Below are 133,670 nucleotides of genomic sequence, written 5' to 3' on the forward strand. Positions count from 1 at the left end.
TTGTCTTGGCCTCAAGTCGCTGTCTTGTACAAGAGTTCCTTTTCTTCTTCTTCTTCTTCCGTACAACAACCTCTGCCTCAGCCTTCGAAACTTCTCTCAGTCCTATCAAACCAGACTCGTTGTGGTAAGAGTAATGAACGGTAACAAGAGTATCGGCCTAACAAATACCCGTCTCTGATAAAACAGGGATCGAGCTCAAGGAGGAGTAGAGAGTGTCGACTAATACCAACACTATCCTACTGCGGGCCGTTGCGAGGGAGGGAGAGAGCGGATCAACGAACCTACTTGTACTTTTTCTTACTAGTTTCCTTCGCCTCTTCGGTCTTTCGGCTAGAGTTGGGCCTGGTCTGGGGGTGGTGGTGGTGGGTGAGTGGGTATTAGGGGTTCGCGCTCCTTCGTTGAGTTTGTCGTTGGGTTAGGTGATTTGATGCAATTATCCAGTCATTTCCTTGCCAATCATACACCCCAGGTTCACACACGCGGCTCCTCGCTTCAAAAGGACCATGGAAGTCTTTTAGGACGAGGCTAAAAAAAAAAAGGGGGTATAAGTCATGCAGTCATGTATGCAAAGGGCGAACAGAGAGACAAGAGGAAAGAAGAAGAAAAAAACTTTTTCCTTTACCCCAGGTTTGCCCCCCCCCCCCCCCCAGGGGTCCTCGAACGACGGGGAATGGACAACCTAACCGACAGCCGTTTCGTTGTGTGAATAAGGTAGGTTCCCGGCTTCTTCTTACTAGGCCGGGACAGGGCTGGTTAACGTGGACCTAACTAGGTAGCTATTGCGGTTTCGTATGTAAGATGTTACTGTATAGCATACTACATGGGAGAAGGATACGCGGACTCGCGTTTATCTTGATGGCATTTGTTTGATGTGGGTAATTCAACCGAACCAAACCCCGGCCTTATTTTCCTCGTGTTTTTCTTCACCATTCGTCTTCTCAGATCGACATATGCCTTTCGGGCATCCCTCATGCCATGCACCGCTCTCCTTCTTTTTTCTTCACACGGTTAGGCTATTAGCATAATATTGGTGGGAATAAAGAGAACAACCCCCGAAGAAATTGGTCATGTTGCCTGTTGACATGTGGCCCTTCTCTGACAAGTTCATGTTAGTCAAGGGCGTCGTTCGGGGATGGCTCAAGACGAAGTCGCGAGCCAAAAACTGACCAATAGCGTATTTCAATTAGTCGATGAAAATCAAACTTCAAGAGCCTGGACTTTTGGTTGCCGAGAATCGGCGTCTCCCCAAGAAAAAAGCGAGAAACCCCACCAACGAAACCAAACAATAGTAAGAATTATGACCCTTTGGCCCAGCAGACCAGACCCGACGCATGACACTTGTCCAACACCGAACTTGTCTTGAGTTTCTGAGACACGTAGATCCGTAGACGCATACTCGGAGCACTCTCTCCTAGTCTGTAGAGCCGCATAATGCAAGAATGCCTTACAAGACAACCACCTTTTCCAATGGGGAAACTTACCTCATACAGCGTATACGGTTTACGGCACTATCGCGATTTCTCTTAGCATCTGTCTCCAAGACGTTCCCCCGCTAAAGTTGCCTGCCTAGCCCCCCGCCCTGGGCTCCCGCTTCTCCACACGAAAAAACGCTGCCATTGAACCACGGATTATCGAACAACGCAATCATGACATTATATCCAAGACGCCATCCCAATGATATTCCTCTCTAAAATGCCTTTGTCTGATCGAGATCTGGGAGACAAGAAAAATGACAGGGTTGCTAATCTTTACTCGAATCAGATAGCATATGACACCTTCAACTATTGTCCATAAGCGAACAAAGTGGTGATTTCACTATTGACTTGTATCCATGACCCGCTCACTAGAAGCGAGATCATGCCCTCGACGAGATGCACATATGAGAAACGGAGGAAGAGTCATCAACGGCATCCGGCCGGTAGCGGGAAAAAAAAGTCTGTTCGCCCGCCGGCTCAAAACCCCCCTTCGCTCGCCTATGCTATTCCTGCGTACCTTGGGAGGCAAGGTATGCCCTCTCCGGTTCCCGCCAGCCGCCGACGCTTCACGTTGACCCTCGCGTCCTTGCCATGCCCGCCCACCCACGCCGGCTCCGGCCGCTTCATAACCTCGGAAACAACCTCCCCTTCCCATCCGTCGCTCCAAGTACCTTTCCTATGGTTTTCCGTCGAACTTTTCCTACAATCTCCAGCCATAGCTCAAGCCTCAAAGCCTCCAAGCCTCACTCGCTTACCTTATACTGGGCACATCCGCCTTACTGCGTATACATCCGCTCAAGTCGACCTGAATCCGTGCACCACCTTAGGTAGCTAATAAGTGTTACCTGACTATGATCCGCTTGCGGCTCACTCGAAAATGTTGAGGTACCTCGCCCGCCCGCTCTCCCACATGCGACCAGGTCATCCAAGGTACCTAGTATCTCCCACGTGCTCTGGCCTTGGAACTGCCCTTGGCACGTGCCAGCCAGCCTCATCCATGATCCAACTCACAGAGTCACACCGAAAATTAATCTTACGCCTGGCCTTGGAAGGAACTCAGCACTCGGCCACGGAGAATCCCGCGTCAAACAACAAAGCCCGCCGCGCCGCCGCATGTTCAGTCCCTCCCTCCCTCTCTCTTTCTCTTCCCAACTTACCTAAGCCATCCCCCCCCCCCCCAAAGCCCCTCTTACTCCCCTTTTAGTATTAGATCCCACCTGTCACCGAGCCGGCCCCAGTCCTCTTTCGAGACGGAAAGGATTGGGAAAAGAGTGGGGTATCACAACGTATTGTCCAACCCCAGTTCCGTCCTCCAAAAATCCTCTAAAGAGCTGCGTCCATAGAGGTACGGAGTAGGTAGAGAGAGAGAGAGCACCGGAATAAGCGCCGTGTTCTGCAAAAAAAAAAAAAAAAAAAAAAAAAACCTCAGAAATCGCATCGCACATACAACGCGCACGGAAGAACACCCGATCATCATTCGACCCAGAAAATGCAGGAAGAGCGAACAGGTAATTACCCATCACGACGGAGCGAGCGCCGCCCAAGACAGTAACCAAACAATCTGGCAAAAGTCATGAGATGACTGATTCGGTTCAGGGTTGGGTGCCGTCAGCCAGTGTTTGGGGTGCCATCGCAGAACCCGTCTACCAATATTTCAGCGCTTTTTCCCGGTCCTCATGGGTAGGTAAAGGTATTATGATAGCAGCAAACCCCCCCCCCCCCTCGCACCAGGCTCCAAATTCCTGCACCATCCCAAAAGTTTCAAGGAACATGGAACTTGAGGTCCTTGAACGAAAAAAAAAAAAAGGTCACTCTTCGGAACCGCGAGTCGGAACCGATGAACCACATCGGCCGAAGCCCTTCCCCAACCGCTCTCGTGACCATCACTGGCACCGCCGCTACCTTACTGGCAGCCGCAAACCATGAATGGATTAAAAGTGCCATCGTGATCCCCCCCGCTCCTAGCCTGAGCCTCAAGGCCTCAACGCGGCGCGCCGCCTGAAGAGGGTGAGGGGGAATAATAAGCTCAGATGGGAAAGGCTACCCGCTATCTGTACGTCAGAGCCTTCCATTTTTTTTTTTTGTTCCCCTCCTCCCCCTTCTGGGCCTTCTCCCAATGGAGCCAGCCTCCAAACAACCCTCATCGACGATCGAGATCATACTGGTATTGTCTCTTGATCTTGATCCTCGAGGTCCATCGCTCTTGTTTTCCTCTGCCGTATTGTTTGTCTCTCTTTTTTATCCCCTTCCTCAGCCACCATTCTCTTACCGCCCTTTATTGTTGTTTTTTTCTTCCCCCGCCTGCAGCTGGTTTAGTTGCCTGCCGCCGGTCCCAAGCTTTGTATTGGTACCCGTATTCAAAAGTACTATCCGTACGGATACGCCCGCCTTCATGGAATCATTCTTCCTCTTTCCGAACAAGCTACCACGTGCCACGCACGTACTTTCAGCTCTCCAAAATCTTGACGGTGCATCAGTAAATTATACGCTTGCTTGAATGCTACTCGATTTCTCCTGTCTTTTCTGTCCAATATCTTCTTCCCCTGTCGGCCAAACCGTGATTCACATCTGATCATCAAAAACACAGAGGCAAGGGCACATAATAAATGCAACACTCGGCCCGAGGCGTCGTACGTCTGCACGCCCGGTAAGACCAGAAAGGCTGGGAACATGAGATATCGTCCGTCCCCCTTGAGGCGACCGTTGGAAAAGGGAAAAACAAGTGCACCGCAAACCGGGGGGATAGAGCAAAATAGAAAAAAAATTAGCCCAAAAAGAGGTCCCCGTAGTCTGGTACGGATACCCAATTCTTCACTAGGTACCAGCGTATACCACAGTAAGGGACAAACCACCCCTGGACTACCTTAGTGCTTCGGCATGGACCACACCCTCCCATCAGTGCGCATCATGACGTTCTGATCAAGACATTCTTATTTGACGTACAGCCGGAAGGGGCTCAAGTGAGAGCCAGCCCATCTCACCCCCAGTAGACCCTTTTTTGTGGGTTGACACTGCCGGAGGGCTCTACTTGAAAGCTTAAGCTCGACTTCTTGATGTGTTTGATCAGAGGACGGGTCACGTGCTTGGGCCCATAGGTGTGTTTGCTCCAAGACACCGAATAATGCCGTTCTGTATTCCAGATGTAGGCTCACTGTTCCTCTCGTGTGATTGAAGAGACTCGGCATGTGCCGTATCATTCGAGTTCGTTGAAATATCACGATACCTCGCCATCATGTCTGAATCTTTTGCCTCAACTTGGATCCGTCATAAGACTTGTCTTGTTGACTTTTTCTCTTTTCGCGCGCCGCCCCTTTTCCCGGGCATAGTGAATTCCGAAAGGCACAAATGGTGTCCTCAGATGCAACTTCGTGCTCCCTTTCTGCCCGTGCAACCGCTGAATACGAACTCGGGCATTCGGTGTTTCCCGTGCCAACATTTCCAACCTCATGCCGTCCCGTTCCTTGTTCCGCTACGGAACCTTAAACGAGCCATGATGTGTCAAAGTCGATGTCGCGAATTCGTACAGCCCTGCTACCCCCAAAGGCCCGTGGTCTCCCGATATCAGGCAAAATACTGTCGTTGGAAGATCTCTTGTTGTATGGGCAGAACGTCGACCCATTGTGCCGCCGAGGGAATTGCGGCTATTCTGTAGATATTGCCGTCTCAAGCGTCGCTCATCAGTCTGAAAACGCCTTCCTTGTGCGAGCCCAACTGCATCGCCCAGTCATAAGCTTCGACCACCGTACGTCTCATGCAAAGACGTGCCGGCCTTCCAAAAACATGCATCTTGCATCATCTCGGTTTTGTCGTATCATCGTTTAGTAGTCGCTTGAGAGGAACCCCTGACTCATGGTGGTGTACGCCATCCACGCCATCCTGCACTTCTCCATTCACGGCACGGTCCATCTCCCCGTCGACCAGCCCCTCCATCTTGACCGACTCAACGGGGCCAGATTGACTACGCTCGGCAGTGATAAAGGCTTCGATCTGAAGTCTTATCGTATCAAGAAAGGCTAAGCGAGCCGTTGCGTCGAGTTTAGAAACAGCCGAATTTCTGATATCTTGGGGTCAGCTAGTGCCACGGAGAATGAAGAAGCCATGAGGCCGAGTGTGATATACAATAGCTCGAGTAGGGAGGATATATCCTCGGCGGGAGGGTCTTGGAGGTTCGTGGGTGTCCCCGATGCAGGGGGTTCGGCTTGTGCAGAAGCCAGCTGGATGAGCAGATCTGCGTTTTTGATAAACTTGACCAGGTCGTCCAGATCGGTTTCTATATTCAGAGTCCGCATCCGCCTGATAATTTCGACTGATTCCGGCTCGGAGCGCATAGATAGAAGGCGGAAAAGCTCTTCAAAGAGAGAAAGGCGGCGTTGAAGCTCCTCGTGCTTTGTTTTCAGGGCAGCGAAGCGTGTGACGTCGGGGCCGGCATCGTACTCGCAGCGGGTGCGACCCATGCCCGCGCACAAGGAACACACGGGACGTTGGCCATCGCATTTTGATTTCCTGCGACGACATGAGGTGCAGGCGATTTTGGTCTGCGGACGTCGTCTTGGTGCAGAAGACGTGGTACCAGTGGCAGATTGCGGGGTTGTCTCCCGTTCCGACGAAGCGCTGCTGGCTGCTGTTGGGCCCGCAGGTAAAAGCTCGCGCTGTGGTTTCATCGTGAGCGTTGCCACAGGACCATGGGCAGGCCTGGTGGACAACCGAGATGGCCACAAACAGTGGAAAAGGAGGCGTAAATATTATGGGCGTAGGCGTGTAGCTGGTACGGCGAGGTCTGCGTATTCGTCGTAGTAATTGAAATGGCGCGGGTGGACGAATTGAGAGAGGGTACAGCCAGAGCCAGAGCCAGAGCGGGCCTCAACCGCCAGACCAGATCCGCCCTCCGCGTCGCTTGGTAAGTCTCAGTCGTTTTGACGGTGCGTGTCATACTGCCGACCCGCTGGCCATGTTGGTCGTGATTAAATCGTTCTCGTTATCGTCGTGATGTTATTTTGCTGTTGCAGGTGTTTGGAAGTGCTGACAAGGCCCGTCCCGATGAGTAGTTTCTCAATTTCTTGGGAGCTCGTGAGGTAGACAGGTATGACGAAATGGATGGACAAGACTAAAGCCAAATCCCCGTGCCCGTTGCTGGCTGGGCCACTTGGATTGTTCCGGTGCCGGGAAAGCTGCCGCGATTCCCCCTAGGTAAATAAGAAAACCGAAAAGGGAAGAAATGAAAAAAATAATATTAATAAACGGAAACCACATAAAAGAGGTTAAGTTTGGCTCACAAAGCTCCCCAAAGCCATGGAATCGTCTGGCCATGGCCAGGCCAGCCCATTAGCAAGGTAGAGGCTGCTGCTGCGCGATCCATCCATCCACAGAAGGGACAGAAATGCAAGGATGTCGTAGGTGCCAGTGGCCGCTGCGGCTATCGAGAGTTTGCTGGCGCATCGGACCCCAGCTCAGCTGTCGGTTCGTGTCAGCAGCCCAGCCAGGAATTAGGATTAGACACTCCCGACAATCTGCAGACTCTGCCTATGGCTGCTGAAACCCCAAGCCTTGCGCACCCGCGAGACGACGGATAATGAACCAGTCACTTACGACTGCCTTCGATGGAACTCCGCCAAAGGGAATAAGGCGGGGGAGACCACGAAAAGGCCTGAAGAAAGAAGAAAAGAAACCAGTTGAGTGCAGGAGATCATTTGGTTGCACAAAGACCTTGGTTGCGCCAGTTGTAATGCAACCCGCCAACAAGTCGAGGTACATGCGGCACTGCTAATCAGGTCGTTTTTAGCGTCTGGAGCAGGCTCAGTCGACCGTTGATTGGCGGGGGTGGTTCCAAGATGTTCAGCCAAACCGGGGCGTCTTTTGTGGTGGGGGGTTTTGTACCCCTCAGAGCGCTTCTCCAAATTGTCGTTGTGGTTGGCTGACTGCATCGCAACATTGCAGCAGAGATTTGTGGAGAGAGCACGGCACAAACCCGTCGTGGTCAGTGCAATATGCCTACAGCAGTGATTAGCTTGTGCCTAGACAGAGGAGGGAGAGTGACTATTAGCATCGTGATGATAGCCGTGTCTCAGGAGGTGGGAATTCAGGAAGGATGCAAGGTAGACCAATACACTCTTACCAAAGTCTCGACAATAGAGCTCATTTCTTGGCTTCTCGAGCGAGAAGTTGAGAACAAGGAATTCTCAGAGGAAAGAATGAAGGAAAGCTTACCTCCTTGCTTATGTTGCATCTTGTGCTGCATGCCGGTCATCATTGTATCAGCTCGCCATCTTTCAGATGTGAGGCTAGTATCAAGAGTCCTTCGCTATACTTGAGGCTCGATACTGTATCTTGTTCGACCTTCTTTCGTTTCGTCCATCCAGCATCGAAATGGCGGCTGTGTATGTGATGTTATGACCTCTCCCTAAACCAGCTGGCGTTCTCCATGAAGCCCGATGCTGACATTGTTGGCTGTTCTTGCAATATATCCTCGTATCATCTCGCAGTCGCAGTCCCCGTGTTCGAGAATCTGGCTTCTCAGAACCAGAACCTCGTTTTTGAGCGCAGATACACAGGCATCGAGATACATTCGCTCCTGTGTGACTCGCTGCTCTTGAGCGGCGAGATCTAGCTCATGCTGTTTTGTCTTCTCGCGGCATCGCTTTGCGGCGGCTCGGTTCTTGACGCGATACGTCTTTTTCCCTTCCGGTCTTGGTGAAGAGCAAGTGTCATGGTCACTTTCCTTGTGCTCGTTGGCGGCCTCGGTGCCATTCGTGTTTGCGTCGAAAGAAGCCATATACATCGGTGAGACGTGCTCTCTCGCTACAAGACGTGTCTTCTTCATGGGTGGTTGACTCATCGATTCCGGCTGTCGACTTTTAGACACCCTCGGCGTATGGCATGTTGCCGTTGTTCCTGGGGCCGGGCTAGCCTGGAGTTGAAAATCGGGTGTGTACTGCCAAATTTGGCCTGGGATAGGAGGACTGTCAACGGGATTTGGCCATAGATGGTGTGAACTGTATGTCATGGTTTCAGGTGGCTGGAAGTCTGACTGCTGGTACGTAGGCCACGATTCGCGTTGGGTTGCCCAAGTGGCCGTCGAGAAGTCTGACGTAGTCCCTGCTGTTGAGTCGAACAACCGATAGGCTTGAATCTCGACTTCCTGGTGCACGGAGGCCATGGAAAACTCAGTCGTGTGGCAATCGCATCCAGACCACCGCTGGCACAGATGAGGCTCGTTGATAGGCGTTTGGGGCGGTTGTTGTGGTAACGTATACATTGGCACCAACTCAGGGTAGGCAGACTGAGCCATCATGTTGCCTCCCACATAGACAACAGAGTGTTCTTCTTCTTCTTCGGTTGAAAATCTGTAGCTTCGGTTTCTTACAAGAATCTTGGTGGACTCTGAAGAGGGTACGTTGTCGTGAGCCTTGACGGCGGTGCTAGCGGGATCCAGAGGAAAAACTCAGAACTCAGCTGGAAAGCAACTAGTATCTGGGTTAGGGGACATATGAGTATCTTGGCCGCAAGAAGATGCTGACAGAAGATGATCGAGTAAAAAAATAAAAAATGATTAGTTTTTGGAAACCAGGGGTGGAGGAATAGGAGGAGAAGGGGGAGGAAGAGGAACTCCTACCTACTTACTGGCTTGGGGTTGGGCGTATGGTGCAAAGTCTATGGCAGGATACGGGCAATACAGTGACTGGGGTTGTAGTGCCATGCCGATGAATGGGGGCGCGACAGGATATTTGAGCGGGCCCCCAATGAAGGAGGTGGGAGAAGGGCTCCGGCTGGGGATATGCGTGTCGGGGGTTTCTACTAGGGCTGGGACTGACAGGGGATAAAGTGAGAGAATAATAGACTTACAGCCGTTCCACCCAATGCGTGTCTTTTCAGGCCAGGCGACCTGAGTTGCCAGATGTCTTAAACAACAACAGACAGAACCGACAGACGGCGGATTACACCTACACGGGGTGGTGTACACGAAGCGAAGGTGTGCTGCTTGCTTGGAGAGATGAACCCTTTCCTCGCATGATTGTCATAATTGGCATCTTGTATATCGAAGCAGCAAAGACGAAGGGGAGGGTGGATAAGCATGAGGGCGGCAGCTGAGGGGCTGTCCACTGCAGCGGAACTCAAGGGGCCAATGCAAGGTTTTGATGGTAAGAAGACGGCAGAGTCGGAATGTGTTGGTAGTGGCCAGCAGGATGGTAAGGTAGAGTAAGACAGCCGGGAAAGAGGTCGCATTGTGAAGCTGAGACTGCAGACCAAAGTGCAGACTGAAATGAGGTTGAGATCGAAGCCGAATTTGGAGTTTTCCTGGGAGTCAAGTTGGGGAGTATCCGTGGACTGTAGGGAAATGCCAGCAATTGCAAGTGGCAGGGCTGTATGAAGTGTAGGTTTGGTACACATTGTACAATGATCAGGGGATTTTGAGGCAGGTAAGAAGGAGGAGTAGTAGCAGGACGAGGAGACCCTGGTGTTGAGTGGATGAGTGGTGGTGGTGGTGGAGGATGAGAAGGAGGAGGAAGAGGTGAGGGTGGCAAAATTGAACAGCCAGTGACTCGGACCGTGGTTGCGTACGGGCCTTGGTGCGTAGACGGCAGCAATAACGGCGCCGGCGACAGGGAGGGCGATGAATGGGATCTACAGATACTGGATGTTTAAGGTAATATTTCGTATGATCGGTATGAGAGGGCCGAAATGAAGGCAGGAAGGTAAGTGGTTTTTTCTGTTTCCTGATAGGTTGGGCAGGCGGGTTTTAGAAGAGTACGGCGAGTCGGCCAGTGATGGATGCCCAACGTGGCGGAATTCAATCCGGTGAGACCAATGTTGCTGATTGGCCGCCGGATCAAACTCCGGCATTGGAAAGGCGCTGCTGGGTGGCAAATCTTCCTTCCATTAAATTAGGTAGGTCCTAGGCGGCCTGGGCCCTCCTGCCCCAAGAAAACAAATCGGTCGTATTCCAATCAGTACCTAGGCAGGCACGCACGGCAGGTAGCTCCTCCCATATCCCTTTCCAGGTTGGCTTCCTTCGCTTCCCGGTCCCGTCCTCTCATGGTGCCTTCCATCCCAACTGCCCGGCGCTCCCCCCCCCCCCCCCCCCCCCCTCCCCACCACTCCCCCCCCCCCCCTCCGCGAGTATACCCCCCCCCCCCACCCCCTTTCTCGGGTGTCTCCCTTCCTCTCCCGGCCCCCCCCCCCCCGGGGCCCCTCCCCCCCCCCTCCCCGCGGCCCCCCCCCCCCCCCCCTCTTTTCTTATGTAGTTATGCCCCAGTTTCCACCTGATCTTCACTCTTTCAACTTGCTGTAAGGTACTACGTATAGCACTTGATGCCACCGATAAGTTGTAGACCGCACCGGCGCTTTATAATCCTGGAACGCTAAGGCATGTCATGCTTTGACTTCAGTTACCTTGCCATTTCTGGGAAGACAGTCTGGGCTCTGCTTCCCCACAGTCACAGCATGTGTCAAGCCTCACAGTCGCATATTTGCCACACTTCCTCCCACCCAACCTCAAAGTCATCATGGCGGGTCTTTCCCTCCCCATAACCAGATCTAGGCACGTAAGATGGCCTGAGCCGAGATCTACTAACCCTTGATAGTGCAAAGAACCTGGACACGACTTGCGTCGCCATCCCAAAGATGCCTTACCTTGATTGACCAAGTTCCATTGTCCTTTTTCTTCCATTGGCCGCACCTGCTAATTACCTATGGGCGGTGGATACTTGTAGAAGGATCATCTTGTTCTACCTATTCTTGGCTGCTAATGGAAGGCGTGTGAAGGTCCAGTTCGCTCCAATAGGTACCAGACCGGGAGGTGCATAACATTCGGCTCCAACGTGCGTCTGTCAGTAACGTACGTCTGCGCCTGCGTGGACCGCTTATCACGGTGTGCTCAGCGTGGCTTCTCACTTGCATTTACCCCAAGGTAGGCAGGCAGGTAGGATCCTCGAGGCGCCGTAATGAGATGCAGCCCTCACCTCACCGACGTATCCGTTCCTACCCCTCCCCTTCCATTCAGCTTTCCGTCGCACTCTACCTCACCTTGCCTTGCCTTACCGTAACGTACCTAGGCAGCCAAGGAGAAGAAAAGTCCACGGCCAATCGGTTCCAACTCCGTCCAATCAATTCTCCATCTTCATCACATGTAATCATGCCACAGTGCCTTTGCGGTTTCTGGTAATGCCCATCCATCATCGCCATCTCCATCTCTTTCCCCAGACCCCATCCCATCGCCATCGCCATCGCGGCTTGCAGTCTCCCAAGACACGCACACTTTTGCTCCCAGGAGAACCTGTCGCCAGCCACCCCTCCATGCCAACCACTTGCCCATCTTCTCTCGCTTACCTACCAGAAACGATCCTCCCCCTCTATCGGCCATTGACGCTCAGCCAATCAACGCCAATGCGACGCGCAGGCATCGAGACGTGGTGCGGCTTGCCTTGGACACTACTCGACGACCCTGGACCAAGATTCCGTCTTGATAACCCTTGTCCACAAAACACCCGGACCAGATGTTCTGTCAACTAATCCAGTAGCTAGGCCAAAATGTTACCATAGCCTCCATCTCATCCTCCATCTCCACATCTCGGCCGGCCCCTTTCCGTTTTGCCTCAAGAACCAACCCACGATGCCTCGCAGACATCCTCGTCCTCTTCATTGATGACCCTTGGCAGTCATCAGTGTTTGATCCAACTACGCCAAGATCCTATGGTCAGATAACTAATCATGTCTTGTAGGCATCTGAGACTACGAATGAACCGACCCTACGGCACCGAACAATTCAGCGCTGCACCAGACAGCCCAAACTGGAAATCATCCCCGCTATCGAAACAACGATCCAACTACAAGCCACGACGATCTCGATGCCACTTCTCCTACCCTAGGTCCCTTGCCTGCTACCCTACCCAGCATCGAAGCGCCTCACGCTTGGTTTCCATGGATAATCCCCCACCTTACACCATCGCCATCGACCTGATTGACACCAACCTCCATGCACCGCTTCCCGGGTACCACAACAATCCTTACCTGATGTGCTTTAATATGGGAGATTCGTTTTCTGGAATTGGCTCATTGCGTGCTACATCCTACACATTAGCATCTTTCCAAAGAAAATCAATAACAGCTACATTATACTCCGCATCGAGGATAAGGAGCACAATTGTTCTCTACGGCCCAAAATTTTCCTCACTTTTCATAATACCTTCAAAGCACTATGATATCTCCGAAGCAAATGCGATCCTACTCCCCGGGCTCATGCTAAAGGTCAGAGTTATGGGCATCCGACATGGTCCTAAATCTGTCATCCCCACCATGGGTTAGGTGGAGTGGCTCATGTCTAGAAAGTAACCATCGGAGTAATGCATTGTCGCGAAGACACCACTGTCACTCCACCAATCTGTATCAGGTCATCTTCTCAACGAACACATGCAAAGGCATACCATCATTTGACACTTAGCACACACCCGACTTCCGAAGCTCCACTGGCTGCAGCATCAGCCCTGGTGCTGGACGTCACACATGAGGATCATGCAACAGAGACTCGGAAATATACGCGTATACCAGAATCTTCCCATCTCACATTCTTATTGACCCCCGCTTGGCATGGTTTATCGGAGTTTCTAACGATTGAAGCAATCGGGCCCGGATAGCAAAAGGAAAAAGCAAGTCCGCAAGGCAAATTGACAACACCCCCTTTACCGTTTACGCGCCGTCATGCAGCTTTCGAGCTGAGCGAGCATTTAACAACTGCCGAAGACGAAAGCTAAACGCCACGGATGACAAAAGGCAGCATCGGTGAATTATCGACTTGTTTTAGGTCGCAAATCGCTGGATCCCAAGATGGCAGCTATGTCTCACCGTTCTGTTCCACTCGCTTCAGCACTCTGCCTCGAATTATACCTTAGCGACTGTTGGAAAAGTTTTCTAGCTCTTCAACTGCGAACTGCAACACCTACAAGCATTCTAAATACCAAGCCAGAGAGGCTCTGCTGGAAGTTACAGATAACGTCGGTTGTCGAGGGCGACACGGCCAAGTTCACGATGAATGGCACTAGAAGTACCAAGGGAACCACCTCCGCCTCTCCGCGGCCGATCAAATTGGAATGTCTACTTCTCAAGGCGACTACAGATGCCCATTGAATGTATCTACCAGGGCCTTGATATGCTACTGCATGGATGAACTGACTTCTGCTCACTTGCCGCGCGCAGAGTCGCATGCATATACAGGAAAGGACATGGCTCGAGATTCAGGAGACTCTTCGAATCCTACTTGCCACGGCGGAAGCTCCGCTCCGAGGCCAGCCGCTCACATGTATCTGCCCAGGGGTCTCTTCAGATGCAATCCCGCAGGCGCTTCTTAGCCTGCTGATTCCTTCGTACGACTGCAGTTGTTGGGGCTTCCCGGGATACCGACTTGGCCTCCCGACCGAAAGCTGATCGATTGATATTCAATGGACTTCTTTTGACCCTTGACTGCACGGAGCCTCTACGGCTACATCCGCGGTGATGTTGGTGTGGAAGAAGTGTTGGACAGCTTATGCCGAGAACCAACTAAAGTATGACGGAACATAAAATGGCAAGAACCGCAACCAATCAGCTTTGGGAAATCGATACAGGGGGGTGTATACCCCATGGGAGAAGCGATAATTGGGCGATGAAGGTCTCGAGATGTTATTCCTGCTTTACACGTGGCAGAGCATGTGGATGCCGTCTCTGAACCATGTGCGTTGTTGGCTATTGGACTCAAGGAGCTGTGATCTATTTCCACATCTCAAAGATACCGTTTGGTTGATGGCGGGGCAAAGCTACCTGCTTTCCAGCCTTGGTAGTTAGCTCTGTTGACTACACTAGGCATACCAGATCGTGTTTGGAAAGCTTTCAGGTTTTGGCTTCATGTCTCAAACCTTGAGATATGTCCAGTTTTTCACAGACGGACCGACGGACCTATGACCCGGGCTGCTGCCCACCGCTTCTGTGTGGTTTGTGGTCTGAATAGCATCAGTTGCAGACGTAACATCCCGGTTACACAAACAGAATAACTTGCGAATGCGCTGTACTGTTACATGCTGACTGGTTTCAAGTACACGGGCATCAGTTGGTTGCAGGAAAGGGGCAACAGGCAGGCTTCGCCCGATAGCGATGGATAGAGCCCCAACGTTTCTAGGTCGTTTTCGCCATGTCGAAGTCCGACGCCCGTAGTCCCTGCAAAGACTTGAGATTTTAAGCTTTTTTCTCGGATCCGCGGCAAATTTGAGTCTTTTTCTTTTTCTTGCTGCGGCTGAGTGGACGGTTGGAAGCCCTTGTCTCTTCGTATAGGGATAGCCTAGGTCGGCAGTTGTTTTTGCGCTTCCTTTCTTTTTGTGATATTTGGTCAAGGTAACGATGCTTGGTGGAAATAATGCGATGTAACGGAATTTTCAGCAACGCAAGGCCAGACGGGAACGAGATACGACGGTCTTTCACGAGATGGGGACTTTTTGGTGGGAGGGTATACGTTTTCCTGTGAGAAAGCACACCTCTCCTTCGCTTTTCCCGAGTTGGAGGAAGGTAGTGGATTTTATTGCTGTTCTTTGGCTAGACAGATTTTGATAACCCCTTTTTTGGTAAGGTAGGCAGGCTGCCCTATCTCTCTAACTTGCTCCCCTCTCGTCCTCACCTTCCAGGAGCCAGAGCCTAGAGGCCATTGTTCAGATGTTTGACCCTTTCCTTCAACGACCACTCAGAGGAATGTTCATAAGAGGCTTTCACAAAGACAGAAAAGATTTTGGTGAAGCGCTTCATTTTGTCTCTCCAGGGAGACTTTTCTTCTTAGGTTACCCCCCCCCCCCCCCGAAAGTCTTGGAGAGGGTAGAAGTTCACGCACCGATTGTTCCTCTGCTCTGGGGCTTATTGTTCTTTCGCCGAATACCCACGACGCTGATTTAGAGCCTGCAACTAGTGTATCATCTGAAGAACAGTAGAGTCAGGGAGCGGTGACCGGCCGAGTTGGAAATTGCGAAATGGGGCATAGGAGATGGAGGGACGAACTTCTACTCTGGGGAGTTGGGAGATTACAAGAAACGGCATTTGCTTATGGGAGGAGTGAAGAGATTGTCAACTTTAAGGGGGGGGGGGAGGGGGTTTATATACCCCCGCTATGGACTGCTCGTCAGGGGGAAGGGGGGGAGGGGTTTGCATGTCCATGGGCGAAAAAGGCTCTTTTAATACCATCAGTGGGGAAGTCAGAGGTTCAGGTCGTGCTTGTCCGGGCATACTCTTTTCTCCTTTGAGAAGATAGCTATGGTGCCCATGGAGTCGTGAGACACTTCGGCGACCATGTTGAATGACGGGCCAAAGGAGTGGGGAGGGGTTTCTAGTATGTCGATAACTAGTGGTGTCGGTGACTAGCGATGCTGACAATAGGGATGTCGTCTTCCAAAAGGAAACAGGCCTGGGCTGCGAATCTGTAATGTCACAAAAGCAGGGTACATCTGTTTGATTCCTGTTGGACACTGGAGATGGCGGAGAACATTTTGTTTTACATAGATACTGCTGCTGCTCGCTAAGAAGACACAAACAGTGGCCTCGGATAGAGGCAATTATAGCCAGTTGACAGTCTGCCCTATTGCTTCGGTAGAATTATGTATCCCAGCAGACTCAGTCCGACGTCATCGCAGAGATGCTACTCTGGTTCACCGGCTGCAGAGTCCGGTTGCGCGGTAACAAGTGTCTGTTGTACTTTGCCATCAGAGCCACAGCGGAACAGTTTGGTGCTGTGGAAGTGGGTGACGCTTCCACTACCCATCGCCAATCCGGGAAACGTGTAGCCTGGCGACTTCCAGGTACGCGATATCCTCGCCGTCCGCCCTGCAACTGTACACCCTTGGGGCTGAGTGCGTTCGGCTAGACAGCTGGCGCGCAATTGTACTTGATGCTTTGTGTACCGTATAGCAGCTGAGAGCAACAATTCCTGACTTGTCGGATCCGTGGCCTTTATCAAAGCTTGGTTGTCGTTGACTCTTTGAACCATACGGCCCCACTCAGACGTCTTCATCCTCTACCTCCTCCACCATAACCTGGTGGGGTATCGTTTTCTCTGAATCCCCCAGTGACGCGGTTGTCTGCAGGTAGCCCTCCTGCTCCAGTCGATCCGCCTCTTCAGGTTCCATCAGACCACCTTGGCCTTTGCCCTTGTCCAGCTTCATCTTGACGTGTGTCGGCACAAAAGCGGTGACGGCTTCCTTTGTCAAATTCCGAACCATCGGCTTCGCCTCGTATACAGTCTTCGGCTCCGGCGCGGGGGCCTTGGCCTCCTTCTCCTTCTTCTTCTCCCTCTCTTCTGGCGGTTCCCTCTCCGCCTGCTCTGCCTGCCTTCTGGCACGTCTCTTTGCGTACCACTTATCCATCAGTTCTTTCGGAATCGGTGGCGGTGTGTCGCGGGGCATGGGGATCCGCTTCACGTCGTCGGGGACATCCTCGTCGCTCGTCAACTCGTCGTTGTCACGTCTCCGCTTTCCGAGGACTCCGCCGGAAGAATCGCCATCGCGGTTGTATCCTCCTCCTCCGCGGCTAAAGGTGGGTGCTTTGTCGCCGAGCGCTTCGCGCGCCTTGTTTACTGCTCGTAGCTCCTTCTCGAGGCCTTCGAGGACCTGTTCTTCGTGGCGCGATAGCTTGCCTCCGTTTGTTGTGATTCCCTTGAGGTCGTCTATCTGTTTCTGGAGTCTTTCGGGGTTGCGGCGTGCGAGCTTCTCATTGCGACGGCCTTGTACCTCCGCCTTGCCTGGAAGAGGAGCTTGGTTAGTGACGACTTTACTGGCTCATGTGTCGCTGTTTGGGGATATTACCCTTCTTGATTGCTTTCGCCTTGTCAGATTTACGCTGAGCGTTGACTGGGTTATAATTCTTTTCTTTTGGCATTTTGGGTGTGAGTATGGACGTGATGGGGTTGATTGAAGAAGTCTAAATGGCGATGTCACAAGAAGCTTCTAAGCCGACCTTGGAAGATCGATTAGTCTGATAGCGATAAGACGATATGTCACTATCGATAGTGCTTATCGCATCACGTGCAGCTTTCAGCTGGACAGGGGTATGATTGTTGCCCCTGCAACATTGTTGACTTGGTGCCCCGCAGCACCCAATAACACTGTCGCTTTGTTCCCTTGTTCCCCCTAATACGCAAGTGCCCACCAGCGATCGACTGTGCAGTGGTCAGCCTCCGTAGGTCGGGTAGATCTTGGGCAGTCTGTCTCCATCCATCGCCCTGGCACGCCTGGATTCCTACCCAAGTCAACCCCACGGCGGAGAAGATAACAACATAATAACCCGCGTTGGTTACGCTTTATCTCGAGCACGCAACTCTATTCGTACCTTGCAGTGCTTTTCGATCCTCCTCCCCCAAACATCTTTCTCGATTACCCCTCCAAGCACATTGGTTGATACCTTTGGTCGCTAAGTTTCGCCCCCCGCTCGCATCCTCTCTCAATCCACCTCCCGAATCTGTTTGCTTCACAACATCATCAACAATGTCGGGCTTCATGGCCAATTTGTTTCCTGGAGGAACCAGGGACAACAATGCAGCATCGCGACCCGAGACGCCTACGAGAAATAGCTTCATCAACCCAGCCAGCACACCCCAAGGCAGCCCCAGCAAGAGAACGAACCCCCCTGGCGCCCACGAATTGCCCGAGTCCTTCGACAATGCGCTCAAGTTGAGCACACCTGTTCTGGAAAGACCCAGACTCGATCGCCCGCTGAGTGTGATCACCACCCCGCAGTCTTCGGGAAGAGGCAACGAATACAGTCCCAATGTCGAGGACAGCGTCTTGCACAAGGGAGCGACTTCAGCAGGCAGCCCCTTGAAGAAGTCCCATGGACAGGAGAACACTCCCCCCGTCTCGCGCTTGGGAGGCAACGACTCTCCCTACCAACAGAGCCATGCTGCCATCTCCCGTCACGAGCTATACCAGCCCAAGGAGAAGGCTGTGACTCCTAGGAACAAGTTCAACACCCAGAGAGCACTCACGCCCGAAGAGCTGGAGATCCTGCAGCGCCCCAACGTGCGAAGACTCGTCAACGTGACACAGCTCTGTATGTTGATTGAACTCTGTTAGACACGGCGTAAGCAAGACTGACTGAAAGCAGACTTTCTCGATTATTACTTCGACCTTCTTACGTATGTCGGCTCCAGACAGAACCGCCTGAACAACTTCCAATCGGAGATCCCGCCTCCCCCAGAGACCGATGAGGCGACGTACAATCAGATGTGGTCAAAGTACAAGGGACGAGAGCGTGCAAACCTCAGAAAGAGACGAGTGAGACTTCGCCAGGGTGACTTCCAGATCCTCACCCAGGTCGGACAAGGAGGCTACGGTCAGGTCTTCCTGGCGCAGAAGAAGGATACTCGGGAAGTCTGCGCGCTGAAGGTCATGAGCAAGAAGCTGCTGTTCAAGCTTGACGAAGTTCGCCACGTGCTGACAGAGCGTGACATCCTGACCACTGCCAAGAGTGAATGGCTTGTCCGACTTCTTTACTCATTCCAGGATGACAAGAGTATCTATCTTGCCATGGAGTATGTGCCGGGAGGAGATTTCCGCACGCTGCTCAACAACACGGGCGTTCTGAGCAACCGTCATGCTCGTTTCTACATCGCCGAGATGTTCTGCTCCGTGGATGCTCTTCACCAGCTTGGTTACATCCATCGAGACTTGAAGCCGGAGAACTTCTTGGTCGATTCTACCGGACACGTCAAGCTCACGGACTTTGGACTAGCTGCTGGTATGCTTGCGCCGGCCAAGATCGAATCTATGAGAGTCCGTCTCGAAAAGGCATCCGAGACTTCAGTACCTTTCGGAAAGCCCATGGATAAGCGAACAGTAGCTGAGCGAAGGGAGGGGTACCAGACAATGCGCGCAAAGGATATGAACTACGCCAAGTCCATCGTTGGCTCACCCGACTACATGGCGCCTGAAGTTCTTCGAGGAGACGAGTATGACTACACGGTGGATTACTGGAGTTTGGGCTGCATGCTGTTCGAGGCTCTGACCGGATTCCCTCCCTTTGCGGGCTCCACGCCCGACGAGACTTGGAGGAACTTGAAGCACTGGCGCGAGGTGCTCAAGCGACCCGTTTGGGAGGATCCTAACTACTTCCTCAGCAACCGCACTTGGAATTTCATTACGACGTAAGTGGGCCCTGTCACGGTTGACATGCTTTGTGACATCATCTGACACCACGCTTTAGCTGCATCAACTCTCGGTCTAAGCGCTTTTCCAACTTCAAGGAGATTAACTCTCACCACTACTTTGCCGAGGTTGACTGGGACACCCTACGAACCACCAAGGCTCCATTCGTGCCTGAGCTCGATTCAGAGACGGACGCCGGTTACTTCGATGACTTTAGTAATGAGGCGGACATGGCCAAGTACAAGGAGGTGCATGACAAGCAGCAGGCCCTCGAGACTATGGCGGACCGTGATGACGAGATGGGCAAGAGCCTCTTCGTCGGCTTCACATTCCGACACCGGAAGACTACCGACGACGCAAGTCCGCGCAAACCTATCCCCTTCAAGGAGGAGGAGGACACCTTTGGCACGATGCTGTAGCGCAGACCTGTGTGGAATTGGACGCAGTTGAGTCGGACAACATTTCGGAGAGGCTTCCTCTGAATCTGGAGTCCAAATATTCGATTTACGATGATGATGAGACGGACGTCATTGAGCCAATAAGGCGGTGTTCGAGAAAGGCGAGGGACTACTTGTATGAGTTTGGGACTGGACTGCCCTGCAGCAATGGCATGTTTGAGATGAGATTTCGGGCATTTCTTTTTGCGTTGGAGTTTGCAGATGGACAGGTTCAGGTGGACAGGCCTGCTAACACAGCATTAAGCAAGCAGGGTCTTCTTTTTTCGGGTTGGGATTAATTCTAGGGGATGAGACGGCGTTGCAGACGGCCGAACATCCGACACACACGTGGGACTGGAGATGAATAGACACGCACAGAAACAATTGATACTTTTCTTCCTCTCACTTCCGGTCAGCTTCCCCAGCTTACTCACCGACAGTGGGTGCCAACCTGTCCGCGTCATCTTTTGAGGCTTGCGCGAAGCCCCGTGAGAGTACCTGCCTTAGTTGAAGCAGATATGACCAGCCTCGCCTCTCGGCACGACGGCAGCTAAGCCAACGATCGGGGCTGCCAAAGCCTGACGGCGGGCGGTCTGTTTTTAGTGGTGGTGATGGTTGTGTCTATCAGCCGGCACCGAGCGAGCAGGATAAGCACATACTCTGAAACAAATGCGATGAACGCGCTTCGGCCTAGTTCTCGGTGGTCACGTTCCCTTTCCGGCGCAAAGACGGTCATCATCCATTCCTTTTTTCGCTGACGCCGTTTTCTGTTTCGTTTCTTCTCTCGTCCTCGTCCCGACTTGAAGGTGCAGTGCAGTGCAATGCGCTGTTCCCGACGAGCTGGATCCGTTGGCAGCAGGAAGCAGGAAGGCAACCCATTCGGACGAAAAGAATAAAAGCCCTAGGGGCATACGTCAGCCCTTTTTCTGTTTTGATGTTTCTGCCAAAACCCCGAATGGGGTGGGAAACGTGGGCTGACGCTTCCTCGCAGGAAAGTACATACGCTTCAGAGAAACCAAGCATAGAGACGGATTTCCCTTCTCCATCGTTTTGGTGTTTCCTCACCTCACCCAGTACTAAAAAAGTACCTTATTCCCCAGGTATGATGGAGTTACCCGGGGGACCGAGAGCGCAATGCGGTTGAAACGGAGGTTGGTGTTGATTGGCTTGGACTTACATGACGGATCGCCGAACCGAACACTAGCGGTGGTGGACCGGTGTTCCCCAAACCCCATCCCGGATGAGCATTCTTTTTTCCATGTTGTGTCACATCACACATTCGCCCTCTCAGCGACGCGCGAGAGACCCCCCGTTGGAGCTAATAGCTAAGCATACTTGCCGACGAGCCACTAGCGTTTTGTCCGACTGCAGCAGCTAAAGTCTGACTTTTTGTGGGTGAGAGGCTCTGTGTGTCCGTGAGGGCAAACATCCACACATTCGCGACGCTCTTGTTCCTTCTTTTTCATGGTGACACCGTCCGGGGGGGATCCTGCCATGCAGGGCCGCGCGGTTGGGGGCTTTGATCAAGGGTCGGACAGGGCGAGAAGATGTGCGCGCGAGCTGAGGCTGTTGGGATGTGAGGTAAGGTAAGCAGACCAGAGTTGTGGGATGGAGGGGGATACACGGCTCTGGGGGAGGAGGTGTGATGCGCGTGAGAGGAACCAGTAGTGTAGCCTGGGCATCCGGTAGGATCTGCGGAGGTTCAAAGAGCTAGAGTCACAAACCGCGGTGTCCGTGGGACCAAGGCGGCTCCTCCTCGCCTCCGCTGCCCCAGTAGAGGAGAGAGGAAACGAAGATGCACGCCAAGACCCTGTCGTTGCTTTTCGTTTTTTTGCCATGCGGCCATGCGCCTGCTCGGGACCGAAGCTGTCTGTTCCTCTCCATGTCCCTCCTGCCGTGTTCAGCAACAGTACTTCGTACGGCATTTGAGCGAGACTAGCGGAGTAAGGCAACGGTAGTCGAAGGGGGTGTGTAAGGGCGTGCGCGGAAAGCGATGCAGAGAGAGAAGAGGCGGTCATGTCGTTTTCCACGGAATATAAAGACAAGTCGTTGGAGCTTCAGTTCGTCCATTGTTTGAAAGTTGTTTTGAACCATCACATCGGAATTGCATCTCATCTTCCTTCTTCCGTCGCAACATAAAAACATCAGCCAAACTCATTTACACGCATTTACATCCATCTGCAGGCGCAGGGAATTTTCTCTCATCGAACTTTTCACAACAACAAGAAAACACATATCAAATCAACCAAAATGAAGGCTGCTTTCGTTGCTGCTGCTTTGGCTCAGGGCGCCGCCGCTGTCGCCAACCCCATTGGACCCGGAAACGGTGGCTTTGGACCCGGTAACGGCGCCGGCTGGGGTGGATTCGCCTACGGTGGTGGATTCGGCGGATTCGGCCCCGGCGGATTCGGTAACGGTGTTGCATCATGCGCTGTAAGTCTAAGCTTTTTCACGCTTTCCTCCCGTTCATCCCAGCCCTTCGGTCCCAACTTCTCCCTCAAACCTACCGTCTCAATTCTCTTGAACTCTATATACCCCGAATACGTTCTGCTAACACACTTTTACTAGAGCTCCTGCTTCTCATCCCACTTCGCCACGGCAACCCCCACCCCGGCCGCCTTCTGCACCGACGCCCCGCAGCTCAACGACTGCGTAAAGTCCGCCTGCACCTCGGACGCCGCCGCCCTCTCCACCTACACCTCCGTCTCCTCCTCCGTCTGCAACGCCTTCACCTCGTGCGCCAGCACCAGCACCTTCACCTACAGCGGCGGCTGGTGGGGCTCCAAGACGGGCGACGCCGCCGCCGTCACCATCACCGGCTGCCCCGTCGACGGCTGGTGGGGTCCCGGCGGCGCCTGGGGCGGCATGGGCCCCGGCTGGGCCTACAAGACCGACACCGTCACCCTCACCCGCACCGTCAACGGCGTCGCCACCACCGGCCCCGCCACCGTCGCCCAGGCCGTGTCTGGCAGCAGCACGCTGCTCACGACTTTCACTGGCGCGTTCGCCGCCCAGGCGACGAGCGGTTCCGGGTCTGGGTCGACTAATGCTGCTGCTCCTGCTGATGCCAACCGCGGCGTCTTGGCTGCTGGCGCTGCCTTGGGCGCCTTCGTTGCTGCTGTCGGTTTGATGTAAAGGAATTTTGCATCGAGTCTTGTCACGGACAACGATTCCCTTGTACCTTGTATACCATATCCCCCTTCCCTTTTGTTGTGTTTTTACAACCGGGATCTGCAAAAAGATGAATCGGAGAAAATAAGGGGCATAGGGCAAGGTTTTCATTCTTACTTCATTCCTTAATGACCAGGAGTTAATTTTGGGGGAGAATTGTTAATAAGGCTGGACACCTTTTGTAACGTATTTGACGATGGCATGTCTCTTGATGATGGGAGATGATTACAGTCCTTACTTAGTACGCAGTATAGTCACGGCCGGGTACGGTGATGCGAATTACATTGTTCACTACATCCCTCTATCTCCCCATTACTCGCTCTTCACTTGCAAATAAAAATTGAGACTAGGATTCGGAGCAGGAACCTCATCGAGGTATGTAGGTGTTCAATTTTCATTTGCGCTTTACCGAAGGCTTAAACTCAATGAAATTTAGAAAATCAAATCATGTGTTCTCACTGCTAGCTCTCTAGACATCAAGTCTCATCTGATGAATCCTCCCTATACCCGGGCAACCTAGCGAAGGTGACGCCAACCCCAAGTTTCGGGGATAAATAACGGTGTCGCATCGAAAATGGACGCAGAGATCCCCGCCAGCGTCTTGTCACTACGTTGGGCTCGCTGACTTGTGTGGGCGGCAACCTTCCCCTATAATAGTGAACAGCATGTATCGGCTGCCGATTCTGAGTTGACAGCGAAACCATACCGTCGGGGTTACTTTTGTCTCCCTGTGATCCAGAAAATGTGTTCTCCGCCGCCCCAGATTTCAATGCGCGAACGTTCTCTGTAGACTTGAAATGCTCGTCCAATTTGGCGCATATAAAACCGCCATGGACAACGGGCATGTACTGCTTGCTGCAAGCCGAGCTAGATGTGGATGCGTCAGGATCAGCTGCTTCAAGCCTCGTACGTTTTTTTGTGGTATTCTTTCCGCCAAGGTGTGCAGTCGAGAATAAACAGGGCCCCCGAGAATGAAACGAATCATGCTTACCAAACATCATGACTTTTCGCATACTCCGAAGAAATAGTGCCGCCACACTCCGTGCAATTCTTCGTGGGAATGAACATTTGAATTGTCGCGCCATCTTTAGCAAATCCAGGCCAAGACTGTTCGGTGAGAAATTTTGACGGGTGTTTTGCGTCGGCAACATAGTACATCCCCTTCCGGACAAGGTCCTCTCCCGGGCAGCCCTGGAACCACACTTGGATGGTCTTCTCAACGATCTAATTTAAGTACACTCAGTAAACTCTCCGGAGCTATTCGTATCATGTAAGAGCGACTTGATATTTGGATCATTACTTACTGTCCAGGACCTCCCGCAGTCGTACGGCAGAGTCGCCCTTCTTCCTAGGGCATCAATGAGTTTGATCCCGCCCGTGGAAGGTTGAAGAAGAATGAGATTCAGTCCTTTGAAAAGTGGGAGCACAGTCTCCTGATAGCCTGTCATGATAGCCAAGGAAACTAGGCATCTGGTACTCGTCAGTTTCCAGGAAGACCAGGGGGTTTCGAAATCTTTGTAGGAGAAGGCTCCTTACACCACGGCTCTCAAAATGCTTATCAGTCCAACCGCGACTTGCTGGCCGCCCTGTAGGATTGACGACAAAGAATCCATATCAAGGCAATCCTCGGCTATGGTATTTCGGGTAATTGGCGGTGCCAATGGCCGGGATTCCGGTCGGTCTGAAGGTACTTGCCCCTGCTGCCGGTCTCGTGTCTGAATCTCGGTGCGTAAAACTTCGAGATTGCACAGAATCTCGAAAGTTCGTTCAAGGCAGCCATCTAGCTTCATTCCTTGGGATTCGAAAGTCTGTAGAATGGTTCTGATTTCTGGGTTACGGCTGTACGATTCCAATGCCGCTCTCGTGGTATGTTCCATCTGACGCTGAATATCAGATGGTAATTTGGAAAAAACAAGCCTAAGGTTTCTATTAATTCAATGGCATTGGTATAAAGAGGTTTAATGATCTATACTAACAACATTTGGTTCATTAATTTAATCTGTAGCGTTGATAACTCGGGGCCAATCTTTGCGCGTAGACTTTGGACCCTCTTCGAGGTTGACATTCCGTACTGGATTTTGCGTTGTAATCTTGTGGGTTTGCTGGATGTAGAGAAAGGTCCAAGGGAACCCCCATAGTCATTCTGTATGGTCTTCAGAAACAGATCAATCTCTTTTCGCAGACGTTCAACGTGGTCGCTGATATCTTGCAGAAGCTCTGGGTGTGAAGAGGTAATCTGGATGCTGTCGAGGGTGCGGAGTGTAGTCGACAACTCATCAAGGAATGATGTAGCATCCTGATAGTCGGTCTTGGAGCCTCCAGAGTCTTTCAAAGCGATGCGGACTTTGTTAAGCAGTTGGAGAGCTGCGACAATGTCTCCGGCAGACCAGCCGAAAGACATTTCGGCGGCGAGCTCTGAACACGGTCCAGACACTCAACAACACTGATTTTCTCGGCCAAAAAGACAGGTATTTTGAAAGCAAAGTAAATGTAGATGAGATGACGAGAAGAAAAATGCAATGCAAGAAATGGGCGGCGGTTATAAAAGGGCCATTGCAGTGGCAAATCACGAGTAGCCGGCCACCCTCCAAGATTACCTCTCGTCGAATGGGAGCGCGCGTCAGGCTTTCTTGAAGGCTTTTTCACAAGTCGTTTTGGTCGTTTTGGGGCGCCTGCGCAGGTACTCGTTGGCAGATAGCGAAACCTGAAAGAGTGCCTTAAAGATGTCGAATCACAGTTACAGACCCTGCGCCACTCATCAACCGCTGAAACCAGGCTGCATCCCCCCTTGCCCAGAGTCGCATCGTTGATATGACTGGTTCATTCTCTCGATTTTGGAGAGTAACCCCTAAAGCCTCGAACGCTAAGTTTCTTCTTCATCCTAAAGAGTGCCCTTGAGAGAGTTTGCTTGTGGAACGTAGCTTTGAGCAGAGGAGCAATGAACTCGCCCAGCTCTCTAGGTCCTAGGAGACGATTTGAGGCCACCGCCATGAGAGATAGTACTTGTACCAGTCAGGTCGCTCTGCTACAAGGCAATAACGTTCCATCATTTTTCATAGTAGGGCAAGGAATTTTACGGTTGGAGAGCTCGCCGCAAGAAAGACCATCCAGAATTGAGTGTAAAGAGTGGTCCATCACCATCATTTGTTCAAACAACTACTTCTACAAGAAAACATCATTGGCCTTCTGGAACCAGGTGTCTCGATCTTTTTGATGTACAGCCCCCCAAATCTCTATCAATACACCACCCAAGCACCCCAATCATGAGGATCACCACTTCCTGCCATCTCACTTCCGGTTCGTACCAGAAACAAGCAACACAACACTCCCCAACTGCCTCCTCAAATCCTCCTTCTCAACATCATGCGTATCCTCCACCTCGCCCCACGCCCCAGTCTGCCACGTAACCTCCAAACTCAACGCCGTAGCAGCCTCCTCGACACCGAACTTTCCGCCCTTCCCGCTCTTATCGCGATACTCCCCAACAGGACCCTCACTCCACTCCACGACCAACCTCGCCGCCCCCAAAAGACTCTTCCCCGCCAACACGGCCCTCTCCAACCCCGTCAGCTCCCACGCGTCAAGCCCCATAACCCACCCCTGCACAACCTCCCTCACCCCCTCCGCCTGCCTCTGCGGCACGATACTATGCCCGTCCAGCACCGGCGTGATCTCGATCCCGGGCCACACCCGCCCCGTCAAGGCGCCGACCACGGCGTCCGCCGTCCTCTTCTGCACATCGCGCAGCGACTCTCCGGCGTCGTTGCGCGTGTCCGTCGCGCCCGCGGGTGGCGCCCAGCAGAGCATCGCGTCCGTGTCGAGGTACCGCATCAGCGTGTTGGCCACGTGCTCCCGGATCGCGCCGTCGTTGGCGGCGTCGTCGGCGGCGATGTCGATGGCGCGGCAGATGAGCGAGGTCAGGGGGATCAGGTGCTGCTTCGTCGCCTGCTCGGCCGAGGTGATGAGGTCCCATTCGATGGCGAGGGCCGAGGCGAGGTGCTGCTTCGAGGGCGGGAGGCGGATGATTTCCTTGGTGTTGGGGTGGCGGAGGGGACGGGAGTCGAGGTGGACTTGGAGGGCACCTGTGTCGAACGCCAACGTTAGCCAATCTCTCCAAGGCGGTCCATCGTGACACGAGCTGTTGATCATGGGATAGAAAAAGAAGACATACCATCTACCTCCTGCACACTGACATCATTCCAAAACCTCCTCTTCAAAGCCCCCGGCGCACTCGACTTGGCCTCGGCCGACGTCCGGATCCGCTTGGCGTGCTTGAGCATCTCGGCCTGCTTCTTCCTCCTCTCGACACGGATCCGCGCCGCCGCTGCCCGGTCCTCGGCGGCGATGTCAGCAATGGGCGGTTCCGGCGGCGGTCCCGTGCCGACCACGGGCGCGACCTCGGCGGGCTTGAGGGGCGTCGTCGAGATGGCGCGCGCATTGAAGGCAGCAGCGGCGCAGGTCGACCGTCTGGCTGACGAAGCCAATGGCGACGACGTCGCCGTAAAAAGACGCAGCGGGATGCGTGTTGACGGCTTCATTGTGATGGTACGCCCTTTCGTGGTTGTAGATATGGATTGGAGCTATGGGAGCTGCAGCTACAAAATGCAAGTTGGTCGTTGAATTAGTTTTTGGAAGCTTCGCGGCTAGCCCCGGTCGGGAATACAGGGGTATGATTGGCTTATGTCTTAGCGTGACATCAGAATGCGGGACGGTCTCGGGAGGTGAGCTCGGTGAAGCCTCGGTGTACGAGGTTAAAATTTCAGGGTCCTTTCGAATGCTTTGGAAATTGACGAATTGTTAGATCTTTCAATAATTGTTGTTTTAACTGTCAGAACTCGGCTACGCGCCTCGCTATACTTCTACGCCAAGGTGTACCAATACAAATTTTTTGAATCCATCGCCCAATTCCATTAGTAAGGTGGCTTCGTGACGTTCCCTAAGCTGAGCTCTCCAGCTCTGCTGTCAATCCCATTAAGAAGGTCGTGTAGATCCATCCCTCCTCCCGACACCGTTGACATGTTTCCATCCCCTCTCGCGGAACCCTGGTATAGACTGTCACCACCGCGGCTGCTAAGTACTCGTTTCGCCGGCTTTACTGCGTAATCCTGAATAGAAACCGAGGACGTCAGCCCACCAATGTGACCGGGCAATGGCGGCACCGGTGGAACGTCCTCGTCTTCGTTATGCTCGTACAAAGGGTTAGAGTTGAGCGGCCCACCCTTGCGTGATGCCGATGAAGACCTCTGCCGTCCAAGAGAGGCTCCATCGCCGTTTTCTGGCTGAGATGTCGCCGGGTTGAAGCTGAGCTCTGACGGGGTAAAGTCGTAGCTGACCATGCTGTCGCTGTCACTGTCATGGCGCACGCCTGCTGACGTGCCAATGGGCGTCGCCGGCACCTGGCCCGTCAAGACCATCTTGAGTTGATCAATGGATGTAACTACACCTCGGCTCGAATCCGACGGTGAGGGCGAAACGCCACTTCGCACACTGGATTTTCGCAGCTTGCTCATGGGAGACAAGCCCCCGGCAACCTGGGATGAGTTTGGACGAAGGTTTCGCTGGCTGCCAAGCGGTGAAGACTCTCCCGTTTGTCCATGCCCATTAGCGCCATTAACAGTCAGGTGGTGTCGGTTGGTTCCCATAGTGCCGCTTTTCGAACCAGCTAGCGACTCTGACTTGCTTCCCGCCTGCAAGGCTAGCATAGCCGCATCTCTTGACCAGTCTGTCAGCATGTGCTCGCGGAAAGCTGTGGGTAGTTCCGAACCGGGCGTCGCGGGCGTTGTTGAAATCGAGGTGCTAAGGATGGGATGCGAAAAGTTCCGACCAGGAGATTGAGGAGGACTACTCGGCGGTGAGATGCTTGTGTCCGCATAGCTCACAGCGATGCTCTCTACAAATGATGCGCGGTCATCGAATGGCAGCAACGCTTCACTCTCGACTTCTGTGGCAGGCAGCTTGGTCTGCAACTTAGGGACTCCAGGCGTTCCGAGGAGCTCCAGGGCTGGCGGAGGGATAGCCACACCCTCAGTCCAGAAATGCTTGCTGCGTCTTCGAATGACCTCATTGGTGATGGCACGTCCCACGGCAGAGTTCTCAATGTCGAACTTCTCGGTCACTGCCCAGAAATATCCGTGGCAAAGACTGCCCAGGCGAACCTTTTGAACTGGCAGCTCTGCGTCTGGAATGTCCTCCTGGAGACGGAATACCATTGGCAATCCGTACTGGACTGCGTTGACACCCAACTGGGACACAAGCTTCGTAAGCAGCACGTGAAGAAGAACAATATCCGGGTCATAGTCGACATATTGCAACGCGTTGTCGTAGATTGCAATATGGAGAAGTTGGAGAAAGTGTGAGCGGTGCCTCGATGGTTTCTCGCGGTTAGATGCGTTCGATGCGGCTCGTTGAGCAACATTGGCGGGTTGGAGCTCGCGACTGTTCTTCAGAGAAGACCGGTGGTGTTGAGAGCTTTCGTCCCGCGCCTTCCAATCCGCCGCTGTCGTCTCGCGGTCTAGCCAGGTCAGAAGCGCATCGGCGTAGGCTTTTCTGACCTCGCCATCTGGATCCCGCAGAAGCCAATGCGTGTTCTCCCAAACTTGAAGAGGAACCTTGTTTCTCGACAAGTTCAAGTTGCCGGACATCTGTGCACGCGGGTTTGCAATGAGGAGTATGTTCTTGATGGCCTTCAAGGCAGCGGTCTTGCCAACGTTACGGGAAAGGTACGTTTCCAGCTGAGGTTGGCTGGCAGTCATGTCATCGGAGGGGGGCTGCTCAGAGGCTTCGGCTTGGGGCGACGAGCTGGTACTTGAGGATTTGGACGGCTTAAGTCGGAGAAGGATCGTCGAAATCATGTCCGAAATCTGGTCTGCGTAGTAGACATGTGTCGCCAGGTCTCCAATGCAAAGTTGAATTCGCTCGAGGAGTTCTCTTCGCTGAGCGAATACGTCACCGGATCCTTGAAGGGTAGAGACTACTTCTTCGGGCTCTCCTTCAGTTCTCCCAAAGCCTCCTGGCAGCTGAATGAGTTTCTTCATGTGCTGGACGAGACCGAGCAAGACGTCCATGGCGCTCAGCCCAATCAGGTTGACGTCGGAACGCAGCAGAGACCCAATCATGGCCGTCAACGATAGATGAAGCTTAAGGTTGTCGTCCTTGACAGGTGCTTTCGACAGATGATCCATGGCCGTCACCAGAATGACATAGCGGTCCTGTACAGGCGCCCATCTCGCGATTGCGCTGTACATGCTTATTGCCCACCCGTGATCCTGGCCCAGCTTCTCGTCCGGCTTGACGACTGTGTTACCATTTGCGACGCGATCCTCGATGAATTGAATAAGAGCACCAGTCGCGGAATGAATCTGTGGTCGGTTTGGCGTCACAAATATCTGCTTCAGGCACTGCATGGCGAGCACACCAACGTCCTCTTCTGCCAGCCTGTCTACATCGTGAGCAGTGCCTGTGAGAGCAATGGGGTTTGCGTCGCCGGTATCGTTGGTTTCCACAGTCGCGACGCTCGTCCTACGGCGAAGCTTCTCTGCCTGCACTTTTTCTTCCATCTGTATGCGCGACAGCAGCGTGTCGAGCAGCTCGTCGTCATCCCACCATAGGTTGTCCAAAATAACGGGAACGATAACGTCGAACTGGCGACCAGTGACAGTCGATAGAGCTTCCGAAGAGGAAACGCTCCTAATTGCTTCGAGGCCAGCGCTCCTCCATCGCATCAGTACAGGCTTGCTAGAAGCTCCTTTCCCAGGGTTTTCGCGGGTCGAGGCAAGCGAAGCGTAGGTGCGAACGATCGATTCGTACTGGGCGAGATAAGCTTGGTCTGCAAAGGAGGACGAGGCATCGTGATTTTCGCAAAACGCCTCAAAGGTAGGTATGGAGGATTCGACCATGGTGATGTCCTTGGATCCAAGGATGAGGTCGAGGATTTTGAGTACATTCGGAGCTACGAGCGGCAGGTCCTTGGGGGCCTTTTCGATCAGTGCCGTGAGGATTCGAAGGGTGACTTGCACATTTCTAGAAAAGGGCCCAGTAAGTAAGGCGATCTCTCAATACCTAGGGAGGTTCACAAACCCGATGCGCTGCCGCCAGACATCGCTTGCTGTCTTCTTCTCCAAGAAGGCGCCAATCTTCTGAATCTTGGAACGGCGGGAGGTAGCATAAAATAGCAGGTAGCTCAGTTCGCTAGAGTTCGGCTTGACATCAACTGCGCCCTTGTTGGTCCTTGGGTAACACTTGAGGACCAGCACTTGGTGCTTCGGTCGACATTTTTGCTGGATCGCGTTCATGGCGCCGGGGTTATCGGGGCCCGATGAGCGAGGAGAGTCGGAGGACTACCTGTTGGTCGGTAGTAGACGATGGCAACGAAATAGCATCGAGGTTGGAGAGAGGAAATGAAAGGCGTCGCGTCAAGTTTGGAAAATTAGTCGCCGTCTTCGTCGGTTTGGATCGCAAAAAGCAAGGAAAGAGTGAGGCATTGGACAAAGTCAAAAAAAGAAAGGGAGCAGGCGTAACGTAGAAGCCAGCGAGCAATAATTTGGGTGTGGCAGACAAGAGACCCGACAGAAACAGATTCCAGTCAAGGCCCGGCCAGGCCAAGCCAGCACGGGGGGGCTTGACGGGGGGGTAAGCGTGGACGTGCTCCGTCAAGTACCTTTACGGCGAGTGCCAGTGGAGATGGGTACCTTACCATGTGTGTACCATACCTTCAACCATGCAAATGGAGAAAGCTGGCCTGTGAGTATCTTGTACATTGCCAGGCTCGGTCACTGTGTACGTAGTAAGTTTGCCAGCCTCCCAGCTATCACTCTCAAGTTGGGCTGGCTCGAGAAGTGGTGCAACTGCAATGGGACTTATTCGTTGTGAAATGGGCCGAAATTGCTGTCTGCACCGCACCACCTTCTCACTTTATTGCCAACCTGCTGCGGACTGCATCGTCGTCATCATTTTCTACCCGACTATCCATCCGGCCCGCGCCATGTGGCCTCACCCATCCTAAGAACGATGGGTAACACTACTCGATGCCAAATCAGTTTCAGTATTCGAATAAGCCTCTGGATGAGAGGTTGTAGTCGAAAAATATTGTTCAGTAAAGTGGTTTTTGCGATAGCACAAGTCGAGATAACATCAAAATGAGCAATCTGCTGGGATAGGCAGACACACGTGGGAGAGGAAAATGCGATGGAAGATGAGATTACGAACCAAAGAGGGACAAGTTCCTGTGTAAATGGGGAGATGGCAATCTCGGGGAACCACCCCAGGTCCGACAGACTGGCTCTCAGCGGGATACGCGTTTGCTGTTTGCTTGCTGCGATTCGCAAGCGCAAGGTGGTTGGGATTCTCACCTACCCGTACGTACTCCGTACCCGTGGATGGAAGGTATTGGTACGTATGCGCCGCCTGGTCTGAGCTCTCGAGTCCCCTACAGCCCTGTGGTGAAGGAGGGGCAAAAGGGGTTTGCATCGATTTCGCACAACACCATTTACATTTAGAGTGAGGTTTGTACAGGGCAAAAGCTCAATGGCACCCAATACATGTGATACTATTAAGCCTCTACTGAGGAATGGTCGATTGTTGCCGCGTTAGTCTACCCAGGTATGAGAGCTGGCTTCTCATCAAATTTAATGACACGAGAAAAATCTAGCATCCATCAAAGACACAACAAATGCCGTTCGGCAGTGACACAAGCATTCAAGCTTTATTTACCTTATCGCAATGCGCCAACATAACCTACCTCAGACACGGGAGGTCTTTGTCTTATGAATGCAAAGCCCTGCATTTGAATAGACAATAAGGTAAAGTTGCCTTCAAGCGAGAACTTCGCAGGTGAAAGAAGCCAGCGTGGTACCTTGATTGTTTCTTCAACTTCATGCGTACACGCACTTGTCATTGGATGCATGTTTCACAGACCATCCATCCCCCAAGTCCCTCAATGCCCTACCTATCCTTACCCTGGTATATACTGAGACCTGCGGCGGGCGGGCGAACCTCACGATGTAGCAGCTCCCAGACACTGACTGGGCCAAAACAAAACAACGACCTCCCCCGTCTATTTTGGTCTGTCTTTCTGCGTCGTTTTGGAAGACGGGAATGCGGTCCCACCCAGGGTGTCTTGCGGTGTTTGGGACGGACAGGTGCCTGGGATGATCCCGCCCCCTTGGAGAGTTCCTACAAGGTGCTCGGACACTTGCACACAGGCCGCCAATCATGCCCGCTTATCTGCACCTTTGGGAAACCTGGTCTAGCTAACTTCAGGCAAGGCGAAAATCGACAGCAGTGCTACGGGATACCCAGCTTTCGTGAGTCGGGGAATCAAGTGTCGAAACCCGCGAAGAAATGGAATCTTCATGTGCTCGATCGTCGCGGCACGAGGGAGAATTAATTCATTCAGGTACCTTGAATGGGCAACAGACACGGAAAGGCACGTGGAGGAAGGTCACTTCCAAGTTTGCGTCACTTTCCTTCTGAGGGCCTTACATAACAAATACGTACCCATCTTCTTCTCCTTCTTCGTTCCTTCCAACTTGCATCTGCACCTGCACCTACGGGGTATGTACACCTGCACCCCTCCTGCCTCGCCTTACTTTTTCGACCCATCCAGCTCCCGTCGGTCGTCACCACCGCCGTTCCATCCGTCTGATGTCGTCAGCACCCGACTGCACCCCTTCTAATAGCTTCCATTTCTCGCACGCTCACGTCCACTACCTTACGATTCAATCTGGCAATGGAACATCTTGATTCCGATTCCATCGTCACGTCCAACCTCACAATTGAAACCTGCTCTAGGAGCGTGCCTTGCCAGTAGTCGCCTCACAGTCTCACGTCAACTATCGCTCCTCAGTCGAAATGCATGCTCTCGCTTCTACAATTCCAACAAGTCTCTCTCCACAGGATGTCTCTGCATCTGCCAGCTCAGCAAAATGCCTCCACCTTGGTTCCAGAATCACAAACAGCCCCGGAATGGCCTCCTCCAACCCATGCCTCAGAGAGTGGCAATAGTCCCCTCATATTCAGTTTGACCGTGGACAGCCCGCCGCCTACGCTACTTTAGGCTGTCACTCGCATGTAGGTGGGTGCCCTATTAGGACGAGCTGTCAAGCAGAATGACGGATTCTTCAAGGTGACCTGCCAAGGCACCTCACGAAAGGTGTGCACCCTCTACCCGCAACCAATCACGATACGGCCCGTCCCCATTGCGTGCCGCTGCTCCGCATCCCCCGTGATGCCCGGAGTCTTTCGAGTCCGAGAATTCCGAAGCGGCCCATCCTATGACCGGCATCACCTGCAGTATGGCATGGGACCCTCCCGGGCCTCTGTGAATCTCTCATTCGGAGTGTTGAACCTACCTAGTATAGACCCAGATGGATTTCCACTGGTGCCTGGAGTCCTGCCGCAGCCTCACACACCATGCTCGCATAAGCGACAAGACTATTCGCAAGCACTCGTACAAACATTATGTTCCAGGATCTATCGGGAGGGAGACAGTAAACCATGGGATAAGTTTCCAGTCTTTCTCGGTGCTCCTGGTGTCGTAGGGCGTAAGAGTCGCAGTTCGTAAGTCTTCATCTCTTTCAGTATCCATAGTGAGGGTCCTCTGCCGGATACGTCAAACAAGCGTTTGGATACGACGTCACACCTGTCAAGAGAGAGGTGGTTGGGTTGTCAATCCATGATTGGCCCTAAAGCAAGTGTAACGCACCCCGGACAACTCAACATTGCTGGTGGAGCTCTTTCGACGATCACAGATCTGAAGATGGAAGGAAAGCTCACCGATCTACACCGACCATATCATTAGAACGTGATGGAAAAGGGAACCCGAGCCAATCTTATATCTGAACATATGGTTTCTTGCAGTCGTCTTGGCTTCTTTTACGATGACGTAGCTGAACGGTGTTTACCGCGCGAGACGAGGTGGCTTTCCGAACCCGTCGCTGTCATCCAAGTCCGGGAGGCTCAAATAGCCACATGGCGGCCCCATCTTGAGCTGAGGGAACCGACCTGGCGGTAGATACCGCTGTACTACTCTGTTGAGGATAAGTCTGCCTATCCCATCATCTCAACAGATGCTAGTAACACAATTCCATGGCTGCAAGAGGCGACAAACGAACAAGTTGAAAACGAGATACCATGCCTATGCCAGCCAGGCAAGACTACTGAGGTCTTGACGTTGAGATATTTGTCTGGAGCAAAGTTGCTAAGATATCTGTCCACCTTAGTGACCCATTGAGCTATGGAATGGCCAGCAAAGCGGGAGCCACGCGCCGGCCGGGCCGTTAGTCGCCGGCTTCGGGGCAGTGTCTCACATTCTATAGAGCGCACTCTCCGTGCCTTTGACCGAATTCCTGCAACTAAGGGTAGGATTGACGATCATTTCTCCAAGCATAACTTCAACTACCGCAATACCATCATGGCTCCAATATCGATTCCAGTTCAACGAGTAGTCTCGCGAGTCGACGGCCAGAACCTCACGTGGAAGTCCACATGGGAAGAGAACCTGGGCCCAAGTAGAGAGGTCGGATGCAGCAAGCAAGCAAGCTGGCCCATTGCCCGTTTTCTTTGTGCAACTTGAGCCAGCTGGAGTAAGCCAGGGTGGGGATTGAAGAACATCTAGACACTTGGCCACGCGTGCTGAGGTACCGGCCAGGAATCTAGCCAAGGAACCGGAAGTCGGGATGGAGTTGTTGGTGTTGAAGGTGCCGCAAGCAGAGGCTGTAGTAGGGGACGGCAGATGGAGGAGAGACATGTCCCTCTTTATGATGTGGTCTTCTTTGAGCCCCAACTAACGCCAACGCCAGCTAGCGCGTGTGCATGCATCGAGACTCAAGACACTCAAGACTCTCTCTGTCGGAGCCTTTTCCCTCTCTTGCGCTCCTTCCTCGAATGGCTCGCTCTGCTACGGATACCTCAGGTTAGCGCTCAAAAGTCGATGCTACCAACTCATCCCCAGAAGCGATCGCGACGACCTGGGCCGGGGCCGGGACCCACCTAGGCCGAGCTGAGCTGTACTGCCTTACACCATCGACCTAGAAGCTGAAGATTCTGTGTGGCGTTTTTTCCACACCTTACCTTCCTTACCTTACACTCACTTCCTTCCTTCTTTTTTATCCGCTGGATATCCCCGATTCACGGAGCCTCATCTCTTTTTCCCCTTCTTCAAGGTTCTCTTCAGCTTCAACAATCCTTTTCTTCCGGGACCTTCCCACCTTTACCTTCTTTACCCTTTCTTCTTCGGTATCTTATCTCTGGGTTTATTGTATCTCATTCAAGCCAAACAATACCACAACGAGAGTATCGAAAGCTGCCCGAGATGAAGTCTGGAATCTTCATCGCCTTCACCGCCGCTGGCGCGGCTGTGAGCTCCGTCACGGCCTTGTCCTTCCCTCGCACCACTGCGGGCCAGGGATTTATCGCCATGCCGGTCAGACAGGTCAGACCTGACTACAGTGACCTTGACAAGAGAGCGGCCATCGAGGTTACTCTCAAGAATCAACAGTTCTACTACTCGACTGATAGTGAGCATTTCCCTGCTACCTCTCAATCCTTTGAGCAGACTGACACAATAAAAAAATAGTCTCGATCGGCACTCCTGCCCAGCAGGTCACTGTCCTACTCGATACCGGCTCCTCTGAGCTCTGGGTCAACCCGGACTGTGCCACCGCTCCTTCTGCCTCCCAGGCCAAGCAGTGTCTTGCCGCTGGCCAGTACAACCCGGCCAAGAGTCGCACCCCGGCCGTTGGCCCCATTGGAGCTCGAAGACTCAACTACGGAGATGCTTCGGACGCCAGCACTCAGACCAGCGCCGAGATCGCTTACTACGTTGACACCATCACTATGGGCGCTGGTGCCATCGTCAACCAGACCTTTGGCCTCGTCACCAAGAGCGATGGCATCGCCACCGGCATCATGGGCCTGGCTCCTGACCTCAAGGCTGGATTCGAGAAGGGCAAGCCCTACAGCCTGATTCTCAATACCTTGGCTGATCAGGACGTCATCGGCAGCCGTGCCTTTTCGCTGGATCTCCGCCACTCTTCCTCCGACTCTGGCGCGCTCATCTACGGCGGTCTCGACAAGGGGAAGTTCATTGGAGAGCTTCTAAAGGTTCCCATGATCGCTGGCATCAGAGGCGAGCCTCGGTAAGTCAAGGCCTCTCTCACTCCAGCCTGATCAAGTGAAGATGCCACCGTATTTTTCATACTAACTCACAATTCCAGTCTCGCAGCCACCCTTTCCGCCGTTGGCATGTCTCTTCCTAACCAGCCCGTCAAGTCTTACGACCTCGGTGCAGCTGACACGAACGTTATGCTCGATTCGGGTACTACCCTGACGCGCCTCCATCCTGCCCTCGCGCGCCCCATCCTCGCGGACCTCAAGGCAGTGAGCGATGACAGCGGATACTGGACCGCCGACTGCTCCCTCCGCACCCCGACCCTCGCCAACGGCGGCAGCGACTCCTACATGACCTTCACCTTTGGCAAAAAGACCATCCGCGTGCCCCTCAGCGACTTCATCCTCGACATGGGCCCCAAGGACGGCCAGTGCTACGTCGGTCTCGTCATCACCACCGACCAGCAGATCCTCGGCGACAGCATGATGCAGGCCGGCTACTTCGTCTTCGATTGGGATAACCAGGCGATTCACATGGCACAGGCCGCCGACTGCGGCAAGGAGGACATCATCGCCATCACCAACGGCGAGAAGGCCGTCCCCAGCGGCCTCGTCGGACTCTGCAACGGACCCACCACCCCGGACGGCAGCGTCGCGCCCGCGCCTGGTGCAGTGAGTTCCTCTTCGGCTCCTCTTTCTCCTGCTACTACTGCTACTACCACTTCCCCGTGGCTCTTCCCCGACGCCCCGACTGGCACCACCTACACAAACCCCCCCATTCCGAGTCCGAAGTTCGTGACTCCCTCTGATTTCGTCTTTATAACAACTTATCCTCAGTCATCCTCCTCCGCGACCGGTAACGCCTCGCCCGCTTCCTCCGCTGCTATTACCCCCACTGCGGCCACCCGCGGCAGCGGTGGCAGTGGCTCCTCGACGAACACGGGCACGACGACTGCCGCCCCGACTTCGACCGATCCTTCCTCGTCGAGCTCCTCCGATTCTCACAATGCCGCCTCATCCCTCTTGGGCAGCGACCAGGTCTTCATGGGCTTGTTCATGAGCGTCTTGGCTATCTTGGTCACCGCGACTACATTCTAAGTCTGGCTTTGGAGATGATTTTGTGAACACAACAGGAAAAAAAGGCTAAGGATACGATACCCCTTCTTTGTTCAGGTTTCGGGAGGCATTGCATTCTTTGGGGAGTTTTCATTATCAACTTTGCATTCACGGGATGGCGTGGACATTTTGGGGGAGGGGAGGAATTAATGGAAACCCTCTTTCTCTTCTGGTCTTATCTGTCACGGACGAGACATACAGAGATTGAGAGAGGGGCATGAGTTTTATTCCCTGGCTAGCTGGCCATGAGCTTTTGAAGAATGGTTCTTCACAAAGCTGGGGGTTTGGGCTGGATGTCTAGCTAGGACGGACGTTTACTGATGACCCGTTACGATACCAATGACGAAAACTCGAGGCCTGCTTTTTTTCTCTACCAAAGAAAAAAGACTGGGGGCCTGACTTTTCCAATTCAAAAAAGTTTCAGAACCATACTTCCTGCTCGTTCCCCTCACCGTCCCGCTCCTAATCATTTCGTGCTTTGCTATTCATCCTGTGACTGTGTGACTGTGACTGCGACTCGAGAACGGTAACACAAAAACGTACATATTTCATCACACCGGCCCTCGATTTGTCTGTGTTCAGTCAACTTGTGACGAGCCCTTTCCTCAAAAAATCATCAAACGAGACCAGAATCCGGGCCTTGGCGGAGAAATCATCCAAACAGACTGCGTCGGGACTAACTCCGGGAAACGCCGTTGACCTTAGCATGATCCCCATCCTGCACATCTCCTCTGACGTAGTTTGTCTCTAATGTTTCCTCTGTCTCAGGGTACCTATGCGCTCACTTACTTTACTTACCCAAAATGAGCAACACCGGTTCTAGACCACCCCCTGCGAGGGATCCAGGTCCTCCCAGACCACATCCGGCCCTTCCTCGTTACTTCATGCCGCCGTTCCGGGACCCGAAGGTGCGGCACAAGGTACCTAGCCAGCACTTCGAATTGAGATGGCCACAATTTTGGGGGGGGACCCCGGAAGCAGGATACACCGTCCGTGAAATGTCTCACTCCCTGAATGAGGTAGTACTAATGATGAATGCTGTAGAGCCCCTCTCCGCCCTTACCCTTCTTCCCTGCCTTACCTAAATGTTCCTTCTTCCCTCTTCCAACAAACGAACTCCTTCCACAAGCAATTGCAGAAAAAGGCGTTTCTGCATATGTCCAAAAGTAGTTCAACCCCGACGCCTCCAAAATTCCCGAGATGCTGGGACGGTGGAAGGCCATCTCATTCGTCGATCCCCGAGTCGAGACACGTGTCTCAATTCTGGGGCACAGTGAGAGAGCGTGAACCACCTCGTCAGCCTCGCACGCAGCTTGAAGCCAAGATCTCCACATCGAGATCTGTTACGGAGTGCGCACTTGCTTTCGACGAGGACGCCGCGAATTTCGCATACGGCCTTCAAGATAATGTCACATCAGAATGCTGGACAGGATGTGACTGTAAACTGGGGAAATTCTCCACTATGAACTAAGTAACTGAGCTATGTGCAAACGCTGGATGCCAAATGATTAAGACTGCCGAAACAGCAAAATTGTTCCCAAGTCTTCCTTGGATAAAAAGCAAAAGTCTCTCTCCGACTTCCACCCAGCCTCGCTGATGCTGGAAGCCTCAAAGTTTCTCCCCGAAAGTGGGAAAACCACGAGACAAGATTGAAATGAGAAAAAGCAAAAACGATCAAATCTCCTGTCTCCATTCTCCCAAACAAACTCTCAGAAATCAGAAAATCCCGCAAAATCACCGTGAATCGAGCATTGAATGCTTCAGTATCATCATCTTGGATGATAGAAAAGCGTAAAGTTGAAGAAGAAAGCTGGCCTGTCCGGGCGATTTGCAACGAATGACTAGGCTCTGGTTCTGCGCTTCTTGGTAGTGCGAGTGAGAGAGGACTCGCTCTCGCTGTAGGTCTCGTCGCTGTCGGTGCCATCACGCTTTCTAGTACGCGAGCGTGTGATACGACGATTGGGAGCATCCGATATTCCAGTATTGTCCTTGGCTCCAGTCGAGGTGGTGGTGGGAGCAGCTGCAGTCACAGCTCTGCCACCTGTGACGGTCTTGGCCTTGGTCTCGAGCAAGGTAGGCTGAACAGCGACCGATTTGTTGAGATCCGTAGTCAAGCAGGTACTGCAAGACTTCATCTCGATCTCATTGCTGTCACCAGGCTTTGGGTAGTCCCAAATCTTTGATACCGACGGGACGGTGCTCTTCATGAGAGCATCATCACGACCTTGAGGGGTGAAACTCGGGTGCGTGAGGTCGATGTTTCTACAAGTCAGAGCGAAACGGCGCTTTCCCTTCGGATCAACCCTGTGCTATAGTAATGTCAGTACCTGTGCTCCCAATCATCTCAGAGGCGCTTACCAGATACTCCTCATGAATGCGGGAGCCATGCATAACCACGATGTCACCGTGGTACAGGGGGAACTTGAGAACCACCTTCCGGTACTCCTCATCCTCCTTCGTCTTCTTTCCTCTCTTTGCATTTTTCACACTCTTTGTCTTCTTGGCAAAGAACATGATTGCCGGGCTTCCTAAAGAAAGTGTCGCTACTGTAGGGCCCAAGGTATCTTCACCATCATCGTGAAACTATAAAAGTCAGCTTCGAGTTCATAAAGGAATTATAAGGTTACTAACGCCGATCTTGTCTTTCTCCATGTAGCCGATGGATAACAGCTCGTTGAAGTTGGTGAACTCAGGAGTGATAGACGGATCCCGAGTAAGTCCAGTATGTTGAGCGTGGCGGTCAGCAACTCCCAAGACTTCGTTCGTCATCTCGATCGATACTTCACCAGCCCACTCCATTCTCTTGAGGGCTCCAATGAAAGCCTCGGGGGCCGCTGAGAATGGCTTGGAGTCCACTGCGACGACGAACTTGTAGGGAGCGCCCCAGTTTTGGAGGAAGTTTCTCGTCAGCTTCTCTGTGGGTACTGCAACATGTTAGTGACGGGTTCTGTGGAACAGCTTTGGGTGAAGACTTACATCCGGGATGAACCACCGAATTTCTAGACAGGTCGAAGGTGTCGACCGACTCGTTAGAGATCTTCCACATCTCATCAGGACCGCCAGCTTGTCCATTCGCAGTCTGGTTCGTGCGGATGATACTGACTGAGCCAATGATTCTGCTGGCGTCGTTGAGATCCGGAAGAAGATATTGTTCAATGAAAAGACCATTGATCTGGGCGTGGTGCTGCAGAATTCCTGTATCGTAGAGTCTAGACCCATGCGTTCTCTTGACGTGAGTCTCCTCTTGGAGGACATCCTGCAGAGGGAATGCAGCCGGCTTAGCCATCAAGACGAAATTGCACACTGGGTTCTCATAAGCCCAGTGAGTCCAGTCAATTCGTCTCGAGCAGCCGTGGCACTGAGGACAGACAATACCCTGACGCATTGTATTCTCGGTGCCGAGATGGCCTTTCATGGATGGAAGGTTCGGTTGAAGAGGCTGCTTGGGGATTTGAAACGCTGTTCTCTCTTGAAGAAAGCTCTCCGAGTATTCCAGGCGAGCAACATCGACACCAGCTGGGAACATGAAGAAATTCTTGCACTTGCGGTTGAGACAGGTCCATCCGGCAGAGAAGACCGTCTTGCAGTGCTGGTGGCAGTCGATGCACCAAGCAAGGGTTGCAGAGCAGTGGGAAGCAGCTACAAGCCCCATGATTTCGGTCTCAGAGGAGAAGATGAATGACTCTTCGCAGTGAGCATTCAGGCAGGTCCAGCCCTGAATGAAGTACTGCTTGGACATCTTCAAGCACTTGCTACAGCTTTGGCGAACGTCACTGAACTCCTGAGGGTTGACAGTGTGTTGAACTTCAGCCTTTGCCTGCCACCAAGATGGTGTAGAACGGTCGATCTTCTCAAGTCGAATCTTGTGGCAGAACTGTCCATTGGCTTCTTTCTCGGACCAGATGTCCGTGATGGTGAAGAACGCCATGACGCTGTACTTGTGCTCCGTGGCGATGGACAAGCCGGGGTAGTTCTTATCTACTTGAAAATGAGTATGACGTTCAAGCATGGTATTGCTTCGAAGGATTGACTTACCTAAGATGACGCCAACGGGCATGGCTTTCATCATGGAAGCCTGGGCAGAGGACAAGTTTCTCTCAAAGCTCTCTTTGACTCGGATCATATTGCCATCAACATCGCGCTCTCTGCCGCCACCGCTGCCACAGATCAAAACTGTTAGCAGTTGGTTAGCGAGAAATTTTTGGGAAGCACCTACAGCGCAGTGATGATGACCTCTGCATCCATGCGGTCTCGGATAGTTGGAAAGCCGCCAAGGAGAAATCCCACCATAGTCTTGTTGTTGGTGTGAGCACTGCTCTGGTGCGCTTTGTAGTAAGGCAGGGCATCGCAAAGAGCCTGTCGGGTTGCAGCCCAAACGGGGGGTTCTCCAAAAGGCTCAGCCTTAAGCTTGTTGATATCGGCCATCATGCTTGCCGAGTACTTGAACTGATGTGAAGAGAGGGGGTTCTACTATCGATCGTAAGGTGTGTATCACGTAGGTCGAAGAATGGTCGCAGCCTGAAAGTGAACTTCAAGACGAGCTCTGGATATAGAAGGTCCGAACGGCACTTCTCGGTGGTTGGAAGACGTCAGGTGCGAACGGCACTTCTAGGTAATTTGAAAGACCGAAGGTGCGAACGGTTGAAGGAAATAGACTTGGTACGATGGAAGGATTTGAGAATATGTGAAAGAAGTATGAAGAATAGGAAGACCGGTTCACGGTCGGGCTGCACTGAATACCTAAAGAGGCTACACTCTTTGAGAGTGCGGTTGTAGATGAAAGACGTGAGTTTGTATGAGAAGAAGTGGAAGATTGTCTGAAGTAGAGGGAAGTGTGTCTTAAGTAGAAGTAGAAGAGTGTCTTAAGCAGACGCGGAAGACGGGAGTGTCCGAATTGGAAGTGGAAAAGTGTCTGAGGTCGAAATGGAAGAGTGACTGAAGTAGAAGTGGACTCGTGTCCAAGGTAGAAGTCGGAGAATGTGTGCGGGAGAGAAGGGGAGTTGTCTGTGGGAGAAGTGAAAATATGTGTATGGGAGAAGTTGGTGTGTGTGTGTGTGTGGAAGAAGTAGAATTGTGTGGGCAAGAGAAGCGGAAGCGTGTTGAGAGAAGTGAGGGTGTGTGAAAGAGAGAAGTGTGATTGCAGAAGAAAGCCTCTCTTAAATATCCTCCGGTGTGGGGAGGGGATGCTCAGAGGCAGGAGTGCAGTGCCTATGAAGAAGGAACGAAGAAGGGACCGCAGGTTCGAAGGCAGGACCGCAACGCGGAGAAGGTGCGGAGATGAGACCGCAGGTCTCAGGGCAAGATCGCAGTGCGAGCTGAAGAAGGTGCGAAGAAGGGACCGCAGGTTCGAAGGTAGGATCGCAGTGCGAACTCAAGAAGGTGCTGGAAAGAGACCGCAGATCTTAGAGCAGGATCGAGGTTAACGAAGAAGATTTCGAAAGTTCGAAGGCAGGAGGAGAGTAACATAAGGAAAGAGCAGAGGGTGTGTGAAAAGTTTTGATTGCCCAAAGGGGCACTTAGCCGAACCGTGAAGAAGGACCGGCTGGACCTGCGTGATTCACAGTGGGAAAGAGCGAAGAATATTAGCATTGTAGATTTGGAAGGTGCAGGTGATCCATTGCCCAAAACAAATATTTTTCGTCTCAGTCTAAGCCTTAGAGAAGACGGAAGAGACAGGAGCGACCAAGTTTCTATGCAAGACAGATGAGGAGTTTTATGAGATGTTCTATATGTCTCTCGTCGTTTCTAGTCTATTCCTGCCGGCCAAGCGCAACGCTTGTGTGACCAAAAGCTGAGTTTATATCCAAGAAACTGCCGACGGTAGACCTTCCAGAGTGGAAGTTCCAGAGTGGAAGAAATCTTGCTAGCAGGGGCTTTCCTATGCTGCCAAGTCCGGTAAGAATAGTAGCTTGCTGTAGAAAAGACGACTTGAGGAATACCATTCTACCTTGGGACTCTCTATTCCTCGTCAGATAGAGACTGTGCCAAGGTAATTGATGGTGTTATTGAGCCGAAGACAGTTGGCTTCAAATTCGAAGCTTTGGCAAAGGCAAGTGTAGTGGATGATTGGGGGAGGGGGCTCGCCAGCACCTTCGGGGGGGGGGGGGGGGGGGGGGAAAAAGAAGGGGGAAAAGCGACAAAGGCGCCGTTTGTGGTTTTTATTTGTTGGCATAAAAGCAAGGGAGAGAAAAACTCCAAGGGAGCTCGCGGCCACCCCCAGCAGGCGGGGGGGGGGGGGGGGGCGGTGTCGGGGGGGGGGGGGGGGGGGGGGGTACAAGAAAGGTTGAAAGGCTACAAGGCTTCCGTTTCAGGTATTGAGTTCTAGTCATACAAGGAAGGTAGGCAAAGCCTCTAGGGTATGTGATATATACTGTTGATATGATACGGCGCTCAAAATGAGGGGCCGTTTGTGATGACCTTTGGAGGCATCCAATTCCCAACAAACTAGTCTCACCGACTTAGGCAGATTGAGTGGGAACGTCGGACGAATATACCTTTAGATGGGAAGAACGGATGAGTTCTGGCCAAGCTCTCCTTCTTATCATTCCACTTTCGCAAAGTGAAGGGAACGCTGGCTTTGCCCGTGGACATTAGGTAAGGGACGCATAGAAGACAGGTGTTCGAGTAATATCCAAGTGAGGCTGCCACGCTTAGAGTTGAGACTGCCTCATTGGCAAGTGTCAAGGTAGAGAAGCATGATGCAGTGAAGACCACATCATTGAGGGACATTGCGATCTGGAGGAAAGTGGGATCATTGGAGACCATGTGTGCCGAGATAGGTTCTCGTCAACTTAATGAGATGATATACCACCGAAATGTATCATTGTTTCTAGCGCGAAGTGATGGTGGCTAAAACAATGCCATCCCGCAATAAAGAGTAATGGCACTTGTGGATGGCCTGAGAGAAATAAAGCCATCAGGCCAGGCTTTCATCACTCGGCGAAGTCCCCGGCGAAGTCACCGGCCAGCAGCAGTATTCTGATGACCAAACTTCGACTAAACAACGGCTGCTTATTGTATGCCCCACATTTGGCTGTGTGTGCAACTGTTACTGAGGCTCCCTTACCGACCTTATGTATTGCGCGCTGTTGCTACCGGCGAATGAATACTTGCTAGTGACCAGAAAATTCTTCCCGACGACCTGATGCAGTGTTGGGAAAGGTAACACAGCCGTTCTCAGTCGACAGTCAACGTGAGAGGATTCATGGCGGTGGTCTGACGCGGAGGTCGGCGGGCAACAGAGGCAGAAGCCACGACCCACTCTGTGAGATTCGGTGGAGGTTGAGAATCCGGGGCGGGAGTGAGATTCCGCGCCGGAGATCTCATGAATTGACTTCCGGGGTGCGACTGGGGCTGCGGGCCTAAAGACCTGGCCAATCTGGTCGGCAAAGATGAGTGTTTGCTTTGTCATCGGAAGAATCTCGGTTGGTCGGAATTGTTTTTACCTTGGTAGTTCGGTTCTCTGCTTGCTGACATAATGAAGCGGGAGACACACCAAACACCCAAATCGCCAACCAAGGCACACAGGAGCCGGCTGGCCTCTAGCCCATTGCAGCCGGTAAATCCGCAATCAGTGGCTGCTCGGCCAAATTCTGTGCCCCTGGACCCCTTGGAATTGACGGGGGTCATTAGTAGCGAAGGTTCGGCGACGTGAAGCTCAGAGAATGGGTGAGCCAATCTAGCGACTGGGGTAAGGTGTGGGCGCTACCGCCATCGGCTGCTGGCAACGGATCTTGTCCAAGGTCAACCATAGTTAACGTCCTAACAATTGGAGGACTGGTGCCCATGGCTGGATCTACACCAAATGACGAGGGCGGATACGCGGAATGACTCGACTCCTGGAGAGTGCGGGAAGATACCGCACTATCTGCTGGCTCTGCCGAGGTGTGACAAGTACGTGGGGAGAAATGCGGAGAAGTGGGGGAAGCTATGCTTCTCCAAGTCTTGGTTCTCTGCTCCTTCTGGCTGTGAGGAGGAGCAGACATGCAGAGCACCAGGGACGAAGAGACCAGGGGAGGGCCCGGTCACCGGGGGCACAGAGGCGCAACGCAATAGAGAGATCTAAACTCTGTTCCCGCCCCGGTCGGTCCCCTTCGCTGTCAGTTTTCCTTTTGAACCAAACCGCTTGCTCGGCAATTGAGCTTCAGCTATCCACCGAGCCTCGTGCGCAGCTTGACATCATTCAAAAAGTCCGAACCTCCCCCGAATCTTTTCCTCTCTCAACAACGCTTCGCATCTCTCAACGACGGACCATCTTCTTCGCGCGGTAAAGTTTCAAGGACACGATCTTTGAACGCGCAAACACAAAGCTTCTCACCCGGCTTCCCTCTATTTCTATTTGTCCCTCTCTTCGCCGCTCAAGATGGTCTTCACTTCGCCAAACTGGGTTCCTCAATTGCCCATCGGTAAGATATTCCCCTCGGGCCCTCGGGCCTTGCCCAACGTTTTGCCGTGACCAGCGCTCACTGAAACATCACAGATCCTCCGGATTCAATCACAATCCAAGAGTTCATGAGCAACGAGAGATACGGTCGCTATGCCCTCAAGGATTCCAGAAGCCCGTACACCTGCGGCCTCACCGGCAAGTCATATTCGGCATTCGAGGTGAGGGAGCGAACAGACTTGTTGGCGAGAGGTATCTCCAAGAAGCTCGAGTTCGCACCAAACGAGGGTACCGAGTGGGAAAAGGTCGTCTGCCTCTTCTCCCTCAACACAGTGAGTAGCAATGGTGCCCAAGTAACCCCACATCACCCACGGGACTAAAAGTAGTGCGTAGATCGATTACATCCCCTTCACCCATGCCATGCACCGTTTGTCCGGCATCGTCACTCCCGCTAGCGCCGCTTATTCAGCTCAAGAGTTGGAGCACCAGCTGCGGTCGTCCAATTCGAAAGCTCTCTTTACCTGCATCCCGTTGCTTGAAACCGCGCTTAAGGCCGCGAAGGGTGCCAACATCCCCGAGGACCGCATCTTTTTGCTGCCGGTGCCGGGCGCCGATCAAAAAACACCCTATGTCACTATCGATGACTTGATCCAAGAGGGCAAGTCTCTGCCGGAGCTGGAACCTCTCAAGTGGGTCAAGGGACAGGGAGCACGCCAGGTTGCTTTCTTGTGCTACTCGAGCGGCACCTCGGGTTTGCCTGTGAGTACTTCTGGGTCATAGAGGCGATCGCAACGTATGTCGAGGTTCGTAGACTGATTTGGCTGCAGAAAGCTGTTATGATCTCACACAGGAACGTCATCGCGAACGTCCTGCAATTCACAACATACGAAACAGTCGCGAGGAGAAAGCTTGGCGTTAGAACACAAGCCACCCTCGGTCTCCTCCCCTTTAGTCACATTTACGGCCTGGTTGTCATTGCTCACTGCGGCACGTGGCGCGGCGACGGCATCATTGTCCTGCCCAAGTTTGAGCTGAAGCAGTTCCTCGATGCCGTTCAGCGCTTCAAGATTAATTGCCTCCCCGTTGTAAGTGCTCATTGGCGGCAATGCAAGCGTTGTACGTACATCTTCTAACGCAAGCAGGTCCCGCCAATCGTCATTCAAGTCATCCGCAATCAAGATCTCTGCAACAAATACGACCTTACCAATGTGCGCTGGGTATACACAGGTGCGGCGCCGCTTGGCGCGGAAACCGTGGAGGATCTTAAGAAGCAATACCCCAAGTGGCACGTGGGTCAAGGATACGGTAAGCTATCGTTTTGCACCATTTGCTTGGCCATGTTTATTAAAACAAATCCAGGCATGACCGAGACCAGCACTGTCGTCTGCACAACCTCCGAGATCGACATCGACGTCGGATCATCAGGCTCTCTCGTCCCTGGTGCGCGCGGCAAGATTGTCGACCCCACGACTGGCGCCGAGATCACAGAGTACAACACCCCCGGCGAGCTCCTGGTGCAGTCACCCTCCGTCGTGCTGGGCTACCTGCACAACGAGAAGGCCAACGCCGAGACGTTTGTATGGCACGAAGACGGCCGCTGGATCAAGACGGGCGACGAGGTCCTCGTTCGCAAGTCCGCCGAGGGCAACGAGCACCTCGTCATCGTCGACCGCATCAAGGAGCTCATCAAGGTCAAGGGCCACCAGGTCGCGCCCGCCGAGCTCGAGGCCCACCTGCTCACCCACCCAGCCGTGTCCGACACGGCCGTCATTCAGGTGCCCGACGAGCGCGCCGGCGAGGTGCCCAAGGCGTACGTCGTCCGCGCCGCTGCCTCCGCCTCCAAGCCCGAGGCCGAGGTGTCGGCCGAGATTTGCAAGTACGTCGAGGAACACAAGGCGCGGCACAAGTGGCTCAAGGGCGGCGTCGAGTTTGTCGACGTCATTCCCAAGAGCCCCAGCGGCAAGATTCTGCGCCGTCTGCTCCGCGACCGCGAAAAGGAAGCCAGGAGATCCAAGGGTGCCAAGCTTTGAGATATATGTACTTGTGATATGTATATATGAACTATGGGGAGCACGAGGTTTTTGGCTAGTGTTTAGAAGGGTTGGATTGATGTGATGCTGGGTATTAGATGATCGTTCGGGTGTGTGCGTTAATCGTTATGTCTACAAAATGCACGCAATGCTTATATTTAGCGTCTTCTGTACATCAGAATGCTGTTGTTTGGCTGAATACGAAGTTCAGGCAGGTCAGCTCCGAAACAAGTGACGTCTGAGCCTCTGTGGTCGTTGGAAAAGTAAGTGAATAAGTGTCGAAGAAACATGTGTCATGTTTGGCTTCCGTCCTGAGTTCCTTCAAGTAACTGACTTGATTACGAACCCGCCGATTCCTGAAGCATGCCGTTCACCCTAATACCATTCAGTATCTTGTGCAAACTTTATAGAAGCAACCACCAGTCATTTGTTCCTCGTACCTAGAAGAACGATCTTGACTCGCCAAACCCACATCGGCTAATCCCCCTCAAAGAGCCTCAATGCTTAGTCGCACTTAAGCATCTCTTAGCGCAACCAGGGATCCAAAACAACCTACGGATACCAAGCCTCTCAACGTCGCAGAAACCCCATCAAACAGGCCCCCGCCTCTTAGTAGTGGAACCGGAACCTTTGGAAATCTACATAGAAGCATTTCACCACGGCAAAATAAACACATTCATTCGCTGTCACGCGCGGGAAGATCAGGGAAATAAAATGTGTAATTGTCAATTGATGGTCGCCTCCCGAGTGGGAGACGTACCCCCCCGAACCGGGGTCTGAAGCGACAAGCCCCGAGCGGGTGTGCCTTGCGGCTTCGCAGGGGTGGACCCGGGCGCCCAGGGTCGGTTTCGAGTTTCTGCTGCAAAGTGCAGGCCGGACGACAAAGAACCTCAAACGCTCTGCGACACCTTGTTGTTGAACTTGAACTTGGTGCCCTGGATGGCTCTGCTCCCGAGTCGGGAGACGCAGCGCCAAGCGAAACAGTCGTCGAGCCTCTCGCTGGCAATCCATCCCTTTTCATACTTCGTACAGGCACTTTTGGTTGTGTAGGCCCAGAGAGGCACTCTTTTGGGTGACAATTGTCCCGGACAACCTAGTTCCATGTCGAACCAATTGACCAGTCAGGCTTTCCCCTTTGCCCCCCCTGGTATGCTGAAGATCAAAAGCCACTCCCGTCCTCTAAATATTTGACTACGGAGTACTGACTAACTCGTGTACGAGCCAGAGGGGGGCGATCAGACCCAGACTGACTTGTCCCAACTCTCACACACAACCGAGTCCAGGCGAAACAGAGACAACACAAGCTTATCCCCTCCCTTCTTTTTCGTCTCTCCATTATTGAGATGGTTCGCTTCGCAGATGGCCTGTATGGCTCCCGCCAGCTGGGCTCGCCGGTAGGGAAGGCTGACCGTTGATACGTCCTTCTTTCCCCATGTTTAGTCTGAAGCCGGGGGAGCTCGCTTGAGAAGTCGAACCCATGCAGAGGAGCCAAAAGGAGATGGGATAGAGCCAGCCACGATGCTGGTCAGTGCCAGAGCGAAGGCGAGGGAAAGGAGAGAAGCCGTCGGTTATCATTCGGACGGCGAGACCGCGAGAGGAGAGGCTGTTCGATACCCATGACCATGGGATGGCCGATGCTCATGCAAGCAAACGGTTCTTTAAGATAAACCTAACCTGCCACCCCATCCCCCTTCCTTTTGGGTTTCCTTTCCTCTCCTTTTGATTTTCCTTCCCCGGGTTTCTGGGAAATTCCGAATCTTCGTTTCATACCAAGAATCTTCTTTCCAAGACCACTTGATCTTCGTGGGAGAGCGACGCGCCGCAAGCTTGGCAGCTTTTTTTCCCTTCGTATAATTCTGTCTTCTAATACACAGTCTTCTTCTTCCCTCCTTCTTTTCCGCTTTCGACCAGGATGTTGACCGTCCGCTCCCCCGTCGCCGCCCTCGCGGTGGTCCTCAGCTTGCTGAGCGTCGTTCACGGCGCGCCCCAGCCCCAGAACAGGAAAGGAAACGGAAACCGTGGCGGAAACGGAAACGGCCGCGCCAACAGGCAGACGGCGCAGCAGCAGGCCGCCGCGGTGCCCCAGGGCATCTCGCAAGCGACTGACGGATCCATGATTCTGGACATGACCGCCAACGTCAAGTAAGTCCCGCTGTTCGCCTTCTCCTCTTTGGGGGCGCATGGACTAACACTACCCCCCCTCCCAGCGGCCTCGACCTCCGCTTCAAGATCAGCGGCCCGGCCGAACAATTCACCGCCGCCTCCGGCGTCCCCGGCGCCGCAGCCCAACCCGGCGCCCAAGGCACCCTCGGCCTCAACGTCCTCCTCCACGGCGACGGCGGCCAATCCTTCTTCGACATGCCCAACCAGGGCGTCCAGCAGAACCTCGCCGGCGTCGCCGTCCTCGCCCCGGACCCGAACCTCTTCTGGGGCGGCGGCCAGGGTCTCCAGCGCACCGACGGCGTAGCCCACTCCCAGGCCGTCAACGACCTCGTCCAGAAGACGCTGCCGCAGATGATGGCCTTCAACCAGTCCAACGTCTTCTTCACGGGCGTCTCGGGCGGGTCCCTGATGCTCTCGGGCTTCTTCATGCCCGCGCACATGCAGAACTTCGCCGGCAACGGCGTGCTGCTCAACTGCGGCGGTCTGCCACCGCAAGTCGACGTCGTCGACGCGAAAGCCGTCGCGGGCACGAGGATCCACTTCCAGAGCACGCTGCAGGAGCTCTCCAACTTGCAGGAGGCGATCCCGGCGTCCGTGAAGGCGTACGAGAAGATCGCGACGGACGCGGGATTGAGTACCGCCCAGGTCAACGCCAAGCAGACGGTCAACAACTCGCCCAACGGCGGGCACTGCGCTTTCGACGAGCAGGGGTTCGTGTCGGGTATCCAGCTGATTGCGAATAACTATGCGGCTATCATGCAGGGCGGCAACGGCGAGGTGCAGGGGATCGGCAACGTCTTGACCGGTGTTACGGGCAATGAGAACTTGCAGTTCACTGGGTCGAGCAGGATGAGGCGAAACATGATCGGTTGAGAAGGACTAAACCTAGTTCAGGCGACCGGCTTGTGTGAAGCATGATGTTGATACCACGCCCTCTCAGAAAAACATACATAAATCAAAAATGAGACTCAATTTTAGCTGTTACTTTGGTCTCGAATGAGGGGACCGACCTTCACTATTACGTTGAAAACCAACTCCAACGGGAATGAAGTGAAAACAACCTCCCTACTTCATCCAAGAACCGGGCTCTCCGGCCTGGCAGAGCTACTCTTCTCCGTGACCCCTTCAACATGCTGACTACCCGGCACTGAAAGCTCCTGAGCCGCGACTTCGTTTGCAGTCATCTCAGACATGGGGCTCATGGGTGAATTCGGGTACGATCCTTCGAGCTCCATTCGACGCGGGATACAATCCGAATGCAGTTGCGGCTTTTCATATCCCCCTTGGCCATAGCCACCACCACGAGTACCAATGGCAATACCGGTCGCCATGGACTCCTCTTTATCGACCGCTCGATGTCTTCGTCGTCTGAGAAACCAGAGCGCGCCGAGGAGAAGCATAATGGCCGTGATCACGCCAATGACCGGCCCTGCTATCCATGCCGAGTTACCTGGTATCGGCCCTGTTACCCCGCTTGATTAGCATCATCATCGCGTCAATATGGCTGTTCCAGACATCATACCTGAGTCTCCTGCCCCGGGTGTCTTCCCAGTTTCTGTCGAGGACGACGACGGCCATCCGCCGCCTGTCTCACTGCTGTCCGTCGGTTTGAGCTCCGTCGCCGTGATCGTCTGGAGACCTCCCGCCACTAGTTCGCCATAAAAGTCTGTAAGGGGTCCCCAGTGCGCGCGGGTGACGACAGTCAATCGTGAAGGTGCGTACGTCCAGTCCGGAGGTTTACCGTTGCAGTAGTCTAGATACTCTTTGAATTTCGGCTCCACGCGTTTAGATATGTACGTTGCTGAATCCTCCACGGTGACATGTAAGCAATTAATACAATCTTCGTACTCTGTCTGAAAGTGCGCGTCCTTGTGGCAGATCAATGGCTGTTTGCCGATTGCCTGGATGTATATGTAGAGGGCATCTAAGACGCAGCGGTGGTCAGTCGCTGGCGGCAGTTCACCTCCGAGAGATCGAGAAACTTGTTGAAGGAAATGCATACTTAAACGTTTGATGCATGGTCCCGATGGACTCGTCATGAAATATGCCCTGGCCGAATAGGTCACCATGGATGGTTCTGGCGTAGGGTACGTGAAAGTAGCCCCAGTCGTCGATGTGATTATCGAAGCCGACATCTTCAGTCGACTTGAAGCATTCGATTAAGTCAGGTCATTAACGTTTCTTTTCTCTTGGGTTTTGTAAGTTATGAGGGTTCATCCCCCGCAAGATGGAGCGTCAGACATGAAAGATGCTGACAGCGTCAAGGTACGCCGGGCATGCAGCTGACTTTATACGACCGCCAACGCCACACCATGTCATAGTAATCGGTTCTGCTGCACAGAAGTTTGCCCTTCTTGGCAACGGGTATGAGCCGCTCAACGGTAGTCCGTGATCTCCGGTGCGGCCAGCCCGTAAGCATGATCCCGCAGGCCGAATGGGATGGTGCGGGAGTGTGCGATGGGTGGTAAGCGCCCAATGAGAGCGTATCGTTATGCTGTGTAACTTGACAAGAGTGTGTTTCGTGGTGATGGCCGTACGATGGCTCGTCTTACGTGGCGTCCGGGGTACTCTGCCCAGTTACCCGTGAAAAGGCCCAAAACGATCCTAGAATGGAGGAAAGCTGGGCTGGCTGGTGATTTTGGTCGACTGACATCGATGTTTGCTGGACCTTTGAGGACGGCACGGGTAGCTGCGATGCGTATGGAACGAAGACTAACCATGGCTGGAAAGAGTGGCACTACGTTCTTCATTTGTTCTTATGCTGCTCGGCACGCTGCTTCCCTTCCCCCCTCGTGTACTGTTCACAGCCATGCCTCGACTAGTTGTGCGTACTCGAACTGCTCAATTACGTTTCTCTGGCATCTCTGCAACGTGGTGGCTGTGCGGGACTAACATTTCTTGTGCAGCAATCTCGTTCGCGCTCATCTCCGGTATGGGATCTGGGTATGACCCCTCGAGTTCTATAGCAGGCTTGGGAGGCAGACTGTCGGAGTGAAGTTGGGCCTTGGTATACTCGTCATGTGCTTCGCTCGTGTTCTCAATAGCTGCCTGATTGGCTCTCCGTCTTCTGCGTCTGAGAAACCAGAAACCAGTAACAAGAGCAGTGACGGCGACACAGCCAATGACCAGACCGGCTACCCATGCTCGATTGGGGGCTGGGGTCGATTCTTATCTTTTGGTTAACGTTGAGGTTTTCTATCAAGACGGTTCAGGTGGTTACGAACCTGTCGAAGTTGATTCTGTAGGTATTGCACTCTGTGACGAAGTGGACGCAGAAGGAGTCGAGGTGGTTGGGGCGTAATTCATCGCGCCCGTTGTTGTCTTCGTCAGAGTCACCAGTTCAACGTCACCATTGAGGTATGTGATGGTAGTGGCGTACGTGACCGTCTGTACTTGGTTGCAGAGGTCCAGATATTGTTGAAATTCGGGCCCAAGATCCCCAAAACTGGTCGAGTTCTTGCTATTGACTCCAATACAAACCTGACAATCTATGAGATCTTTCGCAAAGGGCGACGCGATGTTGCACAAGGAAGGGTCTTTCCCAACTCCTTGCGCCTCAATATAGGCATTGTCTGGGTACAAATATTGTCAGTTGTGTGGCGAACATCGGTGAAGGTAGAGGAAAGAAACTCACTACATTCAGCAAAACATACAGCTGGAACGCTGGTCATGGTTCATTGGCGGGGTTTGTGTGCGGCCGATTGAAGTCGGCAATCGGTGGTGATGCCTGGGCGAATCGCGGCGATGTTGCAACCGATTCTGTCACCTAATCTTCGTCGAAAGAGATAAATCGATACTATCTCAATGCGCGGTTAACAAGGTGGGAAAGCCTCCATTCTCATATTGTGTGGGGGAACTGACCGGTATCAGTTACTTTATATGGGTGCACGCTTCTCGAGCGGAGGAAAGGCACTCTGCAGTTGCTTATCTTCTTGGCAAGCCTTTTCAGCTGCTCTTTTAGGATACAATAACAACGGCCTGCCGATCGTTCTAAGCCAATGATCTTATTACTTTACTCAAAAGATCAGGCTGTAGACTGGGATAGAACAGGATTAGGCATGGCAAATGTTGTGACACCCAAGGCAGCATCACACTGGTGATGGTTCCCGCATGGCGATCGGTTTAGTCGGTTCAGTCTCCATTAGGTGTTTCCATCTTCTCGTAAATAGTTTCGAAAGGATATCATTGGCAATGAGCCATGTTCTGGACGCACTCCTCGTTATTCCGCAGCCTGCTTAATGTGGTACTACCTCGAGACTAACTTGGCCGAATCGAGATCAGGCTGCACTATCGTAGATAGTCGAGTAGCCCGCGGTGTCATCAAATGTCTTTCAAAGCTTGCTGCAATTGTCTCATTCTTGGGCTCTCTCTATGGCAGTATCTATCCTCCAAGGTAACATTCCATAAGCTGCTGTAACGGGGACATCGTCCGCTGCCTGATCCAAACTCCACAATCAATCTACCACCTCAAACGCACAGCCATTTGTTCAACCGAAATAGTGAAGCTGACCGTTTTTGCGACAATGATCATAGACCTTGGTAGTCCATTCCGCATCATGCTGTTGCTGGTTACGGTCCCGTTTCTTCGTCATGCCCTCATGCATGAGAATCATCTCTCCAACTCGAGCTCTAGACAACATCACGCACAGACGCTTTGGGTCGTCGAGGAAGCCAGCGCTTCTTGTCCTAACCGTGTCAACAAACACAAAGTCTGCCTCGTGTCCTTGAGCAGAGTCCACAGTGCGGGCTTCGAGAGCATTGAATCGTAACTCCACGTCCATCCTTCCCCGGAAGTGAGGCGGAAGAGTCTTGATGAACTGTTTATACCGAATCAAAGCAGCCTTGTACGGCGTGATAATCAGGATCCGTCCAGGTTGGTCAGGCTTGTCAACCTGTTTGAATTCTGGGTGTCGGAGCAGTTCGTGACAGCGCTGCATGATGAAATTCGCGTGAACCTGATTGTAGAAGCTCGACCGGTCTTTCATCTCCTTGGAGTACCGTAGGTTGAGCAGGATTCGAGGGACAGTACATTCCTGGCCCCTGGTGAATTGCCCGAGCCATTTTTGCATGTGGCGTACGGGGTCGGAGAAGCGCTCAGCTTCGGGGATTCCTGAAGTCAATTGTCCATCATAGAACAACTCTGATACCAATACTTGGAGGTCTCCGTACATTCCTAGACGTTGTTAGCAGTGTAGCCATACGAACAATAGATCACAGTGCTTACGGTGACTGATAAGCAATTTGCTCTTGAGAGCCCCGGCAAGATCCGCTCTTTCCATGGTGCTTATCATGAGCTGCTTTGCATAGATGTTCTCCTTCTCCATGCCCTTGCCGCCTTCAACAAAGGGTCTGGTTTGTCGGGTATCGCCGGTTAGAATGAACGCACAGGGTGAATACAGCGCAATAGGGATGAGGGTTGTAAGTTCTCTGGCATGAGCAGCTTCATCAAGAAACACAATGTCCGGATGAAAGTTTTTGCTCAGGTACCCAGACGCGCCAACAGGAGTTGTGGCAATGAAATCGGCGTCTCCGATCACGGAGAGATAGAGCCTGGCCACACGATTCTTGAGCTCTCTTGCTGTCTTTCTGGTCTTGACTGCACCGTTCTCGAGCTTTTCGAGAATCTTGGTCAAAGACTTGTATCGGGTTCGGTCGGCATCGTACCTCTCCCACGCAACTTCATCCAGGGATGGCGCTCGATCGCCACGAGCTTCATTAGTAGAACGAGTACCATTCGAAAGACCGACAGAAGCACGAACTTGTCTGAGGAATCCGGCGGTGAAGTCAGGCTCGTCATCTTCGCTTGCTGAGGGCACTGGGTGAAGCTTTGCACTGCTTCGCATCTCGCGAGCGCAACCTCGAACCCTAATCACCGACTTGTTGATGCCGGCTTTTTTCAACGTCGAGTACACTCTGTCTGCTGCATCATCGCAGGGGTAATTGACGTCGAGAAGATACAGGATTTTGACCGGCTTGTGTTTCTTCTTCCCATCATCGCGCACAATATGGCGAGACTGAGAGACGGCCATAGCAGAGATAAAGGCGTTCAACGCTGTCTTTCCAGCACCAGGACAACCAAGAATGATCGCAAGTCCCGCTGGAATCCGACGAAGTTGCTCGTAGACATTCTTGTGGTCTGCATTGAGTCGGCGGTAGACAGCCTGCAAGTACGCATTGGAATGGCTAGCAGGGTTGTCCATGTGTGGGATCTTGTCGAACATGTTGATGTAGAAACTGGGCTCTTTCCGGAAATCCAGCAAGTACTCGAAAGTTCCAATGGTATTTTCTGACAGTTCGTTTCCCTCTTTCTTCGGCTGAGTCAAGATGCTCAATGCCGTCAATTCAGCTTCATACGTCACAGGATTCTGATCGATCCGAAGGCAGATCTCAGTGGCATTTTGCAAGCTGAGGGGCGTTGGCCCGAAGCCAAAATTCAGATCCTGTTTCACAGCGATTGAGTAGAGCGGGTGGTACTGCTGCTTCGTGATAGGGTCGGCAATGTAGTCCATGGTAACGTTGAATGCTGCCAGTAGGGAATACTGGTACAACTCCGGGGTCGTCTCGTATGGATTGGGAATGCGCTGTGCGGAGAGAGTTCCAGGGTTATATTTCTTGCCCTTGCAAAGGAAATCTCGCTTGAATGAGATATTGCACATGTCGCCCTCATCAGGGAAATGGCGTTCCGGTGTCGATGGCAGTTCGGTGAGCACAATCCACTTCTTCTGCAGATCTGACTCGATGAGTGAATAAGGACCCGGTACAGGAGCAATCACCCAAGCGTATCTGGCTTCAGGCGCTTCATTGAACCTCTTGATGGCAGAAGCCTCGTTCGCCATCTCTATGATGGTTCCTTCGCGATGAACGCGAGCAAATTCATGGATGCTATTGAACGAGTGAACCATTCGGCGACCACAATCTCTGTCGGAGAGCTCCAGCTGGTGGAATTAGTTCCAGGAAGTAAACATAGGTATGGGATCAAGAGGGAAGACCTACAATATTCTGTGGCACGGGGGACGTATGACTGTCTTTCACTGTGAGGGACGCGTGAAGATCGTCGATCGGCCCGTAGCCAACATTCCACGTCGCAAAGAGCATCTGAATTGTGTCAGCAAGATTTCGTCAACGGCAACACAGGCGCTGAAATAACTTACCTTGGTATGTTATCTCGAGCACAGCGCGATGGCGTACGCTTTGAATGGTGCCAAGCTGACAACCCAAGGATGCTAAAAAGAACGCCGTGGCTACCAGATAGCAGATTGAATGAGTGGCAGGAAGGAACCTATGGGCCGCGATGTATCGGCAGGCGAAGTATTGTCGCGAGGATTGAAGGAGGTGAGAAGTTGAAGTACACAACCAGAATAGACCGTGGGGAGGATTCTGGTAGATGTCGTCAACTTGACGGGAGTAATGGAAGGAAGAGAAGGAAAATCGGAGGTAATTTACTCCAGTGAGGGAAAGGCAGGAAGGTAAGGTAGGTGCTGCTGACCTTTTCAAAAGAGGCAGTAGCGACCTGCCTACGTACCTGCCTACCTCGAGTGGAAGTTGAGGTTGAGCCCACCTTCCGTGAGTGAATCCGTGGTGATTCACCTCAAGTGAACAACAGTGTGCTTTGTAAGAGTATTGCAGTTATTCGGGCAGAATCAACGAGGGAATACACAACCGAGAGCAGCGTTACTCATCCAGAGTGACATTGAGAATCGGGAATCGGGACAGCTCCATCGGCTTTGGGGAGAGGAGTGTATCGAAGCCCCGTACACACAACGACATGAATGGGCAGATGTAGTCTTCTTGGGCACGAGGCTTGAATAATTCGAACCATGGATGCTTGACCAAAACTCTGGTCCTGGTCATCGCTAGAAGGACCGGGCCAGAAAGACCAGACACTGGCCAACAGAATGATCGATCTTACTCTGAAGCAAGCTGATTAGTGATGTCTTATTGGCAAATCGAGTCAAATCAACTGCAAAGATATCAAGTTCAAGCAGACAAAATCACTAGGATACTGAAATGTTGAAGGGCCTATTGTTGTATACAGCTCTTCGGAATGAGCTGCTGTCAACCTATAGAAAGATACTGGCTGCCTGTTAGAGTACGGATATCCAGGCAGTAACCATTCAAGTCATGACAAAAAAAAAAAACGCAAGCAGGATGTGAAATGTTGCGCTACAAACTGCTCTTCCCTCCCATGGCTTGGGATTAGACTGAAGTAAGGAAGGTGATAGATGTTGAAAGATACTTAAAATGTGTGATAATTGCAGGATGCTGATGAGGAGCTTCACCATCATGCCTCGAGTATTGCCTGGGGCACACCAAAGTCCACCAAGCAACCCTCGTAAGTGATACGAATATGTGTTCAAGTGATTCGCTCATTCATCGCCTGGTCGATCATGTTGTGTCGTTGAAGTCGGACGTGTGGAGGTATGTGGGGGTTTCCGAGGTTGGCAATTTCGACATCGGTACCTTGCCTCGGTGAAGCAGACTCCGGGCTGGCCACTATGTCTGAACTACCCTGAGGTGTCTGTCGACACTTCAAAACGCAGCACGTCATCTTGAAAATGTGGTAGCTGTAGATATATCAAGTGCCAAGCATGTTTCTATCCTTCCGATGATTGTTCATCCTGGTTGAGCACCATGATTGCCCTTGTCATATCGGAGGCATCTCATCGTCGGCGGAAAGTAACCGCTGGACCGGGTCTCGTGGGCTAAAATAGCCCAAGACCTTGTCGCAGAATTAGCACCAATTCGAGCATGCAGGATCGGGATCCGCCACGACAGGGGTTCAATACATAGACACCAGGAGCAGGTCCCTGGAATATTTTCCCCAGTGCCCAGGCAGAGGAGCAAGTTCAGCCGGGGCGCAAGGGTGATGCTGTCAGTTGCTGGAACGTAAACGCAGTACGCCGAATTGCGGCACGAGCTTGGTTGTTATGCCGTCCAATGCCGCATCGGAAAGATGGCTGTTTCCCTTACTATGTAGCCCAAGGTAACTTTTGAAAGAAGCATTGTAGGATGAAACCAGGCAACGTCAGACGCCCGACCCGACGCCAATGTGAGCGAATTCGTGTGCGGACTCTGGCGCCGGCACGTCGGTTTGACGGATTGAGATCATCTCCGCTGGCAGTCCTTGCCGACCTGAAAGTTCCTGAAAGTTCCTAATGGTGATGGAGATCTACCCCACCAGCTAAGGGCTTCTTTCCATTCCATACGACCCAGCAAACAGGGGCAGAGGCACGAGATGGCCGCCCCCCCATCGCTGGCCGCGGGAATAGATAGGGACCAATGGACAGTGGTGGCGGCGAAACGGCGCGAATGATGGAGCGTTGCCATTCTTGTTCAGGGAAATGGGCCCAGCTTGTCGGGCGGTCGCTGTTAACTTTCGAGTTCAAAGTTCCCTGCGACCAAGACACGGAGACACCAAGGGTCGTGGAGAGGCCGTGTGGCGGGGCAGTGAAGCTTTACGAAAATACGATTGGTCTGTTCCGGCCAAAGCGCCGGTACTGCGGGGCCAAATTTTGATAGCGAGCAACCTGCACGTGGGCGCAATTTTGGCCAAGTTCCGGTATTTCAACACATCGTCACCACCTGATGTAAGCACTGCAGAAGTCTCCCCTACCTTTCCCTGACTGAGCCACAGTCCAGCCAAAGTACACCCTTAATCTGCAGGTAAACGTGGAGGCGGGAGGCAACCCAGTCCAACCTTTCCTTGATCCACAGACTGAGATGCAGCCCACTCCAACTCTCTCTCAGGTCCCCCGTACTCCCGTACTCTCCTGCGCCCGCTTTGCTGAGTGCACCTGCCTCTGGGTGAGGCTGAACTACCAGTACACCGGCCTAATTAATCCAACTGCCCCCATTACGGTGCTGACTTCAACTGCACCTCATCCGCTTCCTCTCTCGTGGGCTCATCGCCATCGCGGCGACTGCTCGTCCACACGCAACGCTGCCGCAACAAAACGTACCATCTGGACTACCTTGATCAACAACTCGTCGGCGACGCAATCCCTATAGCTCGCCTTCTCACTTCGCACCGGCTACTGTCGTCCTCATCCGAGTGTCTCAGGTCTCTTTGGGAGGAGGTTCATGTGGTGCAGCGAGTGCTGACGCGTGGTTGCCGAAAATGGCTCCTCCAGCAGCCTCGTCTGAGGGTATTACCGCCCAATCAGACCTTGGCGAATCTGACGACAGTTCATCCTTTTTAAAACGCTCAATTGATATGGACCGGCTGAAGCCAAAAAGAGAGATGTTATCCCTCACCAACCGCGCGACACTGGAGCGCCGCTCATTATCAGGAGGAGGGGTTGCTGGAGTCGTTATTGGTGTCATTATCGCCGTCTTCCTCGTCGGTGTCTGCGCCTACCCATTTATCGTTCGAAGAAGAAGAGCTAGGAAACATGGATTGCCCGAACGTCTCGACACGGAAACGGCCTTCGTCCCTGGGCCTATGGGGCCTTCTGGACAGGCGCCGGCGCCCGGACCCGGACCCGGAGTCAACAGCCGTCATTCTTCAAAAGATTCCTTTGGGAACAAGGCCGACACGTTGAGGGGTACAGAGAGACAGTCTACCAAGGACACCGCCCTATCATCTCACAACGGCATCGACCGCCCCCCCAGCGATGAACTGAGCAGCCAGCACCAGCGTGGCTTCACCGGCGACAGCACTCATCCACCTAGTATCACGACGAGACGCGGCACAACCGAGTACTCTTTTGGACATGCGCCCACATGGAACAGCGAGTCGTCCTATCCATGGACCCCCGTGGGTGTAGAACTCGTTGCTACTCGAGCCGATGGCATGGACTATACCGAAGCCAATCATGGACATAGCGCGACCTACTACAGCCCAACTATTCCTTCAGAAGCCTTTGGCATGGTCACGCCGCCTCCGACCGACGAGCCTCAAAGTCGCGCACCACTCCCTCGACGATCAAGCTCTCGAGGAAGCTCTTTCAAGCTCAACCTAGCGAGCATGATACGTCGTATGAGCACCAAGGACTCCGCAACCACCCGCTCAAAGGGCCACCCATCACAACCATCGCAGCCCGTTCTTAGCGAAACACTATCAGACTCTCCCACCGAGTTTACTGGTCCATCATTCGGGACCGCTCAGCTGGATTCGCCTATTCACCTCCCTGTTAGCCCCATGTCAGAGCCCGAGGATCCTAGCCATGCTTCGGACTTGGAAAAGAAGAGATCAGTGAAGCCGACCGAATCCCCTCCTGTTCTTCCTCCAGCTATACCGGCTCCTGGGACTGTAAATCCAATGGACATCATGGCACCATCCAACCCGACAGAGCACAAGTGGAACACGAACCAGCAGCTATTCAACATTGCGCACCCGCCCCCTCAGCCGCCTGTCGAGATTACGAAGCCAGCACCAGAACCGCCGCAAGCATCACAAGCTCTTACACCACAATCACCGGAACAGTCATACGAACAGCAGGAGCAGTATATCCTCCGGCAACAGCAGCAACAGGAACTTCTCCGTCAGCAACAAGAAGCAAATGGACCACCAAAGTTGTATGAGAACGGACAATCCCAGGTGATGAACTGGAACCTCACAAATGGAGGCCATGCGAACGGCGCTCTTCCGGATGTACAGATGAACGATGTCGCGCAATTACCTGATCCAACCCACCTCATGCCTGATCAACACAATCAACATAACCAACACTACCTCGATGGCGAAATAACCGACCCATCCGATCACTCGCCGCCGGTAGCTGGGCAAACCAGCTCCGGCCCTTCTTACCAAAGCACGCCAAACACCCAAATCGACAGCAGTCCATCTCCGCGATCAGACGGCAGCTCGGATATCCGCAATAGCACGTCGCCGTACCCAGGAATGCAGCCGTCTCCTCGAACATTCATCTGTGACGAATGTGGTAGATTTTTCGACCAGGTCCACAAGCTGAAGTAAGTCCAAATGCGTAGAAATTGCTTCGCACATGTTACTGACAGATCTAGTCACCACAAACGATACCACGAGAGGCCTCATGAATGTGCTCATCCGAACTGCGGAAAGAGGTTCGGTACTAAAACACATCTGGATCGTCACATCAACGATAAACACAAGAAGACGAAGAAGTTCCATTGCACCGTCAGCACCTGCCCCTATTCCAAGGCGGGAGGCAAATCATTCCCGAGAAAGGATAATTGGAGACGGCACATGATGAATATCCACCAAGTCACACCAATGGGCGACCCAGAGCCCGACATTGTCGACGAGAATATGGGAGGAACATAGGGTTGGAATGCCTATAAGCTCTTCTACACGCAGAAACAATGCCACCGATTCAGGGGCAAGGGGGCAATATCGCCCTGCAGATGAGGCAACGCTTGGGAAGTGGTCTGTCGAAATGACGGACAAGTGACTTGCAAGCGACGACCGCCTTTGCTCTCTGTGAGCATGTAGCAGGATTGGGGATGAGTGAGAGGGAACGACTATTCAAGTAAGGTACCCTCCCATCACGAATCGGGCCTAGTGACGGATCTAGGCATCATTCGTTTTGTCGTTGCCTATGGGCAATTTGTTACATACATCTTGGTTGCCTCTTGAGGAGGGAGTAAAAACAAGGGGGCAACACAGGTACATTCTTTTATCGGGTGCTGCATAGCAGCAGTCTGGCGTTTGGAGGCTCACGGAGATTGCCGCCAGGGTAAATACTGTAGAACAAGGCCATAAAAAGCATCACGGGAGGGCGTGTTTGCATAGGAAACCCCTTTTTAACTCATATCTTTGATTAACGATCTCACAAGCTTCTTCTGGTGATCGATTGTGAGACCACGCTGGTCCGTCTCCTGAATCGCTCGTCCCACCGCGATAATGACCTTTGTGCTCTCGCTGTTGACCCAGATCTTGCCGTTGCGACCGACGGCCGTCTCGAAGGCCGCGCCCGTGGCGCCCAGCTCCTCGAGCACGACGAGATCCGTCGTCTTTGGCATCAGCAGACGCCGCGACATGCCCAGCGAGATGTCGAAGAGCATGCCGCCCACGAGGGGCCCCAGGCCGTCGCTCTTGCCGGTGGATTGGTAGACGCATTCGAGTTCCGGGTCCATGTGCTTGTTGGCCAGCGTGACGCGGGCGTAGACGAGGGCGCCGGCGGCGAGTTGGGGGCGCGTCTTTTTGGAGGCGCCTTCGAAGGAGAGTTGGGGGAGCATGGCTGGTGTTGAATAGTCGGCGAGGAGGACGTAGTAGAGTTCGGCGGCGGTGCGCTGGACGGTGCCGACGACGAGGTCGCCTACAGCGGGGATATACTATTTGATCATTTGTTAATCTTTTTTTGTTCGTAATGGCAGAATCTTTGAGAGACGCGACAAGATCGTACCCGTCCACTTGTCTGCTCAACCCATATCGAGTTCTTCTTGCGATCTGTGACGAGCTTGCCGGCGATGGTGGGCACTATTTGCCTGGGAGGAACATGGCGGAGGCCAGGGCCGAGGCGCAGTGGAAGTTTCTGATGTGAAGGGATAAGGGAGTCTTCAATCTCGTCGCCGGGGAGGACGTAAGGGCCGACGGAGGCCATGGTCGAGAGGGTCTTCGTTGTACCGCCGAGTAGGATTTTGGTGGTGATATCGAATTGCAATCGTCAGGTGAGCGCGAGCGCCGAGTATTACCTTACTTTTCTCGCCTTCAGCGCTGGTATCTGCGATTTCAGCCTTGCAGCAGTAGCAGCGGTCACTGAATGTCGAAAGCTTTGGCGGGGCACTTTGTGTGTGCGGCGGTGGCTCCTCCAGCGAATTGAATTTGATTGGAATACAGCCGATGGGACATGTGGGGAAAACGAAGGGCCCCACTGCGACTGGACGACAGCGAACGTGGGAATTTTTTTTTCCCTTGTCCAAAATTTCGCAGTTGGCCTTTGAGAGAGGAACCCCCACCATCCACCACCCACCACCATTGAAAACATTCCTTTCCTTCGAGATCCCTACTGGAGTTGTGGTATCAAAAGTTCAATAAATACCTACTACCCCCCTGCTTTTTCTCGACTCCTTATATCGTCGCCTCCTCCCCCTCCACGACGAATATCCGCATACGCACACATACGTCTTTCCGCACGCACACACACATACACACAAAATGGCTACGAACGGTGACTCGCGGCCCGCGCCGGGCGACCGCACCGTCATTGGTATCACCTTTGGCAACTCCAACAGCTCCATCGCATACACCAAGGATGACAAGGCCGAGGTTATGGCCAACGAGGACGGAGGTAAGCTCTTCTTTTGGGGATGGGAAACATGGCGATTGGGCAACCGAAGAGCGAATCGCTGACATATATCACCATGGCAGACCGTCAAATTCCCACCATCCTCTCCTACGTTGATGGAGACGAGTACTACGGACAGCAGGCCAAGGCCTTCCTCATCAGAAACCCCACCAACACGATTGCATACTTCAAGGACTTTCTCGGACAGGAGTACGGCTTTACCCTTCCCCCCCCATGAAATTCTCTCTCCTTCCACCCCCGCCTGGCATCTTGAACTGACAATGTCCCACCTACAGCTTCAAGTCCATCGACCCCACCCACAACCACGCCTCTGCCCACCCCCAGGACGTGAACGGCACCGTCTCCTTCTCAGTGAAGGACAAGGAGGACGCCGAGGAGCCCTCCACCGTCTCCGTCCACGAGACCGCCGTGCGCTACATCCGCCGCCTCGTCGGCTCCGCCAGCGACTACCTAGGCCAGAAGGTCACCTCGGCCGTCATCACCGTCCCCACCAACTTCACCGAGAAGCAGAGGGAGGCTCTCGTCGCCGCCGCCAAGGAGGCCGGCCTCGAGGTCCTCCAGGTCATCTCCGACCCCATCGCCGCCGTCCTTGCCTATGACGCCCGCCCCGAGGCCGTCATCGAGGACAAGATTGTCGTCCTCGCCGACCTTGGCGGCACCCGCTCCGACGTGGCCGTCGTCGCCTCCCGCGGCGGCATGTACACCGTCCTCGCCACCGCCCACGACTACGAGTTCTCCGGCTCCCACCTCGACCAGGTCCTCATCGACTACTTCGCCAAGGAATTCATCAAGAAGCACACCACCGACCCCCGCGAGAACGCCCGCTCCCTCGCCAAGCTCAAGGCCGAGGCCGAGTCCACCAAGCGCGCCCTCTCCCTCAGCAACAACGCCAGCTTCAGCGTCGAGTCCCTCGCCGACGGCGTCGACTTCCAGTCCACCATCAACCGGTTACGCTACGAGATGGTCGCCCGCAAGGTCTTTGACGGCTTCAACCGCCTCGTCGAGGGAGTCGTCAAGAAGGCCGAGCTCGACGTCCTCGACATTGACGAGGTCATCGTCGCCGGCGGCACCGCCCACACCCCGCGCATCGCCTCCAACTTCTCCCAGCTCTTCCCCGAGTCCACAAAGGTCATCGCCCCCTCCACCGTCGCCAACGCCATCAACCCCTCCGAGCTCCTCGCCCGCGGCGCCGCCCTCCAGGCCTCCCTGATCCAGGAGTACGACGCCGAGGACATTGACCAGAGCACCCACGCCGCCGTCACCACCGTCAAGCACATCGCCAACGCCATCGGCGTCGTCGGCGCAAACGACGAGTTCGTCCCCGTCGTCCCCGCCGAGACCGCCGTCCCCGCCCGCCGCACCGTCAAGATCGCCGCCCCCAAGGACGGAGGCGACGTCCTTGTCCGCATCGTCGAGGGCGGCGCCCACATCAAGGTCACCAAGCCCGAGCCCAAGGCCGCCAAGCCCGAGGCCGACGACGAGGACGACTCTGACTTCTCCGACGAGGAGGAGGACATCCGCGAAAAGGTCTGGAAGGTCGGTCCCACCCTCGCCGAGGCCGCCGTCCGCGGCGTCAGCAAGGGCGCCAAGGTCGAGGTCACCATCAACGTCGCCGCCGACTTGGGCGTCACGATCACGGCGAGAGAGGTCGGCGGCAAGGGCGGTGTCCGCGGCACCATCAGCGCTCCTTGAAGTGGTTGTCGTCCCTATATCTGAAAAGAGACCAGTAACGACTTTTGCCTATGAGGAAGAAAAGTTGCACGCCGTTGGATGCAAAAATAAAACGGTCAGGCGTAAAAAGAGAGTGATTAGGGATCAGGGGGTTGATAAAGGACGAGCCTTGTGTTTTCCGAAAACCTGTCTGTCCCCCCCCCCTTTTTTTATATAGACATCAATCTTAGGTGGCGGAGGAGTGGAATTGGAAGGGATGAATCAACGGACATGAACACCCGGAACATAGAGAGAGAGAGAGAGAGCGCAAAAAAGAAGTCATAGACAGCAAGCTTTTTTGTAGGCGAGTTAGTCTTGGGGAGAAGAGATGTAGAAAAACGAAATGCTGTTAATGAACTGTTTCGGTTTTTTCCCTAAACATGTTTGCCTGTTTGAATGAGATGTGACAACGTGATCGCCACCAGGATTCGACTTCCTTGGAAAAAAGGGGAGGAGCTATGCAAGAAGATAAAATATACGCCTGCCCACAAAACACCTTGCTACAAGGGAAAGAAAAGCAAGAACGGTCCTTGGATCACGTCGCCTTGCCCCCCTTTTATGTGACAGCGCCAGGCAACCTCCACGCGACGAGATCATCACGGACGTCAAACTCCTCCAGCTCCCTGTTCCTCCTCGAGCTCTCGCGCCCGCGATCACTACTGCCCATCGTCGGCGCCAGGCTCACCATGCTCCCGCTGCGGCTTCTCGAGCGCCCATGATCGCGCGCACCGATACCCCCTCCGTTACCGCCACCACCACCTCCCCCTCCTACTCCGAGCCGTTGGTCGTCGTCCCGACCCCTGGTCCGGCTATGTGAGCCGCGACGAGCAACGTTGCTCGCGCCGGCGGTGCTGCTCGCTGCGTCACCACGGCCCGTAACGATGGTGGCCATGCTCTTAATGCTCCGCAAGCTCCTCATGCTCCTGTCGCTGGAGCCGCTGTTGTTGCGTGAATGGTGGCGGTGGCCGTTGTGCAGGCGGTGCAGGTGCAAGTGATCCTGCTGAGGCGGGTCCAGCAGCTGTTGGTGTTGCTGCTGCTGCTTCCGTTCCAGCTTGCGAAAGTCCGAGGGTCGGAGGGTGCCGTTCATGCCACCCTCGTCGGAGCTCAGAGAGCCGCCGTTGTCCAGGTCAAAGGTGGCCGTCTTTTTGCCAGTGCGTCCCGTGCGCCCGGCCTGCCACCCGTCGCCGCCGGAAAAGATGTCTTCGATGCACTGATCGGCGGGGAGCTCGCCGGGTTGACAGAACCAGGAGGCTGCGAGGGCGCGGCGGTACATGTCCTGCACTTCGGAGGCATCCCTGGATTTTGCCATTGTGGGAAGCTCTTGGGGGGTGATGTTAGTACGAGATGGACTGCCAAGAAGCGCAGATGTAGAAAACCGCGGAAGACTTACGTCCAGCGTCATCTTGCTCAACTGCTTCGCCCGCCATGATGCCGGCAATCCCGCCAAATACGGGTGCAGTTTTCAAAGGAGGCGCAGAGTAATTCTTGTCGCCATCGAGCTGCACCATCAAAATGCCGATCTTCAATGTGCTGTTGATCTTGCTTTCCTGCATAAGATACCGCCGCACGATACCATCCTCGACATCTGGATCGTCCAGTACCGGCGCCCTCGTCGACATTGGGCTCTGGCTGGTGCCGCTGCTTCGCTTGCGCGAGTGACCGCGGTCGAAGCTAGCGCTCTCTCGGGTAAGGCCATCGCTTTCCTCCACGTACTCGCTGAGGTTGAGCTTGACGATACCGAGCGAGATCTTCTCCTCCCTGCCGCTGCCCGGGAATTGTTGAAGGACCTCAAATTCGACGGGACACTCGGTTAGGTTATTGTTCTTGTCGATGCTGATCCGGATATGGCTGACGACCTTGGAGTAGTTATACTCGACCTTGTGGTTGGAGATCGGGCATTGCGGCGTGCGGCCGCGGTGCTCGGCGTGAATAGAGTGTGCGAGGTTCCATTTTACTATTGACGTCCCTGATACCAACGGGACGTTGTTTAAGTCGAAGATCTGGAGGAGTTGTCAATGAGAGAGATTCTTCGCCAAGATGCAGCAACTGCCGTGTCAAGAGGGGCTCACACCTTTAGATGTAACTCAAACTTTGGCTGCGTCAAGTAACGTTAGCTCAAACCGGTTCGCCGAGTGGTCACCAACAACGGCGCACATCCTCCACTTTTGGGGATTGACTTTCCCACGGCAGGATGGTGGGCGCGGAGAGGAAGCATTACCTTTCGGTTCTTATTGACTGTGGGCAGGAAGCCCCCGTTAGCCATGCTCTTTAGGGGACTCATTCTGAGCGAGTGATTCGCTCACGCTCAGCGCAAATGATAATGACGGAGACAAGAGTAGAAGCAAAACAAGGCGGGGACCGAAAAGCCCCGGGCCCCAACAAGAGGTGCTTTCAAGGGAGAGACATGGGAATGATGAGGTTGTTGATTACACAGCAAAAGCGAATAGAATAGGTAGGGCTGGACGTGACGAGAAAAGGCCACCAAGCTCTCTCCGGGGTTGTCTCAGTGAGATCTCAGCCTCATGTGAGGTACGGGTGAGCAGAGGGCTAGGCAACCCACGTGGTCACAAGGAATGCGTATGTTTAGGTGAAATAAGGAGAATACAATAAGGACAACAACGCCGGCAAAAAATCAGCTCGACATGGGACGGATGATGGAGGAGAACGAATCGGAGAAAGGAGCAACAGAGGCTTACTTAAGGAAGCCATGTTTCATGGAAGGCATGACGGGTTGGGTTCCGTCGGGGCCAGCAAGTTAATAATACCTGCGACCTCTGATGAGGACCGCGCGCCTTCGGAGGTAGGTAGATACCGTAAGGTATGTAAGACTGCGCGGGCGGGCAGGCAAGCAGACGGCAGTGTGCAAGGGCTGGCAAGGCACACACACAGTCGTAGTCGCAGTCGCAGTCGCAGGCGCGCAGGAAAGTCCAACAACACGAAGAGATTTGTCCCCTCTTGTTAGCGACGCTCGGTTTCGTTTCGGGACAGCCGGATAATACGGTGCTGGAGGAGCTGTGAGAGGGGCAGAACCACCAGTAGGTACAGCTAATAGATAACGGGATGCTGGTACCGTGCCGCTGAGTCCAGTTTTCCTGAAATGTCCGCTGAAGGAAGGCTTGAAATTGCATGCGTGGTCAGCGGCCAATCGCCGTCTACCTGACAGTGCGTCGTCCGTCCGCGGGCGTCGATAGAATGGAAGCTGAGAGCGCGCGAGAGAGATATGGGCTTGTGTGTATTGCGGCAGAGCGCAGGGGGTGGTCAGGAATTCGGGGTTCCAGGCTGTACGGAGGAGACTGATCCTCCACGGGCGGACTGACTCAGCAAACAGGGGTCTGCTGTCCGTAGATGTCGGAGATATCCAAGACTCGGTACAATTTCTGAAAGCTCAGAGAGTTGAATTGCCGTGAATCAAGTCGTGTTTGTGTGTCGATGCTCTCCCTCCTCTGATGATGAAAGAAAGAGAGTTTGACTTTGGACAGGGTCGAAGGAATACGTAAACCCGTCAAGTGCCACCTGCCCCAGTATCCTGGGCGTACGGATACCGGAACCGCTATAGCGGCATGTATCTGGCCCGAGTTCTTCAATGAGCCACAACTGGATCCTCGGGTCCAGCAACTAGTAGCCTGCGCCACAATAGACCTCGTGGTCTTTTATGACACCCAGTAGTCCATACATCGTGACAAGTTGCATTTCATGCCTCTTTGAACCGATGTCTTGGACCCATATCACCAGTGTTTTCTTACCCAGTTGCGTTGTTGTCGCAGTGTCATAGTCATGTTATTGCACCTCGGGCCTCTCTCAAGGGTGGCTTTACCATAAGTACCCAAGCACAAGGAATCCAGTCTCTAGAGCACCATTTACAACCTTCCGTTGGCAACTACAAGCCTTCCATATCCGTCCAAGGCCAACACCAACTGGAGGCCACGATAATTCTGCATGCTCTTAGCCAGATCATTTTTTTCATTCGTGATGCATTCTACCTCAAAAACTCTGCAGTATGCGTACAGCGTCCTAAATTTTCTCAATACAATCGACAGCTCGCCGCCGTACTGTCAATTTTCAATTTCGGAATACCTTTAATAGCAAGACCTTGATTCCTTGAAGATCTAGATCGATGCAGTCCAGTCGGCCTCTTACGTAACACCCGTTGACTTTTCGTTAGGCTTCTAACCTCGCGATGTGTGTTAGGGGCATGAGCCACATATCAAGCTTTCTCTGGTCCACTTTCTAGCCTTGCCGGTATTACTAGCATGCGTTCGCAACGAGTCGACATTTTGCGAACAGCAGTCAACTCAGTCGCCGTACTCCCGAGAGACGAACCGGTGGAATCTATGTATGTCGTGGACTTTTTTCCGGCTTTACGGAGTACAGGCGCAAAAGATTAGCGGGAGATGGCTCTCAAGGAAAATCACACGATACGGCTTTCGTTAAACGTTGCTCATGCTGTTTCTTAAGCTCGCGGTCACCTTAATACGGTGTAATTCGATCCAGGAAAAGGGAGACGTAATACGGAATTATAGAGAAATTGCTTGGGTAATGAAATCCATCAAAGTGAACTCAAGAACATTGAAAAAGGTCGGCGAGGGTTGACGGTCCTTCTCAGCACGGTAGGTACTTCGCCAGGACAAAACTCCAGAGCCTAGTCTAGTCGGGGAATGTCACGATCAAGCCACCCAAACCTGCCAAAAACTATAAGAAACCTAAGTTTGTAACACAGAGCCTCACCAATAGTCGAGATCCGGCAGCCAGTCAACTTTCACCCTGAAGACAAGCGAAAAAAAGGAGCATCTGAAAGGACAAGGGTCCGGGGCCTCACGACATGTAGTGACGATGCCGTCCAATATGCTTCTCCAAGATAGTCTCCAGACACCACCAGGGTGCAGCCCTGTCCTTTCCAGGTTCCCCCAAGCAGATGGAGGCTGCCGGAACATGCCGACATCTGCGTCAGGATGAACACTCTCTCCCAAGGATGGACAGAGAAACTGCAAGGACCTGAGATAATCATGAGATCTCGGGACAGCTCGCAACTCGCGATGAGGTGTACGTCCCTCGTATGAGTGTGCGTCGTCCGAGACAAGATAGACCCCAGCCATCACGCGCAACGCCCAGGCTTCAAAGACCATTCCAGACCCTTCGTGAAACCTCCCGAGGAAGGCGCCTCATAAAAAAAGTTTTGAACATTCGGCCAGGGAACTGGAGGACGACTGGGGTCACGCCGCACCGGGGCGCGCTACCCGTCAGCCGTTGTGAGACAGGAAGAGAGCCTGAGGGTGAGAGTGAGAGTCTGAGTGAGAAAGGTGTGACGCAGTACAGGCGTGCAGTTCTCCACACAAACTCAATCAACATCCCAGTCCCTCGAGTTCCCGCCCCCAGCAGAAAGAGGAATCCCCCGAGCCGCATACGTCATGGCCCTCTCATCTCAATCTCCATACTTCGTACAGCACACACACACCGAAACGCCCAGACGAACGATGTCATATCTTCACAGGAACCTGTTTGGAGGGGGAAGGGAGAGCGTCGGGAAATGAGACAAGCCGCAATGACCGCCACAAAATGCTACGCCCGCAGCCACCACGTTTTCTCCTTGGTCGAGGAGGCTTGTGGCTGGGGCGCTACTTTTCTCAGTTTATCTGGTTCACTAACTGCACCATGACATATTTTCTCCAATCATTCGATTGGATCCACGCAGCTTAACGGGACTTGATGAACGCCGATGTGCAATCAAACTCTTCGACGCAGACTCGTGCAGCGAAAATCTTTCCTGCGGGCTAACGTAAGGTTACTGATAGTGTGGAGGGGGAGCCACCCAAAACGGGCACCATTCACACCCCAACCGTCCCAACGTCGTGCCCAAACGACTCGAACTGGTCGCTCCTTCTGGACGGCGCATTCGCTCCGGCCCTGTGAGATGTCGTCGTGTGACGGGGGGATCGGAAACCTTGATGCGGACCGGGGGTGTGTGTACCGTGTATGTGAGTGGGTGATCACACCTCGTCTCGAGATTTCTCTCTTCTCATTTGAGATAGGAAGTGTCTTTCCCTCGGCCGATTGGTTTAGAGACACATTCTCCCATTGAAGGAATCCGAGGGAGTACATTTGAGAAGAAAGACTGGGGTGGAAAGTACATACCCTGATACCTTACCTCACCATATACGAAGGGACGGGAGGGAAGGTGGGAAGGAAAAAAAAAAGGTGATGTATCACGGGAGATTACCACATTGACGTCACCATGCGGTGTCCCGGCTACCTTAGCAGAGCACTTGCACGCCTCGCACTCTGTCTCTCTCCCTCTCCCACAGACTCCAGCCCAGACCACACCTCCCCCAATTCTCCTAGCGCCAAAACGACCCGGAAATTAGGGTAATGTGTGATACGATACCATGCCTTACCGCTGACCCGTGAGGTACACCGTAAAGGTAGAGACAATCGACGATGGCGGGGGGATGTACCTTACTTTCGTAATGGTGTCACCGCTCTGCTGTGATGTAAGGTGTTTGGCAAGTCACAAGGGTGTGCCTTGACGTTGCGCATTCCCAACTGCTCTGGCGTTCACTCTGTATATAAGACCCTTTATCCTTTTCCTCTACCTCACCCTTTCGTACCATCCCATCACAGCCAAACACCATCGAACAAACCACCAAACACCCTTCGAGGTTCTCTCTACAACTCTACAAATTACCACTTTCCAACCCACCAATACCACAACACCGCAAAAATGGGCGCCGTCGTCTCTTGTGTAAGTCATCAGTCCTCTTCCATACCCGACTACCATGGGAGAAACCACAAACTAATCACAATCACCCTATAGGTCCAATCCGTCTTCCGGACCATCGGCAACTGCCTCACCTCCGTCATCTCCGGCATCGGAGGCATCCTCCACGCCATCATCGGCGGCATCGTCTCCTTCTGCAACATCATCATCAGCTTCCTCACCTGCGGCTACTGCGGTCGTCGCGGCGGCGGCGGACGTCGTCACAAGGCCACGACTAGAAGTCGCGTCTAAGCCGACCCTTCTGTCTCACACATGAAGGTGGGAGGGGTTGAGCCATGACGATTCGAATTATTGCCACGAATGAACGGAGGAGTGCAGGGCCGGGTTGAGGAGTAATGGAGAGTGCGACGCGATATCAGCTTTGACAGCATACCCACCCACGAGTTTTTTCCTTTTCCCTTTTACGATACCCAGATACCGGTAGCTTAGCTTGAATGGTATAACACGATATCCACAAACAAAGGAGTGCCACTGTGATACTGAACACACATAATTGCTTTTGTCGCGATTGACCGACAGTTGGTATTATATGCTAGCTATCTTCGCCAAGAGCTCTCACGTACCATTGGATGACAAAAGTACACCACCGTGTCGAGAAGATCGTTCGACATGGTATGAAATTCGCTGACATTGAATAGAGCGCTGTATTTTGATCTTTACATATCTAATCTTCCAGGACATTACGGTTGAAGAACCCATAGACCTGCCGCCCAGACTCCTTCCCAATCATCGGCTCAAGCTCCCTCTCCGTCAAGTTGGCCACCTCCCTCAGATTCTCCGTCGCCAGCACGAGTCGCATGATATTCTTGGGATTGATCCCCGGCACGGCGCCCAGCATCTCCTGCGGCTCGAGATTGAAAGCCTGGTCCTCGGCCTGCATATCTTTATCGAGCCCGGCGCGCACCGCAGCGATGGGATCCGGCTCGTCCTCCTGCGCCTTGAGCGACTCAAAAATCTCGGCCGTCTGGTACGGCGATGACGACCATATGATGCGCAGCTTGGGGAACGCCAGCGTCAGCAGGACGAGCTTGGACTGCAGGTCCGACGAGGTGTTCGTCGGCGCGATGCTGTTGAGGCTGCCCGAGAGGTCGGCAAAGGGCTCCAGCGTAAACGACTTGTTCTGGTCAAACTCGATGAGGAGCATGGCGCTCTTGTAGTGCTGGAACATGGTCTCGCACTGCGCGTAGAGGCGGCCGTCCTTGAAGGACGAGATGAGATCGGAGATGGACTTGCGCTCGACGCAGATGTTGGGCGAGAGGACGTAGTCGCCGACCGTGAGCATGCAGGGGACGATGATCATGGACCGCCCGTGCAGGAGCGACGGCAGCGAGGAGCGGAACTCGCGCACGTCGACGACGACGCGGGGCGGCTGCGCCGTGGCGGCGAGACGGCCGCCGCCGGCGATCCTGGTGTTGATTGTGCGGAGGAAGGCCTCCTGCGGGTCTTCGGCGCCGTGGGGGTCGACCGTCATCACCAGGGACATGGACGCCCGCTCTTTGATGAGCTTCGTGAAGGCGTCCTTTTCGCGCCGTACGCTCGAGAGGTACCGCTGCTCCTCGACCGACTCGCCGTAGTACATGAAGTACACCCGCACGTTTCTGTCGTTGTGGGATGACCGGTAGACCTCGACGCGGCGGATGAAGGCGGCGTCGGGCTCGTACATTATGATGTACCGGGGCTTCACCTCCTCCAAGACGTGCTCATCCTGGTCCCCGTCGTATGCGTGAATGACAACCAGATCCTGCATCTCGTACAGTTGGAAAAAGTCCTCCATGTTCTCCAGAGGGTCGGTGACAATCTCTGGCTTTTGGTCCGCTTCCTCCTCTGTGATTTGCACCTCGGCCATGAGGTCTTCGACATCCGTGGGCTTTTCAAAGAATTGGAGGATGCTGCCGTTGTCGGCTCGCCCTTGGGCTGTTCCCGCCATACCGCCCCCTCGCATGCGTCTGCGCTTGTTCGATGGTGCCTTGCCCCGAAGCCGCTGACCGTTTCGATCGGTGGCGCCATTCAGAGCCTTTTGGTTTTCGGAAAATAGTGTAGCATTGACCTGGGCGAACTCCCGTTTCCACCGCAAGTAGTTACGCAGCTTCCGCCTCATCATGAAAGCTGCGGATGCCGAGTCTTCGTCGTCATCGTCTTTCGTCGGATCTTTCTCGACCTTTGGCTTGAAATACATAGTTTGCAAATAGTCTCGAAGTTGTCTACAGGTGTTTGTATCCCCACACATGATGAGAATGGTACCGTTGGAATCGTCGCGGGCCGGTGGGTCAAAGTGCATGCTATTGTCAATCTCTGTCAAGACGTCCGCCAGCCAAGCCCATTTCGGCTGTTCTTCGAGAACAGGGCGAAGTGAATCGATGTTGGCGTCTGCTGTGGCAGCTTTTGCGCTGGCGGAGTAGACTCGACGCCGCGCTGTCTCGAAGATGGTCTGCGCTGCGTCAAGGAACAACCAAGGGGACTGGTTCTGCCTTGTCGACCCCGGAGGTGGCGAATGTGCCGCATGGATGGTATCTAAATGTTGCAAGAATGAGACGGCGTCGAGGGAGAGGACGGACGAGAGCATGCCTCGAAGGACGCTCAAGTCATTGACGATCTGTCGAGTTTTCCAGCTAACTCTATGCCAGTTAGGGTCGAGCTGCCTTCTGATGATCACGTCAAAGTTCTTGTGCAGGGCGCTGTCGAGGTTCCAATCCTCCATCTCCAGGCCCGTGTTGCCCTTCTTCAGCTCGTGAATGCTGACTTCCACACACTCCAGGATGGCGTTTTGAATGTCTCGCATGGGCTCGCTCATTGAGATGTTCAACTCGATCACCTCTGCCGTCTTTTTGCCCTCCAAAGACTCTGCTACTGTAACGTGGAAGCGTGGCCATAATGACGCCTTTCTCAGAAAGAGGTTCCTCATCATGGTGGTCAATGGCGAGAAGCCGGTCGAAAATGGATCGGGATTATCGGCGAATGCTTTGAGAAAGCCAGCCTTGTTCTTTTGTCGATAGATGCGTAGAATGAAGGCCTCAAGCGACGTGGCCACGACGCGGTCGGCGTGTAAAACGATGAGGCCGGTGACTTTCTCGGTGTCGAGCAAATTGGTTAGGAGGTCAACGACAAGGATTCGCGATGTGATGCTAAAGATTCCACCACGAGTATACATCTTTTCTCTCGCGCCGACACTGGTGAAGTCGGTGTTGACGACCGTGAGCCCCCTCGCGTTGGGCGACTGGCTGATTGCGGCATGCTCGGCCAGCGCCTCTCCAATCCAGTTGTTTTCGCGATCCTCGGCCCCAACGAGGATAATCAGGTTGTTTCCTGCGGCATCATAAGAGTGAAGCAGGTTTGTGACGAGCCTCATGAGCCCCAGCCCACGGGCGAGGACGACGAGCTCATCTTCATTCCGCAGCTCCTGAAACAGGCTCTGTTGGTATTCCTGGCAGGAGTCAATTTGATGAAGCACGTTAAAATTAAGAGGGTGGACTTACAAGGGGAAGAGAGAGCTTGACCGGCTGAGCGTTGTTTGACATGGTGCATCGTGGCTGGCCGTGGGCAGCACCAAGTGTGGTTGAAAGCTACCTCAAGACATTGGATCGATCATGACTGGATCCGGACTGAGGTCACCACTCAAGTTCCTGGTCACAGCCATACAGTGCCACGCACGGTAAGAAGTAGTCGTCAATACGGTGCTTAAGAGTCCACTCTTACTGTACGTTCGCGACATCCAACTTCAAGCAAGACGTTCAACTTCACGAAGTCAGATGGTCATTTACAACTTGGCTGCTTCGCTTTCCTATTGGAATGGAGTCATATAGGAAGCTCCTGCACTACACTGCCTTCTCTCAGAAGTGGCCGTTGTCAATCAAATCCACTGTTGAGGACATGGTGCAAACGCTAACATGTAAGCTTAGAACGTACCGGCGAAGGGTGTTAGTCCAGTCACTCGCCAAAGACACGGCTGAGCACCGCCGAAGCAGGTGCCTCGGGAATCTTGCATGAAATCTCAACGGTGATGAAGAGATTCTCTCAGTTCTACCACTTTACCTACTTCATTTCACTTGCAGACCCCTATCCCTCGTTGGCTCCTAGAATCACCCCGTGGTCACAGAAACAAGACATGTTGAGATCTTCAACAACAATCCTGCTTAGCGCCAACACTGCATCGAATCGACAAGACTCGGCAACGATCACTGGCAGATGCAACCGTGGGGTTATGGAGCATGGCGTGCTTGTCACTGGAAAGCCTGCCGTCTTTTGTCAAGATTTTGGTCCCATCCTCTTGGACGTTAGCGGCCTTCGTGATATGCACGTAATTCACCAGTGACGCGCAGAGGGTCTGGCCAGCATCTTCCCATCCAAACATGCCAAGATCAATGGCTGCTGAAGGGGCCCGGCTAAGCGCGGTACACGCAGAGAGCCAATCGCACAACCAAAAAGACATGCGTCTTTTGGTGTTTGCATAGGAGGCCTTCCAGGTAAGCGGGGATGTTGCTCGCGGGGTTGTGACTGCCTCTACCCCTCTGCGGGCGGGACGACGTCATCGGCCGTCGCAACCTTCCACGTACCGCAGTGACCTGCCTCAACTCACATGTAAGCCACCAGCAAAGATAGTTTATAAGTAGCCCAGTGTCCTGCTCTTGCTGCCTGGCCGTTTAATTATCCATCACACTATCAATCCATCAAAGCACCAAAGACTCTCAAACTAAACCACCCAAGTACTCAAACATCAGTCAAAATGGCCGACAAGGTTAAGGAACTCGTCAACAACATCACCAAGGGTGACGTGAGTAGCATCTCTCCCTCATACTCACCCACAGCAGCGAAGCTGACATCTTACTTAGAACTCCGACAAGGAGAAGGAATTCAGCACTCAGCCCATCAAGGAGGGTGGTGTCGACCCCAAGTTTGCTGCTCACCAAGCGCACCCCGGCCCTGCCGTCCCCAAGGACTTCAACGCCCAAGAGGAGGGAACTAAGGAGGAGCGCCGAGCCAAGGCGGAGGCTTTGAACAAATAAACCAGCACGACGATCAGGCAGCATCAAATGTGATGCATGGCCTTGTATGACCAGTTACGAATTGTAGACTATGGGAAACGGCGATGGAAACGGATCAACAAGCACGGAGGCTAGAGAATTGGTCGGTGGATAAAGTCATCTTAATACTGCCAATGAATTCATGAATCAAATCCCACATAACCTGACACTTTTGGTATGGCCTGGGCTCCCTTGGCCATCAAACATCGCGCTGTTGTAGACAATTTGAAACGTTGCTTGCATTGCCTTTCTAGTATATCCACCTGCAGTGTGGTCAGAACGGATCGGAGTGAGTAGGTATTCCACTCTGGAAATCTGATGGTGATCGTCGCCATGCTTCCGTCGCCGTGTCAGCCCATGCCCGCTACCGGTGTCTTCGGGAAGCAGCGATGCTACCTTACGGCGTATGCTGCGGTTGCGCGTCCCACAATGACGACAGCCTTCCTCTGTATTCCACGTGGCGGTGCAAACGCAGTGTGGCTGGTGCCTGTGTTTAATACGCGGGAAGGACAATCCGACAGCGAAGACCGGGGCCTGAGCAGGTAGTCAGTCGCCCGAGCAGCGCCCGGAGGAGGGAAACATCCCAGCCAAAGTCCACTGAAACGAACGACTCAGCCACCAGCCCGCCGTGGCCCAGGGCCGGTTACGAGTCCCGGCCAGCCAGCGCCCACTCGCCAACCTCTGCTGGGCTGCGTAAGGTACCTTGGGTACTGCGTAAGCCCAGTGTCTTTGGGCGGTCACTCTGTCCCGAAATGAGTCCAACAATCGTCTGCCATTCAGTCAGGTCAGGTCCCAGGTTTGCCGATTATCCCATTCGCAAACTGCACGCACGCACACCACTTCATCTCACATACAACCACCCGGACCTCATCCTCGCCATCACCCGGCACAACCTTCTCCTCCCTTCAGCCTTTCCGCAAGCCCAATTACATGGTATTCCAGGGTTCCCCCGTTGAGTGATGCGAGTCCACATTTCATGAAACGCCCCCGGACCCGGAAGCTCTGGCATCTTTGACCACAAGCTTATCACTCTCCCACGCAGCTTGCTTTTTGTAGGACGCAGAGTGGCTGCCTCACATACCGCATTGCATAGCGAAGCATCGTCCCGACACTAGCTATACCTTACCTGCTGTGTACCATACAGTGTACCTTGCCTTGCTGCCTCCAACACCGACAAGCGACGGCACTTGGTTGACTTGTCTCGGGGTCCTTGTCGTCCTTGCAGGTATCACCTTACCTACTACTGAAAGCGATCATACTACGAAGCGCCATCCCGAAAGAGGAGGTGTCTGTTTGCCCAGCCTAATCACCAACTCCTAAGCGCCACTTTCCATCGCCTATACACGCGTACAACCCAAACCACCACGACCAAAGGTGGCTGTTGCCTCTGCTGCCGCGGCTCTTGCAAGCACACGACCCATACAACCACTCCACCTCGTCCCAATTCCAATTCCACCTTGATTCAACTACATACGAACAACGACACCTCACCCAACCGATCCCACCGAACATCCCCTCCCCCCTCTCTCCTCCGGCGACCCCTCCCAGTCTTCCCGCCGCCATCATGCCGTCGATTTTGAGCGACGATGACAAGGAGACGGTCAAGCGCTTCGTCCCCAAGCAGACCAACAAGATCCAAGCCGTAGCCGTTGCCAGGCTATACGTTGCTTACCCCAACCCCGCGAGATGGACAAACACGGGTATTCAGGGCGCCATCGTCCTGTCAAACGATCTCGTCGGCAATACGTACTGGCTCAAGATGGTGGACATTTCAGTGAGTGACTGCGCCCACGGCGCCTCGTGCAATTTTGGCTGACATATTCAAAGTCTGGAAACCGCGGTGTCATCTGGGACCAGGAGATTTTCGACACGTGGAGCTACAATCAAGATCGCACCTATTTCCACAGCTTTGAGATTGAAGAATGCCTCGCCGGCCTCTCTTTCACCGACGAGAAGGAAGCCAAGCAATTCAAGAAGAAAATGGACGATAGAGAAAAGAACGCAAGCAGAGCTACGAGATCGACACCATTCGGAGGAGCCTCCCAGGCTGCCGCACATAAACATGGTCTACTTGGAGGTCTCTTTGGCGGCCGGCATGCAGCAGCGCCTACCCCTCCTGACTCCCCGCGATCGAACCAGCCACATGGCCGTATGCCTTCTCTGAATGGCGGTCATAAATCTTCAGAATTCGCTGTTCTTGATGCCTTCGACCCTCAATGGCGGGAGAATTTCGGCCAAGATCTCCGAGATAAGGGACTGACGGATGAGTTCATCAAGGAGAACCAAGAATTCATTGTCGAATTCCTGAAGGAGGAGCAAGAGAAACTAATGGCTGGCGCTCGGAGTCATGCTCCTCCTCCGCCTCCTCCGCCAGCACCACATACAAATGGCCTTGAACTTCGGAACGGAAGAGCGCCTCCTCCACCGCCTCCTCCAGGAGGAAGTCATTCAGATGGCCCACGTTTACCTCCGCCCCCGCCCGCACCTAGGCGCGGCGCGGCACCTGCACCCCCGCCTGCTAGGAGATCTGGAAAAGCAGATACGCCTGCTGTCAATAGAGAGCCGACACCCCCAAGCGAGCCTCCAGCGCCAGAAGCATCGAGGAGTCGATTCGCAGTACCGCCTCCCCTACCTGATGCCGGCAAACTCGCACATGCTTTGGGAGGTTCAGTCAATGCTATTCGTGGTGGGCCAGCAAACCCTGGGCCACCTCCTCCGCCGCGGCCACCCAAAACGCCAATGCAAGAGGAAGAAAGGCCTGCTGGACACAAATTTGGTGTACCGCCCGCATTTGCCGGGGCCAGGCAGGGCCCGCCACCTCCGAGTCGAGGACCCGTCCCACCGCCGCCGCCCCCACGTTCGGATGGCCCGCCACTCCCTCCGAAAGCTCCGGCGTCAGAGGCACCGCCGTTACCACCCCCGTCTTCACGACCGGTGCCTCCACCCCCAGCGCTTGGCAGTCCGCCACTGCCTCCTCCTCCACCACCGTTGCCATCATCGAGTGCTCCTCCGCCGCCGCCTCTGCCCACCTCGCCGCCACCTCTCCCAACATCGAATGCTCCTCCGCCGCCGCCATTGCCGTCGTCCAATGCCCCTCCGGCACCTCCTCTGCCTCCGTTAAACAATGCGCCGCCTGCGCCTCCTCCGCCGCCTCCCGGAGCAGGAGCACCTCCCCCACCGCCGCCACCTCCACCACCAGGAGGCCTGGGCGGACCTCCTCCACCACCCCCTATGCCCAACCGAGACTCTGGGTACTCCTCTGGCGTTCCTGTTCCTCAACCGGATTCTTCGCGCTCGGCCGTCTTGGGAGACATCCAGAAAGCTGGTGGCATCAGGGCCCTGAAGAAGGTGGACCGCAGTCAGATCCGCGACAGAAGCAGTGCCACAGTTGGTGGCGGTAGTGATAGTGGTCCTCATGGAAGCGGCTTGCCTCCAGCCGGTGTAGCACCTGGTGGTGGTGGTGGTGGTGACATGGCTAACGCTCTGGCCGCTGCCCTCCAGAAGAGAAAGGAGAAAGTTAGCAGAAGTGGTAAGTGAAAGCCAGCACGTCTTGATATTGTACCAATGCTAATACGTCACTAGATGATGAGAGAAGCGACAACGACGACTGGTAAGCGATGACCTGTTCGGGGTCGAGGGACGTGTATGAAGGACAGTCTTGGGGTCATTGGACCGGTACCGCAAGTTGTGGCCTAGGCTTCTTGGGCGGATGGAAGCAGTATTACATCGTATTCGATTCTTGGCTATCCAAAGCGACAGCTGCACAATTAGGGATCAGGCGGGCGGGTACGGTCTAAAAGCATCACAGTTCTTTGGTTGGTCAACCCCAAAGGTGCCGGGGAGATGCTCAGCATATCCGCATCTGGAGAACGGCAGCTGGGTAGAAAAAGGACAATCTTACTTTCGAAGCAAGCCCGCTGACCGCATGTAAGAAATTGGAACTAAAACAAAATTCAAACGCGTTGCACAGACTGCTCGTTCTGTAGACATATCACGTAGTAAGACAATTGGCAAGCGTGATATGATGAACATTTGGTAAGCGGCGCAAGCCACGGACCAAACTGGATTTAATTACTCAAGCGCAAGTAAAGAGGTAAGATCTATCGTTCTGATGATTTGACAAGCCATGACGTCTCTCCCACCATGGCCCGTCCAACGCACCACCCTTGACACCTTGACTGTCGCGGAACCCTACAACGGATAATATGAGAATTAAACGACCACGGGGTTTGAGAGAGAAGACAGCGTTCCCACCTCTCTCCATCTAGCGGTAGAGGAAAGACGAATGATTTGAGAAGCGGGAAGGTTTCGGGGTTCTAGACACTCTGATATGTTGTTGCGAGTGTTGGAAGACAAGAGACGACATGGTTTAAATGTCATCAATGTCGACCTCCTTCTTGCCGGCGCCACCAGCGGCGCCCTCGTCCTCGCTCTCCTCCGAGTCGCGGTCGTCGTCGAACTCAAAGTTGCAGTCGCCGTCGCCGTCGGCGCCGTAGGTGTCCGTCTCGTTGATCTTGGCGGACTCGGGGAGCTCGCCGTAGGCCTTGAGGGAGCGGGCCTCGTCGGCGGTGTACTTGAGGATGACGTCGCCCTTGTCGTCCTGGTACTCGCGCAGGGAGAGGAGGATGATGTCGCCCTGGTTGATCCAGACCTTTTTGCGGAGCTTGCCGCGGATGTTGGCGAGGCGCTTGACGCCGTCGAAGCACTGGGCTTCGAGGCGGCCGTTGCCGAGCATCTTTACGACTTGGGCGTATTCTGTGGGAGAGAGAGGAGGAAAGTTAGCTGTGATGCGCTTTGGAGGTTTGGTTTGGTTTGGTTTGGTTTGTTCCGTAGCGATGGGAAGTGGCGGTGGGAACGCGTCTGTGTTTTTTTTCTTCTTCTTTTTTTTTTTCGGGTTGGGAATGGGTGGTGAACTAACCTTGGCCATCCTCCTTGAAGGTGAGCTCACGCTTCTCGTGGTCAGACTCGTTCTTTCCACGTCTGCGGTTCTTTCCTCCCTGTTTTGGTTGTTAGTCTTCATGATCAACCATTTGCTTCCACCTCCATCGCCAGTGGCATCGTCAACGCCATCATCATCATCGCCAATGTGCGTCGTGTGTATGTGTCGAGCAATGGCAAGGAGGGGGCGGGGTTGTTGGCGGGGCGCGCGACTAAGCAGGGGGAGGGGTGGTTTTGTCGCTGAGAAGGAACTTGTCTTTTTTTTTTTCTTTTCGTCTCTTCCTCCTTCGCCTTGCGTACTTGGGGGCATGGAAATGGGGGGGATAACAACTTACTTTTCCCTTATTCTTGGGCATCTTGACTACTCGTGAGAATTCCGGTTCTCAGCGGTATAGGTAGGATGTGTGAAGGGGGGGTGGGTTGGTTGGAAGGGGGGAGAGAGAGCGAGATGTTCGAGAGGAAGTGCGAAAGTGGGCGGTGGGCTTTATTGTGTGCGTTTGGAAAGCGCCCCCGTAACAAAAAAATGGTGGTGCTTTTTTGGGCTTTGGGCTCTGAGGTGTGGCTGTGGTGGATTGCTTTTTTGTGCAGGTGCGTGTGCAGGGCAGTGAAGTGAGCTAATGGATGGAACAGGGGGTCCTGTCGCTGGGGAACTGGCGGCTACTGGTCTCTGTTTGGGTGTCTGCGGTGTGTGAGCCCAGGTGGGTTCCTTTCATATGGGAAGGGGCGAATGATGTTGAAACGGACTGGCTCGGTTTTTTTCTCACTCTCTCCTGCAGTGTAGATGAGTCAAGTGGGGTGGCATCTTTACCTACGCAGTATGTGAGTTGGTCACCGTCACCAAATGGAGAAAGGTGCGCTGTGGCTCACATTCACTTGGGCGTCACTGTGTCGTGTGTGTGTGTCATTCACCAATCTCCATCAGTCCATTGAATTCGCATGAGCCACAGCCGGCATGACAATTGTGGCACCAATGATCCACTTCATTGTAAGGTAGTCTAAGCTTTCCTCGACTTACCTAAGCCATTTTGGGAGAGCTTCGCCTGCATCACTTCTTCGAGAGCCGTAGCTTGCCTGCAAATTGCAGATCGCAAATTCGCGCCTCGTCGCCGTTTGAAATCTAGAGACCGGCCTCTATGGAATTGACCTGACCTATAGACTCTGTCATTCAATACCACCGGCGGAGCGTACTCTCGAGTTATGAGTGCCCGAGGACCGCCCCCGGCGACGACCATGCGATGATGCCGATACGACTTCAACATGTCACCAGCACGATGCGAAGACTGCCTCTTGGTATACCCATAGCGACACAAGCCTCCTGGTTCTCTTCCTACAACCCACGACTCCGCGTTTCCGCCATGAAGCAAAGATGGACAGATGAAAGGCGTCGCCAAGAAAGAGAAAGCAGGGATTATTGGGCATCAGAACGTAACAGAGAGCGCCAGGAGAAGTTGGACAAGATTAAACGGAGGCTTCGTGGCGAAGACTCGAAAGCCTCCCAGGAAGACGCTTCGAAGCTCCCGTCAGTTCGAAAAACCAAGCCACCCCCGCATCCGGTCAACTTCAAGACGCTACCAGTGGAACATCACTTCAAAAGAATATTCCTCGACCTGGACATCGGGCTGGCCGCCTTGGACTACCGAATGGTCCATCTGCCTGGCGAACTGAAAAAGTTGTCTGAGCAGATAAAGATACAAATATCTCCACGGCATGTCATGAGAAATTGGGACAGAGAGTATTTCGTCGAGACGATGAACGAGCATCCCTACACGGTCCTGTACAGGCACAAGTACGAGCAGATGAAAGAGAACACGCCGCTCTGGGTTTGGCTGTACGGGGTCACCCAGAACGGGGGCCCGGTCGTCGTAAATACTGCCCGGAGGACCATGAGGCGCGAGCTCCACGCCGCCCTAGAAGTCAGAGGCTACGATCCCGAGGGGCGTCTGCTCAGGCCCAAGAGGAACCGCACGGGGAAGGACACTTCCTTAGAGGGCAGCCTGATAGGCACGATAGCGCTCACTGCCAGGCTCCCCGCCGACGTGGTGAAGAGGCTTTCCCGGGCCGATTTGCGGGCGGCGATGGACGTGGCCGTGGACCGTCTGATTGAACTCAAGGACGCCGAGCAGAACCCGGAGCGGTGGCAACGCGAGTACGACAGGAAACTGGAGGAGAGAGCACGCGAAGAGATTGAACGGGAGGAGGAAGCCAAACGTCGGAAAGAGGAGGCAGAAGCAGAAAAGAAGCGGCGAGAAGATGAGTGGCTTGAGAAGGAGTTTCAGAAGGAGTCGGTGTGGCGGGAGAGGAGACTGCGACAGGAGGAGGAGCGATCGCGAATCATTGAGGAGAAGAAACGCAGGCGGGAGGAGCGGAGGCTCAAGGTCGCCGAAGAGAAGCGCCGGAGAGAAGAAGAAAGGCCTCTGGATTCGGGCCAGCTCTGGGCGTGATGAGGAATCTTGGAGATGGCGGAGAGATGGATATGGTCCCATTATTGAGAGATGGCATGGGCAACCTTCATGATGACGGCTTCGGCTATCGTCTGTGTAACATAATTCCTACAAATGATACCCCTAAGATAGAAACCATTATTTTTGTTTTTCTCCTTTACAGACAGGGAAGCATACGTCCATTGCCTATGTTACTGATATCTCGTGAGAAGCTGGCGGCGGTCTTGACACCACACAACACAACTTGGGAGACAAAGTGGACGTCAGAAACCCCAATGCAGTCTAAGCATATACGTCAGAAGCGACAACGGTCTACAAAACGTCCCATCATAATATCTAGCGAACAATAAGACGAAATCAATCAACCGTTATTAAAGACTTACATTTGGAATGAGAACTGAGGTGAAGCACGGGGCAGGTACGTACCCAGCCACCTCAACTCCTTACTGCCCCGTCCACGGTGTGAAGGGCAGTTGCAGAGTTGTTGGCGACGAATCACATCGCTAGCGCAGAGCTGCCAGCCGAGACGTCTGGAGCTGCCAACCTGGTAATTAACTGTGACTGGCGTTTGTACCTCTCTCGATCCAGCATATGTGTCTCGCATACACAAGCATCGCTGGCAACAATCTCCTGCTCACCCACCTGGCCACCTCCATACCGAACTCATCACGATAACCCGCCCTTGGAACCGAGACGAAAGGCCTACGGAATCGGCGACCGACCCTGCGCAATTGATCCCACCTTGCCCCCTTGGCCGGAGACGGGAAACACCAACAACCTTGCAATCACGTACCACGCTTCGAAAACTGGGACGAAGCCTCAACACCAGCAGACACAGTTCACGATGCTCGTCTCATTGACCGTCGGCAAGGTCGACGCCGGCGTCACGGTGCTTTTGACGCCGGATAAGCGTCTGGTACGTCATACCCAATGCACTCTGCAATTTTGGCGATGAACTGCGGGCTGTTTCGAGGGAAGCTATATGGTCCACAGGCCCGGCGCCCTATCCCCGGCGCCCTGGCCTCCATTTCCGCTCATCAATGTCATCGTCGCCTACTCACGAGACCCTGTACTAATTCCAAGCGCCCAGATCGAGTTCCCGTCTATCCTACTCCCTCCCAACATCTCCTCCGGCAGCATCGTCGACATCACCGTCGCCCGCAACCTAGGCTCAGAGGCCAAGACCGAACATGCCTTCCGCGAGCTCCAGGACCGCATCTACTCGTCCTTTGGCGCCAGCTCGCCCACGACACCCGTCCTGCGCTGCCGCAACGCAACCCAGACCTCTGTTGTCCTCGAATGGGACCCCATCGAGCTCGCCACTGCCGATATCCTCTCCCTCTCCCTCCACCGAAACGGCCAAAAGGCTGGCAACATTCCCCGGCCTCTGCAAATGCATAGCACAAAGATTAGCGGTCTTGCCGTCGACACAGACTATACCTTCCACCTCGTCCTGCGTACCACCGCCGGCACCCTCAGCTCCGAAAAGGTCACTGTGCGCACCCATAAGATGACGGACCTCAGCGGCATCACCATCACCACGGGCATCATGCCCCCTGCCACTAGAGAGGCGCTGTCCGCGGCGGTCGACCGCATCGGCGCCAAGATTGTCGACAGCGTCCGCATCGACACGACGCATTTTGTCACCACCGAGGGCCGCGGCCTGGCGTGGGAGAAGGCTGTCGAGACCAACATTCCCGTCGTGCGCCCCGAGTGGGTTGAGGCTTGCGAGAAGAACGGACGCATCCTGGGCGTGACGAAGTTCTACCTCGACGCACTCAGGCCCGGACCCTCGAGCGACGAACTCCAGCAGACACCTCAGCCGCAGCAGACACCACCGGCGCAGAAGGAGTTGCCGACACCCCCGGCCGCTAGCACGCCCGAGGGCAACGGCGACGCTGCGGCCGCCAAGTCGCCCGAAGCCGAGAACCCCCTCAGCAAGGCGGAGGAAGAGCCGGCTACCGGGGACGAAGAGAAGGAGGCGGAGCAGAAGCGGATCGTGGACCAAGAGGAGCAAAAGGTGCGGCTGGAGGACAAGGACGAGCAGAACCTCGCGCACCGGCCAAAGGAGGAGTCGGACGACGACAGTGAGGACGGCAAGGGAGACGAGGACAATCCGACAAAGGGGGAGAAGCCGGGCGTCTCTCCTGACGGGGCATCTTTCCAGGATGTAGCCTTGTAAGGCGGGGGATCATGGTTGCGGTTGTGGTTGTGGGGTGAGGTGATGGGAGGTGATTCGGAGAATGTTCTTTCACAGCACGGAGTTACCCAGAGATGTTGCCGTGTCTCGTGTACAACTAGCCGTTTCTTCACGACTTTTATAGAATCAGTTATCATGGAATGATGACGATGCTAAAGCTGCCTGTGTTTCCCCTTTGAGATCTCGAATGATCCTCACTCCCATTTTGGGAGCTTCTTTTCTACTCATCTACGCCTAGACTCCAAATCCCTCCCTCTTTCATGCAAACATCGTTCATACATCCCGCCTTCTTTACGGCAAAATCTCCTTGCCCGCCCAATCCCAAAACCTCCCCCTCCCCTCGATCCCAACCTCCTCCGTCAGCACCTTACACATCCTCTCCACCGCGTACTCGGGCTCAAACAGCTTCCCCTCGGGCACGGTATCCCAAAACCCCTGCGACAGCCCCGTCTTGACCGTCCCCGGGTGATACGCCACGGCCATGGCCCTCTCGCCGCTGCGCGCGGCCAGCCACAGGTCGAGCGACTTGGCGAGCGAGGTGACGCCGGCCTTGGAGGCGCGGTAGCTGTACCACCCGCCCTTGCGGTTGTCCGCCGTGGAGCCCACGCGCGCGGACATGGCGGCCCAGACGGCGCGGGACGGGGGCAGGCCTCTCGCTTCGTCGTTTTCCGGTGAAGAAGAAGAAGAAGAAGAAGAAGTGGATGTCGAAAACTTGACGGACTTTTTGGGGAGGAACGGGGAGAAGTGCTTCATGAGCATCATCTGCCCCAGGGTGTTCACCCGGAACGTCTCCAGGGCGTCGTCGTAGTCGATCTGGGCGGGGCTCTTTTCCGGGTGCAGGATCCCCGGCGTGGCGAGCGCGAGGCGGAGGTGGTGCGTGGAGGTCGGGAAGAGGGAGGCTGCTTCGGCGGCGGCGGCGGCGATTGTGGGCTCCGAGGTGACGTCGAGGGTGATCACTTTGAGGCGGGAGGCGAGGTCTTCTGTTTCCTTTGCGGCTGGGGAGGAGTGGGATTGTTTCTTTTCAGAGGAGGAGGAAGAAGAAGAAGAAGATGATGATGATAGGGAGGAGAGGATGGACTGCTTTACGGCGGTCGTGTCGGGGGAGCGGCACGTTGCGAGGATCGGGGCGGTGGTTGTGCGGAGGAGGTGACGGGTTAGGTGGGCGCCTATGCCGCGGGAGGCTGGGGCGACGAGGATCCAGGGGCGGGACATTGTGGTTTGAGGGTGTTGTTATGTTTTTTTGGTGTTTGGGAGAGCAGATGGGTGGTTGGTGGGTGTGTTTTGTGTACGGCTTCGGTTGAGTGAGGATGGTGGATGTATCGCGTGTAAGACACGATGGAAGTGAAAGTCTGTCACGAGTTTCAATCGACAACCACTACACGGGGAGGAGAATGGGAGCTGCAAATGATAAAACTTGAGTAAGCTAGGTAGCTTGAGTGAATAGTTAGCTGCATGTCATCCAAGACAAACCAAATATCCAGCTTCAGCCTCGAATTGAGTTTCCCAGCTCCACAAAGAATCTAGGTCAAAGACATCATGACTTTTTGTTGCTCTGCTGCGTACACTACTAGGGAGAAACGCTAGCCCCCGCCAGAAATAGTTGAAGATCAACCCCTTCCGGAAACGAGCTACTGCAAGGGTCCCGCACCCCATTAGACGACGACGTCATTGGTTGGAGACCTTTTTGACGATACGCCTGAGAGATCTGGGGGGCTTTCGATCTCCATCTCATCGATCTACATGGCACATGGTAGCTCAGATGTTGGGCGTTCTTCATGGACGAGGCTAGCTTGGATTGTAGTTTTCGTATTGTCACAGTGCATATCACTAATGGGATGATCAGGCAATTCGAGAAAGCAAAATAGGTATCTTTTTTGAGTCTCCTCGCGTCTTGCATCAGCAGCGCAGATGGTGTCCGTCCGACGCTCATGGTATGGGCGTGAAAAGAAAAAGAAGGAGGAAAATAACACTGAACTAAAAGGTGTTGTGAGCTCTGGGTATACTCACTTCTCATCATCCCTGATTTTAAGATCCTGATCCTGAGAATCCTCATCCACAAAGTTCCACAAGATAACACCTAAAACCACACCTGCCATCCAGACAAAGGAAATGGGTCATCATCAAATACCTTGGCTACAATGGCTTACACCTTTCAGTTCATGAAGGCGGAAAGCCGGCCAATTCCCACGTCCGAGCCAAAGAAAAACGAGAAGAGATGGAAATAGGAAAAAAAGTAGAATGTGAGGTCCAAAATCAACCTCCTCCCCTAAATCAAACTATAGTAATACTCCGTATCCGGCAACGGCGTCTCCGTCCTAGAGTCCGTCCGCGCCGCCTCCAGACTCACCCGCGAAGCAACCTGCAGCTCCCGAATCAGCGGCTCCATGGCGTCCAGCCCCCCGCGCGTGATGAGCGGCTGCATCATCACCGCCTGGTGCCTGCTTCCCCGGACCGCCCTGCCGCCGCCGCCGATGCTGACGCTGGTGCGAGGGGTGATCTCGTGCGAGGTTGACGGGCGCCTCTGTCGGGGGTGGATGAGGTTCACAAAGTCCCCGTCAAAATCGTCAAAGTCTCCACCTGTGCATCCAACACCGTTCCCCCGGGTGTGAGACTCCTCGGACTGCCGCTGCCGCTGTGATGTCCGGGTGGTGGTGGTGGTGGCGGTGGTGCTCGTAGTGTTCCCGCGAATGCGGCCCGTCCTCCGCACGCGGACCTCGTGCCTCGCGTCGCGGCTGATGTGCTGCTCTTCGTAGACGTAGTCGTCTCCTCCGTCGTCGCCGAGACCAACGCCGCCGCCGCAGAGGGGCCAGTCGGGGAGTGTTGCTCCCCCGCGCGGTCCGGCGGGGCCGAAAAGGGGCGACCCGGGGAGGCTGCGCAAGTCGCTCATGCAGCGCTCGAGGCGCTCGATGAAGAGCATCTGGTTCCGCTCCTGCTGGTGCATGCGCAGCTCGAGGCGCTCCTGGTTGCGGAGCATCTCGTGCGCGAGGTGGTTTACCTGGACGCTGCGGAGGTTGGCGTAGTGGTTGCGGAGTTCGCGGGCTGACATGTTGAGCAGGTTGAGGGGGTCGCGGTCTGCTCCAGCTCCTGCTTCTGCTACTGTTCCTGCGTCTCCTCCCTCTTGCGAGCGGAGGCTTTTCGGTCGCAGGGTAGCTGTTTCGTCTGCGTCGCCGGCGGGGTCGTCAGTTGATACCGTCGGCTCTCGTTTGCTGTCGGAACGGTTGACATGTCCCTCGGCCCTGGCGGTGTTGAAGAGCACGGAGTTGGTGTTGCCCGCCGTATGTGGGCGCGCAACATGCGTGGGAGCTTCTCCTTGCGGCTGGCTGGTCGCAAAGGGCGGGTGCGAGACCTCGATGACTGTTACCGGCGAGTTGAGGGTTGACGCAGACCACCTCTCGTCCACCGGAAGCGAGGGGACGACCTCGGCGACGGGCATGATGGCGCTCAGTCGAGGACCGCAGCCGGGTTTGGGGAAGGCAGCGATGCTGCCCGCGATGGACTGGCTGTCGTCCGCGACATCGATCTTGACCTTATCGTCGGACAGCGCAAAGCTGAAGCGGTTCGAGCACAGCCGGTCCGCGTCCGCTTGTGAAAGAGTGCCCGAGTCGGCGCGCGTCATGCGAGCTGGCCGCGGTTCTGCGTGGCCATCGTCCATCTCTACCGCCTGGGCGACGGCACTCGCGTCGGACGGCGCGAAGCTTCCAATGCGGTCCAAGAGTGGCACCGAGCTCGCCCAGCTGGCGCGGTGAAGGCTCCCCCACCGACGAGGCGGCTCGGAGCTGAGCGTGCTGTCTCTCACGTCCCCGTTCCCAAACGTGTTGGCGGCGGTGTCCATCGTGTCCGTCGAGGCCCGGTGGTCGGCGGCCGTGATGTCCCCCAGAAACGGCGTCTTGTCCCAGTCGATTGTGGGCGTCTCCAGCGCGGATTCCCAACCGGGCGTCAGCTCCTCTCGCGCCGTCTCCCAGCCTATGGTCTCCGTCTCGGTATCTTGCGTGGCCTGCCAGTCTGATATCTTTGTTGAAGTGCCGTTCTTGTTGTGTTTCGTCGCCTTCTTGTGAGACTTGGCCATGAGTGCCAAGTTCGTGGCGGATAATTTCGTTTGCGGTAGGTGGTCCTTGGACCCGAACGTACCATCTCGAGAAGGGAGGCGCAGGGAGCTGATGACCGTTTCGCAGGTCCTGGGCCTCGGCGTCCTCTCGCCGTCATCGTCTTGGGGTCCCTGTCTCGTGAGGGCTCGCAACGCATCCATGTCTCTTTGCTTGAGAGACTTGACACGCTCCTTGCGACTTTGCCGCGAGGCAGCCGTTCTTGTAGAGGGATTCCGAGACGCTAGAGACTCTCCAACAAGAGTGGTCTGCGCTGTATCGCTGCTCCCCGGCCGGACAGAAAAGGACTGACGAGATGGTAGCACCGGCATGTCGGATTGCTTAATCGATGCCATTGAGTATGCCTTTGCAGACCGTGCGCTCGATACGACCGGCTCCGACAACTCTGTCGTTGCGATGCTTGGGCTGATGGAGTGTGCCTCGGAAAAGGCTCCGGGACTCAGCTGAGGGCCATCTGACAGTATACTTTGGCGCTGGGAACCGCCGCCCAGGATGTCATCGATCGACCTCTGACTGTCTAGGACTGCATCTGGGTGCGGCCTCACAATTTTGATGCTCGACCTTCTCGGCGGCAGCACGATGTTCTCAGGCCGCCTTGGTGTTGTTCTCGCTCTGGGTCTCTTCGTGTTGGGGATCTGAGCAATGGAACCCTCGTCCCTAGAGAACCCACACTCTTTGTTGAGACTGCTATAAGAGCTTTTGGCCGCGTGGACGGGCTCGGCCGGGAGCTCGGCGTACTGAGGCGGCGGAGGAGGCAGTCGGTCGCGCCTAGTCTTTGACATTGAAGAGCGCCCACGCAAGCTGCCCGGAGGTGTCGTGTAAGGCGTCCTGGGCGGGCTCATGGGGTTGGGGTTGATCTTGGGCCATATCGACACCGAGCCCTTGCATCCCCTCTTGGTGCTCATCGTGTCGAGCGTCGAGATGGATCCCTTTTCACTGACGGTCTTGAGAACAGTGACCGTACGGTCACTAGCATAAGGTCTGACGCCGTTCCTGGTTTCCTCGTCGCTGTTTCTTACCGGGGGAGTCGGGGGTAATGGTGGCGTGGCATTGAAGATGGCGAGGGCCCAGTCAGAGTCCGGTCCTACGTGGCAATACTCCAGCGGGATGGAAATTGCGATGTGCGAGTTGCCGCTGCTCGTCTTGGATGCGACAGCAGAGTTGGGGAGTCCTGCGGTCCGGGGCCGGCGGACGGGCGACTCTGACCTGGCTCGCGTGCGCGGCCTCCGCAGCTTCCTGAGCAGTCCCCATCTCTCCCGCTGCTGCTCCTGGGATTCGGTGACGACTGTGGTGGCGGCGTCGTCTTCAAAGAGGGATTGTTGTGAAGGAAACTCTGGCGGCGGCGAGGTGGTCCGGAGGAAATCGATGAGGTCCGCCATGCCTCCCCCTCTGTCGCAGTTCTCCCTGGCGCTCGCGCGCACCGCGCCCCATTCCGAGTCGCAATCTGCCGAATCGATCCTGCCGAGGGCTTGTGTGAAGAGGTCGTTGGACGAGCGTGCCGTGCGAGGGTGGAATCCGCGTTCGCTGCCGCTGTCGAAGCTGTCAAACGTGCCGCGGCGACCCCGGCCGAGTGCGAGGTCGAGCCGTGGCGGGCCTGTATTCGATGAGACGACCATGACTTCGCTACGTCTGTTGACTGGGTTCTCTGAAAAGACCATCTCTTTATCCCTCGGTGGGAAAGCTTCAACTGTGTGATATGTTGCCTCGAGACCGCATGCCCGAAAGCTGTTCCTCCAAGACACTGGTAAGAAAAAGGGTTCCAGATGCGCAATATGTTTTCGTAGAGGGTCGCACAACGATGGGGTGTGTCTTCGACTAAGGAAGTCGTCTGCGGCGCAGCAAATAGATCTGGCTAAGACGGGCCGCTTGGCGACACACGTCGAATAGGTGGAGCGGTGGTCACGCAAAAGACGAGGCGAGATCGAAGTAGGTACTGAGCTTTGCTGTTTGCGTCTATGAGTGACGTTTACTCATTCAACCTCTGGGAGGCAACGAATGAGGTTTGGTAAGAGCGCAAAAAGATTCAGGAAAGGTGTGAAAGAGAGATGAACAGGAACAAAACAATATCAGGCTTAGGGTTCATGGAGCAACACTTGGATCATCTCCCGGTCGCTTTCTCTCCCTCTCTCTCTCTGGGAACGCCCAGGACTGGGGGGCGGCAGTGGATCGATATATGTCCTTATCCCTCCGGGCGACCGACCGTTGGGACGAAAGAATGCGGGAGGGGAGGCAGACGGTGGCAGACGGTGGAAGTGGGAAGCGTCAAACCATCGCGGGGAGGAGGCGTCCGTGCAAAATGATGGGAACGAGAGCTAGCGGCCTCGAAGGTGGAACGCCATGATCAGACTTTCTCGAGTTACCTTACCTCGTCCACAAGTCTCTCGTGAGATGGATCCCCCTCCAGAGCCTAGGGGGTAGGTAGAAAGGGACCCAATTTGAGGCAAGGGGAGACGAAGCGAAGAGACCAACAACCGGAAACGCGGCGCGGCGGCAGGCGGAGGAAGTGGAGGAGTAAGTCACTGGTGAGTGGGGGAATGGAGGAACCTGAGGGACCTCAGGGCAGATCAAGGGAGGAAGAAGGCGTCGTCACCGAGAGAAGTCTAGTACGCTTCGTCTAGGGGCCGCTCGGTGGACTCGTGGCGCTGAGACTCGGGGTCGGGCTGGCCTCTGCTCGCAATTTATTTTTCTTATTCCTCGTTTAAGGTAGCTTTCGGAGGCGCGAACGTCCACGAGGCTTCCTCCCCAGAGACAACACTTGTGGAAGGAAAATCTGGGACATACGGGGGCGCGAACGAGGCGTGACGGCGAAGAAAAAAGTAGGCAAGTCTTAGAGAGAACAGAGCCAGAAGGGCCAAAGAAAACGAACCATGTGGTAACGGATGCGTATGGAAGCCCCCAAAGCCCAACTGCAAAGAGAGAGAGAAAAAAGGATACCCAGTTTGACAGCGCCACACTGGAGCTCCGTGATGTTCCTGCTTGCCGGCGCCTTGCAGATCCAGGACGGTCCACCACTTGGAGACGTGTAGTGTACCCAGAGTGTGTCACTCTTCTGACTTGAGGAGAGTGCTCGGGCGCGAGACAAGAGTCAATCCCGAGTCCCAAGTTTGGAAGCGAGACCGCAGCATTGGGTTTTTGCTGAGATGTGACCAAGTACGCGGTATCGGCTGCGAAAGGTCCCAAAGGAGACACACAAACTTGGAAAACTTGACAAGTTGACAGATGGAGAAGCTGCCGGGTGAGGGCATCCCGGCGCAGCCCAGTGGGTTGGGGAGCAACGAACTGCAAGGGGAAGTTTGCTTTTTTCCCCTTTCGTGTCTGCTTTCTGCCAGTCTGTCATCGGAAGAAATCCAAGCAGGTAGACAGACGGGTCCCGGTTGACAGCTAGGCAAACCTGGTTCTGGTTACGTCCGGCAGCAAAGAGTGCGGACCAAGAGCGGGCTTGAGCATGAAGATGGCAGACGGACGGTGGACCGGGGGTTTAGAAAAAGAAACGACGATCATCACGTTTGGCGTGCGTCGGACAACAAGGACCCAAGCCCGTTCGTCCCTATTTGCTCGGTTACCAGGAGATCCTTGAAGGAGGACAAACGGAATAGGAGAAAAGACCTTTGGAGCCTGGAGGTTGAGGAGAAAGCTGACGGCGCCCAGGACGCTGGGTGGCCCTGGCCAGGGATATGCGGTAGGGGTGCAGCGCGCACGGTGGCAGTATATGCAGCATGCAGCATACAGCGATGCGAAGCGATAGCGATGAGATTCGCTGTAGTTCCCAGTGGTGGATGGTGATGTGCAGCCAGGGTGCTCATATCACGGTCAGACCTGTGAGAGGCTGCGTTTGTTAGAAAGGTACTTGTAAAGTTGTCACTCCTCTCTTGCTATGATTGTCTTGTTGGAATATCTGGTGGAAGAGAGCAAAGTAGAAGCTGGAATTTCTTGGTTGGCGTTAGTTCCTGAAGTGTCTTGCCCTGGACCCACGGTGTGACCAATACACTGGGGCGGCAGCCTCTTGTGTCAGATGCTCAATGGAATGATATTAGATTCTTTTGGCGTTGTTGGTAATTGTTCGGCCTGCCTTGTAATTGCCTACATTGTTTCCCTCTGTAAATGGTCTTTCTTGATGTTGATCGGCCAAAGGTGTTGTCGACGTAATTTGACGGGTATATCCAAGATTGCCATGGGAAAACAGAGTACCGAAAGAGGTAATGATGCGACCGTTTTCATATAACGGGAACCCAGCTAGAAAAGAGAATGGTCGAGGATGAGTGGTGACTAAGAAACTAAGCAGGAACTAAGTCGATTCCGTGTCCGTCCGCAGGAATAGCAGGACATTTGTGGCTTGTTTTGGCTTCTCTCCGTCATCTCCCAGGCTGTCTTCCGTTTACAATTATGAGTCTTGCTCTACGGACATAAGATAAGGTACCTTGAAAGGCATGCAGAGAACGTCGGCCGTTTTCTCGGTTGATAATGTCTCACAACCGTGTTGTGTTTAATAACACACAATGAGCCTTCATTTCATTTGCAATCTTGGGTTCTGTACACAATGCCAGTCAAAATCATCGCCAAATGAGCGAGATTGAAATGATAGAAGCAATGCTGGCTTCGGCATGTTCCCGCCGACCTAGACTGCTCATGTTCTGAGAGGCTTACCTTACCTAAGGTCGATGGACAGGGGAAGAGTCTCTCACTAACAGTCACTAACAGAGACGATTCACAAACATCTCACAATCCAAAACCCGGCCGTCCCAACGCCGGCAACGGGCTCAAGCGCTAGTTCCTCCTCCCTAGTCCTGAATTCCTGCATCTTTCAGGCCCACCACCAGCACGAAAAAGGCGCGAGGTGCCCGAGAGTGACGTGACTTGTCACCTCGAGCCTCTCACTCACTCATTCTTCACTCACAACTTGTGACTTTCACTTGACCCAAGTGCAGGGAGTGAGTCTCAGCGCATCTGGCATGAAGGAAGCTTATCGGCTTATGCAGCGCACAAACCGCATCGGGCTGATATTTTGGGTCGGGGGGTTACATTCATTAGTTCCGTGGGCTCTTGTAGATCTCATCCGACGTGTCGACTATCTATCTGTCTATGGAAAGGAATGCGAAGCTACTGAAGATATTTACACTCTCATACACTCACACACACACACAGCCTATGCTTGGCTCACAAATTCTGCAATGCACGCACATTTCAGCTCTTTGCATCTTCGTCAACTCTTCCCCCCTGCCTCAATACAACCCTCGGTGCATTCATAGCTTGGTGGCCCATGCACTGCTGAAGTCCCCTTTCGTTGCCCTCTCCCGATCTTCCCCCTTGCTCGCGGCTATGAATAATGCATCGGATCGCTGGGTAACCATGCACATGTCCTTGACTTCGTAACCCCTGCCCGGCATCCAGCTCTTCACTGCACCGCCAATGATCCATGCACAACTTACATCCCGCTCGCTAAACTTATCCCAATGATCTCCGTGGAGCTTCCCCCCCTCCCCCTTCCCGTCCGTCCAGCCGGACGCATCCCCCGTGAGGGATCCTCCCTGCCTCCGATTCCCGAGGCCTGTCGAGCCCTGTTTGGCTGTTCCCACTCTATTCAACTCCATCCCTCCACATCGCTCCAAAAGCTCGGCTTCCTTCGCGCACTCTTTTACCTGCTTGCTGTCTCCCTTTCCTCCCTTTGGACCCTTTCCCATAGGTAATGCTAACCAAACCAAAGATCCGGCCTATCGTTACCGACGACAACCTAAGTACCTTATTATCGAAGAAAGTTAATTCTTTCTAAGTCATAAGTATAAGAATATAATTTTAATAAAACAGTATAGTACCCACCTAGTACTTAAATTAAAATACTTTTTTAAGCTCGCTATAAAAAAAAGATAACTATATTACTAACTACTTACTATTAAAGTTCGTAACGCTATAGCTTTAACTATAATAACTTTATTTATAATAAGTAAAAAGTTTAATTATAAGTCCCTTAAAAGCCTCTCTTTAAGGGTTATAAGAGCTTCTAAGTTAAGTTAAAATACTTACTAAAATACTAATAACTAAACTAACCCTACGATAATAACTTTAATAAAAAAATTAAAAAACGAACTAAGAAATAATGCTAAAATCCTTATTAATGTTAAGTACGATTTATAAAACGTAGTAACGCGGTTATAAAATATTAGTAATATATTTTATATTAAAAAGACTATTATTAATATTAACGAGATAAATAGGGCCGTATTAATATAATACCTCGGCTTTTTTTTATAGCTTAAGAATAATCGCTTTAAATAGTATTAAAAATTTATTAAAAAGCTTTTTTAAATACTTTAGTATATTTATTACTATTTTTATAATAATAAAACTCCTAATACCTATATATAAAAGTAAGTTACCTACTTCTAAATAATAATACTAGCTTATTAATAAGCTATTAAAACTACGATTTTAATAATCCCTTAAGGGAGAGGGTAGAATAGAAGAAAGGATAAGTAACTTATAAAAAGGGTTAAGGTTAAATAGTGCGGAATTCGAGGGCAGGGTAGCGTCTATATATACTACGGCAATCCTCTAGTAATGCAAAACGATGGAGTTAAACAGTGTACCGACGATAACCGCATGATCGAATCGCCCTCCCGACAAGACCCCGTACCGGATCGTGATGCTACTGTACGGTGACGACGGCAAGGTAGTATTCCGCAAAGAGACCCCCAGTCGCCGGGGACGCCACGGCCTTTCGGCCTCGGCCTCGACCTCGACCTGAACTCTCGGCTCCATCTCCCTCACTCTCCCTTGCGCGGCGAACAGACCATTTTCTTCTATCTCTCTTTCCCCCGTCCACCATCCTCATCACACACACACATCACATTCACGACACATATCACACATCACCATCTTCAACTCCAGGCAAAGCCTAGAGTTTTTCCTAGCTTTCCTACGCTCTACGCTCTAGCCCTCCTCAGTTCCTAGTCATTCCTTTACGCCCCCTCCTTCCCCATCTTCCATCCCCCGGTCCGCTCAACAATCCCGCTTGACCCCTCTGTCTTACCTCCCATCCCTCATCCGCAACACAGGCCGCTCTGCAACCCTTTCTTTCACTCTCTCCGCCTGCGCAAGAGCCGAAACATTTGTCCCAGAAACAAGAAACGCCCCATGTCTGCGCCGTGCCGAACTTGTCCGACCCAAGATTCAAGACTTACGAGATCCAGCCATGGGCCGGGCAAAAAGCACATACCTTGATCTTCCCAGCCCAGCATCGCCTACCCAACAGAGACACCTAAAAGGGGGACCGTCGTCAGGGATCTTGTTGCCAGCTTTTGCTGAGTTGGTGCAAGCTACGGTGAAGCTGCCTTTGGAATGGTTCGCACAGCCAGACAGGGGACACCCCGTCCTCCCTTTCTATACAAGTCCATCCCATCCAGCCCGAAAAGAATTGTGTAACTGCCCGTCAAAACCTTCAGATGAACGAATGACACATGTCTCCTCTCTCCACAAAATCATTCAACCCGAGGTGCCTGACCTTGCTTGACATCCACCGTGCCATCCTAGTCGCTCATCCTCCTCGTCCTCCACATCCTTTTCGTCTGGGCTACACCAAGGTATTAAGTATTGGTAGGCACCAGCAAACTCTGCCTGTGTCTTTGGAGTACGGACTACGGAATACGTTCCACACAAAATGTTTCTCTCTTCTTCCTTGCCCAATCTGAATCACAAACATCTGAATCATATTCTTAGTTACGCTGAGAGTCAGACACAATATCTCGCCCTCCAAGTTCTAGGCTCCCGCAAACCAAGATCTCGCTCCTTCTTTCCAAGCCTTCCCACCATGGTCCATCTATCAAATTGTGAAAAAGAAAGCAAACTCTCCACGGAGGCTTGACTAACAGAGAGACGGTGCCCCGAGCAACCGAATCTTGACTCGGCCGTCCCCTCCTTCTCCTCCAAGTTCTCGGCTCGCCTATCCCTCCCAGGGGAGTAAGGCGTGTCAGGCTCACCCAAACGGGCGGAAGAGTGCTCACATATTGTTTATTCCAAGCCCCCCCGATCTATCACTCGTCGCCTCTCGTAAAAAGACAGAATTATAAGCCACACAAGCAGCCAAAGAGGGGAAAAGCCATGTGGTTTTCCCGCTACCGAGCCACGTTTGCTTTGCTTTGCTACGCTATGCTTCTCTTTTGCCTCGCCTCGCCGTTTGTTCCTTTCTTTCCACGCAAGTAGTCTCTCCTCTTTTTTTCCACAAACCTCGCCAGAACGGAGTTGACAAAAGTACAAATCTTCGGCCGGCACTCGGACACACACAAGAGTACTTACACGACCCCCTCCATCTATCACCAAGCACCGCCAAGACCATCCAGTCCACAAAGTAAGCCAACCACACATCTAGAAACCACAACTCCGAGACGACGGCCATCGCAGGATTACCCATCTTCCGGGATGGACTGGCGCAAGTATCGTCGCAGTATATACGATAGCTTTCGCGCCCAAGCCCGCCCGCCGCCCGCCGCCGCCGACCGCCCGTCCGCCAGCCAGCCCATCCGGCACCGAGCAAACCTCCCTTCTTACTAACGTAGCCCTCCACCAAGACCTAGAAGACACACCCGCCACACCTGTCTCCTCGTCAAAACGTCCGTCCGAGATCCGCCTTAAGAAAAAAACGGCTTTTCCGGTGATGGTCCCGTCTCACCAGCAGCGTCCCGTCACAACCCCCCCGGGAAAACATACGGGTATCCCATCCGTATCGTCCGTGTCTCGTGTCGGCTAACCGCGTCAAGCTAAAAGGGCTCACAAAGTCAAAAGGCAAGCGTGACAACTCACGCCATCATCATACGAACAAGTAAACCCCAAGCGAGAACTTCAAATCTTGTCGAATTCGACCAAAACTAAGGTGATCGACGATGATGACACTACACTGAAACTTTCCTCAACTTTCCATTCCCCCAACCTCCTCCTCCTCCTCTTCCTCCTTCTCGAAACCACAAAACTTCGAAAAGGAAATATCAAACGCCAAAACGGCGAGGCTTCTAAACGCGAGGACAGCCTAGCAGCTAGCCAGTTTAAAGTTTTCTTCTTCTTCTTCACAGTCTAGGCTCTCCTCCGAGTTCGTCTCTCTCTCTCTCTCTGCCCTGCTTACACTTAAACCACGCTTGCTCACTAGCTCTTTTCTCTCCTCTCCTCTCCAACACATCACATGCTCTCCCCAATCATCATCACTCTCGCTGTTTCTAAAAGTGTCCAAGCCACCCGAACACACGCGACGCGAAGAGCGCGACGACGCCTTGTTTCCTTGATCTAACCTGAATCCCCCCCCCCCCCCCCCCCCCCCCCCCCCCCCCCCCCCCCCCCCCCCCCCCCCCCCCCCCCCCCCCCCTTTTTTTAAAAGGGTCCCACCCCCCCCAACCCCCCCGCCCCGGAAGGCGCGCCGCCCCCCTTTTTTCTTTTTCTAACCCCAACCCCCCCCCCCCCCCCCCAAGAAGGCGCCACGCGCCGTCGCCTCTACGATCCCCCTGCCATGTCTTGGGTTCCAACAGGAACCTGCTCCGTACGGGACTCTGGAGTAGGTATTAGTTTTGCCTTCGAGACGCCGTGATGGAAGTGACTAAATTGAAAAGAAAGAAAAAAAGACTGAGATCCATGCAAATAACTAAAATAACAGCCAACGTTCCATCTAAGAGACTCGGTGAGTCGGTAAGCCCTCTGCTGGTTTCCTCTTATCCCCCAACCGTGACAATTTGTCTAGAGAGTTTTCCGAGGAACTCGCGTGCGCGATCACATACTGTACACACGCCGTCGTCATCCCGCCGACGCTTGTGAAGAACAGAAATTTTTTAGGAGCCAAACTACGGGAGAGCGGGATGCTATCCCCGGCCCCTGCATAAGTGGCCGCCTCACCAAGTTGATGAAGTCCCGCTCTTTCTCACCAACTCTCAACGCGATACGATGTCATGTCACTTTCCTGCCCATTTTTCCTCTTCCTAAGATAGTCAAGAGGCACGCGCGTTGAATGATAAATGTGCCTCATACGGACGGCACATCATTGTTCGGCCTACCTAAACCTGATGCCGGTCACCAGGGCTCGCCTCGCTTTCCTCCGCCGCCTCTCTTTGCCCCAAAGCTGCTTTTCCTAGCTGCTTTCTAGCTTTCCCCCTAATGCATCCTTGCCCTGAGGAGCCAAATGTCCGTGCCAAAGAGCTCTTTTTCTCTCCTCATGGCCAGACCAAAAGATAGAATTCCCTAGAGGCAAGCAAACCTTGTTGCCGTCACAAGATGATGCCCAATGTTTCCCCTTGCTTCAAGAAACCTATAAACGCCAGGAGCTCATATGTCCCTTGTCTCCGTGATGCAAAAACCCTTGTTGTGCCCAATTCAGGCAGCTGTATCGAGTCTACTCTAACAAAAAATGGAAAAAGAATTGTCGCGTCGCAATTCCGGTAGGTTGGCCTAACGTTTGTGAGGCTTTCTCTGAATGAAGGGATCGGCCTTCTGCTTCTTCCTGTGGATGACTGGTCCGTTTGGTCCACCCTGTCCAGGAGGCTAAGGTTTGTGTTAGCCTCGTTCAGAAGTTCAGGGTCTCTTAGCTGACTTACTCTCTGTGGCAAATTACGGTTCTGCGGAAGTGAAGAGTTGGTAGGCAACGTCCTCGAAGACGATGCCGTCGTCTCCATCGCCGGCGGTCGTGCAGCTGGTGTCAGACCGAGGGCTACCATGGCAGAAGGGTCCTTCGCCGGCTTCGGTGCCTTGGGCTCCTTGGCCTGGATCATGGCTTTGGGCCCCGTCGGTGGCGGTCTGTTGGGCAGCCGGTTCTGTTCGGTCGCCATCTATAATTGTTGTGTTAGGAATTGCTGGGGAAGATTCTCTGCTATTATCATTGCTCGTGTCGTCACATACCCTCTTTGCGCCACGCTGTCCTTCATTGGCATCAGATGGTCTCTTCTTGGACTCTTGCTTCGCCGTAGATGATTGGATAATTGGTGGCCGATCCGAGTTTCGGGCGGCAGAATGGTGTGCGTCGCCTCGGTTGTTTCCCTCCCAGGAGCCTGATCGACGCTCCGGGACGGGGTAGTTTGTCGGTGGTTGCTGGGCCGGCTGAGACGGCTTTCGGGGCTGCGCCGTGGGCGCCACATCTGCCAAGTCCACGTCTTTGATCTGAAGCTGGTCCACTATCTTAGCATCAAAGTCATTCTTCTGCGCGGGTTTCGGCGGCGACGGGGGCAACGCCTGTAGAACGCTCGGCTTCTGCAGCATTGACATGACGTCTCCCTTGGTGTAGAGTGATCTTTGCTTGGCGTTGTCGATGAGCTTATTCCAGAACTCTCCCTGCACCAGGGCTCTAGAATCTCCCAAAATCCACAGAGAGGATTTAGCACGGGTGAGACCGACGTTCATACGTCTAATATCCTTGACGAAACCAATACCGCCGGTAGGATCAGCTCGGACGCAAGAGAAGATGATAATCTCGCACTCTCGACCCTGGAAGGCATCCGTGGTATTGAACTCAATGTCCTCGGTGATCGACTCTCCGTAACGACGCGCGAACTGCCACTTCAGCTCTTGCAACTGAGCTTTATACGGCGTAATGATGCCAATCTTGCCGCGCACATCGTAGTTTCGTCCGAAATCCGTCTTGAACCGCTCGTAAAGCTGCATGGCAACCTTCAACTCGGAGTGGTTGACCAAAGAGCGACCCTTGCTGCCCTTTGACTGGGTACCCTCGACATCGAAGAACCGGTAGGGGCCAAGGAGGGCGCTTGCGTGCCAAGGCTGGCGACGGAGTGCGCTCATATCTTCTCCGTCCACAAGCTTGCCTTCGTAGAATTCCAAGCTGGGGAACAAGCTGATCTCGGGGTGCATACGGTATTGGCGGTCGAGGAGATGGACATAGTCGGGATGATTTTGCTGCATTCGGACGAACAGACTCTGGTCGTATCCAAATCTAGCGGCGGATTGAGAAAGCACAGTGGGTGGCAGCTGCTTCGGGTCACCGACGAGGATACACTTGGTGCAACCGTACTTCAACGGAATCAGTGCGCTGAGCTCAACACACTGCGCTGCCTCGTCGATGATGACCGTCTCGAATTCGACGTTGAGGTTCTTGAACATCTCGTGACCACTACCGCTGAGCGTGGCGCAGAGAACCTGGGCTCCATCAAGAATCTCTTGCTGAATTTGCCGGCGTCGAATCTCGGCTTCACGACTGACTGTGTTGCCGCTCGTCTTGTCATCGTCAATCTTGGCTCCAATGTTAATCTGAGCACGCTTCAACTGATCGAAAGCTCGCTGCAGGGCTAGCGAAAGATTGCGGTCACCGTTCTTGCGCGCCTCGTCCAGTTTGGGTCGGAGCTCCGCCAGTTCGTCTCTGATTTTGGCCGCGTCGTTATGCATCTTGTCGCGTTCCTCCTTGGCTTTGTTCTGCGTGGTGTCTCCCTCGAGTTTCTTCTTGACCAACTCATCGAGAGTGACGTCTCGGACGGCGGCGTTGATTGCATCGCTTCTTCCCAGACGAAGCACATTGATCTTGTGGAAAGACCCGGTCATCGTCTTGACGCCCTGCTTCAGACGCAACACCAGCTCGTCTACAGCGGCGTTACTGGGAGCGCATACCAGAAGCTTCTTCGGCATGGCGGCTTGGCCCTGAGTAGGAAGCTTGGGCTTGATAGCCGTTCCAGGGGGTTGGATGTTGCCGGTGAGCAGCGAGCCGACCATGGCCACGATTGTCTTCGTCTTGCCCGTACCGGGAGGTCTGTAAAGTGTTAGCGTATATGTAAGAGATGAGAGGAACGAAATGGTCCTTACCCTTGAATCAAGGTGAAGCCATCGTTGTCCTTAGCACCGAGAATGGCTTTGGCCTGACCAGGGTTGAGCTGGTAATTCTGCATGACGCCCTTGACAGCCTCGTCGCCGTACTTCAGAATGGGCGATGGCTCGGCTTTGAGAACCTCAAGCATGAGGTCGTAGTATTGCAAACTCTCAAGGGCTGCATACTCTCGCTCAATAGTCGTCATGTTGGTGATCTTGACGGCTTGGAGTTCAGCGCCAACACCGAGGGCATTGATGGCAAGCAAGGGGTTATTCTTGCTATTCAAGCGGTATGTCACTTCCAGCCTTTCCTTCTTGTACGTGGTTTTCCAAATTCTTGCCAGAGCATGGGCTTCAGACTTGTCCGTCAGAGGATCAGTGCTGTTTGACACCAAAATAATGTCACCCTCTGATAGCAGCCTTTCCTTGCTCTCAGTCTTGGGAATGCTGGCAGTCACTTCAAGAAATTTATCAACATTCATACGAGACGCGATCTTGAGTCCGTACGGCTTAGACGTCGACTCATCTTTGGCAGTCACAAAAGATCGCCAGGCTTCAGAAATCAGGAGACCCAAGAAGGTCTGCTTATACTCCTGAGGGTGGGCATACGAGCTTGCAACCCGTGTAATCGCCATTGAAGACGAGGTCGAGGGCGGATCATTGCCCTCGTGGAAGATGTCCCATTCCAGGATGGCTTGATGAAGTTGATCCATCGGGGGGATCAAACGCGCACGCATATCCTTGGCAGAGCGTTGTACCTTTACCTTCTTGACTGGGCCTCGCGTCTTTTCGAGCAGTGCCCGTTCGCGACGTCTTTGGGCTTCATCAACAGCCTTTTGGCCTTGTTGGCCCTTGTTAATGAGGTTGTTGAGATCCTCCTCTCCAGAATCATCATCCTCTTCCTCGTCGCTGTCGACCAGGATTTGACTCTTCTGCGTTGTGTGTTCTTTGCCAACTACACCACTAAGTCCCTTTAGCCCCGAGCCCTCACCCACATTGGCGGCTCCCCGGAGAGCGCGAACTCTTGCAACCTCATCGGCATCTCTCTTAGCTTTCTCCAATTTGGCTTTCTTGCGCGACTCAATGAGGGCGTTCTTCGATGCTTGAGTGACCACGGGCTCAAGCTTGGGCTTGACGGCCATGCGGGGGATGGCTGGCGACGCTTTCTGGCGAGCGGCCATTTGGTCCAAGATTGATTTTTTCTTGTCGACGGAACTGCTGAGCTCGAGAACGTCGTCCTTGTTTGACCGAACGGCCTGGGACGTTGGTGTTGAAGAACCGGACTTGGACCAGGCATCGAGGAAACTCTGTTTCTTTGGCTTCTCCTTAGAAACTGGCTGGATCTGGATGATTTCAATGTCATCATCTTCACCCAGAGCTTTCAGAAGCTCGGCACGCTGTTGGTCGTTCATGTTGGTAGTGACTGGGTAGCGGCCGGTTGTCGATAACTTGATGCAGGAGTCTTGGACGTAATTCTTAGAGTCGCTGGGGATGTCGATTGAATTCTCACGCAGTCTCGTCAGTAACTTGGCCACAACCTTGACCGTGACTTCAACCAGGTAGGTATCCCTCAGTCGAAGCATCCTGACAATGCCAAAGAGGTGACGCTGAGGATCCTTCAGAAGCTGTTGCATCTTGGTCAGTTCTTCTTCTTTCGGCTTTGCCTGCTTCACATCGTTCTGCGAGGTAGTAGCTTGCAGCGCCGATGCGAATAGACCATCCTGGGCAAGCATGCCGTCTGCCAACTCGATGACATCGCGACAAAAGTCCTGCATCACTTTGATATCGGCAAGATGAGACCAGTTGCCGGTAGATGTGAACGCGACCTCGATGTATCTCCAGTGGGCAACCCACCAGCCAGTGACGGCGATCTGTTCATTGCTGTCCAAAGTTTTGGATCTGAGGATGCCAGATGAAAGATCACCGAGACCTGAGAGCACGACTTTGGCGGTGTTGATGATATTGCGAGCGGGTCCCCATGCTGCATGTGCCGGCTCCATGATTCTTCTTATTGCGAAAATCATTGAAGAGAGAGTGGTGCTAAGATTCCGTTCAAGTAAAACGGTGAGTGCGTCCTCCTTGGAAGGCTGTTCGGTAATCAACTTGATAAGTTCGGCACTGGCACTGCTGATTTCGTCCTCGCCGTGGACTGTGAAAGCAATGATGGGCCGAATGCTCTGGGCCATGAGGCACAGCTCGTTGAGTTGCGATGATGTAAACTCGCACATTCGCTGCAGAACGCGTCCGAGTGCCTCCGCAACCATTTGGAAACGGGTATTGAAGCTCTTCTTCGCCGGATCCAACTTTTCAGGTTCCTTCTTATTAGGATGGAATCTCTCAACGTTGATAAGAGGAGCCATTGCCATCAGCATGGTCTTGGCTAGGATGAGCTTGCCTTCGTAAAGGTTTTCCAGGAATCCGTCCCACAAGTCTGCCGATTTGCGGGTGACGGCAGTCTGGATCGGCTTGGGCGTAGCCTTGCGAAGTTCGAGATGCTCCTCAGCAGTTACTCTAGAGTCCAAGCTCAAGGCGGCACTAATGACGCTCATGGCTGCCTTGGGCACACCCAGTGTGTGTTGATCCGTGCTTCTGGTGTCCGCTCCTTCGTTGATGATATCTTTGTACTTGAGAGTGACGTTGAGAATTGTATTGATGTAGACAGATGTGGTGCCTGAGATGACATCAATTGTAGGGTCCAGAAACGATCGCAGAACATGGTCTAGCGCATCTAAGCCAGCTCTGATACAAGCGGCCTTTCCTTGCTCTCCGATTCTAGCATCGTGGATGACTTGCTCGAAAAGCAGGTGAAGCAGCTGTTCGCAAGCATCGCCCTTTTGCTGACGTTTAAGTGAGGCAATCCATGTGTTGATCCACGAGGTTGTGATTGACTCGACCGAGTCATTTTTGCCCGTGCCATCGTCATACTTGATGGCGAAGGTCAAAGATTGCGCAAGAAGCTGCTTGAACAAAGGCTGGGAGAGGAGCTGCTCAATGACGACGAATGGTCTCGCGTCACCAATCGTATCCCAGAAAGCCTGTGGTGACGTTTCGAGCAGGACAGTCAACGCTTGAATGATGAGGAGCAGGATCGCCTCCGACTCGCACTGCATATGGACGAAGAGCAAGTCGTAGATGCTGGGCTTGATCTCCATACCCCGAATTCCGTGCAACAAGAGCTTCTCGTCTAAGGTCTTGATGATCCAGTTGACGGCTTTCCAGAAACGTTCGATCTCCGGAAGGGATGCGGGATCTCTGGGGTTGAGTGCTGAAACTGACTGAATAGCGACCACCAAGTTGTCGTGAATAGCCCAATTGAATTGCTCTTGTGTCAAAGACTTTGGCCGCAGGCGCTCCCAGGACTTTTCGGCGAATTGGAGGCGGACCTTGTCTTCTCCAAAGAGGAACTGGGTCATGGCAGGGAGCAGGACGTTTTCACCCAGCTTCAGTGGCTTCTTGCCAGAGAGGCGGACGAAGACGAACTGGAACAGAGTTCTTTTCTCCGGCACGCTGACGTATGCCATACAGCATAGAGCCTCGTAAACAGTGAGCAAAACTGCGCCCTGCTCCTCGCCCAAGTCGCTCCTCGCAAAGGCGCGGCCCTCATTCTCAACCTTCAATATGATGTCCTTGGCCCATTGAAGACCTTTGTCGATTCGGTCGAAATCGAAGCGGTGGAGGCAATTCTCGATGCCGACGACGGCTTCCTCTGGCCATTTTCTAAAGTACCATTAGTTTGGTCACGGCGAACGCCCGTGGCGTTCTGGCTAGTCTGAACTTACTCGGAAAAGACCTGAAGATACTTCTTGCGATACATGTGCCAGTTGAGGACGCACTTGTCGCAGTTGTGGAGGTTAATAGCCATCCGGCTGCCCCAGGCGTCGAGCCAAACACCAGCCTTATCTTTGCCATAGGCAAGGAGAAGACTAGTCCAGTAGGCGATGTCGAGCCGCTCCTTCCATTTTTCTACTCTCTCCTTCTTCTCTAGAGCTGTGATATCTTCGCCATCAGTGTTTAGGTCGTCGTAGTCCTCAAAATCATCCTCGTCAACCTTGGGACAGAGAAGGTGGAAGTCGGGAGGAATTTGGGTAAACTTCCGATAGCTCTGCTCGAGGATATCCTCGACCGGTTGTGACTCCATTTTACTGCAGTGATCGAGCCCGTCGAGGCATATCGTGAGGGTGATCGAGATCGGACAAGCGCAAGATAGCTCGATGGTTTGCGTTGAGTGACTCGCGATGCGACAGGCGAAGGAGCTTCAGCAGTGGTGGTGGTGAATTCGGAAGAAAGGACTCGTCGTACTCTTGCGACCAAGACGGAAGGTGGTGAGATAGCTGGAATCTGCGCGCGATTCAAGTTTGAAGCAAAGTCAGACCTTGCGGATGTCAGCTTGAGAGACACGTGACAGGTCTTGCGTCTGCGAGCCGTAAGATTGTCGACTCTCGTGGTTGTCTCTCCTCGGTTGCTCGGTGTTGCGATAGAAACGGTCTCAAGGTCAGGTAAACGGAAATAGCTTCGTGGGGAAAAGAAATATAGGCTTCAGCGAAACAACCCACTGTAGGGAACGGTGAGCTTGGAGGAGGAGGGCCGCGGGAAGGAAAGGGAAAGCCCACGATCTTCTGGTTTGGTTGTTGGAGGGGGAAAGAAGGTTGCTGAAGGCAATCAAAAGGTGAAGCCAGGCAAGTGGGCTGCAAAAATGGCAGTGACACGCTCCGGCCCGGCCAGGACGCGGCCAGGCGTCAATTCCCATTAAAGCGTGTCGACAAGGGGGTGGGGACTTGACCCATCGTGAGGTACCTCATTGGAGGTAGCGCGTGGCAGGCTGAAAGGGTACTGGAGTTTGTGCAGTGGCTAACTTGGACAATGCTGTGGCACAGGAACATGGAGGCTTTCACTGTGAGCGCACAGACCATACCTTAAATCTCACCTCAAAGCATCGAACATCGGTCCCTTGACGACCTTCTTGGCCCTGCATTCTTCAACAACACCATGATTGAACTTTAGCTTAGCCCATGCTAATGAGTCCATGTCATACATCAATGAATTCAACGAACAACTGAGCATTTCTATTTCTGGCAAACCAATATCTATCCTGGCTTCCTGCGACCGCACCGGCGGCGTCTCTCTGAAGTCTAGAATTACAGTATGGCAATGTTGGAAGACCAACATGAATAGAAATCCATGACTGGGCTCTCTCATGGTGTTCATTACCTCCAAAGTGACCACTGGCATTTAGATTTTGTACTCAGTTGGATATGAATCACAGACAAAGTCGTCACAAATAGCAAGGAGCTCCCTCGGGCTCAAGTTAGTGCAATAGCAACATTAATGTATGGCATAGTGCAAATCAGGGAGTGTCACTGCCTAGCAGTTCTCAATCATGTTTTGCTCAAGCTAGTTGAATCCCGCCGGTCCACAATCAGATCTACCAAATGAAAGCACCCCCCATATGCCCTTCTGGGTAACTTCGTGCGCCCATCACACCATGCTGTGGATGAGAATGGCGACCCGCCGCAGATAACAGATCCTTCAGATGCCTCCCCCAAAAATAGTCTTTTCATGACGTGTCTCTTTTGCGGATGATCCATCTCGATGATAGATCCAGCCACCTAAAATCAATGTAACGCATTCCCTTGGCCCCAGAGACCTAATGTTCTCCTCCCCGGGCTAAACGATATGTTCGTCTAATCGGCCCCTGATACACCAGCTTGAGGCTTGGTGGATTTTACCCACTTATCGAGTGTGCCCGACTCTCTCACACTCTTGTTCTTTACCTTCGCCTGAGTCTGTTTCTTGTCACGAGCCAGGAGGTGCTCAAGTGGACAGACAGTACTATTCCACTTCGTAGTACCTTCCACTGTCGACCCTTGGCAACGGTAGCAATTTCCACCGTGCTCAATGAACAACTGATGGAGTCCATACTTGAGGTGGTCGGGTACTCGAAAGTCGCAGTGCATGTATGTGTCGTTTGGGCTTGCTTTCATGGGGGCCCATCCCAGCCATCTTGTCATCCGATGTACATGGGTGTCCACCGCAAAGCTGGGCATCTGCAAATTGAATAGTAGAAGACAAGAAGCAGTCTTGACTGCGACCTGGGGGTATTTGACGAGTTCCAGCATTGCATCATGTGGCTTCATGATTCGGATGTGATCCAGTGTTAGTATGCCCGCTTTAATCTTGCTCAGCTGGTGTTCCCTTTGTTCTGGGCTCAATCTCGCTGTCCCAGGCGAATTGCTGGGATCTTTCGTGTCTTTCTCCTTGAGGTACATCTTTGCCCTTTTCTTGTTATCTTTGCGAATCATGCTGAGGCACGTCTTGATGGCATTATATTTTGTGGGACCAAGTCCACCTGGTCGAAAAGCCTCCAGCACTGCATCTTTCGGGGCCTTTCGCAGAGCATTCCAATTGATACTCTCTGGGCCAGGTCCTTTCTTGTCAAGCATACCAATCAGTTTGATGATATTTTCTATCACCTTGTCGGCGCTTTCTCGGGTGACCGACTGGCTGATGATTGTTCTCATCATGGCATCAACCAAGCATGGCACTTCTCCACACCCAGCGATATTGGCAGAAGCTGGCGGTATTGTGGCTGGTTGGATAAAGCTAAGTGCTTTGCGCTTCGCAGGCTCTTCACTCTGCTCTCTCTTTTGATATTCCTGAACAAGGATGTCGTAGACAACCTGGCACTCCCCTGCACTAGGTCCAGGCCAGTCGCGGTACGGTGTCTCTCCTGGCATCAGTCCATAATCCTTCTCCTTGACGACCTTCTGTTCGTCCTCTGAATCTAGGTCGTCAGTTGAATCTGGATCGCTTCCTGCTTTGTCGATCGCCTCTTCGTTTGCCTCACTGAGATCCACGGTCGCTGTTGTCGGATTCTTTAATCGCCGGTATCTCTTGGAAGCTTTCTCTAAATCTTCTGCAGTCATGTTCTTTCTCGTCGACGCAAAATCATCAGAGCAGCTGTTTGGAGACGAGTTCTCATCTCTGACGATGACCTCCAGGTTGGGAATGTAACTTCCTAAACCATGGGGGAGATCTACCCTGATCTCCTGGGTAGATGATACGTCCTTAGATGCGGCTTTCACTCGCTTAATCGCTTGTGGATGGTGATCATCCTCTTCATTGTCTTCAGCGTGTCTCTTCACCCCAGGAGCAGCCGATCGTAACATTCTTGTGCCCCTTGAAGGTCTTTTGTTGGTAGCGTTCTTGATAGAAGTCAGCCAAAACTTTCTGTCTTCTTTTGGTGAACGCACGTTTTCTTGGTCCGCTGGCTCTGGAGGACTCCTTTGGGGGGTATGTGTGGTAGAAGTTTGGTAGAATGCCTCTTTATCTGCTGGTCGACGGACCGTCCCGTTGTGTATCGGCAATTGAATCGCTCCTGCGTCCGCTGGAAGTTGGATCGCTCCAGCATCGATTGGTGATAAGATCGCTCCTGCATCAGCTGGTGGTGGGATTGCTTTTGCACCCACGGCCAGTTGGACTGTTCCATCTTCTACTGGTGAAGGAAGTTTTCTCCCATCTACAAGTGAATGTGTGCCTCCTTCGTCTGTTAGAGATACGACACTTTACAAGGTGGCACGCTTACCAGGAGACTGTTTGGACGTTTCTGCTTCTTCTAAAGGTAAAAGAATCTTCTGGGCAGCTCGCCTGGTCGCACTTCGAGTTTGCATGATTGTGCAAGAAGAATAGGACAATAGGTCAACAGTCCACGAAGACTCAGTAGCTATTGATTGATCCAGTGAGATAGCGCGAGTACAATGTGCTCTACTTCGTGGCACAAGTGTAGGGGAATGTTATGGCGATCAGGGGCCCAATAGCAAAGAGGTATCGGTAGGTTTCTGGCTTGTTTCGAGACTTGATGCATTTATTTTGTAGAGACTTTCCCTGAGTTGATGTCTAGAAAGTTTATGGGTCGTTGTTCGTTGTCAATCACGCTTTGAGGGGCGATGTTGGGATGAGGTTGGATGAAAGCGTGAATCGCCATTGTGTATTACGGATGAATTAAGCGAAGTCTTCAATCCCAACTACGTACCTTATCTAGAAGGATCCATATGGGATTGATCGAAATTTGCCTGGCTTCGATTTTGGAAGGAAGGAATTCAAGCAGAGGTGGGAAGGCGTCAAGAGGTGTGGGTGCCTGCCTTATTTCCCCGGGTCCCTGGCGTTACATTTGGTATCTACTGCTGTTCACGATATCGCTACTGCCTGAGGAACCTCACTCATGCAAGTTTGTGTAAGAAAGAAAAGGTCCCTGTGCTGATTTAGTAATGTTTGAGTGCCAAAGAAAGAGAGGGAAGAGAGGGAAGAAAGAGCCTATGAAACCAGCTTAAGCATTCACTATGGTCGTTGGTGAAGGGAGGCAAGGCCCACAAGGAAATGTCCAAGCACTCACACAATGAGTTTGAAGATATTTTGAGGATTTTGTGTCATTCGTCGATGACAAAGTCACGGAGGGAAGTTATGACACGCTTAAGCAAGCAGACGATAGTTAGGCGTCAAGGCGGTATGATGTTATTCTAGCCATCTCGGGAGCTCAAATCTGTACTTAGGCCTCTGAGGTGGCGTTCAAATGGATGAGAATATGACTGAAAGACTTCACATGAAAGACTTCAAAGTTGCTGTTATGATCTACCTCTGGGTCAAGAGGTCAAGAACAGCTATGGGAGGTGAGGTGAGGGCGAGAGCAAGTCGGGTTATCCATTTCAAAAGAAGCAGGGGATTACCTGACCAGCGACCTATCCGGTTGTTTTCAAGTACTCTACCAAATATTCAGATGGTCTGAATCTTCTTCACATGCTAGATCCATATCAGAAACTTCTCCACCCTCAAATACTCCTCGTTCTTCCCTATCCTGTCCTCCATTGGGCAGGCAGTAGCCGTAGCTCCTGCCTCGAGGGCAACTTCAACCCCTTAGGTACGCCCAATCGGCTTCATCTTCTCAATCTGAGAAATTGACGCCTCACAGACTTTTCTCACCTCCAACAATCCCACTTGGACCTTTCGTTTTGACAACATCTCGAGCGGCGCAACCAAGATCTGAGCGACCAAGTGCCTGAATTGGCGTCAAGCAGCAGGCAAGGTTCAACGAACAAGTCCATTATAGGGTGGAAGAGGATAGTCTCACCAAGGTTCGTCAGGCTGAGACCAACAAACCAACAGACTCGAATACCGACAACTTTAGCCTTGTACGTCGTTTCATCCTCTTTATCTTGCACCCCTAGCTGATCAGACAGCCAGTCCTTGACCATCAAAGCAATGGTTACCGCTGTATTCTCGGGCAGTAGCCCCTTCGCTGCCATCGTCGTGGATGATGATCACACATCTGAGGATAAAACCACGACAGAATGGCAGCGAAGGGTCAATGCCTATCGCCCTCAAGGCCGAGAGAACTCTGTCGTCACCATCAACAGTGATTTCGACGTCCTGGAACAGAAAGAAGAGGACATCGCCGACAGAGAACTCGAAAATCTTATAGATCTTACTGTCGAAGATGACCCGGTTGTCCGACACCGTCGACGACGTCGCCAACCGCTCCCCGCCAAGAATCCTGAGCGTCATCACCAGAGCATAGGAACTGGCCAACGGCTGATCAAGCTCAAGAAGTTTTATGAGCTGGATCCTTCGCAATGCCCCAAATCGGCGCTAGAGCCGCATTTTCTTCTGGTGAAAAAGATCACGGAGGATTTGATCACCAACAAAATCACAATTACCGGACTGCCGTTTGTCAGAGTACGCTCACTCATGGCCAAGTTGCCGCGAAAGTTGAATGAGGTGGCCGTCGTCTACGAACTAGACGAAAACGACGACAGGACGATCAACGAGCAGGCAAGCATTGAAGTCCCCTTGTCGGCAATCATCGGACCTTCCAGAAGCTTTCACACTACGAATGCGCTCTACCCGCACCATCGCTATGACCCGAAAGCCTTCGCCAACCTAGAAGCAGTCGAGAAGGAAGGTCCACTGGTGTGTCGGTGGAAGTACTTCATTCACTACCGAGACTCACGCGAGAAGAAAACAAGCAAAGCTCATCATTGGACGTTGGAACGTGTTCGAGAGCACGAAGTCGAACGAGAAGACTTTAGGGTATCTGAGGAAGATTTGCGATCTGACTGGCGAGGCGTGACAATCCGCGGAGGCGCACATCTGCCAGAGACGCAGCCTCAGGTGCTTGGAAAACCCACCGAGAAGCAGAAATACACAGTCTTCGATTCTTTCTGCGGCGCCGGCGGCTTCTCGAGGGGCGCCGAGCGGGCAGGAATGAAGGTCCAACATGCCGTCGACTCCTGGGACCGGGCGTGCAACACCTACCGCCAAAACTTCCCGGATACCAATCTCTTCGAGATGACTGTCGACGAGTTTATTCTTCACCAAAAAGATGTCCCAATGAGAGTTGACGTTCTCCATCTATCGCCGCCATGTCAGACATGGTCACCGGCTCACACCGTCGCGGGACAAAACGACGAGGCCAATATCGCCTCGCTCTTTGCCTGCAGAAGTCTCGTCGAGAAAGTGCGCCCTCGACTCTTTACGCTAGAACAGACCTTTGGAATACTGCAGCCGGCCTACTCACCCTTTTTCAATACTCTTCTGATGGGGTTCACCGAGTTCGGGTATTCTGTAACTTGGAAGCTGGTCCATCTCCAGACCTGGGGGCTCCCTCAAGTCCGAAAGAGACTGATTATGATTGGCGCCTGTCCCGGAGAGAAGTTGCCCCCCTTTCCCAGAGCAACCCACTCTGAGACGGGAGCCGGCGGTCTGGAAAAGTACGTGACTATCAAGAAAGCACTCGAGAGGATCACGAATGACTGCACCTGGCACAACCCGGAGGAGGAGATGAGAGACACTTTGCCCACGGGCTCAGTCGTGTCCAGCCCGGATGAGATCCTGAAGAGAGCCATCACATGCTCGGGAGGCGGAAATATGCACTATTCGAATACCAGAGCCTACACGGTGCGTGAGTTCGCCAGCCTTCAGGGGTTCCCCTTCTGGCATCAATTCCCCAAGGCTCCCAAGTCAGCCTTGAAGAAGCAAATCGGGAATGCATTCCCGGCGTGCGTTGTACGACCGCTCTATGAGCACCTCAAGAATTGGCTTCTAGTCGAGGACGGCCTCGCCCCTGCCTGCGACGTGAGAGCCAGCGTTGGCGGAAGGGCCAGCGTTGGCGGAAGAGAAGTGGTGTTCCTGACCGAGGCGCCTGCGCCTACGCCTACGCTGCGCCGCGTCCCTGTTCCCGTCGCGATGCCGTCGCTCTTGAGAACCCAGGGAGACTCTGCGAAGAACGCTATGCTGCTTGATGAAGATGAAGATGATCAGATTGAGATTAAGTTCTACGGGGACTCCGACATTGAGATGTCTGACGTGCCCGAGGCGTCTAGGAGCCCGGATACCCCTGACACGCCGCTGTCTTATTACCGGTACCGGTCTCGGTCGAGGACGATGTCGCTTGGACCGTCTCCAGAGCCGGTGCAGTCTGGGCTGAAGGACTCGCCTATTGTGATTGACTGAAGGGGTACAAGATGGATTTTATTGTGTGTGTGTGTGGAAATTTGCGAACTTTGTCACGTTGTCATTTCTGAACGACGACTTTGCACGACAGAATAGGAACAGGAACGAAAAAAAAGGAGTGGTGTTGAACACTGGGCTTTCTCAGAGACTACGAGGAATGGGCCGAATGGCACGGATCTTCAACGTCACGCAGGAAGCAGATGATGAATGTTGCACTGAATGAAATGGAACGAGAGGAAGGGAATTACTTTTTTTCTGTAGTCTAGTTTTGAGATTAATCTGCATTTTCTCACTTAACAATCCCCCCTAACCATTCTTCTTCACCACAAGAGCGAGGCATAGTCGCCACCACTCTCACGACCTCAACACACTCTGGTCAACCCAGCTAACAAACCCAAACTCCCCCTCGGGCGTCTGGAACACGTCCTTGGGTTCCCTGTACGGCGCCGCGCCCGCGTCGTCCAGCACGATCGTCACGTTGCTCGCCTTCATCTGCTCGGGCGTCCAGCCCGGTCCGCGGTCGTCGTAGACGGCCATGAAGGTGTAGTTGTTGACGCGCGGCTCGCTGGCCTGCCACTCGATGTAGCCCTGGGGCTTGATCGAGGCGTCAAAGAAGGACTGCATGAAGACGGAGCGGTGCTGGGCGTTCCAGGGGCGGCCGAGGGCGCAGGCGCCGCGGATGGTGGGCGCGACGGAGGCGTTGGCGGCGAGGACTTGGGAGTCGGAGATGTAGACCCCGTACTTGTTTTCAAAGGTTGTGTTCGTTCCTGTCATCTTTTGTGTTAGTTTTCATGGGATGATGGTGGCTCGGGAGAGACAGAGAAAGGAAAACATACCCTTCCAAGCAGTGATGCCGCCGCCGCAGTTCCTCAGCGAGAGCGTCGACTTCTCAATGTACGCCGTGCCGAACCCGTACAGGAAATCCGTCTGGCCGGCAATGACATTGTCGTAGAAGTAGGCGTTGCCCAGCTTCCCGACGTACAGGGTATCCTGCCACCCGTACAGCCCGCACGAGTAGAACCCGGCGTTGGCCCTGCTCACGCCCACGGCGTGCGCGGGGCCGTTGGAGTACGGGTACTCGTCGTTGCGGAAGTCAATGTTGTAGGCGCGGAAGTCGGCGCAGCCGAAGGGCGTGTCGGCGGGCACGGGGAAGCCCGTGGGCCCGGAGCCGGTGAGCGTGGCGTTGAGGGTGGGGCCGACGGAGAGGACGCTGGTGTAGGCGTTGTCCGGGAAGCGGACGTTGTGATTTGTAGCGTTGAAGAGGACTTGGACCTCGTTCTGGGCGTTGCCGGCCGTGGCGTTGCCCGAGGCGGAGTAGGAGATTCCCGTGCTGGGGGAGTCGGTCATGCCCAGCAGGGTGAGGGGGCCGGGGCGGGTTACGTTGAGTTGCTCTACGTAGATGCCTGGTGCGATGAGGATTGTGTGGGCTGTCGTGTCGTGGGGGAGGGAGGCGATGGCGTCTTGGATGGTTGTGAAGTTTGCGTGTTTGGAGGTCTTTGAGACGAAGATGGTGTCTGGGGGGCAGCCCTCGAAGGGGTTATTGCAGGTCTTCTTTTGGCATGCTGCGTAGGTCTTTGCCGGGCCTGAGGGGATCGCGGCGATGGCCAGGGAGGCGAGGGCTCCGGAGAGGAGGATGGATGCCTTCATCTTGGAGCCTGCTTCCTGGTTCTCTCACTTACAAAGTTACTCGTAAAGAGAGAGGAAGAGGAAGAGCTAGAGGAAGGGGGAAGAGCGAAGACTCGGCCGAGCTTAAAGATATATACAAAAAAAAGAGCGTGGTGGTTGAGGTGGTATTCTTCTGAACAAGCTGAACAAAGAGACCCGATGATCTGGATGGGGTTTGCTATATATCCTTCCCGTCCGTCCCATTGCTACCTACCCTTGACTACCTTGGCCAGTGCTACTCTGCCAGCCTAAGCTTTCCCTTGCCCATATTACCCGATGCTTGTCACAATCTCCTCGACAGCTCGCGAGTTGGGGGCGGGAGCAGGTTTTCCGGGTATCCCCCCTGTCCCGGGTTCAAGTCTCGCCGTAATAGAATCGAAGGGCTGTCAACAACTTGCACACTTACAAAGAGCAAGGCAAAGACGCATACAAAGCTCAAGCGCGCGTATTGTGGGCGGAGTCAGATGTGGCACTTGCAGTGGCAGCGCCAAAGTATACCATATTGGCCCCTCAGGAGAAAAGCGAAAATCTCGCAAAACTCGCAGTTCGCGGCCTCCATCGATTATCAACAGTACGAAGTACATCGGCTCAGCTTACGACTCTCCCTCTCCCTCTCTCTTTCTGTTTCTGTTTCTCTCTCTTCCCCCGGGTTGGGCGCGCGGGGTAAAAGACGGAGTTATTACCCCGGAAATCCCATCGCCGGCAGACGTGTCCAAGGAATATTTGTGTCCCATGGGGAAGAAGAAGCGTGGCAATGGGACGAACATGATGAGCACATGGGAGTGCCGTAGGCGACCAGGTCAAAAGTTGGGGAAAATGAGGAGGTCGAATCCCCAACTTTTGGGGCTCTGCAGGGCTTCTGCAGACGTGCAGGTGGAAGAACTGCAGCTGGCGGATTCCACGAACCACAGCTTGCAGGGCCTCGCAGGGCACTTACGCTAGCCATAAGCCACGAAATTTAGTGTCACTAAGTGTCAACGGCGGTTGTCGATGACGCGGGGAAATGGCAACTTGACAACCGGCGAGAGTCCAAGGTATCTATCCGTACTGCGTAGAGATATGAAGGGGGCCGGAAATCAAGCAAAACCAAGCCTTCGGAAACGCGGCATGGGCGTAAGCCAACCGGCTTGGCCTGCGAGCTCCCCCACACTGGGTACGTGGGGTAACCCTGGCAAGTCCACCTCAGTACGGAGTACGCAGTACATAACGCTGAAAGTCCACTGCAGCGACTGCACGCCTTCAGGGGCACCAATCAGTGAAAGTTCGCGAGAGGTGCCCCTCTGTTGGCCCTTAATTAGCGCTAGCCCGCACTGTAATTGATAGCTTGGAATTGCCCAATAAGCACTCGGGAAACCTTGTCATTGGCCCACTCTTTTTCTTTTCCGTCGTCTTTTTCTGCCCGTCTCCAATTCCCGTTCCTCTCCTTCTCACTCTCATACTGACTCTCACTCTTACTTTCACTCTCACTCTCCTTGAGTCTTACACGTGTAGGTTCTCTCAGCCTCCTTCTCCTTCAAAAGAAACATTATTTCCCCTGAGGGGCTCGCCCGGGACTCCATGTCCAAAGACTCCCAAAGCACCATCATGATATTCATCTCCTGCCAGATTTCCTCCTGCTAAGCTTTTCTCGGAAACGGCGGAGATCACCGCAGGCTGCCACTCACCAGCATGTTCCCGGTTCCGCCATATAAAACACAAAAGCTTGATTTTGTTGGCTGTTTTCTCTCTTCCTTCGTACCCAGACGTTCAGATGAATAACCGTCCGCCTTGTCCCCCTCATGGTTTAGCTCCATGTATCCGTTCGCTTCCGTCCATCGAAGCTCTGCGAGTACCTAATGACGGCGAAGCTTTGCCGTCTCGTCCTTCCATCTCATCCCCATGTGCCCCTGCCGTTCTTCCCTGAAGACTCAAACCCCTTCATATGGACGGAAAAATTGCAGCCCATGGTCCCATGCCATGTGCTCTTTCTCCAATCTTGCCCTTGCTACTAGCTAGACCCCTTCTCTAGTGCCCCTGCTTCACCTACAGTAGTCATCCCTAATCGAGCTATCGCCGTGTCATTCATGGTGGATATCCTTCCAACGCCGAGAAGCTTGCCCCCCCTGCTCCGCATCGGCGCATATCCCCTTCCCGAACTTCAAAGGGCTCCAACACTCACTCTCACTGCGGAAGATCTGATATAAATCCTTTCCCCAGCCCTTTCGCAGCGTAGCAGTCTCAAAACGGCTTTGTACAGCTTCTCCAATTGCTTGGCAAACTACCCCCAATCGTCCTTGGCATCAGAACATTCCTGACCGCCGTTACATTCCTTTGACTTGTTCATTCTTTTTTTTTTTTTGCCCATCCAATTACTGTTCACCATGGTCGCTCCAACCCTGCTCGGCGGTCTCCTTGCCGCCGCCCTGGTGCCCTTCACCCACGCCGCCGCCGGTGGCCGCCCAGACATCAAGGCCGCCCCCTTCCACCCGGGCCGCGCCTTCCCCGCCTCCGCCCCGAGGACAAAGACCTGCGCCGTCAAGGCCGGCACCAACGGCAGCGACGACTCGGCCGCCATCCTCCAGGCCTTCCACAGCTGCAACAACGGCGGCACCGTCGTCCTCGACAAGACGTACACCATCTGCAACCCGCTCGACCTCACGTTCCTCAACGCCGTCGATGTCGCCCTCACCGGTACCGTCAACTTTTGCGACGACATTGACCACTGGCTGCCCCGCACCTTCAAGTACACCTTCCAGATCTCTTCCTCCATGTGGAAGTTTGGCGGCAAGGATGTCAACATTTACGGCAACGGCGTCGGCACGCTCAACGGCAACGGCCAGAAGTGGTGGGACCGGTTCGCGTCGAATGCTACGCTTGAGAGACCTATTCTCTTCGTCACTGATGGTCTTCACGGCGGCTCTATTACCGGCTTGAAGATGGTCAACTCCCCTCAGGTAAGATTCACTCACCCACTCACTCATTCACTCTCACCCACCTCTCATTCACTCTCATTCACCTCATTTGGGATCTCAAGAACGACCACTAAAAAAAGCCTCCAAACAGTGGTTCAACCTCATCGCAAACAGCACCGACGTCCTCATCTCCGACATCAACATCAAGGTCGGCTCCACCTCCTCCAACCCGGCCAAGAACACCGACGGCTGGGACACCTACCGCTCCGACGGCATCGTCATCCAAAACTCCGTCATCAACAACGGCGACGACTGCGTCTCCTTCAAGCCCAACTCGACAAACATTGTCGTCCAGAACCTCGTCTGCAACGGCTCTCACGGCATCTCCGTCGGCTCTCTCGGCCAGTACATTGGCACCTTTGACGTTGTCGAGAACCTCTACGTCTACAACACGAGCATGTCCAACGCCTCGGACGGCGCCCGCATCAAGGTCTGGCCCGGCATGGATACCCCTTTCCAGCCCAACCTCTCTGGCGGCGGCGGCTCGGGATACGTCAAGAACGTCACCTACGATACCTTCCACAACGACAACAATGACAATGCTATTACTATCGATCAGTGCTATGGTCAGAAGAACCAGACTATCTGCAACCAGTACCCTGTAAGTTTCTCCCGGCAGGTTTTGATGTAACGAGAAATAAGAAATCGGAGTACTGACACCATCCGTCTTAGTCCAACATGACCATCAGCGACATCTACTTCAAGAACTTTGACGGCACCGCCTCCTCCAAGAACGACCCCCGCGTCGGATCCCTCGTCTGCAGCAGCCCCTCCGTAAGTTTCTCTCTTCCAATCCTCTTCCCAAAAGTCCATGGCACTAATAACCAGCCAGAAATGCGTCAACATCAACGCCTCCAAGATCAACGTCAAGGCTCCGAGCGGCAAGAACCCCCAATGGCTCTGCGTCAACCTCGACACTGGTCTTCTCGACATCAACTGCGTCACCAAGGTGACCAAGAGCTAGAAATAAGTTCTTGGTCTGGTTCAATCTTATTCTGTATATTTGAATTTGTTACTTCTTGTATTTAAAAGGGAAACTTTCCCCGGGTAATTTCATGTAAACACCCATAGGTACAAAATTTCCTAGAAGGGAAAATGGTGGATCTTACACATATATGATACCTTCATCTCTCCCATGCCTATAGACTTTGTGAAGGGTCAGAAATCGACTGATCGCTCAAGGGAGGTTCGACCTTATTAAAGACACAATCCTTCCCATAAATTGCCATTTCGTCGGTCGAGTCTAAAAAGCCCCACCGAAGGGCCGAAGAATGATCGGTCAACCCTTCAAGCTTGACTCGGCACACTGTCTGAAGGTTTATCAAACCTCCACACAGCCATATCCCTCATCTCGGCAAACCGCCACACCTTGATGCACTCCTTTTCGACGGCAACGAGCCTCCCGCCGCACTTTTCACAGACTCTCATGCTGCCCACATTCTCTAGATCAACCTGCGCAACGAGGTGCGTGATCTCGATCTGATCTCCGTCGTCATCGTCGCCCTCTGCGTCTCTAGCAGCTGCCGTAGCCCCATTACCTTTGATCTGCAACCCTGGATCCAGATCTCCAGCAGAGGAGGCGTGGGCACCATCATCTCCTTGTTTGCTCTGACCTCCTGTTGCTGACGACCGCACCTCGGGGACAACAACCATCTCCCTCCTCGGAGCCAACCTCATACGACTCCAGTACATGTCCAAAAAAGCCGCGATCGCGCGCGTGGCGTACCCTTTGCCCCAGCAATCGGACCGCAGCTTGTACCCGATCGACAGTCCCCAAGCTGATACCGTCGTCGTCCTGATACTTCCGATCATCTTGGTCTCTCTGGTGATGTCGGTGGCAGGAACCCCGTTGTTGCCGCCTTCCGCCGGTAGTGGAGGAAGGGACGCGTAGTCCGAGACCATTACGGCACAGCTTAGGTGCCAGGGTTCAGTCTCTGGGTTGTTGACTACTATGCGCTCTTTGGAGGCTTCGAGGGTGGTTGTGTGGAGCCGGGTGCTTTGTAGGCATGAAAACTGATTAGCAATTTCTCTCTCTCTCTCTCTCTCTCTCTCTCTCTCTCTCTCTCTCTCTCTCTCTCTTTGTGTGTATTGTTTGTGTGATACCCAAGGGATGGCAAGTAGAATTCAGGAACAGTGACATTACCTCCAGAGATTCGCTTTCTCGTCGGAACATAGTTCGTGGAAGCCTTGAAGGTGTTTGTGGGGGTCCAGTGGCTCTAGCCATAAGTCCGGTCCGGGTGAGTGTAAGAACATCGCGAGGGTCTCAACTAGTCTGAAATCAGAGTGTGAATCATCAATGGGAATAGGTGTCGGACAATCAAGACGTGGCAGTTGGACAGGACAAGATCATTGGTTTCAACGGTGCCGTTTGAAAGGGTTGTGAGTTATTATTATGTCGGCCTGAGAGATCGCCCGTTCCAGTGAGTCACGCCATCCTGGCTGACTCTATGGATGGTGTCAGACTGAGCTTGTCCGGGGACTTCAGCAGTAGCGCCTAGCCCCTGGCTCTGAATTTTGCAGAGTTATGTTGACTGAGGAGAATGTTGTAGTTCACAGATGTGCTTTCTCATTATGGATGCTATTGTCGCTACAATTGGTGCTTATTTGTACGGGTGCTGGGAAAGGGGAAGTAAGATATTACGGAATAGGTTCGATTGTAGCAAGTGCTTCAAGTGCCACGAAATCATTGCGAAAGAAATTGAGCTTCTTCATAGGCGTGCGGACTTGGAAATCAGAGATATGAGTTGACAGAAACTTGTTCTGCTCAGAGTGTCTTCTCAGCTTGGGCCAGTGAGATGAAAGAATGCTTGAATACCTCAAGGCATCCTGATGAGTAAGGTAACTGAAGCGGCAGATTAACGTCGCTGCTGCAGACCCCACATCGTGCGCCCCTCATTTTCGTCTACCCACCCCAGGGGCATCTGCAGAGCTTCCCCGATAAGATAAGACATTTTTCGAACCTCCAAACTTTCCAAGCTCGAAGAGAGTCACCTTGACGCGACGACGCAACAACCCAATCCCCACCCATTGCACTCGCGCCATGTCCAGCAATGTCGGCAGCAGGTTCTAACTCGAGACCCCTAAAGTCCGCCTTCGCCAACAAACGGAAACAGGGATCCTCAGGCGACAATGGCGGAGGGAACAACGGCGCAGCAGGCGGTGGAGGAGGATGGGCGCAAAAGCGCGTCAAGATCCGCCAGGACCGCGAAATCGCAGCGCAGTCCTCGGACGCGGCCCTGCGCGACGGCGAGCTCGATCTCCAGTCCTTCCTGAACGCGCACGAGTTCGAGATCCGGGCGCTCGAGGAGAGCATGCGACACACCAAAGCCGAGGCCACGAGCCGGGCGTTCCAACAGGTGCCCCGCGGGCTGAGGCGGCGGACGGCGAGCCACAACGCAAAGAGGGTGCCCAAGAGGCTGCGCAGGCGGGCCTTGAAGGAGATGGCGGAGGATAACACCCCCGTGGTGCTCTCGAAGCGCAGGAAGCCCAAGACGACGAGGGCGCGGATCCGGGCGGAGACGGCAAAGAGGTTGGGGATGCTTGCGGAGAAGAAGAGGAGGAGGGCGATGAAGGCGGAGAAGGCCAAGGCAAAAGACAAGGACGGCGAGGGGCACACGGGCAAGACGGGCGACGACGGACCGAGTAAAGGCGCAGTCACAGTCACGACACGGCCGCCGCGGCCCAAGATCCGCCGGAACCAGCTCAACGACCCGCCGCAGCGCAAGTCCAAGTTTAGGAAACGGCAGATCAACAAGACGTGGCTGCCGACGCACCTGTGGCACGCCAAGCGGGCGCGCATGACGGAGCCCGCGAACCCGCTCTGGCGGTTCGCGATACCCCTGACCCCCAACGAGAAGACGTATCGGGCGACGCACCGGTCCCACGGCGACAAGGGCGCCGTCGCTTGGGACACGAGCTACGTTAGCACGATTGGGCTCTACGGGTCGGCCAAGGGCGTGGAGCAGGTCCTGCGCCGGCTCGGCGTCGTGCAGGAGAGTTGTTGGAATGAGAGGGGGAGGAAGTGGAGGGAGGGCACGCGGCACTGGAGCGGGTTCTTGAGCAGGGAGGTGAAGGGAGGAAGCAGCGGGGGGAGGCGGGAGGTTTGCCCGGCAACGATTCTCTGGAACCCCCTTGAGCCGGTTGCTGAGGATCGAGATGAGGCGCAGACGGTCAAGGTTCAGCGACAGGTCTTTGTGAGGGTGCACCCCTCCGCGTTCCTCGAGGTCTTCAATGAGCTTCTTCGGCTCGTGAAGATGCAGAATCCCAGGATGTATATCGAGGATCTGCGCTTCGAGATTGGCAGCATCGAACTCACCGGCCCCGCATCGACCGAGGCCCTCCTGGGCATCCTGCACCCATACCATACGCAAGAAGGATTCAGAGAACAGCACGCAGACATTTTCGAGGGCCTGAACAGCCTCACGAGTCCCGCGTCGCTTCCCCTCAACGCCACGTTGAGTTTCTCCATCATGGACCCGCGCCTACGATACCCCCCGAGGAAAGTCGCGCAGCCCGACCCCGACGACGAAGAAGAGCAAAACAAGTCTCTCGAGCTACTTGCCAACTGGCCAGCGGACACCAACCTGAAGCCCCACGGCCTCTTCCACCGAGACGCGCGGGCTTCAGCCACAAGACTCCCCTCGCAAAAGTCAATTGACAGGCGCAAAGGGGCAAGGCGTCCCGGTACAGACCTGGGCGTCTCGGACGCAGATCCGCCGATACCCGTAATACTGGTAGCATCACGCGCGGCCGGAAACAGTAGCAACGGCAATAGCAGCTCCCAGGGGAACTGGACGGTCCTCGCGCCATGGCGGTGCATCCAGCCTCTGTGGCACAGCCTCGTCCACTTCCCCCTTAGCTCGGGCGGCAATCCGCGTTTCTCCGGGCTGGATCAGATCCGGCAGGTCGCGTTCGAGCGGGCTACGCCGTGTTTCCCGTTTGATTTCCTCGGCACCGACGCCGGCGCCGCGTGGGAGGTGGAACAGCGGCGCCTGCGCAAGGCGAGCTGGGAGCGGCGGCCCAAGAGTAAGCGGGTCGCGTGGGCGTCGTTGGATCTGGGTGCCGGGCGGAAGGGGGAGGTTGGCTGTGGATGGGCGTGTGACGTAGAGTTTTTGTTCCGAGAGGAGACGACGACAACGACGACGGATGAGGGTCGAGAAGAGGAGGTGAAGAGGAGGGCTGCTGCTTCGGTGGATGCAGATGAGATGGACGTTGATGAGCCTTCTCCAGCAAAGAAGGAAGAGGAGGGAGCCGCCGCCGCCGGTGATGCCGCGTCCGAGGGGGGGTTCCTCAAGACGCTCCGACATATCCGCAAGGACGCCTTCAAGGCACACACATCTTCGCCGTCATCAGCAACACCAGCCCCGTTACCGCCGCGATCCGTCATCAACGTAAAGATCTCAATCCTCAACCGCGGCGTCGCCACCGCCTGCGCGAGAATCTACCGCCTTCCCTCGCGCCCCGCGCCCACCGATCCGACCTCCTCCGCCGAAATCCCCGCCACAGTACCGCCACCCCCGGCGCCAACGACATCCGTCCAAGGCGGCGACAGCAGCAGCAGCAGCAGTCTGCCCCCCAACCTCCGAGCCCAATGGCTCGCCACCCTCCCCGTCTCCAGCGCGAGCGTGAAATACCCACCCAAGAAGAACGGAAAAGCAACACACCAACAACGCCAGCAAACCAAGCACCTGCCCCTCGAAACCCAAAAACAAATCATCGCCCGGAAACTCCTCGCCTCACCACCTGCCGAGATGTCATCGCTGCTACCCGCGAAACCGAACCAGGCGGATATGAACGGGCACCACCCTCTCGTCCCCGACGAAAGCGATCTGCTGGGCTTCGTGACGACGGGGTCGTATTGTCTCGCTGAGGGGCGGGGGACGGCGATTGGGTGTTTAGCTGCCGAGAAGGCTGCTGAGGCGGTGAGGGATGGTGCCGGTGGTGGTGGTGGTGGTAGGGAGGGGACGTTGTGTATTGTGCGGAATGCCGGGGAGAGCGTTGGGTGGATTGCGCGGTGGGAGGTTGTTTGAAAGCTGAGAGGGTGTTTTGTCTCTGCACACACACACACATACACATACACGACAAACTACTGCGAATGGGACGTGGGGTTTCGTTGTAAATGTGTGAGGTCAGGTAACTTTTGTCCGGCAAGGCCAGGAAAGGAGACGTTGGTCCCTATGAGGATGCGTTGATATCAGGAAAGCCGATCGCTAGATTAAAAGATGGGCAGACCGTCCTCGGGATGGAGGTGAAAAAAAGCAAGTTGCCCGATAGACGGGAATGATACGTTTCTTCAGAGCCAAACAATTACATATCCACGACTCCCCCTCTGCCTTAAGTCTTGGTCTACCTCAGGACACGCCATCTGTTGCTTGAAAGTGATCAATCTGGTTGGGGATGCCAAGTGAGACTGAAGCATGTTCAAAGCACTCGCCAGATCTCCGCCCAAAGTGGGTGATGAAATAAGATGTTGGTCAACACTAGACTACGATGCTTACTTGCCTACTGATTATTCCTAATTTTCTAATTCTTTTCGTCTTGTTATTTCAAGTTTCAACTACTTCGATTATTTCTACTATCCCTATTCTATGTTCATTAGAGAATACTCTTGAGAAGAATAACAAGGAATAATAATAATAATAAAAAGGAGCTAGGTACTAGGATACCCATAGAGCGGCAAGCGATTATCTCACCCACTTGCCCCCGTACCAACACCCCTTTCGACGCAAATGAGAAATCAGACATCTTTGCACATCGTTATCGTCACAGCACAAACACGCACACATACAGAGAGAGAGAAAGACCTAACGTGACGTGGGTAGAACACTCGACTGTTTTGGCGAGGTTAATTCTGTTCTTGCGTAGGTACTGTAACTGTCTAGCCCCTGGGCCGAGATGAAAAACAAGAACAACAAGACGCATTTGACTGTGAGATATCCTGCCTGGGTTGGGCTCGCCCGCAAAGACGGGGCAAAAGAAGGCCGCCTTGATATGTGAAGAGAAAAAAAAGGAAAGGAAAGCCAATAAAATGACAGTAACTCCTTTTTTGGTTCCTGCTGTAAAAAACGCCGTCATTATATCACCTGCCGCTCTCGATGAGGGTGATTTTCTTTTGAAACACGCGCGATAAGACCTCTCTTCTTCCAATGACTTGCCCAGGGGAATTGACTCTCCCCTCGCACCTTACCAAGGCGAGGAGTTTGGCAGTTGGAAGCCTCTCAACAAGAAAGAACAAGGAAAGCACCACCAGGACGGCGGGGCCTCTAATCTTCCTCACTGACCTCACTCTCCTCAGCGTCGCCGCTATTCGCAGCCTCGAGCTCCTTCTCCAGCTCCGCCTCCAAATCATCTTCCAACGCGTCCTCAAAGTCGGGCTCCGAGTCAACCTCCATCTGCTCCACCTCACCCTCGGCATCCTCATCTTGGTCGTGATGGTGTTGCTGTCGCCGCTGCTGTCCGTCCATCGGGCTCGGCAGGTTAAAGTTTGCGAAATCGCGCTCTTCCAGGTCCGACTCGCCGTCGGCGTCGTCGGCCTCGGAGTCGCGCAAAAAGTCGGAGAAGCTGCGGACCTGGATATTGGGCGCAAAGGCGGGCGAAAAGTCGGCCCTCTTGTTCTTCTGCTCGTCGGGGTACTCTATCGTCAGGCCAAAGTCGTCGTCATCGTCGTCGTCCTCCTCGTCCGAGCCCGCGGGCGCCTTGGCCTTCTTCTTGGGCGGCGATGCGGCCTTGGGCGCCGGTGGCGGCGCGTCGTTTGTCGGCAGGGCGAGGGTGATGTTCTTTGGTGGCGGCGGCGGACGGGCTTTCTTGTTGCTGCTGGCCGAGGGCCGCTTGGGACCGGCGGCTTTGGAGGCTGGCTTCGCGGGGGACTTGTCTTTCTCCTTGGCTTCGGCGGCGGCGGGTTTGCGAACCTCGGGGGTGGCGGTTATGGATGTGTCGAGCTGCTCGAACTGCTGGCGCAAGGTCTCGGGGTTGTCGTTGGTCGGGGTGCGGGTAACGTTCATGTGGAAGGTGGAATCGATCTTGTCGAGGATGAAGGCTTTCCTATTGGGATCGAAGTAAAGGACATATTGGTTATCGTCCATAGTACGAGTACCGGCGTAGCCGTACATGCCATTGTTGCCGTCGGGAAAGGAGAGGTCGAAACTGGACTTGCTGCCAGGGGTCTCGGGTTTTAGTCTGGCTGTCGCTGGCTCGGAGGCTAGTTCTGGCTTGTGATTGTCTGCAGTGAGGTCGCGAAGGCGAAGATGTTAGTCCAGGCATCGGCATCGTGGTTCAATGATGGAATTTGGTGCGAGAGTTACGTACATCGTACAGAGGTAAAGACCTCCTTCTGGGTACGCCCGAGGAGAGTGTCGCTCAGGATAACGGGATATTTTCCCGTCTTTGTCGGGTCGATGAGGCCATTCAGGTTCTTGGGAAGGGCCTTTTCCCTGTGATTTGGACGGAGAGCCGACATTGTGGCGCCTGTCGCAAGGAGGGCAGTGATGAGAGTGAGGTGAGGGAAGAGAAGTGGAGGGAGGGTAGACGGTACTGCGACTGCGTAGACCGATGATCGTTGAAGGGAAGTGGGGAGAGGGGACCTCGTAGCCTGTAGGGAGGAGACGGGATGATTAGAGGCGGGAACTGGGGCCGGTCCCTCTGCAGATTGCAGTGAGGTGTGCAGTCGAAGCGCTGCTTCCTTCCGTTGCCGCAGCGGTTCCGCTAATTACGAGTCGCCTACAACTTTAGGGTCGTTCCGCGGAGGGTGCGCTGATGTTCCAGCTCTTCAGGCGGAAAGGCCGAGACCGCAGGTGGGCTGCACTGCTAAAAATGCACGTTGACCAGGGTGGGGGATGCAGGGCAGAAGCCTGGTGACGAATGGTTGATGACAACGGAAGTATGGAATGGCGACAAGAAGGTGATGGACACGTTGATGGGATTTGAGGTGGAGATCTGGTTCGTCGAAAGAGAAATATTCCTACCGACCGATGTTTGTGAAAGACTTGTGAAGCAGACCAGCAACCCGGGAGGCTCTACCTACCTATTCGCTTCGCCTACTTGTCTTACCTAAGATAAGGTGGTCTGAGGCTAAGTGAGAGGTCGGATGTGAATTACACTTCAGGATCTGGTCATTTGATTCGGCTTCATTGCCTCCGTTCAATTTCCAGATGCTTTCACGTCGCCGTCGGTGAATGGAGTCTGTGAGATGGGATACGCCTGGGGCTGACGCTTGGACGCCTGAATCAGTGGCGGCGACAGGTAACACTGGGTGAGGTCTTACTACAGGAGGATTGTTGTTCAAACATAACTTACATTGAGATCAGGCTGCCGTCAACAGTTTGGACTGCCATTCGGCACTCAACAGGATAGGACCCTTCATGTGCGGCTGTGCTACTGATTTGTAGGTATCCAAGAATAGTCCGTGACGAAAGCCAATTTCAGTCGGGCGAGCCAAATTGAATTTGGCTTACTCAACTGCCCGGCGAACGACAGTGCTCAGACGTCAATCAAGGCCTTTGTTCAAGAGCATACTGTGATAGGTACGATCTAAGTGAGGCCATCGTCAACTCACAAGTCGGAAGAAGATGACCGGATTTTTATTTTTATTCTTCCAACGGTAACTGCTTGATTTTGAACGCGATTACCTCAAGCCAGTGCTAATCAATACTTCTTGACGCCATTTTCTAATTCTTAAAAGGAGACAAATCTTGTGTATTTCGTCAAGGCTAGGACGAAGCATAATTGCTCTTAATGCGCATCTAATCTCAAATGCACTTCCTCAGCATTGCACTATTTCCGGCTACACAAGTCACCCAGGATGTCTTATGATACAATCACTGCGGAGCTGCCAGTGCCAAACTGCAAGGTCATTGAAGGACTAGGATGAAGAATGCATACCTTGGGCAGAGCATGTGGCGTATATTAGGTAAAGAGCGATTTCTCGACTTTCCCCGTTATCCGCGGGAGCCCCAGATTTTGCGATAAGATTGAGTTCGTCCTTATCTAGAACCCGCCACTAGCCGAGGAGACATCCGGGTTTTGCACGGCTCGGTCGACATCCCCCTCTGCGTGCACCTTAATGGGGCATTGGCGTCCCTCTGCCATCTCACTTGGCATCACCGAGATTGTCTTGATTGCTCAGAATGCTGTGCAACTCTTGAAAGCATTCGGTTCGTCAATCGAGTGGTTTCGGTCAATTGATCATTCATCATCATGTTGTGCTGATTCCAGGGCAACTGATGTATTGAACACCGGCGGGGAAATCACAGGTGCTGGCCGGGGTTCTCCATATTCCTCTCCCAAAGGCCCCAACCTCGTCCAGGTTCACGTCAAAGCTCCCCCATTCCCCCGCCCGCTGCCCCAGGCTAGAGAGGAGCAATTCAGGCCCTGTGGGCTGTAGCTCTCGAATGCCATCATGGCCCGCCAGGGGTAAGCGCAGACAACCTCGGATCAAACAGCCACACAAGCTTCGGCAACGAGCGGCACCCTACCATCCTTACCCTGCCTCCCTTCCACTTGAGCGAGACAAAGCTCCAGTTGCTACGGCGTAGAAAATACTGCTCTGCCATTCTTCTCTTCCTTTTCCAAACTCTTCTTCTTCCTGATCCGAGTGACCAAGCAGAAGAGAGAAAGAGGCATTGAGACTGTGACGATACCCAAATATCATTGATACCCCCCCCAAAAGGCCATCCACTTCTCACCACTCTTCTCCCAATCAATTGACCTGCATACATCCATCACACCTCCTTGCGGTCATGTCTGCGGCGGTCAACCGAGGTCTCAGGACAGCTTCCCGATCATTGCGTCTCCAATCGCGAAGCGTCCGCCTGGCCACTCCTCTCCGCGCCGGTCTCGCCTCCACTAACTTTGCCGCCCGCTCCGCACCTCAACAATCCCACAACTTCACCACCTCATCTGCGAGACAGAGCGCCGCACCAGCCATGGCCGAAGTGAGAGAGTACGATCCTGAGATCAAGGACATTGCCAACTACGTCCAAAGCTACAACGTCGATTCCGAGCTTGCTGTAAGTCTTTTTTTACCTTCTTTTTTCCTTTCCATCCTTCTTTCATAGCCTGGGCGACCCGCCCGAGTTTTACCCCGCGTCACAGTCAGATCGCCGCCGCTAACCGCCGCTTTCGTGAGAATAGTTCGACACCGCACGATGGGTTTTCCTGGACACTCTCGGCTGTGGTCTTGAGGGCCTCCGCTTCAAGGAGTGCAGCAAGCTCCTGGGTCCCATTGTCCCTGGCACCGTCGTTCCCAATGGCCCCAAGGTCCCTGGTACCGACTTCCAGCTCGACCCCGTCAATGCCGCCTTCAACATTGGTGCCATGATCCGTTGGCTCGACTACAACGACTGCTGGCTCGCCGCCGAATGGGGACACCCTTCCGACAACCTGGGTGCCATCCTGGCCGTGGCCGACTGGATCACTCGTACCAACAAGGCCGGCGGTAACATTGCTGGCGGCAAGCAGTTCACCATCCGCGATGTTCTCGAGGGTATGATCAAGGCTCACGAGATCCAGGGCTGCCTGGCTCTTCTGAACTCCTACAACAAGGTCGGCCTCGACCACGTTGTCCTCGTCAAGGTCGCCAGCACTGCTGTTGTCTCCAAGATGCTCGGCCTCAACGAGAAGCAGATTGCCGACGCTGTCACCCAGGCCTGGGTCGACGGCCAGAGCTTGCGCACTTACCGTCACTCCCCCAACACCATGTCCCGCAAGTCATGGGCTGCCGGTGACGCCTGCCAGCGCGCCGTCAACCTGGCCCTCAAGGTCATGAAGGGCGAGCAGGGCATTCCCACCGTTCTGTCTGCCCCCGTCTGGGGTTTCTACGATGTTCTCTTCAAGGGAAAGAAGTTCGAGTTCCAGCGCCCCTACGGCAGCTACGTCATGGAGAACGTTCTCTTCAAGGTCTCCTACCCTGGTAAGTAGTTCATGGTAATACTCACAATTCTGAGCATGTCAATTGACGAGACACAGCCGAGTTCCACTCCCAGACTGCCGTCGAGGCCTCTTCCAAGATTCACCAGCAGCTCAAGGCGATGGGCAAGTCGGCGGCCGACATCAAGGGCGTCACCTGCCGCACGCACGAGGCCTGCATCCGCATTATCGACAAGCAGTTCAAGCCCATGGACAACTTTGCCGACCGTGACCACTGCATCCAGTACATGGCCGCCACCATGCTCGTCTTTGGCCGCCTCGAGGCTACCGACTACGTCGACGGCAGCGAGGCCGCGACCTCCCCTCTCGTCGAGTCCCTGCGCCAGAAGTTCAAGTGCGTCGAGGACCCGCAGTTCACCAAGGACTACCACGACCCCGCTCTCCGAACCATCTCCAACGCCCTGACTGTCGAGTTGAACGACGGCACCGTGCTC

At 53.8% G+C, this 133,670-nt stretch overlaps 41 protein-coding genes across 41 annotated transcripts in view; 18 read left to right on the forward strand and 23 right to left on the reverse strand.

The window, feature by feature from the left end:
* Positions 1 to 3,505: 3,505 nt before the first annotated feature.
* On the forward strand, positions 3,506 to 3,955 carry CABS01_03388 (uncharacterized protein; the record flags this gene model as incomplete). Its single annotated transcript, XM_060536763.1, has 1 exon — positions 3,506 to 3,955. The coding sequence occupies one exon, from the start codon at positions 3,506 to 3,508 to the stop codon at positions 3,953 to 3,955; it is 450 nt and encodes a 149-aa protein (XP_060392682.1).
* Positions 3,956 to 5,267: 1,312 nt separating this feature from the next.
* Positions 5,268 to 6,405, reverse strand: CABS01_03389 (uncharacterized protein; the record flags this gene model as incomplete). The annotated part of the gene is made up of 3 exons (XM_060536764.1): positions 5,268 to 5,529; positions 5,595 to 6,124; positions 6,196 to 6,405. 3 exons carry the CDS (start codon positions 6,403 to 6,405, stop codon positions 5,268 to 5,270), a joined length of 1,002 nt encoding a protein of 333 aa, XP_060392683.1.
* A 1,467-nt stretch (positions 6,406 to 7,872) lies between these two features.
* On the reverse strand, positions 7,873 to 8,763 carry CABS01_03390 (uncharacterized protein; the record flags this gene model as incomplete). Its single annotated transcript, XM_060536765.1, has 1 exon — positions 7,873 to 8,763. The coding sequence occupies one exon, from the start codon at positions 8,761 to 8,763 to the stop codon at positions 7,873 to 7,875; it is 891 nt and encodes a 296-aa protein (XP_060392684.1).
* Positions 8,764 to 9,371: 608 nt separating this feature from the next.
* On the reverse strand, positions 9,372 to 10,058 carry CABS01_03391 (uncharacterized protein; the record flags this gene model as incomplete). Its single annotated transcript, XM_060536766.1, has 1 exon — positions 9,372 to 10,058. A coding segment is annotated over one exon (687 nt), but the record flags the coding sequence as incomplete, so codon positions are not given.
* Positions 10,059 to 16,471: 6,413 nt separating this feature from the next.
* CABS01_03392 (WW domain binding protein 11) lies at positions 16,472 to 17,348 on the reverse strand (the record flags this gene model as incomplete). Its single annotated transcript, XM_060536767.1, has 2 exons — positions 16,472 to 17,211; positions 17,276 to 17,348. The coding sequence occupies 2 exons, from the start codon at positions 17,346 to 17,348 to the stop codon at positions 16,472 to 16,474; spliced, it is 813 nt and encodes a 270-aa protein (XP_060392686.1).
* A 605-nt stretch (positions 17,349 to 17,953) lies between these two features.
* CABS01_03393 (uncharacterized protein) lies at positions 17,954 to 20,031 on the forward strand (the record flags this gene model as incomplete). The annotated part of the gene is made up of 3 exons (XM_060536768.1): positions 17,954 to 18,518; positions 18,573 to 19,611; positions 19,671 to 20,031. The coding sequence occupies 3 exons, from the start codon at positions 17,954 to 17,956 to the stop codon at positions 20,029 to 20,031; spliced, it is 1,965 nt and encodes a 654-aa protein (XP_060392687.1).
* A 1,541-nt stretch (positions 20,032 to 21,572) lies between these two features.
* Positions 21,573 to 22,067, reverse strand: CABS01_03394 (uncharacterized protein; the record flags this gene model as incomplete). Its single annotated transcript, XM_060536769.1, has 1 exon — positions 21,573 to 22,067. One exon carries the CDS (start codon positions 22,065 to 22,067, stop codon positions 21,573 to 21,575), a length of 495 nt encoding a protein of 164 aa, XP_060392688.1.
* A 232-nt stretch (positions 22,068 to 22,299) lies between these two features.
* On the forward strand, positions 22,300 to 23,184 carry CABS01_03395 (uncharacterized protein; the record flags this gene model as incomplete). Its single annotated transcript, XM_060536770.1, has 2 exons — positions 22,300 to 22,482; positions 22,618 to 23,184. The coding sequence occupies 2 exons, from the start codon at positions 22,300 to 22,302 to the stop codon at positions 23,182 to 23,184; spliced, it is 750 nt and encodes a 249-aa protein (XP_060392689.1).
* A 1,023-nt stretch (positions 23,185 to 24,207) lies between these two features.
* Positions 24,208 to 24,668, reverse strand: CABS01_03396 (uncharacterized protein; the record flags this gene model as incomplete). Its single annotated transcript, XM_060536771.1, has 2 exons — positions 24,208 to 24,444; positions 24,525 to 24,668. The coding sequence occupies 2 exons, from the start codon at positions 24,666 to 24,668 to the stop codon at positions 24,208 to 24,210; spliced, it is 381 nt and encodes a 126-aa protein (XP_060392690.1).
* A 518-nt stretch (positions 24,669 to 25,186) lies between these two features.
* On the reverse strand, positions 25,187 to 25,621 carry CABS01_03397 (uncharacterized protein; the record flags this gene model as incomplete). The annotated part of the gene is made up of 1 exon (XM_060536772.1): positions 25,187 to 25,621. The coding sequence occupies one exon, from the start codon at positions 25,619 to 25,621 to the stop codon at positions 25,187 to 25,189; it is 435 nt and encodes a 144-aa protein (XP_060392691.1).
* Positions 25,622 to 26,508: 887 nt separating this feature from the next.
* Positions 26,509 to 31,511, reverse strand: CABS01_03398 (uncharacterized protein; the record flags this gene model as incomplete). The annotated part of the gene is made up of 4 exons (XM_060536773.1): positions 26,509 to 27,302; positions 27,392 to 27,772; positions 28,355 to 31,239; positions 31,297 to 31,511. The coding sequence occupies 4 exons, from the start codon at positions 31,509 to 31,511 to the stop codon at positions 26,509 to 26,511; spliced, it is 4,275 nt and encodes a 1,424-aa protein (XP_060392692.1).
* A 3,941-nt stretch (positions 31,512 to 35,452) lies between these two features.
* On the forward strand, positions 35,453 to 35,791 carry CABS01_03399 (uncharacterized protein; the record flags this gene model as incomplete). Its single annotated transcript, XM_060536774.1, has 1 exon — positions 35,453 to 35,791. The coding sequence occupies one exon, from the start codon at positions 35,453 to 35,455 to the stop codon at positions 35,789 to 35,791; it is 339 nt and encodes a 112-aa protein (XP_060392693.1).
* Positions 35,792 to 36,529: 738 nt separating this feature from the next.
* Positions 36,530 to 38,424, forward strand: CABS01_03400 (eukaryotic aspartyl protease; the record flags this gene model as incomplete). Its single annotated transcript, XM_060536775.1, has 3 exons — positions 36,530 to 36,734; positions 36,794 to 37,355; positions 37,434 to 38,424. 3 exons carry the CDS (start codon positions 36,530 to 36,532, stop codon positions 38,422 to 38,424), a joined length of 1,758 nt encoding a protein of 585 aa, XP_060392694.1.
* Positions 38,425 to 40,283: 1,859 nt separating this feature from the next.
* On the reverse strand, positions 40,284 to 42,870 carry CABS01_03401 (uncharacterized protein; the record flags this gene model as incomplete). Its single annotated transcript, XM_060536776.1, has 6 exons — positions 40,284 to 40,751; positions 40,801 to 41,025; positions 41,074 to 41,366; positions 41,419 to 42,420; positions 42,478 to 42,599; positions 42,659 to 42,870. 6 exons carry the CDS (start codon positions 42,868 to 42,870, stop codon positions 40,284 to 40,286), a joined length of 2,322 nt encoding a protein of 773 aa, XP_060392695.1.
* A 3,934-nt stretch (positions 42,871 to 46,804) lies between these two features.
* CABS01_03402 (AMP-binding enzyme) lies at positions 46,805 to 48,855 on the forward strand (the record flags this gene model as incomplete). The annotated part of the gene is made up of 6 exons (XM_060536777.1): positions 46,805 to 46,847; positions 46,922 to 47,157; positions 47,219 to 47,584; positions 47,653 to 47,910; positions 47,968 to 48,130; positions 48,185 to 48,855. The coding sequence occupies 6 exons, from the start codon at positions 46,805 to 46,807 to the stop codon at positions 48,853 to 48,855; spliced, it is 1,737 nt and encodes a 578-aa protein (XP_060392696.1).
* Positions 48,856 to 50,767: 1,912 nt separating this feature from the next.
* Positions 50,768 to 51,891, forward strand: CABS01_03403 (uncharacterized protein; the record flags this gene model as incomplete). The annotated part of the gene is made up of 2 exons (XM_060536778.1): positions 50,768 to 50,997; positions 51,063 to 51,891. 2 exons carry the CDS (start codon positions 50,768 to 50,770, stop codon positions 51,889 to 51,891), a joined length of 1,059 nt encoding a protein of 352 aa, XP_060392697.1.
* A 197-nt stretch (positions 51,892 to 52,088) lies between these two features.
* Positions 52,089 to 54,696, reverse strand: CABS01_03404 (uncharacterized protein; the record flags this gene model as incomplete). The annotated part of the gene is made up of 8 exons (XM_060536779.1): positions 52,089 to 52,468; positions 52,541 to 52,942; positions 53,021 to 53,163; positions 53,358 to 53,512; positions 53,571 to 53,622; positions 53,912 to 54,091; positions 54,281 to 54,590; positions 54,672 to 54,696. The coding sequence occupies 8 exons, from the start codon at positions 54,694 to 54,696 to the stop codon at positions 52,089 to 52,091; spliced, it is 1,647 nt and encodes a 548-aa protein (XP_060392698.1).
* An 809-nt stretch (positions 54,697 to 55,505) lies between these two features.
* CABS01_03405 (nonsense-mediated mRNA decay protein 1) lies at positions 55,506 to 58,113 on the reverse strand (the record flags this gene model as incomplete). The annotated part of the gene is made up of 3 exons (XM_060536780.1): positions 55,506 to 56,191; positions 56,243 to 57,953; positions 58,012 to 58,113. 3 exons carry the CDS (start codon positions 58,111 to 58,113, stop codon positions 55,506 to 55,508), a joined length of 2,499 nt encoding a protein of 832 aa, XP_060392699.1.
* A 3,022-nt stretch (positions 58,114 to 61,135) lies between these two features.
* CABS01_03406 (uncharacterized protein) lies at positions 61,136 to 63,262 on the forward strand (the record flags this gene model as incomplete). The annotated part of the gene is made up of 2 exons (XM_060536781.1): positions 61,136 to 62,931; positions 62,983 to 63,262. The coding sequence occupies 2 exons, from the start codon at positions 61,136 to 61,138 to the stop codon at positions 63,260 to 63,262; spliced, it is 2,076 nt and encodes a 691-aa protein (XP_060392700.1).
* A 479-nt stretch (positions 63,263 to 63,741) lies between these two features.
* CABS01_03407 (exosome complex exonuclease RRP40) lies at positions 63,742 to 64,541 on the reverse strand (the record flags this gene model as incomplete). The annotated part of the gene is made up of 2 exons (XM_060536782.1): positions 63,742 to 64,272; positions 64,344 to 64,541. 2 exons carry the CDS (start codon positions 64,539 to 64,541, stop codon positions 63,742 to 63,744), a joined length of 729 nt encoding a protein of 242 aa, XP_060392701.1.
* A 554-nt stretch (positions 64,542 to 65,095) lies between these two features.
* CABS01_03408 (hsp70-like protein) lies at positions 65,096 to 66,938 on the forward strand (the record flags this gene model as incomplete). The annotated part of the gene is made up of 3 exons (XM_060536783.1): positions 65,096 to 65,228; positions 65,309 to 65,435; positions 65,522 to 66,938. The coding sequence occupies 3 exons, from the start codon at positions 65,096 to 65,098 to the stop codon at positions 66,936 to 66,938; spliced, it is 1,677 nt and encodes a 558-aa protein (XP_060392702.1).
* A 574-nt stretch (positions 66,939 to 67,512) lies between these two features.
* On the reverse strand, positions 67,513 to 69,237 carry CABS01_03409 (uncharacterized protein; the record flags this gene model as incomplete). The annotated part of the gene is made up of 4 exons (XM_060536784.1): positions 67,513 to 68,276; positions 68,347 to 68,956; positions 69,028 to 69,051; positions 69,175 to 69,237. 4 exons carry the CDS (start codon positions 69,235 to 69,237, stop codon positions 67,513 to 67,515), a joined length of 1,461 nt encoding a protein of 486 aa, XP_060392703.1.
* Positions 69,238 to 73,671: 4,434 nt separating this feature from the next.
* CABS01_03410 (uncharacterized protein) lies at positions 73,672 to 73,959 on the forward strand (the record flags this gene model as incomplete). The annotated part of the gene is made up of 2 exons (XM_060536785.1): positions 73,672 to 73,692; positions 73,765 to 73,959. The coding sequence occupies 2 exons, from the start codon at positions 73,672 to 73,674 to the stop codon at positions 73,957 to 73,959; spliced, it is 216 nt and encodes a 71-aa protein (XP_060392704.1).
* Positions 73,960 to 74,392: 433 nt separating this feature from the next.
* Positions 74,393 to 77,243, reverse strand: CABS01_03411 (DNA repair protein; the record flags this gene model as incomplete). Its single annotated transcript, XM_060536786.1, has 2 exons — positions 74,393 to 77,149; positions 77,202 to 77,243. 2 exons carry the CDS (start codon positions 77,241 to 77,243, stop codon positions 74,393 to 74,395), a joined length of 2,799 nt encoding a protein of 932 aa, XP_060392705.1.
* Positions 77,244 to 78,448: 1,205 nt separating this feature from the next.
* Positions 78,449 to 78,728, forward strand: CABS01_03412 (uncharacterized protein; the record flags this gene model as incomplete). The annotated part of the gene is made up of 2 exons (XM_060536787.1): positions 78,449 to 78,496; positions 78,555 to 78,728. The coding sequence occupies 2 exons, from the start codon at positions 78,449 to 78,451 to the stop codon at positions 78,726 to 78,728; spliced, it is 222 nt and encodes a 73-aa protein (XP_060392706.1).
* A 1,582-nt stretch (positions 78,729 to 80,310) lies between these two features.
* On the forward strand, positions 80,311 to 82,360 carry CABS01_03413 (WH1 domain-containing protein; the record flags this gene model as incomplete). The annotated part of the gene is made up of 3 exons (XM_060536788.1): positions 80,311 to 80,520; positions 80,574 to 82,275; positions 82,329 to 82,360. The coding sequence occupies 3 exons, from the start codon at positions 80,311 to 80,313 to the stop codon at positions 82,358 to 82,360; spliced, it is 1,944 nt and encodes a 647-aa protein (XP_060392707.1).
* A 755-nt stretch (positions 82,361 to 83,115) lies between these two features.
* CABS01_03414 (translation initiation factor eIF-1A) lies at positions 83,116 to 84,040 on the reverse strand (the record flags this gene model as incomplete). The annotated part of the gene is made up of 3 exons (XM_060536789.1): positions 83,116 to 83,501; positions 83,665 to 83,743; positions 84,020 to 84,040. The coding sequence occupies 3 exons, from the start codon at positions 84,038 to 84,040 to the stop codon at positions 83,116 to 83,118; spliced, it is 486 nt and encodes a 161-aa protein (XP_060392708.1).
* A 915-nt stretch (positions 84,041 to 84,955) lies between these two features.
* On the forward strand, positions 84,956 to 86,125 carry CABS01_03415 (uncharacterized protein; the record flags this gene model as incomplete). The annotated part of the gene is made up of 1 exon (XM_060536790.1): positions 84,956 to 86,125. One exon carries the CDS (start codon positions 84,956 to 84,958, stop codon positions 86,123 to 86,125), a length of 1,170 nt encoding a protein of 389 aa, XP_060392709.1.
* Positions 86,126 to 86,969: 844 nt separating this feature from the next.
* CABS01_03416 (BRCA1 C Terminus domain-containing protein) lies at positions 86,970 to 88,307 on the forward strand (the record flags this gene model as incomplete). Its single annotated transcript, XM_060536791.1, has 2 exons — positions 86,970 to 87,041; positions 87,216 to 88,307. The coding sequence occupies 2 exons, from the start codon at positions 86,970 to 86,972 to the stop codon at positions 88,305 to 88,307; spliced, it is 1,164 nt and encodes a 387-aa protein (XP_060392710.1).
* Positions 88,308 to 88,616: 309 nt separating this feature from the next.
* On the reverse strand, positions 88,617 to 89,537 carry CABS01_03417 (oxidoreductase; the record flags this gene model as incomplete). The annotated part of the gene is made up of 1 exon (XM_060536792.1): positions 88,617 to 89,537. One exon carries the CDS (start codon positions 89,535 to 89,537, stop codon positions 88,617 to 88,619), a length of 921 nt encoding a protein of 306 aa, XP_060392711.1.
* A 1,054-nt stretch (positions 89,538 to 90,591) lies between these two features.
* Positions 90,592 to 94,086, reverse strand: CABS01_03418 (uncharacterized protein; the record flags this gene model as incomplete). Its single annotated transcript, XM_060536793.1, has 1 exon — positions 90,592 to 94,086. One exon carries the CDS (start codon positions 94,084 to 94,086, stop codon positions 90,592 to 90,594), a length of 3,495 nt encoding a protein of 1,164 aa, XP_060392712.1.
* Positions 94,087 to 99,992: 5,906 nt separating this feature from the next.
* CABS01_03419 (uncharacterized protein) lies at positions 99,993 to 100,121 on the reverse strand (the record flags this gene model as incomplete). The annotated part of the gene is made up of 1 exon (XM_060536794.1): positions 99,993 to 100,121. The coding sequence occupies one exon, from the start codon at positions 100,119 to 100,121 to the stop codon at positions 99,993 to 99,995; it is 129 nt and encodes a 42-aa protein (XP_060392713.1).
* A 2,720-nt stretch (positions 100,122 to 102,841) lies between these two features.
* On the reverse strand, positions 102,842 to 109,334 carry CABS01_03420 (helicase sen1; the record flags this gene model as incomplete). The annotated part of the gene is made up of 5 exons (XM_060536795.1): positions 102,842 to 102,934; positions 102,988 to 103,218; positions 103,289 to 105,140; positions 105,194 to 108,913; positions 108,976 to 109,334. The coding sequence occupies 5 exons, from the start codon at positions 109,332 to 109,334 to the stop codon at positions 102,842 to 102,844; spliced, it is 6,255 nt and encodes a 2,084-aa protein (XP_060392714.1).
* Positions 109,335 to 110,877: 1,543 nt separating this feature from the next.
* On the reverse strand, positions 110,878 to 112,362 carry CABS01_03421 (HhH-GPD superfamily base excision DNA repair protein; the record flags this gene model as incomplete). The annotated part of the gene is made up of 1 exon (XM_060536796.1): positions 110,878 to 112,362. One exon carries the CDS (start codon positions 112,360 to 112,362, stop codon positions 110,878 to 110,880), a length of 1,485 nt encoding a protein of 494 aa, XP_060392715.1.
* A 2,086-nt stretch (positions 112,363 to 114,448) lies between these two features.
* On the forward strand, positions 114,449 to 116,698 carry CABS01_03422 (C-5 cytosine-specific DNA methylase; the record flags this gene model as incomplete). The annotated part of the gene is made up of 1 exon (XM_060536797.1): positions 114,449 to 116,698. One exon carries the CDS (start codon positions 114,449 to 114,451, stop codon positions 116,696 to 116,698), a length of 2,250 nt encoding a protein of 749 aa, XP_060392716.1.
* Positions 116,699 to 117,052: 354 nt separating this feature from the next.
* Positions 117,053 to 118,345, reverse strand: CABS01_03423 (pectinesterase; the record flags this gene model as incomplete). Its single annotated transcript, XM_060536798.1, has 2 exons — positions 117,053 to 117,465; positions 117,535 to 118,345. 2 exons carry the CDS (start codon positions 118,343 to 118,345, stop codon positions 117,053 to 117,055), a joined length of 1,224 nt encoding a protein of 407 aa, XP_060392717.1.
* A 2,378-nt stretch (positions 118,346 to 120,723) lies between these two features.
* Positions 120,724 to 122,278, forward strand: CABS01_03424 (polygalacturonase; the record flags this gene model as incomplete). Its single annotated transcript, XM_060536799.1, has 4 exons — positions 120,724 to 121,296; positions 121,406 to 121,915; positions 121,987 to 122,088; positions 122,147 to 122,278. The coding sequence occupies 4 exons, from the start codon at positions 120,724 to 120,726 to the stop codon at positions 122,276 to 122,278; spliced, it is 1,317 nt and encodes a 438-aa protein (XP_060392718.1).
* Positions 122,279 to 122,601: 323 nt separating this feature from the next.
* Positions 122,602 to 123,216, reverse strand: CABS01_03425 (uncharacterized protein; the record flags this gene model as incomplete). Its single annotated transcript, XM_060536800.1, has 1 exon — positions 122,602 to 123,216. The coding sequence occupies one exon, from the start codon at positions 123,214 to 123,216 to the stop codon at positions 122,602 to 122,604; it is 615 nt and encodes a 204-aa protein (XP_060392719.1).
* A 1,148-nt stretch (positions 123,217 to 124,364) lies between these two features.
* On the forward strand, positions 124,365 to 127,343 carry CABS01_03426 (POPLD domain-containing protein; the record flags this gene model as incomplete). Its single annotated transcript, XM_060536801.1, has 1 exon — positions 124,365 to 127,343. The coding sequence occupies one exon, from the start codon at positions 124,365 to 124,367 to the stop codon at positions 127,341 to 127,343; it is 2,979 nt and encodes a 992-aa protein (XP_060392720.1).
* A 1,233-nt stretch (positions 127,344 to 128,576) lies between these two features.
* Positions 128,577 to 129,769, reverse strand: CABS01_03427 (ELL-associated factor; the record flags this gene model as incomplete). Its single annotated transcript, XM_060536802.1, has 2 exons — positions 128,577 to 129,532; positions 129,619 to 129,769. The coding sequence occupies 2 exons, from the start codon at positions 129,767 to 129,769 to the stop codon at positions 128,577 to 128,579; spliced, it is 1,107 nt and encodes a 368-aa protein (XP_060392721.1).
* A 2,278-nt stretch (positions 129,770 to 132,047) lies between these two features.
* Positions 132,048 to 133,670, forward strand: part of CABS01_03428 (2-methylcitrate dehydratase) — a gene marked incomplete at both ends in the record, with an annotated part of 1,842 nt that continues 219 nt past the window's right edge. The window contains 3 exons of the mRNA XM_060536803.1: positions 132,048 to 132,317; positions 132,442 to 133,219; positions 133,276 to 133,670. The exon at positions 133,276 to 133,670 is cut by the window's right edge and continues 219 nt beyond it. Coding sequence (XP_060392722.1) covers positions 132,048 to 132,317; positions 132,442 to 133,219; positions 133,276 to 133,670 — 1,443 coding nt within the window. The remainder of the gene's footprint in view (positions 132,318 to 132,441; positions 133,220 to 133,275) is intronic.

This window comes from Colletotrichum abscissum, assembly GCF_030869225.1.
Source record: "Colletotrichum abscissum strain IMI 504890 chromosome Unknown Scaffold_6.1, whole genome shotgun sequence".
Lineage (NCBI taxonomy): Eukaryota > Fungi > Ascomycota > Sordariomycetes > Glomerellales > Glomerellaceae > Colletotrichum > Colletotrichum abscissum.